The sequence below is a fragment of the Carex rostrata genome, chromosome 6 (genome assembly GCF_964058835.1).
Source record: "Carex rostrata chromosome 6, lpCarRost1.2, whole genome shotgun sequence".
NCBI lineage: Eukaryota > Viridiplantae > Streptophyta > Magnoliopsida > Poales > Cyperaceae > Carex > Carex rostrata.
The window spans coordinates 3,983,157-4,093,398 of NC_135923.1; the positions used below are offsets into that span (position 1 = coordinate 3,983,157).

General features: G+C 33.7%; 5 protein-coding genes, 2 long non-coding RNA genes and 6 pseudogenes across 10 annotated transcripts; 6 read left to right on the forward strand and 7 right to left on the reverse strand.

Moving 5' to 3' along the window:
* The first annotated feature begins 5,208 nt into the window (after nt 1–5,208).
* LOC144555719 (Dormancy/auxin associated family protein) lies at nt 5,209–6,830 on the forward strand. The gene is made up of 3 exons (XM_078304125.1): nt 5,209–5,433; nt 5,529–5,708; nt 6,241–6,830. The coding sequence occupies exons 1-3, from the start codon at nt 5,313–5,315 to the stop codon at nt 6,330–6,332; spliced, it is 393 nt and encodes a 130-aa protein (XP_078160251.1). The 5' UTR covers nt 5,209–5,312; the 3' UTR covers nt 6,333–6,830.
* Nucleotides 6,831–22,218: 15,388 nt separating this feature from the next.
* On the reverse strand, nt 22,219–23,628 carry LOC144555292 (putative xyloglucan galactosyltransferase GT17 pseudogene; annotated as a pseudogene).
* A 2,342-nt stretch (nt 23,629–25,970) lies between these two features.
* On the forward strand, nt 25,971–26,923 carry LOC144556104 (dirigent protein 21 pseudogene; annotated as a pseudogene). The gene has a single exon (XR_013512215.1). The product of XR_013512215.1 is annotated as a dirigent protein 21 pseudogene (transcript).
* Nucleotides 26,924–31,859: 4,936 nt separating this feature from the next.
* On the reverse strand, nt 31,860–32,912 carry LOC144555295 (putative xyloglucan galactosyltransferase GT17 pseudogene; annotated as a pseudogene).
* A 5,760-nt stretch (nt 32,913–38,672) lies between these two features.
* Nucleotides 38,673–40,076, reverse strand: LOC144555901 (putative xyloglucan galactosyltransferase GT17 pseudogene; annotated as a pseudogene). Its single transcript, XR_013512152.1, has one exon. The product of XR_013512152.1 is annotated as a putative xyloglucan galactosyltransferase GT17 pseudogene (transcript).
* A 5,137-nt stretch (nt 40,077–45,213) lies between these two features.
* On the reverse strand, nt 45,214–46,565 carry LOC144555927 (putative xyloglucan galactosyltransferase GT17 pseudogene; annotated as a pseudogene).
* Nucleotides 46,566–54,038: 7,473 nt separating this feature from the next.
* On the forward strand, nt 54,039–56,571 carry LOC144555296 (protein FAR1-RELATED SEQUENCE 5-like). Its single transcript, XM_078303584.1, has 4 exons — nt 54,039–54,056; nt 54,807–55,015; nt 55,289–55,316; nt 55,714–56,571. The coding sequence occupies exons 1-4, from the start codon at nt 54,039–54,041 to the stop codon at nt 56,569–56,571; spliced, it is 1,113 nt and encodes a 370-aa protein (XP_078159710.1).
* Nucleotides 56,572–56,587: 16 nt separating this feature from the next.
* On the forward strand, nt 56,588–58,940 carry LOC144556187 (protein FAR1-RELATED SEQUENCE 5-like). Its single transcript, XM_078304693.1, has 2 exons — nt 56,588–57,967; nt 58,807–58,940. The coding sequence occupies exon 1, from the start codon at nt 56,914–56,916 to the stop codon at nt 57,841–57,843; it is 930 nt and encodes a 309-aa protein (XP_078160819.1). The 5' UTR covers nt 56,588–56,913; the 3' UTR covers nt 57,844–57,967; nt 58,807–58,940.
* A 912-nt stretch (nt 58,941–59,852) lies between these two features.
* LOC144555799 (uncharacterized) lies at nt 59,853–61,479 on the forward strand. Its single transcript, XM_078304227.1, has 5 exons — nt 59,853–60,271; nt 60,353–60,526; nt 60,689–60,769; nt 60,858–61,053; nt 61,308–61,479. The coding sequence occupies exons 1-5, from the start codon at nt 59,906–59,908 to the stop codon at nt 61,469–61,471; spliced, it is 981 nt and encodes a 326-aa protein (XP_078160353.1). The 5' UTR covers nt 59,853–59,905; the 3' UTR covers nt 61,472–61,479.
* Nucleotides 60,775–63,144, reverse strand: LOC144555800 (uncharacterized). Its single transcript, XR_013512121.1, has 3 exons — nt 62,799–63,144; nt 61,466–62,285; nt 60,775–60,900 (listed from the first exon to the last, which is right to left on the reverse strand). It is a non-coding gene; the product is annotated as an uncharacterized LOC144555800 (long non-coding RNA).
* A 2,183-nt stretch (nt 63,145–65,327) lies between these two features.
* LOC144555858 (uncharacterized) lies at nt 65,328–69,661 on the reverse strand. 2 transcript variants are annotated; one of them, XR_013512143.1, is made up of 6 exons: nt 69,435–69,661; nt 68,140–68,245; nt 67,786–67,841; nt 67,318–67,388; nt 66,235–67,236; nt 65,328–65,830 (listed from the first exon to the last, which is right to left on the reverse strand). It is a non-coding gene; the product is annotated as an uncharacterized LOC144555858 (long non-coding RNA). The 2 variants fall into 2 exon arrangements; XR_013512142.1 differs by having other exon boundaries at nt 65,328–67,236.
* A 3,437-nt stretch (nt 69,662–73,098) lies between these two features.
* LOC144555905 (putative xyloglucan galactosyltransferase GT17 pseudogene) lies at nt 73,099–74,546 on the reverse strand (annotated as a pseudogene).
* A 15,141-nt stretch (nt 74,547–89,687) lies between these two features.
* LOC144555345 (scarecrow-like protein 6) lies at nt 89,688–92,241 on the forward strand. The gene has a single exon (XM_078303641.1). It carries the CDS (start codon nt 89,836–89,838, stop codon nt 91,885–91,887), a length of 2,052 nt encoding a protein of 683 aa, XP_078159767.1. The 5' UTR covers nt 89,688–89,835; the 3' UTR covers nt 91,888–92,241.
* The last annotated feature ends 18,001 nt before the right edge of the window (nt 92,242–110,242 follow it).

Sequence of the window (110,242 nt, forward strand, 5' to 3'; positions counted from 1 at the left end):
TAATTGGTTATGCGGATGCTGGATATTTGTCTGATCCACATAATGGATGATCTCAAACGGGTTATTTATTTACATGTGGTGGAACAGTTATATCATGGCGATATGTGAAACAAACTATAACAGCCACGTCTTCTAATCATGCATAAATTTTAGCAATACATGAAGCAAGCCGAGAATGTGTTTGGTTAAGATCTGTGATTCAGCACATTCATCAGACATGTGGCTTGTCTTCTGAAAAAATGATCCCGACGATCATATATGAAGATAATATTGCATGTATTGCTCAATTAAAGGAATGATACATTAAAAGTGATAAAACAAAACATATTTCACCAAAATTCTTTTTCACACATGATCTCCAAAAGGATAATATTATTAATGTTCAACAAATCCGTTCAAGTGAAAATCTAGCAGATTTATTCACTAAGGCACTCCCAACTACAATATTAAAAAAACTAGTTCATAATATTGGAGTTCGCCGACTTAAAGATCTTATCATGAGGGGGAGTTAATACGCATTAAAAGAATAATGTACTTTTTTTCCTTCACTAGGTTTTTATTCCATAGGGTTTTTCCTAGTAAGGTTTTAATGAGGCATATTCTTATGTAATGGACATCCAAGGAGGAGTGTTATGAATATAATGGATAGTCCATTCATTTGTAACTCCCAATATTAATCCCCACTACCCTACTACCCCACTACCATTGGAATTTATGTCCCACTACTATTTAGAATTCATTTTCATATTTATTATTGTAATGACTTTTCATTTACAATTGGTAGCCTATAAATAGAGGCATTGCAATCTTGTATTGTACACATGAGAAATATATGAATAAGAGATTGCCATTCTTTACATTCTCTCCAGCTTGTTTGTGTTTGTTTATCTTTGCTTCATAACACTTTTCTATTATTTTAATTTTAATATTTGAATTAATCATAATTATAACCTCAACAAAATTTGTAAAAAAAAAAAGTTTAATCCAAGTATATATTAAGTACAATAATTACCAGTGCTCTAAATAGCGCATTATAGCGTTTTTGGACCCTAAACGTAAGCTATGGCATAATAACGCGCTATTTGAGCTATGGACGCTATAGCAGTAATAGCGGTCCGCTATAGCGCATAGCGTGTAGCGCAAATAGCGCCCATGATGCAACATTTGCTTTTTTTTTTTTCAATTTATATGAGCTTTAAATAAAGGCTCAGATTGGATTTTAACCGTAATTTTTTTTTTTTGCAATTGAAGTACTAAGCTTCATATTAAACTATTAAATATTTAATGAGAGATATATCAAATGAAATCAAAATAAGGAAGCTACAACGCGCTATGCAACATGAGCTGTTTTTTTTTTCAATTTATATGGATTTTAAATAAAGGCTTAGATTAAATATATTAAGATATTTCTTGAAGTAACAAAATGATACTTACTATACAGTGGTTTGAATATTTTGAATATATTAAGATAGTTAATTATGCCATGATGTCTAGGTTATTTTGAAATTTAAATAGAAAAAAGATATATTATGTCATGATGCTGAATATATTTTGAATATAAAAAAGATTGATAGTTTATGATATTAATATTACTGTGGATATTTTGAGTCGCAATTTGGACTTTATATTGGTTCAATATTAATATTATAATTTTTTAATCAATTTGATATTATTTATTGTTCTATGAGACTTAAATAATGTCGATATTTAGTACAAATATATGATATAATTTTTATAAAAATAAATGCTATGTGGCATAGCTTTCGCTATAACGACGCTATTTGCTATAGTTTTTTTTGTAGACTTTCCGCTATGACGCGATAAACGCTATTTAGAACCTTGATAATTACTAACATATAACACAAAATTGTCTAGTGCAGTGATTGTTTCGGCTCTCAACTAAAATTGTCGAGGCGCTGGGATATAAGGGCCCAATCCAGAAGTGTAATTAACGTATTCTGCCGTATCCCCTCCGTATCCCATACAAGACAGCAGTATCGGAGATCGTATTTGGAGTCAACGGATGCGCCACATAAGCCGATACGCTAGCTGGCGTATCGGATATGTATAGGCACCGTATCGGGTGCTTATCGGTATCCGATACGTGTCCGATACGAGTACGAGACCTTATGTGAAGTATCCGGGTAAAATAGGATAAGACCAATTCAAGCGTTGGAGCCGAAAAAAGTGAACTTGCATCCTCTGAAATATTTCATATTTTGCGTGATTTTTTGGAAAAATCTCAACCGTTAAAATACGTTCAGCACGAATCTCAAAGCTCAAATAATACTACCCAGCGCCATCTCCGAATAGGCTTATTTTATATTAATTTTTATAAATAAATATTCTGAAATTTTCCATCATCAATTTGTCTTCGCATAACGGTCTTTATAAAGAGAAAAATATTTTCTCCTCTGTTCTTTATGATTGAAAATGCACCTCTAAAAGTCTCTAGGCTTTTTTTTTGTTAAGTGCCTACAAATTTAATATTACGGTCCAGTTATTTTTCAATTAGTTTTGGCATTTCTCTAATTTTTCAATTAGTACTTCTAAGATCACATTCCATGTAGAAAAAGGTTTCACTTTAAAATTATACATACTTTTTAGATTGCAAATTTTAATGCTAAAACTAAATTTTATTAGTGCAAAATTTGGTAAAACTAAATATTTGATCTACTTACCTTGCAATATCTTCGTTTGTTTTAAATTTCGACAACATAGGGCTATTTTTATGATTAAATAAAAGGGATTCATGTGAGGATTTTCTTACTTTTCTTTTATGCTCGTAATTTTTTTTAGTTTAATAAATTACTTACAGATTGATAAAAAAAAAAAAGCTAATCAAGTAGACTCTTAAAAAAGAATTATTTTTTTCGTACAACTCAATAAAAATAATTCTGCTATTTATCAAATTCATTTTGGTTGGCAACTTAATTGAATAATTCATTTATTTTTTAGCTCAATCTAATTTTAAAATTTTTACCTAGAAACTATATCGTATAGTGGACATCAAATCCGCATCGGACGAATGAGATTAGAGAGATAATTACCAGGGGTGACCCAAATTTTCGTCATAGGGACAAAAAAAATGTTGAATCAGGTTTAAATAACTTATCAGATTTAAACCCATTAACTAATTGGGTACTCGATAGAAAAACAATACTTTAACTCAAATTTTCCATACTCTAACTTATAATTTATGATGCTTTAACTTATAACTCTAATTACCAATTATAATTCAAAAAAATTATTTTGATTTAAACACTAAATTTAACCCGAATTACAAATCAAACATCGAAAGGAAGACAAATTTGTTGTTCTAGCAATAATATTTTTCGTTTATTTGACTAATTTGCAAAAACATACAATTATTGAATTTTACGATTTCTTCTATTTTTGAAAGATATGTAGGTTCAAGTCAAATGAAATTGCAATATGGAATACTTGGACTGAAGAAATCATGAAGACATTTATCAAGAATATAAATTGTAAAATCATAAACTTGGTAAAGTAAATTTGAGGATGTTTTAACAGGAGGGAACAAACGTTGGTAACGTTTGTAAAACGTTGTAACGTTTTCAGCCTGTCAGAAACGCTGAAATAACAACATTATCAAACTCATAAGCAACTTAAAACGTTGTAACGTTTTAGAAATGTCAGAACTGCTGAAGTAGAGCTGTATCAAATTCAAAATTAAATTACAAACGTTGTAATGTTTGTCAATCGTTACAACGATTCAATTAAATCAGCGTTGTAATGTTTTAATTAAATCTGAGCTTCAGAAATTCCTGTTTTTGATCAAGATTTTACAGTGCAAAACGTTACATAAATGTTATACAATTGTTGTAACGTTTTACTGAGCTGTTAGAAAATTGAAACCCTAAATCGCATTTTGAACTAAAACGTTGGTAATGTTTTAGGTCAAACAGCTCATTTTTGATCTGTCTCTATAAATAGGGCTTTGGGCTTTCTTCTCAAAGCATCTTAGCCGACCCTAAACTTCTAAAAAGTGATTTTATGAGAACTTAGCTTACTCTATTATTGTGAGAGTTTAAAACTTCAAAATCGCTCAAACAACCTCAAATCCACTTCATTAATCTTGAGTTAGATTAGGTTAGAGTGATCTTTTTAGTGTTTCTCTTGAGTAGCTTAAAACTTTAAGACCTTGTTCTCATCTCTAGTTGGTTGGTTGACTTCCCGCTTGGATTGTAAGGGCTCAACGGTTCACAAGTTGTAATCCTTTTGTATTAGGTAATAGAAAGACGCATCTAAAAGAGGTTGCGAATCTCCGGAGAAGTAAGCCTTTGTTTTGCCGAACTCCGTTAACATCCCACGTGTCAAATTTTTCTAAACTCATCTATTTTACTTTCAATTGCATTTATTTTCAGTTTTTGAACAATTTAGAGGTGCACTTAGTATAACAAAAAAAAATTCCAAAAAAAAGCAAAATCGATCGATACAGATAGATTACCACTAAAATTCGAAATCCAGGAGGCCCCCTGTTCTACTCGAATCCGTATCACCCCAGGAGGTGCAAGTTATAAATCTGAACCGCTCTTTTCATGTGGCACGAATCTCAAAACAAACACCCTACAGTCTTAACTGGTTTCGGATTGAGTCTGACCCAGCTGGAATTAATCTGAGCCGTCTATTTTTTTTTAATTGTACCTCAGGTACCGGGGGGGACACGTACTCGTTCTACTCTGGGTCCGGCTCTGATAATTACAAGAGGAATTGAAAGAAGAGATTTGGTCGGTAATTTCTTATTTACCTTCGGATCCTTTTGCCCATTTCAATTCAGTTGAGAGAACATCACGTGACTTTGTACTCACGCTGCCACGTGGAAGGAGCTCAAAGGCGACCCTTCTCCCAATCCACGTGCAACCTTGCGCTCTTATCCAGATCTGGTCTCCTCCTTACCTGCCACATCAGCCCACTAATCCATCATTTCTCTATTTTTGGTGTGTCCTATTATGTGTCAAAACAAATGCTTCCCTTGATATGGTGCAATATTTAACATTTTATGTTGATAAATAAAGTATTACACAATATATTTTCCAAAAATTTGACTATATGTTCTAATTTGTATAATATAAAAGGTTGCGCATTGTAATTAACCCCGACACACGAAGGGATACACGTCAAGTGCGACACAAAATCTGGCCTGACTTTCTCCACCTATAAATACCAACCATTTCCCTCTCAATTTCTTCTCTTCGCATCCAGATCTACTTGCCATCTCCACACTTCTGTGAGAAGATAAATTCAACTCGCTCAAATCCGTTATAGAAAAGAAGAAGAATAATAATATAATGGGTCTTCTAGATAAACTATGGGACGACACGGTGGCCGGTCCAAGGCCTGACACCGGTCTGAGCCGCCTACGCAAGTACTCATCCCTCAACACTCGACCCGGACCCCTTACAATCAAAGGTACGCAACGCCTCTTACTTTACGATTTTCTACTGGGACGGTCAAGATCGGATCTGATCGATCTGTTGTTAATATTCATGGTATGGTTGTTGCAGAGGATGTGATGGATAGTGGAATGGGGAAACCGGAGGGTGAGGAAGCACCGCGGGTAACCCGAAGCATCATGATCAAGAAACCCGCTGGATGCCCTTCTCCGGCCAACTCACCGAGAGGTAACGGGACGCCGCCTCAGTCACCGGCCGGCTCTACTCCTCCCTTGTCGCCTTTCTATGGCGGTAAGTCATGAACTGTTTGTTATATTTTTTATTTATTTTTGGTCTGATTTGTTGGAGCTGTTGCCTGTTTGGGTGGGCTTAAAATGACCACTTGCCAAATGGCCAGTCAATTCGAGACAAGATGCAAGTGGAATATTATTTGAGTCAAAAGTACCCAGGGGCACTGGATTGGGCAAGCTTTGATAACAGGGTTACAATGGTAAATTTACATGGGGGATTCTTTTCTGGTTACTTCCTCTATCTAAACATCTGGCTTGTAGTCTGGATTCTCTGATGTGGATTCCGTGTGGGCATCTGTGTATCCCTTTTCGATTAGTTCCATTTTAAGGTATATGTAGTTATGTACTACGTAACGGTTATACCTGATCTGTTATAGAAGATCCAGTCTCTTAACAAAGAGATGGTGATGTTTACCGATTGAATGCGTCGTCATAGTCTCGTAGACTCGTAGTTAGCAATTTTCACATATAAAACATATAATAAATATCTTAGATTTGAATTATTTTGACATTGTAATCCCTTGAATTATTAGGTAGCGGTCGATTTAGAAGAAAATCGCTGTCAGATGCATACGAGAGAGCTTCAACGAGTGTGCCCAAGCCAGATCCTCCTTTTGAAGTGTGATTTTGTGTATCCCTTTTTTTTTTTTTTTTTTTGGAGAGCTGAATCAGCGCATAAATCTGCCAAGAGAGGTTTGTTATATATAAGCAATGAATGAAGAGACTAGAGAAGAATACAACTATACAAGTCCATCGGATGCTTTTCCCCGCTCTTTGTACGTAGCTTATTAATTACGACATATATATCATGTAATATAGGCTTTAATTTCTTTGGGGTTATATTATATATGTTGTAATTAAGCTTCGTTTATGCTGGGTTTGTGCTTTGTGTTTTTGTGAGATAGGTTACTAGTGTTATGTAATGTATGGTTGGTTGAGCAATGCTCTGAATGTATAATACATGCATCAGAAGTAGCTAGCTATGGTTAATTAATTATCTGCTTGAGTGTGTTTTGAGTGTATTTTCTACCTTATTTGGAATAATAAGCATATTGGGTGTAAATTTATATCTGTATGTTCTATCTATTATTTTATGTACAATTAATCTGTTAATGTTTTCAAACTTTGATACAGCCTTGTGTTACTTTTATGCCAAGCAACAGCCAGATATATATATTTCTATTCGACCAAATTAGTTAACATGTTATGTTATATATGTTTTTTTTCTTTTTTTAGAGTTAACATATTAGTTAACATATACACAATTTAAAGGTCCTGAAATGTAAAACTAAATAATTGTAATGTTTATTTAGTGCTTGATACAGATAATTTTTAGCTATAATCCCTCGCATAATTCCCTATAATTTTTTTTTAAAATTATAGGGGTGGCTTAGCCACCTTTTGAATGACTTTAGATCCGCCCCTAATTTCATCTACACCCTCATCACATAGTAGTATAGTACACACTAGCTATCCACATTGCAACCTCGGATGAGCAGCACCTGCCTAGTCAGAAATTTGTTTTGTAGAAGTAGCCAGAGGAAGATTGTTAATTACCTTATATTATATATGTTAACGGCGCTTTTCTTATAGTAAAACTAAAATTAAGTCAAGTCCACAGAAATTATAATTATTAAAAAGCAGTGAAAATCACATGTATTTGTTTCAAATAGTAACTAATTGAAACAAATGACAAGTCAGGAAAAAATAATGGTCCGTACGTAGTGATATTCATTTTTCTGCCCGAAAATAAACCCCTGTTCGTATATAATTTTGTTTGAAAATCACTACAACAAAGTAGATACTTTTTGCGAGGAAAAAAATACTTTTACGACGGTCGTCCGTCGCAAAAAGTACCGTCGCAAAAAAAAAGCTGAATAATGAGAGTAATCCGTTGCAAAAAGTCATTTTTTTATCATCGCGAAAAGTGTCTCATTCTTGTTGTGAATGTGCAAAAATTGTAGTTAACTATATATATATCCTGTCAAAAAAGAGAGGAAAGACAGTTGTTTAGGGAATTTTGTGATATTCATGTTACACTGCATTAATTATCACTTAATATTGATTGTACTTGTATAATTTAATAACGGTTCTACGGTAAGATTTCACTAAACAAAATATTTTCATAGATAAATTTTGTAATTAAAAGGACGATTATATAATGTATTGCTCTCTTTTTTTCTTGAAAGAACATATTGACTATGGAAGCAAATCAGTTAGGGTATGTTTCGTTGCAATGAGAATATGCTATTTTTTTAGAAAAGTTGTTCAGTGTTTTGTTGGGTTAGAATAGCTAGAATAAGAAATCAAACTTGCAGGGTCGGTTCTGAACATTTTGGGGCCCGGGGTGAAAGAAAATTTTGAGATCTTAATATAAATAATTTTTTTATTAATATGTCAATAGATCATACAAAATAGGGGGACACAAAACCAATACCCCTCAAAATAAAACACATACAATGAGTCAATGATTAACATACCCACATCATGCTTCTTGCTCCTTGCTTCTTGATAAACTACTTCTAAAACCTTCCTTGTATTTTCCACCTGCACAAAAAACACGTATAAACCACATCTCATTTGAAATGACCCCTCCTTGCATTTTTAGAAGCAAAATCATCAATTATATGTTCAACATCAATAGTTTTGAACATATTCTTTTCAATACTTAATATTGTTAATCCAATCAACTTATTTTCCAAAGACTCATTATGTGGTTTAATTTTTTTTCCAAAGTTTTTGAATAGAATCTTTTTGGGATTTTATTTTTTCTTCTCTCTTTTTTTTTATGTTTCTTTTTTCGCTACCTGATGCATATTTTCTAAGAAGCATTATTTTAAATTAAAAAATAACACAAAGTAATAGAAAGATAGAATCTAGGTAATTAAGCAGAGGTAGTCCAATTTAGAGATCGCGGTCCGCAAAGCCCGGTCCAGTCGTTGCCGCACGGCCCCTGCCGTTTTAATTTCTTTTGAACTAGATTTTTAATTTTCTTTTTCTTCTACGGCAAAACTAGCTAGGTTTTCAAGAATTGATTTACAGATATTTTTCTTCTCACAGCGGAACTATATTTTCAATATTTTGCTGTCGGCTATTGCGTTGCTTTTGATTTGGTAAGTTATTCAAAACAATATTTGGGCGAAGATACGAAGAAATGAAAAAAAGAAGGAAATAACGAAATGATTGTAAAGCTTTCTTAATTTTGGGCGAGATTGAATAAATGACAAAAATATTTTGCACTGCCTTTATAAATTTTAACAATAATTTTGACATCCCGATCCCATAATTGCGCTGCCTATATTTGAAATGATTGTAAACCAAATACACAATATTTCCTTTTTACCTTCTACGTTTTTAACACATATATATAATTTTTTTTTCGGGGTCCTTTTGGAATTTGGGACTCAGGGCCAGGGCCACCACTGCAAACTTGTTTTTCTTATTATAACAAGTTATTCTTACAAAAAGTTAAAACATGCTATTCTAATAATACAAGCACCAATGTTGCTATTCTAGCTATTCTAATATTGTAACCCAACATACCCTTAAAGTAATAAGCAGGTTTGCGAGAGAAAATTTGTATCCTATATTTATATTTCACCGGTGCTTAAATGTACAGTAGAATGTATTTGTACATGCATCATGCATGTTCCATTGGTGGCATAAGGTTCTATTATCCTATCTTAATCATTGACGCCGAGCTGGTAAACAATTCGGATATATTTAAATTTACTGGACCACTATATAAAATTCAAGCAAATAACGAACAGTTTGAATCTATCTTGATTCTTGACTGTCCTAGATAACTGATCATAATTTCCTCTTTTGATGGGACATGGATGGGTAGCGTATGGGCTTGGTCTAATCCTGGGCCAGAGGAGGCATGGGTAGGAAACAGAATTCGGATCCTCTCCGGTAGGGCGAGCAGCTACTCCCATAGTGACAAATAAATTATTTGGGTTCGATTCGGCGAGGTCAAAAATTTGTGATTCGGGAATGATTCAGAATTATCCGGACTAGTGATCTTAGCCCTGCAAGAGAGCAAAAAAAAAAAAAAAAAACCAAAAAATATATATATTTTGGGAAAAATTTGCGAAATTCGGGAATTATTTGTAAAATTCGCGAATTATTCGGGTTTATTTTGGTCAAAGTTCGGTCAACTGAATAATTCGGTATTCGGTTCGGCATCACAAAAAAACGAATTATTCGGGTATAATATGCGAATCTTGTCACTATGGCTGCTCCCTCTTGGAATTTGAGTTTTAGTAGAGATTGGGACATTCCGATCGACTTTGCCTCCAACCCTCTTCACCCGAAAACTTTTTTGCTCCCCTCTGGATATTTGATTTGTAATTCGGATTAAAATTTAAATAAATTTCTTGAATTATGATTGGTAATTAGAATTATAGGTTAGAGAATCAGAAATTACAAGTTAAGAGTATGGAAAAGTATAAGTTAAAATATTGTTTTTTTCTTGAGTACCTAATTAGTTAATTGGTTTAAACCCGATTCGATATTTGAATTGAGTACCTAAATTACAAGTCAGAGTATTAAAAATTATAAGTTAAAGTATTATTTTTTTGCCTCCCTCTTCCTTAGACAAAAATCATGGGTCCGCCCCTAACTGGAAGTTAATTTGAACGATAAAGTTGTAGGTTCTACTGTCCAATATCTGAAAGGATACTTGTCATGAAAAAGGAGTGTTGAATAAGAAAGAGATTTATTCCTTTCATATCTCTCCTTCTTATTAAGGAGTTTAATGTCTAGATCCTGCAAAGTTCCCGATTTACTGGTTTTTTTTTTGGAATGATGCTCAGCCATTGAATTTTCAGATCGCACATAGATGAATTTTCCAAATTATGAGCTTCAACACTTAAGTATGCATTGGTCGCGTCGCATATGATCCCAGTGCCCGTAGACCGTGCGCCGCACCCGTGGACCGCGCCTCTGAACCACGCACGGCACCTACGGACCGAGCCTGTGCACCGTGCACCCTTTTTCTTTTTTTTCTGCTGAAGGCGAGATTCGAACCCAGTTGGGTTCTGCTGATGCCAAAATTCTTACCACTACAATAGAGTTACCATGTGTTATCTTGTAGATAAATATAGTATTTAACTATTTTTCTCTACAAATTTGATTTAAATTATCTCTCCTCCTTATTAAGGAGCTTAATGTTTTCTACTACATAATTTGCTCCCATTGTTGTGCACGGGCACGATTACTAGTAATTTTTTAGGAGCGATTCGATAAGAGAACAGAAAGAAATGAAAGAAAAATTGTTTTCTTAATTTTCTCTAATGGTGGTTAACATACATTGTGAATAATTAAAGACGATCTTAATCATATTTGATGGTGCAATATTAGGGGTGAATTTATAATAAAGTCAGGAGTGCAGAGTCATCTCTGTAATTTTATCTTTTTTAATTATAAATATTGAAATATTATTATTTTCTAAAAGTTTTTATATAATTTAGTATTTTCATAAAATACTAAATATGTGCTTGTAACTTAAAAACTAAAATTTCGTTTGGTAATTTGCAAGCCGATTTTTTTTTTTTTTAACATTAGTGACCTTTATCCTCACTCATAATTCATTAATGATAAAAAAATGTACAACATCTCTATTTACATTGACAAAGATATAAATTTATACATAAACAACTTAGTATACATTAGCGAAGACTTAGATTTATACATTAGCAATTACCTATTAAGATTTTGACAGTGTTCGGGCAGTTCGGCACACTTTTTTTAGAGCTCTTTAGAAGACGAAGAAGTTAAATTTATCAAATACTTATCTTTTGCATAACTTAAAATCACTTTCTTAAACATTCTTTTGTCCACTCTTTTAAACTTGCTCCGATTTTTAAGTTACTATTCAATGTAACTTAAGCAATTAAGTGATAGGCCTAAATTATATACATATTCGATCTGATTTTTATCACGAAATAACATCAAATATCTTGTATTTTGAATATAAAAAGAATAAAATACTCGTGGAATCAAGTTACTGTGTTTGCTTAGTTTTAATTTGCAGGAAATGAAGAAAAAAGAAGAAAACCGAAGAAAAATGTCTAGTGCGAATGCACGGTTTGTGATACAAACGCACTAAATACTTAGATGAATTTCTGAACGCGCGCCAACTTTAAAAAGGTATAATAAGATATGCATCAAAATCCGTGCAGACACACGGATCTCGATGCAGCCGCACTCTGGTCGTACAGAAAAAAGCACGAGCGCAGTTCAGACAACTGTAGCAGCCAGTGCGGGTGGCCTGGCCGCAATATAGCTGAACGCAGAACTGGAGCCTGAACTTAAAATAGCCGTAGATTTTGACTCGTAACTCTGTTTTGGGCATATGACCACTTTTAAGAAAGCTAGTGAGAAGATCTACAACTTGAGAAGCATAGTGTGAACGCACATTGGTCACAGACAGCCTAAAAATGCATTTTCGACGCATTTTTATATTTTCAGAACTGCTGGCCATATTTCAAAGGGCTAAAATTAGACATGCCAGTCTAGAAAACATGTAAAGATAGCACCTACTAACTCCACATTCTAGCCTCTAAATTGGGCATGGTATTCAGCTATAAAAGAGGGGGTTCATTCCCATTCAAGGCATCTCTTCGCAAAGATTAATCTTATCTCTCAAAATTTCTTCTCCACCAATACTTAGCGTAAAATTATGCAATCAAGGAAGCAATTCAATGAGGAAGAAGAAGATTTCAAGAAGAAAGCAATTATAAGGGTTCTTTATCTAGAGAAGGGTGTAATCTATTTCTCTATTTAATTTCTCTTTGTTTTATGCCAATCTTTGTAATGAATTCTTTGTTGAATACTTGCATCTCTATGAGAGGCTAGTTTTCTCTAGAAGGGCTTAGGTCATTACATGAACTTGTTTAATTTTATCTTATTCGGTTATTTGTTTTTATTATATGATTGTTTTATAGGATTTGATTGTTAATTTCTGTGATTTATCATTTGTGTTGATTACATAGTTTAGTACTTGCAATCGAAGTAGTCCCGCTTTGGAATTTATTTGTAATGCAAAGAATCCAAAGAAGTTAGGATGAGAGGAGAGTATCAAATTATGAACACAAATATCTTAGGATTTGGATTAGAAGCGACTGTACTTTGATATCCATATTCGGAACTATAGAAATTAAGGGTTAGGGTTTGGTGATGAACGAAAGTGAAGTCAAACCCCTACTTAGGACACCTAGATTGACTAAGTATTGATATGTATTTTGTGTGCAAAAGATTGTTAAATATCCCTTTAGGATGGTGACAGCACCTAAAATTCGAGGAACATTAACCGACCTCACCAAAATACTTGTATCAATAATTAGTTGAAATGGGCTAACAAGAGCTTAATGGGTCTAGATAGCTAGGGTGATGAACGACGGTGAAGTCTGAAACTATGTAGGCACGTTATTAATTCACGAAAGTGACCATTTTTAACACTTTAGGTTAGAAACCTCATCAAATCATACATGAATTCAAACAAAACCGAATAGATAGAATTAGCAAGGAATTGTAGACCGAATGCCCCTAGATCTTTTCAATTCTTGAAAGCAACCAAGATTCTATTTTACTTTATTTTGTTTATTAAACCTCCTCTTCTCGGGTATTGAACCCAAACTTTAGGAAGTTAGAACAAACAAATTCCCAATCAACCTTTACTTTATTGCACAAATCTGAAACAAATCAATAGAGTAAAAGATTAGTATTTCCCGATTTCCCTGTGGATCGATACCCAAAGTACTACAATGATAGGTTGTGTGCTTGCAACTAACCTTTCTTTGAGTATTTAGGTTTATAAATTTAAAAGTCTGAAGAGTGTAAAAACAAGCATAAAATCCTATATCCAAAATACTCATCATTAAGCCTTTTCAAAGTTGAAGAACAAAGTTCAAGAAAATATTTATCATTATTTCTGATAAGTATTTATCATTGCTTCTGAGTAGTATTTATCGTTGTCTTTGACATACATATATTTTATTGAAAATTACAATTTAAAGTTGATAAAAATTGATAACAACCAATTATTAAAAAAAATGTTATATGGTTTAAATTATTTATATGAAAAATATACAATAAACTTCTGTTGGACCGATTATTATATATGAATTCATATAAAATCATAGAAAATACTAACATATGAGTAGAACTAGGGTGCTCTTAAGCTCACCAAAGTGTTTGGTGAGCTTGACTCTAAAACCCATCAAATCGATTTCAAATGACGAATCCGAACCGTTGAAACCCGCCTACCTTACGTGTGATGCGTCTACATGTGAAATTTTTAAACATTTGAATTAGTTTAGTATAAAGTCAATCGGTCAAAATTAGAAGGTTAATAAATTAATTTTAGTGCATTCATTTTTTGAACGTTTTTTGACTGCTTGACTTTATACTAAATTAATTCGAATGTTTAAAAATTTCACATGTAGACGCATCACACGTAAGGTAGGCGGATTTCAACGGTTCGGATTCGTCATTTGAAATCGATTTGATGGGTTTTAGAGTCAAGCTCACCTAACACTTTGGTGAGCTTAAGAGCACCCTAGTTCTACTCCTAACATATTACAATTCGTGCAACATATATATATACATAGTCTTTTGTACATGCAATCTCATGTGATAAAACATAATATATACTCTCCAGGATCCAATACAATGTTTGTATAAAAGTTATATCCTTACCACTTAGTAACCATGTGATCAAGCTTTGGCACAAAATTCGCTTGGTTATGATCTAGTTTGGACTGAAATTTTATACATATTTAGTTATATTAGATCCAACATATCAAAAAAGGAGTGTGCACGTGATTCATGACATGATGCCTTTTGGTTAAAGGTTTCCAACAAAATTGCATCTCTAATGAAAAAAAATACAAGGATCAACTTATATGTGCATACATACATAATAGAGAATAAAAATTCTCAGTTAAAATTTTCGTCCAAAATTATAAGAAAATATTTATACATAAGAAAATTGCAATTATGTCTGAGAAATATTTATCCATGTAACATAAAATATTTATCATTATGTTTGAGAAGTATTTATCATTGATGTTTTACTGAAAGTTGCAATTATGTCTAAGAATTATTTATTATTGATATTTCACTGAAAGTTGCAATTATGTCTGAGAAGTATTTATCCATGTAACATAAAATATTTATCATTATGTCTGAGAAGTATTTATCATTTATGTTTTACTGAAAGTTACAATTATGCCTGAGAAGTATTTATCATTGATATTTTATTGAAAGTTGCAATTATGTCTGAGAAGTATTTATCCATGTAACATAAAATATATATCAATGTAACATAAAATATTAATCATTATGTCTGAGAAGTATTTATCATTGATGTTTTACTGAAAGTTGCAATTATGTCTGAAAAGTATTTATCATTGATGTTTTACTGAAAGTTGCAATTATGTCTGAGAAGTATTTATCCATGTAACATAAAATATTTATTATTATGTCTGAGAAGTATTTATCATTGATTGTTTATTTAATAGTCTCTAGTTGTGCGGGGACAATCCAGAAAAAAAATATTTTGTGCGGGGATAAATGACAAATATTTATAAGGGGATGATTTATTTAATGGTCCTCAGTTGTGTGAGGATGATTAAAAAAAAATTGTGCGGGAACAACTTATTGATTGATTTATTCTTTCATAAATAGAGATCACTGCAGAGGAATTAATATTTTTCAAATTCAAGATAAATATTTTGATGTTTCAAGTTAAATATTAACAATTTTCTAAACGCTTATTAATGATTGAGCGGTCCTCCCATAATTTTTTTGACAGTTTGTGCGGAATTTTTTGCTAGAATAAAGCTACGGAAATTGCTATCAAAATTCTAAATTTAAATGATTTTTCTGAATCTAAATATCTATATGAATTTTGATGTAGCTGAGACCAAAAGACAAAATCCACCCCTTCCGACATGTTCCAAATATATCATTAATTATTTTGTTTCCTTTAAGATATCGAAAATTGGATCGACAAATTAATGGCAGACATATGCATGAAATGAGCCTCTTTATCTGGACTCTGTGATGTCCAAATTTTTGTTGGCATCTACGTGTAATCGTTTTCCATGTAGGGCCCAAATGTCGGTAATAAATTTGCTGCATAGCGGGGTCAGATATGCACAATTATTGGAGATTCAAACTATTAAACTAAGATCACCCATTGGTGTGTTCGGTCAATTGAATTTGTCGTTGCAACTTCAAACTTTTTGGAATGTTACATGATAGGGCAATATATCGAAAGCCTTCAGGAACCATTCATAAGCTAGCTAAGAATAAATCGGGATTTGAACCCTTTTAAGGGTCAATACGAGATCAAGTAAAAATAGTTCATAGTTCGGTAACAACCAAGGCCGAACAGAGGCCTGCCCTACAAGACCCTCATCCGACTGAATCCATATCCTCTCAGGTATTGTAGAAGATCACTCTCACTTTACGGTTTGAGATTAAATCTCAATCAGTTTGAGATTCGGGTCACGATAGGGGTAGTATTTTTGAGCTTTGAAATTCGTGCCAAGTTAAAAAGAACGGTTCAAATTTAGTAATTGTAAAAGATTCCCTCATTAGATATTGGAGAGGACGTGAATTCCATAGGACTAAGGCTTCACCCTACAGGCCCTCACTTGATGGGGTCTTGTCCAACACGAGCCCAATTCAGACTCGGTTTACGGTCACCACCCTTATGGTCGTACACACTGGCGGATCCACATATAAATTGGAGTAGGCAAGTACCTACCTTTTAAAATTAGCATATTAGACTCAGTTTCGGATCCTCTCCAGTACTGGACAAAGAAATCTTTTAAAATTAGCAAATTATGACCGTTCCTTTTTATTATAGGAATCTTAAAAGGAACTTCTTACAGTCAAAGACGCACTAATTAAGTTAGACCTGACTAAATCCGTCAAGTTGTAGGTCCTACCTTCCAATATCTGAAATGATACTTGTCATTATAAAGGAGTCTGCATCGTTTGCATTAACTCAAAAGAGCATCTTTTGAGTTAATGCATCTCGGTCATTTGATTTTAAACGGAGCCAATTCAGTTATAACCTACAATTTAGGAGGCTTTTTAATATTAGTGTAGATCTAGTTCGCATTGATCTTAAAGCTAATCGAACAGTCCAGATGCATTAACTCAAAAGTTTCTTTTTGAGTTAATGCATAGGATACAAATTCATGAAAAAGGAGGGGTGAATGAGAGAGAGATTTCTTTATTTCATATAATTTTTTAAGAGCGATTCGATAAAAGAACAGAGAAACGAAAGAAAAATTGTTTTCTTAATTTTCTCTAATGGTGGTTAACATACATTGTGAATAATTAAAGACGATCTTGATCATATTTGATGGTGCAATATTAGGGGTGAATTTATAATCAGGTCAGTAGTGCAGAATCATCTATGTAATTTTATCTTTTTTTAATTATATATATTGAAATATTATTATTTCTAAAAGCTTTTATATAATTTAGCATTTTCGTAAAATGTTAAATATGTGCTTGTAACTTAAAAACTAACATTTCATTTGGTAATATGGAAGACGGTCTTTTTTATTTTTAACATTAGTGAGTTTTATCTTCACTCATAATTTCATTAATGATAAGAAAAATGTACAACATCTCTATTTACATTGACAAAGATATAAATTTAAACATAAACAACTTAGTATACATTAGCGAAGACTTAGATTTATACATTAGCAATTACACCGATTTTTTTATTTATATCCAAAAAATAAATTAAATTTTAAAAAATAACCGAACCGGTCATCAAATTTGAAATCTACCCAAACCGGTTAACCGTTAACCGTTAACCGTTAACCGGACCAAATTTCCGGTTAACGGTTAACCGGACCCTTTGAAATAGTCCGGTTAACCATTAACCGGAAATTTGGTTTGGGTCCGGTTAATGGTTAACCGGCTTTGTTGGTTCGGTTAACCGTGTACCGGAAAGTTTTTTTTTTTTTTTTTAATTAATAATATATGTATATGTATATATGTATATGGAGTACGGCTAACGCGCTTCCTCTAGCATATGGGCCGAAATGCTTCCGGTGGAAATTTGAAATTTCAAAATCCAAAAAGTCGATCTGAACCGTTCATCTTCTTCTCCATATTAATATCTGCTTGGAGACCAAATTTTACATTTTTCTGAAATTTTTTACTATTTATTAAGCCACTTTGAAAATCGCTGATCCAATGGTTTTACTGTTTTGTTAAGCCACCGTTGGATCAGCGATTTTCAAATTGGCTTAATAAATAGTAAAAAATTTCAGAAAAATGTAAAATTTGGTCTCCAAGCAGATATTAATATGGAGAAGAAGATGAACGGTTCAGATCGACTTTATGGATTTTGAAATTTCAAATTTCCACCGGAAGCATTTCGGCCCATATGCTAGAGGAAGCGCGTTAGCCGTACTCTATGTATATGTATATATATGTAGATGTATATATATGTATATATGTATATATGTATGTATATGTATATGTATATGTATATGTATATGTATATGTATGTATATGTATGTATATGTATGTATATGTATATATATGTATATGTATATATATGTAGAGATAGGCTACGGTGAGTTGCGAAGTAAAACGCGTTTCTACTTCACGCCGTATTTTTATTTTGAAAGCCCAAACGACCGATCCGAACCGTTAGATGTTTAATCCATATTGAAATGTGCTTGGAGACCAAATTTTACATTTTTTGGAATTTTTTTACTATTTATTAAGCATTTTTGAAAACTGCTGTTTTGCTGTGAACAGTAAAAAACAGTAAAATTTTGTGAACCCTCAGATCAGCGGCATTCAAAATTGCTTAATAAATAGTAAAAAAATTCCAAAAAATGTAAAATTTGGTCTCCAAGCACATTTCAATATGGAGAACAAGATGAACGGTTCGGATCTACGTTTTGAACTTTAAAATCACAAAATATGAGCGTGAAGTAAAATAGTCGCTTTACTTCGCAACTCACCGTAGCCCAGCTCTATATATGTATATATATGTATATGTATATATATGTATATGTATGTAGAGGAGGGTTCAAATGCCTCCATGTTTTTGTGCCTCTATCATGCCTCCATCTCTCTTCATCATTTTCAAAGTTCAAACAGTCGATCCGAACCGCTCAACCTAACCTCCATACTAAAATATGTTTGGAGACCAAATTTTATATTTTTAAGAATTTTTTTACTATTTTTTTTAGATAGGTACAAAAATACTGTTTTTAGATGGTTCATATTTACTGATTTTGTACCTATCTAAAAAAATAGTAAAAAAATTCCTAAAAATATAAAATTTGGTTTCCAAACATATTTTAGTATGGAGGTTAGGTTGAGCGGTTCATATCGACTGTTTGAAATTTGAAAATGATGGAGAGAGATGGAGGCATGATGGAGGCACAAAAACATGGAGGCATTTGAACCCTCCTCATATTACATATACATATACATATATTATAAAAAATAAAAAAATAAAAAAAAAAAACTTTCCGGTATACGGTTAACCGATCCAACAAAACCGGTTAACCATTAACCGGACCCAAACCAAATTTCCGGTTAATGGTTAACCGGACTATTTCAAAGGGTCCGGTTAACCGTTAACCGGAAATTTGGTCCGGTTAACGGTTAACCGGTTTGGATAGATTTCAAATTTGATGACTGGTTCGGTTATTTTTTAAAATTTAATTTATTTTTTGGATATAAATAAAAAAATCGGCAATTACATATTAAGCACTTTGGTAGTGTTCGGACAGTTCGGCACACTTTTTTTAGAGCTCTTTAGAAGACTAATGAGTTAAATTTATCAAATACTTATCTTTTGCATAGCTTAAAATCACTTTCTTAAAATCTACTCTTTTAAGCTTGCTCCGATTTTTAAGTTAATATTCCATGTAACTTAAGCAATTAAGCCTTTTAAAAAATGTTAAAAATTTACTTTTCAAATTTTATTTTTTCAAACAAAATTTACGCAGCAGCCTCTCGATTAAAGTTTCCTTTGTTTCGTTAATATACAGTACGCAAATATTTTGAATAGAAGTTTGATCCGAATGCCTTCCGACGAAATTGAGTTTTGTCCAAAGAACTTCGTACAAAGTCTTATTCAAAATCAAACTTAAACGTTCAATTTGTATTGAGATTCATATAAACATATTTATAAATTAATAAATTTAAATGACTCTTTGAATCTATATATCTATATTTATTTTGATGCAGCTGAAACAGCTTAGATTCGACTTTGGATAAACTTTATCCAAATATCCAAAACTTTATCCAAAAACCATTTGGACAAAACCTCCACCCCTTCCGACATGTTCCAAATATATCATTAATTATTTTGTTTCCTTTAAGACATCGAAAATTGGATCGACAAATCAATGGCAGACATATGCATGAAATGAGCCTCTTTCTCTGGACTCTGTGATGTGCACCTTTTTGTTGGCATCTACGTGTAATCGTTTTCCATGTAGGGCCCACATGTCGGTAATTAACTTGCTGCATAGGAGGGTCAGATATGCACAATTATTGGAGATTCAACCATTGGTGTGTTTGGTCAATTGAATTTGTCGTTGCAACTTGAAACTTTTTGAAATGTTATATGATAGAGCAATGTATCAAAGGTCTTCACGAATCATTCATGAGCTAAGAATAAATAAGGATTTGGACCTTCTTTAATTTAGAGCCAACCCGAGATCGAGTAAAAAGGGTTCATAGTTCGGTAACAACCAAGACCTCACAAGGCCCAACAGAGGCCTGCCCCGACAAGGCCCAACTCAACAGGCCCTCACCCGACGGGGCCTCGTCCAACACGAGTCCAATTCAGACTCGGTTTACGGTCCATGTCCTTGTGGTCGTACACAATGGGTGCGGTTTAGTGATCGTTATTTATGTGAGCGTCACCGCTTCTTTGCGAACTCTCTTAACCGCTCTGACAATGCATAATGACAGTTAAGGGACAACCTATTTAAGAGAAAAAGCCTCATTTAACAGGGATTGGACTTTTACTTGTAAGCGAGATATCATACAGAGTAGAGTCTGAATATCTCAATCCACAACCTCCTCCTCTGTCCGAGATAGGACGTATCATTATAAATTACAAATTATGATCTAATACAGTATTTTATTTATGTATAATTATATTGATAGTAAATTGGTAATAATAAAGAATTGCCAACCCATGCACAAAAATATTTGCGTGTTTAAAAACAATAAACATGAAGAGTTCTTATAAAAATAATTGTTCAGATAACACTCAGAAATTTCTAATATTATCATAATTTTTATTTAAGAATAATATATTTTCCATACAGATAACAAAGTTTTTTTTATCTTTCCCTTTCCTTTTTCAATCATTATATTAAATAAATTGCTTTATCATTTATCTTCTCTGAAAATCTAAAATGACCAATTATCCTTTGAACTACATCTAAGATGGAAAGAAAAGTTTGATTTATCCCAGAATTAGAATTCTTCAACTTAAAAAAAAAAAAAAAGTTGATCCTTCAAAATCTAACACGAATATGAATTTTGGAAATGTTCAAATTTCAAAATATTTATTTTGAAGACCAAATTGAGCAATATGCTAAGCTAATTCACACACTTATGCTAATCTCTATATAAATCTCTATTAACGAATTAATATGGGTAAATGGAATAAATGGCAAGTTGTTGTTTTTATTCCAATTCACTTTTTTGAATTAGAAATCTAGAATTCATATAGATTTTTAATTCAAATTTTTATAAGAACAAGTATCTAACTCTAGCCCAAGTATGTTAAACAGGCTTTATTAATCTGGGCCTTGTTCCAACCAATGAACAAACTCTCCAACTTTGTTCCAGTTTGAAAATATTAACATCCATATAATCAATCAAGTATCATATCAAATATTAATATCAGTATAATTATCATAATAAGAAAAACATAAATAGTAGTTATGGTTTTCCATAATAAAATGATTCTCATATTTTTGTGGGCTCAAATATGAATTCTTTTAAGAAAAATATTTGCTTTACCACAAAAAATATCATACATATGTAAATAATTTGAATAAAAATTGGACAACCTTATTGGACCAAATTCGGTTTGATAATTTGTCGGAGCCATTCGATCAGCATCAATATTCGTGCAAAAGCTTTAAGATCAGTTCAGATTAAGTATGCACACATCTTGATGCGGACTGAACCATTTGGACCGGACATCAGACCGCACTTTCGTCTATGGGTTTCAATCTAACAATTTACAAGGTTTCAAAAAGCTGGAGCGATAATTCTACGAAATATTCTGTTTAATTTCTTCATGGAAAAATAAAATGATTATATTATCAGGAACACGTCTCAGTTATTAAAGGACGTAATGACATTACAACCATCAAGCGAAACATAAATGAACAAATTTACGACAAAAAAAATGAAAACTTAAAACTATCTATTGCTATTATAGATAATCATTTTTACCATATTCTCTCCTATTACTAGTACTTTTAACAGAGAGAACACTACAGATTATTTTCCCGAGTGGTACCAGCACTACGCTTGAATTGTCGCACCCGTTTGGTTAGCTGTACCAGTGCAGTGTCTACTACATCTCGTGAACCGGTCTCTCCCCAGTTTGCATACGGGTGCATGTATGTAACTTGTGGTATCATCCTTATGACTGCCTCTGTCATTCGTTCGGCCTCTTTCTCTGGTATCTGTGACAGCACCTCCTCAATCCGATCGAGCTGATCTGGCCCGATTAAAACCGACCAATCCTCTCTCCTGTCAGGAATGTACCATGTATACTGTTCATAAGCCGTCAACTCTGAGAAAAAGACCGGCACACAACCAGCCAAAATCGAGTCAAAAATCGACCGGCGTGTCATTGTGTCGCCAGGCGGCTGGAGGCAAAAACGGGCCCGTTTCATAGCTCCAAGTATCTCATCTGCCACATCCCATGTAACAATCCAATATTTGCAGAAGAGAAGTATGCAGTTTTCAGTACTGTTGCACTGGTTAATAGCAGCTGATCGATACTTCGCGGACCCGTGTTCTTTTTGTCGGCCTCCACCAACAAAGGAGAAAAGGTGCGTTCTCTCTGATTGGCGCATCTCATCCTGCCATGACTTGATTTCATCTTTGGATTTGGGGTGAAAATAGGATGGATAAGGGATGCCGAATTGGTTCTTTCCATTATACGTGTTGCGTTCAATGATGAGTATGGAGATATTTGAAAGTTTTGGGAGGTTAAGAAAACTGTTCGAGCGAGATCCTTTACCGTCTTTTTGATCCGGGCCTCGTAAGAAGTCCCACGCCATAAGTCCGCTTGCTAGAAAATGATCATGGCCACCGTGCCGTTGGAAGGTTGATTTCCTCGATATATAATCAAGCAATTCGACCCCTAGTTCATCACGCCGAGTCAAGTTAGTCTCATAAGAAAACACATGTGTGTAGAGAGAAGCGTAGAACGGGATGTAGAACATGACTGCAGATGATGGGTTAAGTGTGCGGCACGGGTGGTTGACAGCACGAGCATAGAATAACATGTCGGCGGTGAATTGGTACGTGTTGTACCAGCCCGATTGGTTAAACGGCTGGCCCATGCCTTGGTTTCCAAAATAGTGGCACATGTTCTTATAGGGGTCCATGGTGCTGCAATATTTGAGTAGCCCTTCGTTGAACCGGATAGGTAGATTGTATACGTAAAAAGGTGCGATGTCCGGGTCGCATTGTTCGGATTGGATTAATGGAGATTCATTCTGTGTATCTGAGTCTGTGATAGCATCAAAATAGGGGAAGAACAAGTAGGATACAACAGAGAAGAAGGAGAGAAAGGCGAGAACTTTTACATTATTCATGTTTAAAACCTCAAATTTTGATGATGCAAGGAGCAAAACATGCATGGCGCTTGCTTATAAAGGAATTTATATATATACAATATTAATTTCATGCTTTATGGTAGACAGGACTGTGCACTGCACATGCTCCGTTTAAGATCCTGATAGCTCGGATCAGATCAGTACAACAAAATTCAATTTTCTATGATCAAGTCCCAAATTAAAAATAAAATGTAGAATTAACTGGATGCAAACACATTAAATAAGAAGGGCCAACGGCTAAGATTTTTTTTTGGATTTTAAAATTTAAAATACTCAAGTAAAAAAATTATTTTTCTTTAAAAAAGTTAAAAATATTTTCATTTTTCAATTTAAAAAAGAAATATTCTTTAAAGATGGTCGAATAATACTTTCAAAATCATTAAATAAAAAAGAGTTTGTAATTTAATACCAAGAAAAAAAAATGCATTTAGTGGTTATAATATGTCCAGAGAATTATTTAATTTAATTATCTTTCCAAACGAATATACATCCATTTTAATTAATGATGATAATATTTTCCTACCTGACAACCCCAGCTTGCTTCTTGAACCGACATTTTTATTTTTACTCATTTTTTAAAATATTTTATTAAAAATAACCAAGGTTCAGCCGGAATTCTAAAAATGCCCAACCCGTGAAAAAAATTCACGGTCCAGAATTTTAATTCGAAACCGTAGAAAAAATTCACGAGTCGGAACTTACCCGACAATGAATTTTGCGCTTGAAACTAAGCATTAATCGATCAACCTTTTATACAAATTCGCAAATAAGGGTTTCGCTTTCGTCATTTCAGTTCGCTTTCGATTCCTTCTTCTCATCTGTAGTGGGTTCAGTCCGAGTGGCTTGGGGGCTATATAAAGCTCAACTTTGCATCTTTGGTTAACATAACAAAATATCTTCAAAAATCATAAAAATTGACTGGTATGGAGTCTTAACATCTTAGAACACGACTGCAAAGTTTCATACAAAATCTCTAAACAAATCAAGAGATATCATGTATCAAAAATTGCCAGAATTACAAAAGGACTTAACATAGTAGCAACTTTGTACCTCTGGTTAACATAACAAAATATCTCCAAAAATCATGAAAATTGACTGACTACAGTGTTGACATCGTAGAACAAGACTGCAAAGTTTCATACAAAATGTCCAAACAGATCAAGAGATATCATGTCTCAAAAATTGTCAAACTGTTAAAGGAGTTAACATACTAGCAATTTTGCATCTCTTGTTAACATAGCAAAATATCTCCAAAAATTATGAAAATTGACTGACTGCACTGTTGACATCGTAGAACGCGACTGCAAAGTTTCGTACAAAATCTCCAAACAGATCAAGAGATATCAGGTCTCAAAAATTGTCCCATTCCTGCCAAAACAGGTTCTGTTCCTGGCAGAAACAGATTGTTCCTGGATAGTGCAGAAAATGGTATGCCACTGCTAGAGCCGAAACAGGGGCTGAAACCAATGTGCAGAAAAGCCTAACGCTCGGCCAGAGCCAAAACAGATGCCGAAACAGGGGCAAAAAGCATTTATTTTTGTTATTTTTGAACCATATTAATTGCAATGCATTTATTTTTGCTATTTTATTTATACATTCTCTCGCACAGCTTGCAGTTCTTATAAAATAATAATTAAAAATATTAATAACTCACTAGTTAATTAGTTTCGTCTATAAAAGAGGTAATTCATCTTGGATACATTTTAACATGACAGTTTTTAATTAATACAGAGAATAAACGATAGACTGAAAAATGTTTAATTGTGTATATCTTGTGCCATGTATCAATTAAAAACAGCTATGTCAAAATGTTTACCTCTTACATGCGTAATGGTTTAGTTTGCGTAATGGTTTCGCTTTAGGCCACCTAATTAAAGACAGACCAGACATGGACCAACAGCGTTCTTACATGCTGACCAGCTAATTCGTTTAATAACTGGGTAATAAAAAAGTCGAAACCTTTTTCTTTATCGAACAAATTTTATTTTTGTGTTACATAAAAATTGAATGGATGCAGATGCTTGGTTGATTCGGATCATCTGTGGTACAATCCCCGTATCATTTGTGTGGCGAGTTATGAAATATTGACCCCAGTGTCTTGTAGAACAAATATAGTGGAGTCCGGGCCCAAATTTCAGTAACCTGCTAGTCTCTGTATCTTGTTTCTGGGACCTCAAATAATTTAGATTTTTTTTGTTGAGAATTGGTGTAACATCGCTTTCAGTCCCCTACCATGTTATTCCTTTCTAACAAGAATCTCAATTCCAAATAGTAGGTGTGGGTGTGGGGTAGCCTCTAATCTATAAGAGAAAAATGTCCTCACATCGTTTACATTTTCACATGATTTGTTAAAAGATGTACCAACTAAAGCAAACAAATCCATTTGATTATCTTTTTAGGGTCCATTTTTCACCTACCAGCTTACAAGACACTCTTTAATCACCCATCACACAGTGCTCATCATGCAATTTAAATACCCAAAATAAGCATTTAGCTACAGCCTTGCACATTTTTTTAGATCTCCATGGCTTCCCCCTTTCTCCACCTCTTACTTCTTTCATTATCATCCATAAGCCTACTCAAAATCAGTGCTGATACTACCACTGATTCGTCATCTAACACGACACATCTGCATTTCTTCATCCACGACATGGTGAGTGGCTCGAACCCAACAGCAGTTCAAGTAACCACCGGCCCGACAAAATTGAAAGGCAGTACGGGTGTCGGTTTCGGGTCCATGTTTATGATAGATGATCTGATAACTGAAAGTTCAGATATCACTTCCAATACCATGGGTCGGGCACAAGGCTTCTATGCTTATGCTGGTCTATCGGGCACCGAATTGTTGTTGAGTGCCAATATTGTGTTGACAGGGGGTGATTATAATGGAAGTACAATTACAGTATTCGGAAGGGATAATTTTGTGGATTCAGTGAGAGAGTTGCCCGTGATCGGAGGTAGCGGGAAGTTTAGGATGGCGCGTGGGTACATGCTAATGAAGACTAATTCTGCTAATCTCACTGTAGGTGATGCGGTATTAGAAGTTGATCTTTATGTGTCCAATGGTGAAAATGGAGTTGTTGACGAAAGTGTTCCTCCGAGTGGTGTTTCAACTTCTACTGGTGGTGGGACCTCCAAGACTACTGGTGTTTCTCCTAATGGTAGCATTTTGTTGTGCCCAAATTATGTTGCTATTTTATTCATTTCATGTTTTCTGGCAAAGCATTTGGCTTTGGGCATTTGAATTGCTTGAATATTGTAAATCATGTGAGGGTCGCCCGGTTGCCTCATCAGCTTTATTGTTTTTTTTTTTTGGTTTCCTCTTTTTTCTTTTTAAATAAGTAAATATATCATCTCATTTAAAATAGTAAATTGGGACCTTCTATCCCTCTAATTTTGGAGTCTTTGATTTAAATTTTATATTTTGAAATAAAAGATGAACATATGGAACTTTTTGTAGTTGCAAAAGGAACAAATATACCAATAGCAGCGCCACCAAATTGTCAAAAAAAGAAAAAAAACATATAAGCTTACTTAATTTGTACTTGTTCATTTTGCTTTTGAAAAAGCAAAATCATGCCTTGACAGCCTTGACAACCACTGACCACTGTTAAGTTTTTAAAAAAGAAAAGAAAAAGCGTAATCATGCGGAAGCGTTTCTACAGGGTACTCCAATTGGAATTCGTATCCTCTGCATTATCTCAAAAGGGTATTTTTGAGTTAATGAATTTTGACCATCCGATCTATTTAAGATTCGTGCGAACTAGATTAACATTAATATTAAAGGACTTCCTATGTTATAGGCAAAAATCGAATTGATTCCGTTTAAAATCAGACGGTTGAGATTAATTAACTCAAAAGATTCATTTTGAGTTAATGCAGAGGATACACATTCCTCCAATTGAGGACAAAAGTGGCTTTTCTTTTCTCCATAATTCATTCAAAACTACAGGACGTAAATGTAAAATTAATCATGTTTTTGGTTTTTTTTTTTTTTTTGCTGTGGCTGAACACTAGACACATTCACCAGAAAAAAAAAAAAAGGAGAAGCAGACTGCTTACCGGCAATTAGTCCAAAAAGAAAAATGGAAAAGGAAAAGAGAAGAGAGAAAAGAGACGAGAGAGGAGAGAGGAGAAAGTGCCGACATTTTTATTTTTAATCATTGTTTAAAATATTTTATTAAAAATAATTAGGATTCAGTCGGAATTTTAAAAATGTCTAATCCGTGAAAAAAATTCACGGTCCGGAATTTTTATTCGGAACCGTAGATAAAATTCATGGCCCGAAATTTTTATTCGGAACCGTGGAAAAAATTCATGGTCTGGGGCTATATAAAGCCCACACCAGCACTTTCTCTCTCCTCGCAAATCATTTTCTCAAATTTTGATTCTCTCTCCTCCCATCCAAATTTTCTCCCAATTTTCTCCTTTCTTCTCCATATTTGCAAGTAAGTCTCTATACTTTTTTAAAATTTCGTTTGTAGTGTAAAAATAGTTGTAGATTAGTCCAATTAAGATATAATGTAGTTTTAATGTACCAAATTAGTATAATGTAGTTTTAATCATTATTAATTATATTTAGTTAGTGTTAATTATTGTTAATTAGTTATAATTATGGTTATTTAATTACGGTACCAATTTAGTGGTAATTAGTGTTAATGTAGGTACCAAAATTATTTGTAATTAGTGATAATTAGGATACCAAATTAGTTTTAATTTTATTTTGGATATTTTTGCTTGTTTTAGCATATTTTACCTAAATAACATATTTTATTTAGTTTAGCTATGTTTAAGTTTTAGTGTAGTTTAGTTTCGTTATGTTTTATTATGTTTTGGATTGATCTATTTATATATTTTTATCGTTTTATGGTACTATTTATACAACCAAAAAAACACTAAATTATACAACAACTAAAAATAACAACCAAAAATAATAAAAAATAACAAAAACAAAAAAAACACTTGTTAAGTTTGCATAGTTAAACAACAAAATAAAATTAAGAACAACAGTACGACATGCTTAAAAAATAACAAACATAAGAAAAATAAATAGAATATAAAAAATAAATGCATTGTAATTAATATGGTTCAAAAATAACAAAATAAATGCTTCATGCCCCTGTTTCGGCCTCTGTTTTGGCCAAGAACAGCCTGTTTTGGCTCTGGCCAAGCGTTAGACTTTTCTGCACATTGGTTTCGGCCCCTATTTCGGCTCTGGCAGAGGCATACCATTTTCTGCACTATCCAGGAACAATCTGTTTCTTCCAGGAACATAACCTGTTTTGGCAGGAACGGGGCAATTTTTGAGACTTGATATCTCTTGATCTGTTTGGAGTTTTTGTACGAAACTTTGCAGTCATGTTCTACGATGTCAAGAATGAATGTCAGTCAATTTTCATGATTTTTGGAGATGTTTTGCTATGTTAACCAGAGGTGAAAAATTGCTACTATGTTAACTCCTTTAGCAGTTCCGGCAATTTTTGATACCTGATATCTCTTGACCTGTTTGGAGATTTTGTACGAAATTTTGCATTCGTGTTCTACAATGTCAAGATTGCATGTCAGTCAATTTTCATAATTTTTGAAGATGTTTTGCTATGTTAATCATAGGTGCGAAGTTGGGCCTTATATTGTCTCGGACCGTGAATTTTTTTCATGGATTGAACATTTTTTAAATTCTGGCTAAATCCTGGTTATTTTTAATATATATTTTTTAAAATAGATAAAAATAAAAATGTCGGCTTCTTGAACAACGGTACAATTAATTGATTCTCTTGCAAAGTTAAAAAATTTCCTAGTCAACCATCCGGTCCCTTCATGCAATTAATTAATGAATAAACTACTATTTGTTTCGCATTGAGAAGGTACAAACATAGATCAAACCCTAGAAATCACAACCATTAATTATTAATTAATGACAAAATGTTTACTATGGGATCACCTGTCTCTCATGTGGCAGGTCTCTAAAATTAATAAAAATAAATAAAGTAATGAATTATATGATTTACCAGCCAATAAATCTTTCACTACTATTCTTATTGAATGAAAGTTCGAATTAGGGCATTAACAATCTTTATTATATATAATTTAAGTAAGAGGAGGGATCCACTTGCAACATTCGAAAGTTACAATTTTACAACAATTCGATTTTGTGATTTTCAAAATCCAAACAGTCGATCCAAACCGTTCAACATGATATATATATTAAAATGTGTTTGTAGATCAAATTGTACATTTTTAAAAAAAAATTTACTATTTATTAAGTATTTTACAAAACTGTTGTTATTCAGTGGTCTGAAATTGTCTAAAAACAACAGTTTTGTAAAATACATAATAAATAGTAAAAAAATTCAAAAAAAAAATGTAAAATTTGATCTTCAAGCACATTTTAATATAGAGATCATATTTAACGATTTGGATCGACTATTTGAATTTTGAAAATTGCAATACCAAATTGTTGTAAGATGTTGTAACTTTTAAATGTTATAAATGAATACCTCCTCTTTAAGTAAATCACAAAATATCTTCAATGTTAAGATTTTTCACATGCACAAAAATAAATTAATTTGCCTAGAAGGTAGGCACAATTAGCTCTCTTAATTTTTGTTTATTATTGGAGCTCAGTTCTTTATTAAAAGCAGAACATAGATGAGAGTTTCTTGAATTTTTATTGCGACTATGTGGCAACATCTAATTAATTGTACTCAGCCTAGCTAATCAATATAATATATCTACATCAATTCTCTCGTTAAATGAAAAATTGAGTCGACTAGGGATCCAATAAAATGTGCAAATTAAGATGCAAATGCATGTGGCCATGCATGTGATGTCGGCTCAGAATCTCAGATCGTCAACTATTTGACTTCATAACAAATTTGATCTGTTCAAAGTTAATTCACCGTTGGCTGGATCCTTAAAATTTGGGAATCTTGTTAATTATGGTATTACCATTGGAAATTAATATTCTCAATTATTAAAGTGTTTTTACTAAGTACAGTCATTAATATTTTTATGTCTAAAATCTTCAACACTGCAATATTGTTTTAATTCTTAATTTAAGTTTTTTATTTGTTCAAAACGAGAACATTATAGTAAAATTCTAAATTTACCCCTTCTTTTTTTGTTCAAAACGAGAACATTATAGTAACATTATGAAAATAGCTTATAGAAAAAATTGAACGGTTGGGATGTGAATAGCTTCATGTTATTCCTCTGAAATAACAGCAGATTGATGATCTATTTGAGATTCGTGCCAGATTAAAATAGATGGTCGGATGATTCGGATCCCATTCTGTATTTCTACTAAATCAGAAGCCAACTGGGCCCAGTAGTTCCAGAATTGGGGCTTTTGTAATCGCATCTCATCTCAGTTGTGGTTTATTTGAGCACGCAAGGCCGCAGGTGATCTTATCTGACTATTATAAACAGTCACTTCCCCAACTTACTGGTAAACATATTGACAGAGCTCATTTGACTGTATAATCAATAGAGTCAAAATGAAAAAGTATATGATTGATATGCTGCAGAAAGTCAATTCATCTCTGTCAATATCTTTACCCCAACTTTGTTCTCAAGTTATTTTTTTTATTTAAGAAAGAGGAGGGTTCAAATGCCTTGATTTTTAAAACGTTAATAACTTCAAATTTAAATCATAAACGTCAAAACAAAACCATTAGATGTGATGTATGTTATTTTCTTTATGTGCTCATAAAAAATTATCACATTTTGGTTTTGTTTATATATAAGTTGAAAAATCAACGTCTAGAAATTATCCACATTAGTACGTTTTTACAAGCTCTTGATGACAATCAAACAAAGTTGAATGTCATAATCTTTTACACGTGCATAGATAAAATGACGTAGAACAAATCCAACTGTATTATTTTGACTTTAAAATTTTAAATTTTGAGTTTTTAAAGTTTTTTTAAAAATAGAAGCATGATGGAGGGATTTGAACCCTCCTCTTTAAGAAATTATAATTTAAAATAAGATACACAGGCAAATGTATTGCATACTAACCAGAAGCTGGCAAATGTAATATCAGGGGCAATATATTTCTCTACAAAATCATTCCTTTCTTCCTTCTTTCCAAATACTTAATTTTTGGAAAAATTGAGCCTATGATAATACAATATAAGTTGAAAGTAAAATTTTAAATAATTTTTTCTTCTACAACAATTTTGAAGCAGTATCTAGGTTAATTCAACTAAGAGAAAAACTACATCTGAATCTTCTAAGAACCAACACCTTAATTCCTAGTTAATATGTCGCACGCGTCTGGTTAGCTCAACAAGTGCAGTGTCGACAACATCCCGGAACCCGATCTCTGCCTGACTTGCAGTAGGATACATGTACGTAACTCGTGGTATCATCCCTATGACCACCTCTCTCATTCGTTCGATCTCTTTTTCTGGTATCTGTGACAGAACCTCTTCAATCCGATCGAGCTGATCTGGCCTGATTAAAACCGACCAATCTTCTCTTCTCTCCGGAATATACCATGTATACTGTGAGTAAGCGGTCATGTCAGTGAAAAACACTGGCACACATCCAGCCAAAATAGAGTCAAAAACTGATCGACGTGTAGATGTGTCGCCAGGAGGCTGGAGACAGAAGCGGACCCGTTTCATCGTGCCAAGTATCTCGTCTACTGCATTCCACACAGATCCCCAATATTTGCACAATACAAGTAGGCAGCTTTCAGTCCTGTTGCACTGGCTAATGACAACCGGCCGATACTTGTCTGAAACATGTCCTTTGGGACGGGCCCCACCAACAAAGGCGAAAAGGTGTGTTCTCTCTGAGCGGCGTACCTCATCCTGCCATGCTGTAATTTCGACATGGGATTTCGGGTGGAAATAAGACGGGTAAGGAATGCCGATTTGGTTCTTGGCATTCGTATAAGTGTCACGTTCGATGATTAGTATCGAGACATTTGACAATTGCGGGAAGGTTAGAAAATCATTCAACCGAGAAATTTTCTTATCTTTCATGTCGGGGGCACGAATGAAGTCCCACACCATGATTCCGCTCACTAAAAAGTGATCGTGACCGCCGTGTTGTTGGAAGGTTGGAAGTCTCGAGATATAATCGAGGAAATCAACCCACAACGCCTCACGCTGAGTCAAGTAATTTTCACCACCAAACGAATGCACGAAAAGAGAAGTATCAAAAGGAATGTAGAACATAAGTGCAGACGACGAATCATAAGTGCGGCAAGGGTGATTCGCTGCCCGTGCATAGAATAACAAATCGGCATTAAGCTGGTACGTGTTGTACCAGCTCGACTTGTTAAACTGTTGCCCCATGCCGTGGTTTTCGTAATAGGGGCACAAGTTGAACCATTGGTTGAGGCTGGTACAATTGCTGGATAGAGACATATTGTACCGGTCAGGTAGATCATATATGTAGAAAGGAGCAATATCAGGGTCACATTTTTTGAATTGATTTGGAGATATATTGATTGTTTCTGAGTATGTGACAGTATCATGAATATACAATTTATAAAAGGGGAAGCAAAAAAAGGATACAACAGAGGAAAAGAAGAGAAAGTAGAGCACTTTTACATTCATTGCTAACACGTAAGATCTCAATTTTGGATGAAGCTTAATTACAGCAAAGATATGGAGATTGTATTTAAAATTATGCATTTTTTTTTATGTTTTAAATGTGACAAAAATAATATTAATTAAAATCAGGTCAACGTACACGGTACACTACACTATTACCGAGGTTAATTTCGAACCGTTGGATTGAGAGATGTACATTAAAAGAATTAGTACCAAATTGCAAACAACATTCTAATGCTCTATCCTTGCATAACGCTATCTCCAATTTATCATCTTTCCAAATAGAGGCAGTGTACAAGTTTTGTACCTAGTATTAGTATTACAAAAAGCTTAGAACACAATGCCATGATATTTTTTTAAAGAGAAGGGATGCACTTGCAATATTTGTAAGCTAAAACATCTTATAACAATTTTGATTTTGTAATTTTTAAAATTTAAATAGTTAATTCAACCCGTTCAACATGATATCTATATTAAAATGTGCTTGGATATCAAATTTTATATTTCTTTTGAATTTATTTACTATTTATTAAGTAGTTTACAAAACCGTTGTTTTTAGACAATTCTAAAACACTAAAAAATTTATTAAGTAGTTTACAAAACTGTTGTTTTTAGACAATTCTCATTTCTACTTCTCCATATCATCCACATAGCGCACATCATTATTATGGGACCTATCTTCTTCCATATAGTCGGTCTTCCTGCCAATGATAGACTCTGAAAATTATAAAACTGAATTATTGTAAAATGTTGTAACTTACAAATAATGTAAGTGGATCCCTCTTTTTTTATAAATTAAACCGTCCAGATTGCATTTTAATATATTTTAATACTTCGTTATGATTAATTCGATTTTGATCAAAATCATCGCATTTTTAAATTAAACAGTCTACTAATATATACTTTATAGTACTAATAAAACATACACAGGTGACCATATATCAACAATTGATCTAGTTCACTAAAAAACAATTTGTCGATCTAGTACCCAAAATCAAGATCAAGTTTGTTCTCTTCGGTACATGTTGGAAATTGCATGCTAATCAGGGCCAGTAATTAAGTAAATATATTATTAATTAGCGAGGTCAAGTTCTCAATTCCGATGAAATACGAAGGTGTCGAGATCCCCATCTAACGCGGAACAAGTGACCATATTGGCCGGACCGAAATTTTTATTAATACCGTTTAAAAAAAAAAAAAATCAAAACACCATTGAAGAATTCCTTCTATTTAATATGCAGTTTTATTTTTGAGAGACTGCAGATTGAATTGGAGGCCTCCCAAAAACTTAAATATCAATATATTACAGTGTATTTTTGAATTTTTGGAGTCTCCAATTCAATTTGCGACTCTCCACGAATGATGCCGTATATTAAATTGGCGGTCCTGATATTTTTAAAATTCCATATAAAATATAATTTTTGACTGGATTTGTTTCCACCATGCACTAAAAATGTCGGTTACATTGTGATGTGGAAATGATGATTTTAAATTTCTCTTATTTTTGCAAAATTTTATTAAGTTTAAATGAAAGATAAGGGACTGGAGTCTTATTATCCCTCAGATAAAAAAAAATAATTCAAGTGAATATCGCTTTTCGTAGTACATTTAATTAACAAATTTTAATAACAATATTTAATTTTTTTTTAAGGATGTTTCATATTATTTAAATATGACATGCATTAAGGGTTGGAGTCGGATTGAATTTTGTTTAATTTTAATCAGTAATTTAAAATCCTTAATGACATATGTTCCATAACACGATACGGGATGTTCTACATCCCGTATTTGTAAAAATATACTGATTTAAAGGAGAAGCAAGGATGGCACATAGCATGATGTTATTTCATATAGAGAGAGAGAGTTGGGTTACGGTGAGTTGCGAAGTAAAACGCGTTTCTACTTCACGCTGTATTTTTATTTTGAAAGTTCAAATGACCGATTCGAACAGTTAGATGTGATCTCCATATTAAAATGTGCTTGGAGACCAAATTTTACATTTTTTGGAATTTTTTTACTATTTATTAAGCAATTTTGAAAATTGCTGTTTTGCTGTAAACAGTAAAAATTTCTGGACCATCGGATCAGCGATTTTCAAAATTGCTTAATAAATAGTAAAAAAATTTCAAAAAATGTAAAATTTGGTCTCCAAGCACATTTCAATATGGAGATCATGTTGAGTGGTTCAGATCGATTGTTTGGATTTTCAAATCACAAAACATGAGTGTGAAGTAAATAGTCGCTTTACTTCGCAACTCACCGTAGCCCAACTCTATATATATATATAGAGAGAGAGATAGAGAGGGACTAATGTGCATTTGAATGTATATGGGCCGAAATACGTACGGTCCAAATTTGACTTTTCAAAATCCAAACGGTCAATCCGAACCATTCATTTTGTTCTCCATATTAATATGTGCTTAGAAACCTGATTTTACATTTTTCTGATTTTTTTTACTATTTATTAAAGTATTTTACAAAATTGTTGATCCAACGGTGGCTGCACAAAATAGTAAAATCAGCAGCCACCGTTGGATAAACAATTTTGTAAAATACTTGATAAATAGTAAAAAAAATTCAGAAAAATATAAAATTTGGTCTCCAAACACATATTAATATGGAGAACAAGATGAACGGTTCGGATCGACTGTTTGGATTTTGAAAAGTTAAATTTGAACCGTGTGTATTTCAGACCATATACATTCGAATGCACATTAGTCTCTATATATATATACTATCACATGTTATGTCATGCTAAGATGAATATTATTATAATATTGTTTAGCATGCGTCTTACCCTGTGATACGGACCAAGTCCCGGAGGACGAGACCGTAATGTCTCTGTGGCTCGACTCGTCCCAACCTCGGAGGTCTGGTTCGAGTCTCGCCGCCTTGATACGGACCAAGTCCCGGAGGACAAGACCGTAATGTCTCTGTGGCTCGACTCGTCCCAACCTCGGAGGTCTGGTTCGAGTCTCGCCGCCGTAACTTAAGGGAATTGTAAAGGTATTCTTACTCTAACCTGTTGGTACCTTTTTCTGTTAATAGTGTTCAGCCCCTAATTCCTCGGGATCTAGGACTTATATAGGTTATTCTTCTGACAATCATTCCGCGTTGTCAGGATTGTCAGAGTCCGCATATTGCCCTTCGTGGCGCTCCTGCGAACTCTCATAGGCTGGCCCAGCCGAGGAGGCCTTTCGACTGGGTCGGTTTTGGGCTCGTCTTGCTTCGTCCGAGATCGCCCTGGATAGGCCTCGGGCCTTGGTTATGCCGGGTTGGCTTGATTGGGGATGAGGGTCTTATTTTTAGTCCCGGCCTGGCCCATTTCGGGATTCGAGACCGGGTTATTCATGACCCAAATCCATTCTTCTAAGGCCTTGTTTACATGGGCCTATCACCCTGAAATGCGGAGCACCGTATTTTTTTTTTGTAAAAGAGGTATGATATGCCCATTTGCATTAGCAAAAGGAGAGTTTAATTGCACATCACCAGCATAAAAAAGATGAGACAAACTACCCCTTTGATCCAGGTGAAAGACCTCAGCATAGCAACGGTTCCGATTCATCATTTGAAACCGATTTGATGAGTTTTGGAGTTAAGCTCACCAAACACTTTGGTGAGCTTAAGAACACCCTAGTTCTACTTCTATTATTATAACATGACACTACGCTTAACAATACACATGCACTTTACATGTGTAAGTAACACATTTATTTAATAAAAAAAAATCGAGAATTAAACATTTTTCAAATACTAATAATATATTATTTGAAAGACATGAAACATTCCAACATAAAATCATTAAAGTTAGTATGTATAATAACTTAATTTAATATATGAACATGCTGTACTAATTGAAAAAAAATACATCAGTAAGTAAGAAAAATATATGATATATTAATAATACAGGAATTAATCAATTTATCCAAAATAAATAAGAAGAAAAAACATATATAAAAAAATTAGATGTATAGTCAAGCACAAATAAAACTGCAATACATGTTTATGAAACTTATTATCGCACAGTCACAAAGAAGAAAAAAAAAAGCAATGTAAAAATAAATAATCACTGTAATAAACAAAAATAAATGGGAATAAACGAAAATAAATGGACAATCAAACAATAATAAACATAATAATTGGAAATAATCGAGAATAATCAGTTGATTAATTGGAAAAATTCACTAATAAACCTCCGATAAGTGTATTCATAACGGTTTGACTGTCATTAACAATTAAACAAGCATATAATCGGTCGTTAAGACCTTTTTTACAATACTGATATATATAAAAAGTTCAAAATTTTCTTTTACCTCGGACCCCAAAATCTTCATAACTAACCCTGCTTATTTGACCTATATATTCAAGTTTCTGAATTTTTTTCCATCAAAGGGAAGCTTTAATCACTCGAGGACCTATATAATATTTATCCAGAACCAATTGTTTCCAAAGATTATTATAAGCATTGTCCTTGAGCTTCCACCACCATTTCAACAAGGGAGAGGTGTTCATAATCTCTATATCTAGAATCCCTAACCCACTATGTTGTTTAGGTAAACAAGCCCTAAACCAATTAACTAAGTGATAAGATTTCTTATAAGGATTAGCCTCATTCTACAAAAAGGATCTTCTAATTTTATCAATCTGTCTAAGCATCGTAGTAAGAACTCTATAAAGGGAAACTGCATATAAAGGAACTGCAGTTAAAACTGAATTAAATAGTGTGAGTCTACCCTTAGAGATAACACCTTTCCTTTCTAATTTTGTAATTTTTAGCAATTTATCTACTAAAAATCTCCAATCAGCAATTGTGAGTTTGAAATTTAGCAATGGAATCCTAAATACTTTAAAAGAGGGAATTTTCCTACAGTACATTGAAACAACCTAGCTAATTCAGGAGCAGTATCAATATTAATTGGAATGATTTCAATTTTAAAAAGATTAATTCTAATCCCAGAGATTGCTTCTAAGAATAGAATAGTATCGTCAAAGCAAGGTGGGCCCAAACCTTTAATCATTTGTGCCTTTCTAGCTTTATCAAATACGGAGCACCGTATTTGATACGTATCATACGGTGCTGTGCCGTGTCCCGTGTGCAAAGAACTTCAGCTAAAGTGCTGACACTCAATTAATTGTTGATATGCTTTATGATTCGTGCTAGATCATAGAAATTTAACGGATCCGTTGCGCTATTTTCCCTCGCCCTTTCGCTCTCCGGCCTCCTCTCTCCTCTCAATTGCCAATGCTTTATTTTTTTTCTTTTGTCTTTTTGAGGATGAAGCCCTTAGGCGAATATCATTAAAACAATTACAGGTTCATTACATCAAATATCTAAAAGAAAGTAAATTGTTCGTAAGAATAAGCTTTTTTTGTTCTCGTTAAGTAACAGTATAATATGTTAGTCAAAAAATCTCTAATAAAAAAAAAAAAAGGCCCAGCAACCATGCAATAAATCATGCTATTTTACAAGCACGCCCTAGATATATTCACTAATTTTTTTTATCTTTTCCTTGCATACCTAAGGTATAAAAACACTGCAGATTGTAATTTGTCAGAGGAGCACCACCGCGCCGGTGCTGTCCTTGATACGTCGCACCCGGTTTGTCAGCTCAACAAGCGCCGTGTCAACTACATCCCGGAACCCGATATCTGCCCGAGTTGCATTAGGATACGTGTATGTAACTCGCGGTATCATTCCTATGACCACCTCTCTCATTCGTTCGACCTCTTTCTCTGGTATCTGTGACAGCACCTCCTCAATCCGATCAAGCTGATCTGGCCCGATCAAAACCGACCAATCCTCTCTCCTCTCAGGAATGTACCATGTATACTGTTCATAAGCAGTCAAGTCTGAGAAAAAAACAGGCACACAACCAACCAAAATTGAGTCAAAAACCGACCGTCGTGTCATTGTGTCGCCAGGCGGTTGGAGGCAGAAACGGGCCCGCTTCAATGCTCCGAGTATCTCATCTGTGGCATCCCATGCAGATCCCCAATATTTGCACAAGACGAGAATGCAGCTTTCAGTCCTATTGCACTGGTTAATTGCGGCCGACCGATATTTCTCTGAATTATGTCCTTTATTACGGGCTCCACCGACAAAGGAGAACAGGTGTGTTCTCTCCGTTCGGCGCATCTCATCCTGCCACGAGGTGATTTCATCTTTGGACTTTGGGTGGAAATAAGAGGGGTAAGGAATACCGAATTGATTGTCGCCGTGGTATGTGTTGCGTTCATTAATTAGGATGGAGAGATTGGAAAGTTGTGGGAGGTTAAGAAGGTTGTTCGAGCGAGTGGCGTGCGGGTCTGAGTTAGGTCCCCGTAAAAAGTCCCAAGCCATAAGCCCGCTTACTAGAAAATGATCGTGACCGCCATGCCGTTGGAAGGTCGGTAACTTCAAGAGATAATCAAACAAGTTCACCGCCATGGCATCGCGTCGAGTCAGATTATACTCGTAAAAAACCGATTGTGCATATAGTGAAGAATAAAAGGGGATGTAGAACATGAGTGCAGAGGATATGTCATGTGTGCGGCACGGGTGGTTGATAGCTCGGGCATGAAATAACATGTCGGCGTTGAACTGGTACGTGTTGTACCAGCTAGACTTGTTAAACGGTTGCCCCATACCATGGTTGTCAATGTAAGTGCACATGTTCATCCATGGATCTAGGTTGCTGCAGTTACTGAGTAATGCCTTGTTGAACCAGTCGGGTAGGTCGTAGATATAAAATGGTGCAATGTCGGGGTCACATTGTTCCGATAATTGGGTCGCCGGTGATTTGTGGATTTCGAAGAACGCCAAAAAGTTAAGGTTGGAGGTGCAATAAGAGTAGATCAAGTAGGTTGCCCCGAAGAAGAAGAAGAAGAAATATGTGAGAGCTTTTACAATCATGGCTAAGGTTAATTTGGATGTGACATAAGAAGCAAGGTTATATGGCTCTTGCTTTTTAAAGGAAATGTATAAATATATTTCAAAATGGGGAGTCTCAAGACCAGTGTTGTAAAAAACGTCTATTTTGGTAAATTAATCGACTGATTAGTCCTTGACGGTGATTAAATTATCAAAAAAGTTTTTAATTAATTGATCAATTTTTTCTGATTATAATCGATTATTTCTAATTATTTGTCCATCCGACGAACGCATACATCTCAACAGCTAAGTGGTTACTTATGAAGAGAAACATCAAAATTCTCTCTCTTAAATAAGATTAAAAGCTAAGTGGTTACTTAACTGAAGAGAAACATCAAAATTCTCTCTTAAATAAGATTTAAAAAAAGGGGGCTAATTAAAGATGTGGCAGACAGGCACATGATGCTTACATGACGAATGTTGTCTGAGTGCGTTTGATTATTTAGTCTTGAGTGCATTCGTTTGATTATTTAGTCGTGCATGGTAGCCATCATTATTTGCTAGAAACTACTTCATCTTAAAAATGAAAAAAATAAAAAAAGCTCTATTACAGTATACCACCGACAAGTGTCAAAAATTTTTGAAAAATGGTGAGTCTCAAAAGCTAAACAAATTGGAGAAAAAAGAAACAATTTCACTCTTCATGTTTTGTTTATTTATCTTTACTTGCCTAATAAGAAAACACCAAAATTATTTCTCTCAAATAAGGAAAAAAGAAATAAAAATATGATGGCAGACAATCATGCTTACATGAGGAGTCCGCATCGTCTGCATTAACTCAAAAAGACATCTTTTGAGTTAATTAACGCATCTCAGTTGTCTGACTTTAAATAGAGCTAATCCGATCATAATCTATAATTCAGGGAGTTCGCATTGTATGCATTAACTCAAAAGAGCATCTTTTAAGTTAACGTATCTCGATCATCTGATTTTAAACGGAACCAATCCAGACACATCTTATAATTCAAAGGCCCCTTTAATATTAGTGTAAATCTAGTTGCACATATCTTAAAGTGGATCGGACAGTCCAGATGCATTAACTCAAAATTTTCTTTTTTGAGTTAATGCAGAGAATACGAATTATAATTCATAGGCTTTTAATATTAATATAAATCTAGTCCGTACAGATTTTAAAGCGAATCGGACGGTCCAGATGTATTAACTCAAAAAAATATTTTTTTAGGGAATGCAGAGGATACGAATTCGTGGTCAGGGGGTAGACCGTGGAGAGACCAATGCTTAGCTATTATAAAATTCTGAAATTTGGAGATGATACCAATGAATTGAAGTATTGAACAGCTCAAATCTGTTTAGAGGATTTAATACTCGTTGGGAATCTAAAGATGCAGCCTCGTGCTGAGCAGTCCATTTTTTTTTTTCTGTACTATTCTCTGAAAAAATGCATGACTTGGGATATTTTTGTTAGAGAGAGAAGCGCAACCTCACTTCTTCAGTATGTGTTTCTCTCAGTGTAAAATGTAACTACCAAGTTGTTTTTCTTTGCCTAGCAATTTTTTTTTTTTAATTACTGGTATTATTCGGTAAGGTTTCTTAAGTTTCTTTAAGATTAAAGGAATCTTATTTAATTTGTTTAGCCGCTTAATTTTATGAAATACTGGATCCTTTAGTCTCATTTTATCTGAATCTTAATCCTTTGGTCGGGTCTTCAGACACATTTACCCATTTCTTTAGCTTTCTTAGTTATAATCCACAGATTAAGACAACTGAACATCGGTTTCTTATGTTTTATTAAAACTTAATGCTACTGCGGATTAAGAGGTATTGCTGAACAACTCCTAGTAAACATCACAATTGAAATAGAGATATAAAGAAATTATTTTTTTTAAATTGCATAATATTTTTTTTAAATTGCATAATATTTTTTTAGAGAATAAGTTGCATAATAATTTGGTTACTATTAATTTATTTTAATCAACATAAATTAATTTCCAGGGAAAAAAATTCAACAAAAATTGCAAATGAAATTCTGAACTTTTTTGAGTGAAAACTCTGACTTATTATTATAACCTCATTTCGGAAAGCTTGTACAGAAATTCACATGAGTTACACAACTGTCCGTAACGGTTATTTTCAGACAAAAAATCGTACGAATTTTGAAAATTGAATTCAAGTTTCTAATTTTTAGCAGTAATATATATTTCTTTTAATCGAAATAACTAATTTCTACACATCCTGGCTAATACGTAACTATTTTACATTAAAAAAAAAAGTATTTAAAATAAGTGAGGCAAAAGAAATGTAATGTATGCTTGTGTTTGTGTTGTTTTTTTATTTTTTATTTTTCAATTCCATGTTATAAATTCATTATTTATAAAAATAAAAATAAAAAACAATTGGGGCAGGGCAGCTGCCAGCTAGCAACGCTAAAAGAAGAAGCGTCACGTAGAAGCAAACACCAATAAAATACAGCGTGACATGCTTTGAATGATTTGATTCGGATTGGGGAATTAATTAATCATTATAATTAATACAACTTAACAGCTAGATTTAACATGACCAGATCGATCTGGAAGTCGTAAGTTTAATTTGTTCAATTGGATTTTTGTTGTTGTATCTTAATTATGCTTAGAAAATAGACATCGTATTGTCTTCATGAAAATTATCTCATATAATTAGAATTTTATGTTATGCTTAGAAAATAGACATTGTATTGCCAAAAATTTTATTTATATCATATTCAAAACAAAACAACTCAAATTATGGAGATTTTTAAAAATATCAGGGTTTCCAAGATAATTCGCAGCCCTATTTTTTGGAGAGAGTCCTCAAAAACCTAAATATATTTAATATTACAGTGTATTTTACAATTTTTGGAGGCTGCCAAGTTAATCTGCGGCCCTCCAAAAATAAAGTCGCAGATTAACTTGACTGCTTACATCTCTCTTCGTCTCTCAGTTCTTTTTCTCTCTTAAAAAGAAGGGTGTTCATTTTCTTTGAGAAAAGGAGAGGATGTGAATCCTCTGAGAGGATACTCACTTGTATGATCGTTGGTTCTATCATCACAACTTCGAATAAGCATGTTTTTCGTATGGATAGGGTTTGTCCAAAATGTAGATAAAATCGGATCCAAACCGTCCGATTGGTGCCAAATTTCATACAAACAGTTTATATATATGGGACTGTTTAAATTTTACCAAGTTGTAAATTATTTATATGATGCATATCAAATGATTAGAGTATAAAATTAATAGTGTATTTTAACTCTACTCACAAATTATTGGTTTTGTGCTCTACAGTCTTATTTTTACTTTCAAAGTCTGAACAGTCAATCTGAACTGCTTAACATGATCTTCATATTAAAATGTGATTGGAGACCAAATTTTATATTAATTGGAATTTTTTTACTATTTGTTTTAAATAGGTACAAATTTACCAATTCCAGATTATTTTGGACTACCCAAAATAACGATTTTTTACCAATAAAAATAGTAAAAAAAAAATTTAAAAATATAAAATTTGATCTCTATGTACATTTTAATATGGAGATCATGATAAACAGTTCGAATTGACTGTTCGTACTTTAAAACCAATGATAAAGATATGCATCAATTAGAGCACAAAATCAATGTTAAAATTTTAATCTTACTCTTGGACAAAACCCAACTCATTTTCTCATTTTGGGCCTCCAAACAAATTTGAAGTCTAATTAAAAGCTCCGAATCAATTCTTGCGAAATTTTTATCCCTTACAATACTAAATTACCAGTATAGTACTGCACAGGTAAACCACCAACATAAAATTTTCCTCTTTTTTTTTTTTTAAATAGTAGGCAATCACCTAATAATATCATTGACTAAAGTAAAGTACATAAGATTTAAAAAAGTTAAAGTTGGAAAAAAAAAAAAAACTCAAAAGGTGAAAGGGTGTATTGTTATGTAAATTGCATGTTCTATAGAAATGTGACATCCCTTTTGCCAACAGACAAAATTATTCTGGTACAGGTGTTCACTATGCATCCAAAACCTACATCCCTGTTCTAGTCTATTGAAGAACTGTGATCCATTGCCGTATTTGGATCGCAGCTATATTTATAAGAACTGTCACAATTTCAATCTCACAAGAGAAAATTCTCTTGTTTCTTTCACGCTACAAGGTCCATGTTCCAGCCATCCAAATCATCTCTTGTAATCGCCTCCCCCCGTCCCCGTTCATGAAATTACAGTTGTTATGAAAGATGTTTAGTTTCTCTAACTTAGGATTTATTTCCGTTAGACGTCATGAGCGCCGTTGATATGTGCGAATCTTACAGCATGTCAGAGGGACATGATAGTAATGTACAGATTGCTCTGTGCAATGCATTGCATACAAGCCTTCCTCTATATAGTGGAGCTGGGGTACTTGTGTTCAGGGGCCAAGTCAGAATTATGTAATATTATTTTATGAGAAACTAGAGACTAGTAGTACAATTTATTTAAAAACAAAACTGAAGAAAGTGATATTTCTTTTTTATAAAAATTCTCTGTTGTATGAGATTTAGATATCTTGATTGGTTTGTAATGTGGCAGTTTATGTATGTGGAATTTTTTTATTATCAAAAGTCTTTGTAAAAATTGACATTTTTAGTAATGAAAACACTTTTATTACAAATTGAAACACTTTTATTACAAATATTATTTCAACATTTACAAGCGAAAAAAAATTCACAATAAAGGAAATAAAGTAATATTATATTGTAGGTAACTTAATATTTATGTTTAGATCTGGACCGTCTGATCAGAATCTGCACGAATATTAAAGGGATCACGTGCATTCCACCTCAGAGGATATGGACCCCTGTCACCTGGCGGCAGGCATGCATGGACTAGATTGAAGCTGGAATACTGAAGAGAATACTGATACTTACCATTAGAGAATGATCTCATATTATTATTATTCCCGGAAAAAAAAAAATCATGGTCATACCATTTTGTCTATATGCTCACGATTTAGTAGTTGATTTTAAATTTATCCTTAAGCAAACTAATAACCAAGTAACTAACACAAACCCAACATGCAGCAAGAACATTTTCATTTTTTAATTCATCAATAATCAAACAAGCCAACTAATACAAGCCCTATATCAGGCCTAATTTCGGAAATCATCTCTAATTACATTACAAGTACAGAATTACAGATTAGCCCTACACTTAATGCCAATAATGATTCAACACCTTTTTCATAAACAAACTTCAAATCAGCTGAATATGAATGTTCTGATTTTTCTGGTATGGCGCAAACTTATTGGAGTGCTTACTGATTCTGATCTCCTTGACTCCTTGTTGCTACTGCATCCATGTTAGTTTTAGCAGTTTATGGTTTCAAAAAATTTGCAAAATTAAGCTACCTATATATAGCAAGTAAAACTTGTGCATCGATCATGCATGCATGTTTATAGAGATATTAAATTTCTTTTTCCCTTTCCTATCACTTCTGACAAACAGCGCTACAGAAAAGTTGCCAAACTGCTACCAGCATCGGTACCATGTTTGATATGTCGTACCCGTTTGGTTAGCTCAACAAGTGCTGTGTCAACTGCATCACGGAAACCGATCTCAGCCCGATTTGCACCAGGGTACACATATGTTACTTGTGGTATCATCCCTATCACCACCTCTCTCATTCTTTGGACCTCTTCCTCTGGTATCTGCGACAACACGTCTTCGATCCGATAGAGATGCTCCGGCCTGATAAAAACCGACCAATCCTCTCTATTCTCAGGGATATACCATTCATACTGTGAGTAAGCCATTAAATCTGTGAAAAATACCGGTATACATCCAGCCAAAATGGAGTCAAAAACTGATCGGCGTGTTGCGGTGTCACCTGGTGGCTGGAGGCAAAAGCGGGCCCGTTTCATTGCGCCGAGTATCTCATCAGCCGCATCCCATGCCGATACCCAATATTTGCAGAAGACAAGCAGGCATTTTTTACTCCGTTTGCACTGGCTAATAACAGTAGACCGGTACATCTCGGCTTTATGTCCCTTTTGGCGGGTCCCACCAACAAAGGAGAAAAGATGAGGTCTCTTTGAGCGACGCACCCCATTTTGCCATGAGATCATCTCTGCTTTGGAGCGCGGGTGAAAATAGGAAGGGTAAGGAATACCGAAATGGTTCTTGTATTTACGGAGTTGTTTGCGCTCGATGATTAGTATTGAGACATTTGAAAGTTTTGGGAGGTTAAGAAGATTATTCGAGCGAAATGCCTTGCCGTCTATTCTATCCGAAGTCCGTACCAAATCTTGCACCATAATTCCGCTCACTAGAAAATGATCATAGCCGCCATGCCGTTGGAAGTTCGGAAAGCTCGAGATATAGTCAACCAAGTCGACCGCCATTGCATCGCGCCGAGTGAAGTTAGTCTCAAGAAAAAACGAAGGTGCGTAGATAGAAGGATAGAATGGGATGTAGAACATAAGTGCAGACGATAGATTATACGTGCGGCACGGGTGATTAACAGCCCGTGCATGGAATATCATGTCAGTGGAGAACTGGTACGTATTGTACCAGCTGGAACACGTGTTGTACCAGCTTGACTTCTTGTAAAGGGGCTGGCCAAGACCTTGTTTTCAATGTAGGGGCACTTGTTCAACCACGGGTCGAGTTTGGTGCAATTGCTAAGCAGTGCCTTGTTGAACCGATCAGGTAGTTCGTATATATAAAACGGCGCAATATCGGGATCGCATCGTGGCGAGCTGATTGGAGGTGGTTTCTGTGTTTCAAATTTGTTGAGAACATCAAGGTTTGAGGGGAAATAAGAGTAGATCAAATAGGTTGCTCCCAAGAAGAAGAAGAAGAAGAAGAAAAATGTGAGAGCTTTTACAATCATGGCTCCGGTTAATTTGGATGTGACATAAGAAGCAAGGATATATGGCCCTTGCTTCTAACCTAAAAAGAAAAGTGGTGAGTCTCAAAGGCTAAACAAATTGGAGAAAATAGAAACAATTTCACTCTTCATTTTTTTGTTTTATTTAATTTGACTAACCTAATAAAAAAAACACCAAAATTATCTCTCAAATAAGAAAAACAAAATCTAAAAATATGATGGCAGCTGACACATCATGCTCACATGACGAACATGTCTGAATTCATTTGATTAGTTGAATTCGTATACTCTGCATTAACTCAAAAAATAATCTTTTGATCAGTTAATGTATCTAGACCATCCGATTTGCTTTAAGATCCGTACGGACTTAATTCACATTAATATTAAATATTCCCTGAATTATAGACTATGATCGGAATGACTCTGTTTCATATCAGACGATCGAGATGCGTTTGAATTCATGTAGACGATGCGGACTCTGATTAGTTAGTCTAATCCTGGTAATTAATTAGGAGAGTTCGGGTCCTCTGCATTACCTCATCATTTGAGTTTGAATCGGAACCGTTCGATCAGGATTCCTACTAATCCGAATCCCTTTAAAATTTATGTCAATATATATGACGAACGGACCAGATTCAAACTTACCATTCAAGGTACCTTAGGTATGAATTCGTAGTCAGGGGCAGAACGTGGAGAGACCAATGCTTAGCTATTATACAATTCTGAAATTTGGTGATGATACCAATGTATTGAACAGCTCAAATCTATTAATTAATTAGAAGATTTAATACTCGTTGTTAATCTAAAGATGCAGCCTCGTGCTGAGGTATCCACATCTGCTGCTTTTCTAAGGGAAAAGCAGGATCCTGCTTGCATACATCTGAACCATTCAAATTTTATCAACGGCTTATATGAATTCTTGTACTATAATAATATTTTTTGAGTGATGCTGTCATGGATCGGAAATTTTTTTAAGATTTTTGTCCGAATTAATCACAGCCGTTAATTTCAAAAGGGTAAAATTGGAATAACATCATATAATAATATATTTCCGTTAATCTTTCTGTTAGATCTCCGTCTCTTCGCTCCCGTCTCTTCCTCACGCAGATCACCCCTCTTTGGCGAATTCGCATGGATTCGCATCTCTGAGATACCTCCCTCCCGTCGTCTCTTCCTCTCGTGGATCGCCCCCTCCCTTGACGAATTCGCATCCTCTGAGATCTTTCCCTCCCTCCCGTAGGTCGGCCCCTTCTTTGCTCTGTATCTGTCCCTCCCGTCGGTCTGAGATATCTCTCCAGTCGCTTTGTAAGTTATCCTCCCTAATTATATTTCTTATTTATTGATTTGTCAGTATAAATTACTTATTTAATTCCATATTGTTGCTTCTTTTAATTTCTGTCTTGTCAAGAAATTGGTATAACAATAATAGTATCTGGTAAGTTGTTAAAAACAATATATTCTGATGCACTCAAGGTGCTCGAAGAAATGACGAATTTATAATCTAATGTGAAACAAAATTCTGATTGCCATCAAGTCGTGTCAGGTTCAACTAGTTCATATCAAATAATTTGCAATAAAAATGTGTTATGGTCACAACATCATGCTGATGCGCTTTAGAAATCATGTCATGTAGAAAATCCATTGCCTTCGCTATTTCAAAAATCTGTTGCCTTCTCAATTTCACCTTTCTTGCACAGCCCATATATAAGTTCCAATCATGTAGAAAATTTCACAATTTCATCATTCTTGCATAATCAGAGTGTTATAAGTCATGTAGAAAATATGTTACCTTCTCAATTTCACCTTTTTCTACACAATTTTTCTATATGGCAATGCATACATTTCTTTTTGTATATCTTTTTTGTTTTCTAATAAATTTGCATTTTTTATAGTTAATCTGCATTTCTTTTTGTATATCTGTTGCCTCCGTCTCTTCCTCAAGTATTTCTTTGAATCACTATCAAGTTTTAAAAAAAAAAAGTATTTATTTGAACTATGCATTTCATTTGTTTGCCATTAATAGATCGTTCTTTGCTTTGATTCTTTATTTACTTTAATTCTTACTTTAGAGAAAATGTGAAAACCGTGATGCATTTCTAACTTTGATTTATAAAAGGCAAAAGAGAACAATCAAAAGACAAGTTCTTTGATGGCCCTTCTAAAAACTAAACTACATGGCCAATTCTTTGATGGCCCTTCTAAATTTTCAATGGAAGGCTGCATATGTCATCTTTCTGGGAGGACACGTAGAGGTAACTTTGAATGAGGAGGGGCATTTTGGGTATTTTTGATAAATTGCAAATGAAGATGAGGGCTGTATTTTGCATTTTGCATGGCTAAACCATTCAGGTTTCATTTAGAAGTTCTGCAAGAACACATGGGAATGCCCCCAACCTTCTGTTATTTATCAATATAGACAACTTTAAGGAATTTAATAAAGTAGTTCCTCTGAACAATTATTATCTGTATGCATGTCAAATTGTAGCATCTTCAGATACAGAGGGTACTGTGAGTCTGAGCATTACTGAAAATCAGTCTTCAGAAAGGCGGGGCAAAAGGAAAAGGGAAAGGAAAATTCATTTTGATGTAAGTGGATGTCTGCTTGTGGCTTTTGTTACTTGGTCTCATTTATCATCCATTTTTCACTAAAAGTGAAAATAGAAGTGAAAATAGAGAAAATTATTGAAAAAATGTTAAACCTCTTTCACTCTTAGTTAGCTGCTTCAGACAATATATACTGTACTTTGTTCTTTCACACTATGTTTGGATGGAGAGTAGAGGATGGGAGGGGAGGTGAAGAATGGAATGGAATGGAATGGAATAGAAAGGAAGATTAACATGTTTAACTTCTTCGTGTTTGGATGATTAATGAGGGAAAATGAATTTAACTTTCATTTCCGTCTTATTTCTTGTTTGGTTAATTAAAATTATAGAAGGTTAATCAAATGATTTAAGTGTATTTGACTATTATACCCTTAAGACTTCTCCACTTATGACTACATCTCTGACCCTCATATTTCTCCTTTCTAATAATGTCTGATTGTATCGGTACCGAACGACGACTCTCTCTAAAAACAAATATATCGGCACCAGCACCTGATGATCATTCCTATAAATCAATAGTCAAGAAAAAATGAAAACAATTATTACCTTGAAGAAAACCATGCGACCAATTCTAAATATATCGTTTAATTTAGATAAGTTGGAAGTCCAGTACCGGTACCAAATTGACAAAAAGAAAAAATACTGACAACATTTAGATGGTGAATGTGTTCAATTGCACCCTTAAATGTGTGTGTATTAAAATTGGCATCATAGTAAAAACTTTAGAAACTGAAACGCACAAACCTGCTTTAATATTCATATCAAAAGGGATTGGCATCTACAAATTTGTTTTTTTTTTTTAAAGAAAGTAACTTATCCTGGTAAAAACTGAAACACACACTCAACACATTTGAGTAGAATAAAATAAAACAGTAAAGAAATTAGTAAATAGAAAACAAAGTAAATAATGTAGAAATAAACAACTAAACTCATTTAAATAAAATTGCTATTATCCCAACATTCCAAGAACCAACATTAAAGCATCATTTTACTAAAAAAACAGATAACAAAATTGATGATCAACTACATCTTACTTAATATTTTACCACTAGTAATATAGTAATCCAATACCCAATGACACATTATAATAGATAACTAACTAGATATCATACTCATGAGTAGTTCCTTGCATTCTTCCAAAGGACAACCAAGTAAAGCTCCAAGCATATCAGGATTTTTAACCAAGAAGAGATATGCTGGTATTTTCTTGTTTGAATCAAGACTTATCTCAACAACATGATTCCATATTTCCTTTTCAGAAATAGGAAGACGCTGGTTAGATTTCACTAGCTCTTCTGTAGATTTCATGATCGCATTAGCAACATTTTCAATTCCTTTTATTATCTCAGTTTGAACCTCTTCTCTTGAAGCTTTGCCCTTCTGCCTCCTCCTTGCTTCAGGAGAATTTATATTTTCCTCACCAACTCCTTCTAGTGTTGCCTCGTTCTGTGCCACCAAGCGATCAATCTCTGATATATTTCCACCCTCGATCTCTTCAGTTTGTGATGCCATTCGCCGCCTCATTTCTGATGGAGTCTCAGCATTATCCCCTGTGGCTCGATCATGTCCATAAAGCTTCACTAACTTGTCGTAATGAAGAATTGGTTTGTTCATCCAATTAGCTGCTTCTGGGTGTGACTGAAGAATAATATGCAGGTTAATATATTAATTGGGTCAAATAATGATTGAGCTGTACCAGTATAAATTCTACTAATTTTAAATGTACCTCAATTAATTTAGTCCAAACTTCCGGCTCTGCACTCCACATATTGGTGAAAGGGCTCCATTGGAATCCACTTGAACCATTTCTAAAAATATCATAGCAAGTTCCAAAACCTCTCTTAATATACTTCATGCGATTTTTTATCCTTTCTTTATCAATAGATTTGTCAGTAAAAATTTCCTTAAGCTCTTTGAGTATGTTGTCATATGCTTGTGTTGTGAATGTACCCCCAACTCGATTTCCAAGTTCATGCTGTTGTAAAAACGCATCAATTAAAGCTTCATCCATTGCATGAGACCAAGAAAGCATCTCCGCTCTACCTCCATTAGCTCCATTATTTTCGGTGTTGCTTGTTGCATTCTTTCTTTTCCCCATAACTGAAGAGCTATAGTAAAATTGTATTTGCATTATTATGATTTCAAAATAAATTAAAGCTACATACTTCATCACATATATGACACACTAGATATAACACACTAGATGGATATGGTCAATAATATTCAGGTACCGTATTGTACCAGTACAATGGCAGACTACCTTATCAAATTATTGATTACTAGATACGGTGATTTTAATCTAATCAAATTATTTCACCACAAATATTTTTCTTGTAACTTTACTCTCTTATCAACATCTTTTAATATTTATATCCCAGTCAAACCAGATACATTATATGTTTTCCCCATTTACAAGGGCATACTTGTCATTTTTTTAATTTTGATGCATGTATATCTTTTTTAATACGGGCTGGCCTATTGCAAGAACATCCCAAATTAAAAATCCCAGTTACCTTACTCCCTGAATGAATGCATCATTAATTTGATTATACTTAGTTATGACCAATACTTACTGTACTGGCTGACAAACACTCAACACTTACTGTATTGGCTGACAAACACCCAATAAGAAATCAATTTCAATTTAAGATGTAAATAAACACATTGCTCATTGCTCATAAGCTTTAATAAATATTAAATTTTCAAAGTATCTAAACAAATTCATTTCTTAGGTATGAAATGATAACTACTATCCTCACAGGGACATTAATAAAAATCTGACAGAAATCTAACACAAACTTGTTATTATATAGTTATAACTATTAGCATCAAAATGGAAATTGAATCATGTATTATAATCCCTCCACATTGCTGTAGCTATTGTATCTCTAATTTGCTCTCCTCTAGTCATCTCTTGAGGGTCTTCTCCTTCAACAACATCTACTGATTCATTTGCTCTATTTGCAAGTTCTGCATCAACTTGAGCAATAATTCGCCTATCAGGATCCTTATCTATTAAAAAGTTGTGTAGGATGCAACAAGCCACAATTATCTTTTTTTTGTGCCTCCACACTGTAAGTTGGTATAGTGGAGCTTGCTATTATCGGAAATCGCTTTTTAAGAACACCAAATGCTCTCTCAATTGCGTTGCGTAAAGATGCATGGCGGAGATTAAACAACTCACGGGGATTTCGAGGTGGATTCCTCGAGTACTCCTTCAAATGGTAGCGTGTTCCTCTATATGGTGTAATCAAGGAACTCCTTGTCATAAATCCCGCATCAACAAGATAGTATTTTCCTATATTGAGAATTAAAGTATTGAATTATTTCTTAGAAACAATTCCTAATGAGTTCACTGGTTTGAGATAATAAATTTAATTACCTTCTGGAATTTTGAGAGGATAAGACCGATTTAATGCATTTTTCATAATTTTTGAGTCAGATGCTGTTCCTTCCCAACCAGGTAAAATATATATAAATTTTAGATCAAATGAACAAGCTGCTAGTATATTTTGTGTTGGATATTCTTTCCTTCCACGATATCTTGGTGCATCTTTAGAAGAAACTCTCGCTCGCACGTGTGTTCCATCAATAGCCCCAATACAATCCTGTTATCTTAAAATAAATTTAGATAATGTGGTTATTTATTTTACTTAAATTGAATCAATAATTAATTATTTTTACCTTGAAGTATGGATTGTATTTGTTGTTCGATGTTATTTCAACTGGAACTTCTGATCCATCTGATTGTTGGAAATAAATCTCCTCCAGCATAATTATTGATTTTAGAACATTATGAAAATGTCGACAGTTCGACTCTCCAGACCGACGAAAGAAGAAGCAAATTGAACGGTTCCTAACGTTATGACCCAATATGTAAAGGAACTTAGCAACTTGTTCTTCAACACATGCGTGAAGACTTGGTTTAAGGCCACCGTACATCACTAGCCTTTTGCATAAATCAACAAAAGCTTGAGGGCTCATTCTAATGATATCACGAGTTCTATCACTAACTAAGATTTCATTTAATAATTCTTGCCTCACTTCATCTCTTTTGTCTCGAACTTCTTGAGAAATTCGATTGTCTGCCCGTTGTTCTAGTATTACCCAATAAACTAGTAAGCAAAATAGTTGCACTAATTGCATCACATGTTGACGATGGATGATGACACATAAATTTCTAGAAGCATCCATTTTACAAATCTATAAAAAAAAGGACATAATAATTTGTATATAAATGAACGACTGATATAAACAAAATAAATAAACGACCACAATAACTTAATACAGTAAACGAAAAACCATAACCATTGCATAACAATTTAAACATCACTGGGAATGTAAACAAAAAACAATAACCATAACACATGCTTCAAATTGCAAAAGAAAAAGAAAAACGTAACTTCACAAGAATGTATAAACGGCTATGGAAAAACGATTCTGACTCCAAACTTGATGTATAAAAAATAAAGAAGTTTGATATATATAAAAAAAAAAACCTAACCTGTTCAATCAACTACACGGTGATGGCTGCTAGGTTTGAGGTAAAAAAAGTTGAATGATAATTATATAGAAATAAGATATATAGGATAGGGTATTTGTGTCATTTTTTCTGAAAATATTTGCAACACAATTTCTTTCCATCCGTTACACCCCAAATTGGGAGGGAAATCAATTCTATTAATTATAGTTATACAAGGTTAATCATTTCCCCTCCTGTACCCCTCACCTCCACTTCAATTTTGTCAACCAAACATGATTGGAGGGAATTTTTTCTATCTATTCCATTCCCTCCCCTCCTCTACTCTCCATCCAAACAAGGTGTCACCCATAACCTAGGAAATCTCTTTTTTTTGCATATATGCCCTCCAATTTGTAGCAACTATACTAATTTCTGCCGGTATTTGTATATACCATTTCTTCTGTGTTAGAATTTGCAGGATTTTCTTCTGTACCATGCAAAAGTTGGAACCAAGGTTTAACATAGTCTTTATCAGTCCTTCCCAGTACATGACCTGATTTGAGCATGATAAGTAGAGCCTGTATAGTATCAATGGTGCTCAACAATATATCAATTCAATCAGCTCAATTGATAATTTATAATTATTAATCAATTCTGCAAATATTTAATATTTTAAAGGTAAGAGAGGGGAAAAGGAATAATATATCTTCATTGTACCACTGGAGGTTAACTATGGACCCTGTGGGTAACTTTGGGTAAGGAGTGCAATCTTTTGTACTACATTTATCAATATAATTAAATAATGTTCTTTTCTTTTACTTATTTGGTTCAGGAATTTATACTTGGTGATAAGCCAGTGAAAAGAGCCAGGAGAACAAGTGATAAATTAACTTTTGCAGGGGCATTGAGGAGGAAGAGATTTGAAGGAGAGGCCAAAGGAGGTCCTGCTCGGGATCGATGTTTGTGCTTCTTTCACTTCTTGGGTCTCGGAAACGAAATTACATTGGTAGCTAGCACCGAGTCGTCGACGCAAAAGACATGGTAAGTTATAGAATTTTTTGTAGATTGAAACTTTGTCAAATACCTAGACGAGTTCTAAGGATATTGCAACCAATTGAGCTGTATTTACAAGCTGCTGCTGTGGAATGTTGCAATGAACTAGGTCTGATAAGAATTGAGAACACTGAAAGCAAGTCACATGTACTTTCATATTATATCTATTAAAATACATGTATACCGATTTACTCTATTAATGAGTTCAAAATTCAGAAGTTGTGCCTACATATTTTCATGTCCCTTTTACTACCAAATCAGCACTGAAGTTTGTAGAATGAATGCAAAGGTAAATTAAGCCATTTCAGCCATATTTGTTGCAGAACCCAAATAATCATACTTGGTATTTATCTATTTTGGTATATGTTGCCGGTTATAAAAGTATATAATGAGCATATTGTAGGCATAAGATTTAATTTGGGGACTTAAAAATATAAAAAACCACTATTGCTTCTACTTGACCCAAATACAGCCAGGCATGATGACACCAAAAGAATAAGACAAAAAAAATGTGCTGGCAACTGTTGTACCAGTACATTTATTTACACAATAGTTTATAGAAGTCTGTTTATACCCTAGCTTATTTATGGAGGAATTGACATTTAGTAATGACCATACATCCATGGATCCACGAGGTATAGACAAATACTCTTTCTAATGATGGTTTCATTTCACAAATTTTGTAGGCTAACAAAGTTGACGTGGAATCATTGATTGAGTATGAAAAAATTGTAAGTATGACTTTCTCAAGCCAAGAAGAAGCTTACGATTTTTACAATGATTACGCAAAAAAAAGAGGGTTCAGCATAAGGAAGAGCATAATTAGAAAAGATCCAACGAATGACACCATTATATTCCGTCGGTTTTACTGCAGCAGATCTGGTTTTCGAGAGAGTAAGTATTTGGATAAGCCGGACCGGAAAAGACCTGCCTCGGCGCTCTCTCGCTGTGGCTGCCCCGTCGAGCTATGCATCAAACTTGATCCGAAAACCGGTAGGTGGTGGGTTAAAAATTACATAGATGTTCACAACCACAATCTAGCAGCTAGCGATACTGCTCCTTTCCTGCGATCCCATTGTTCTATTAATGAAGCTCAGAAGTTTGAAATAGGCGCTTTTGAAGACTCGGGTATTCGGAACTGCCAAATATTAGATTACACAGAACGAAGAAGTGGTGGTTATGAACATCGTGGTTATCAGATGAAGAATTTGTATAACTTTATCTCTGAGCGAGAGCGGTCTGAGATGCTTGCAAATGATGCAGAGTCAGCAATAAAGTACTTCGAGGAGAGGAAGAAAGCAGATCCAGATTTTTTTTTCAAATATGATGCAAAAGACGGTCATTTAACAAGTCTCTTTTGGGCCGATGCTCAGTCAGTCCTCGATTATGCTAGCTTCGGAGATGTAGTTGTTTTCGACAGCACATACAAGCTGAACCGATATAACATGATAGTCGTTCCTTTTCTAGGCATCAATCATCATCGAAGCACAATTATGTTTCCATGCGGCATTGTTTCTTGTGAGAATAAGAACTCATACGAATGACTCCTTGAAGCATTAATGGAGGCCATGTACCAGGTACGACCCGAATCTGTAATTACAGATGGTGACCTTGCGATGCGCGAGGCCATAAAGTCCGTATTACCGGGCACAACACACCGGATGTGCACATGGCATATGGCGGGAAATGCAAAAAAGTATATTCGTGATTCAAGAGTCATGCGAATGTTCTACAAGTTGATGATGAAGGCATACATGCCTGAAGAATTTGAGAACAAGTGGCAGGAGTTTGAGGATAAAGTTAGTAAAAGGCCACGTAGTAGGCATTGGTTGCAGACAATTTATGCGTCAAAACAATTATAGGCTGGGGCTTTTGTACAGAATAAGATGTTCTTAGGGATGTCAACTAACCAGAGAAGCGAGAGTCTCAATTCCAAGATTCACAGGTACATGAATAGTAAGATGTCTTTGTGTAAGGCTGTACAGCAGCTTGAGCGTTGTCTTACGAGAATGCGCACAAAGGAGGCCGAGTTAGATTGCAAAGCATGTCAAACAGAACCAGTTTTAACAACCGCTTTCTACAATCTCGAGAAATCTGCAGCAAGCAACTTCACACCTGAAGTGTTTGCTATGGTTCGTGAGGAAATTGAGAAATCAAACGAATTTGTGGTGATTCAAAACTCTGGGAGTATCAATTCCTCAAAGTACATTGTAGTTTCAAAAGGAAAATCCGAGACTTTAGTAGCTGTGGACTTCTTTATTTCTGAGGGAAATATCAGAATACTTACATGTACCTGTTATAAATATGAATGTGAGAAAATACCATGCAGTCACATGTTTTCTGTATTGATACACTTGGACATCACATTCATTCCTCCGTATTGCATCAATGATAGGTACACCAAAACTGCTAAGTCTTTGTTTACTTCGGATAGGAAGGGTGGGGATTTTAAGGTTTCTGAGTCGGAAAAAATGTACAATGAGATGATAGAACTATGCATCCAAGTATGCTACCAATCATCTAAGTCGAGTGAAGAATGTGTGAAAACAACAGATTTCTTGCGGTGGTGGCTTAAGGATATTGGGAAAAGAATTGAGAAGTCCAAAGCTGAAAAGAATGTTGTGTCAAGTGATAGGGAATCACCCCAGAAAGCCGGGAACCCAAAATTTGTTGTGACGAAGGGCGCACCAAAGAAGAAGAAGTACGAGAGGATGAAGTCTTCAATTGAAGGAAGGAGGAGGAAGAACAAATGTGGACATTGCGGTATGCTAGGCCATAATCGACAAACATGTCAGCTTCTTTGCTCGGTACGTTAAGAGTGATTATGTAATGTTACATTAAATTTTATCACCCCACCAAATTTGTATTAATTAATCCTCTCTTTTTTTACAGGAAATTGATGGCTCCCAGTAGCTATTTCGAATAACTCAGCGAAATTGGGTATGTCATATTCTTTTTTGATGTGGTGTTGAATGGATGAAACTCTACAACAATTATTTTTTGCTCCTGATTAAGATTTCTATTTTCTAGCTTTTCATGAATTGTTTCCTTTATTTTCTTTATTTCCACCAATGAGTATTTTCCTTTAAACACAATTTTTCAGCCTTAATAGTTCCTTTCCGGAGAGAGGATAGTATGGTCCATAAAAAGAATTTGAGTGGTCCAGATCATTGGATTGGGGTTGGGGCTTAAAAGGAAGCCACTGTCACTGCATAGCACAGTGACAGTGTGTTACAAGTCATTTTAGGTTCTTCACCTATGAAGTTTTGAGTTCTATCCTTGCATATATGTCTGATATGCACACACAATCTTGCCATTATATCAACTTCATTTCTGATTTATTTTATTGGTTTATCATGTGACAAGGGCATTTTAGGAAAAAATTTAGTCTGATTTCTGACAGGAGGTCTTTTGGAGTTTTAGTACTAGTAACACATGCATATTAGCAATGTTTAACAATGTTTCCTGGCATCTGAATTTATTTACCTAATTATCCAAAAATTCACAATCAGATGAGTCACTAGGTCACTAGGAGTGGATAGCATCTGAAACATTTACAAGTTAGAAGTTACTACAAATCCGAGTAAAGGAAAAATTCATAGTATCATATAGTCTGATTAAAGGAAAAAATCAATGGAAAATTCATAGTATCTATTAAACGGGCAAAGCAAAATATTTTGTCTCATATCTTATCTTTTTACTTTCCTTCTAGGATGCATAACTTTAACTTTTTTCTGATATTTTTTTCTTTTTTCTTATCCTATTTTTTTTCTATGAAGGTGGAGAGTTGCAGGATCTTGTCAAATTATTGCATACACTGAACAAAGGAGTATTGCATTATGATATTGTTGTAGTTTCTCTTTGAGGCTTATATTATGAAATTTGAGTTTATTAGACTTTTTACTGCTAGTTATTAGACTATGAATGTTGGATATTATTGTATTGATAGTTTTTTAGTGTTTTTTTGCAACCATTAAATTGCGTTCCATTCAAAGAAAACCAAGAAAATGAAAACAATGGATAAATTAATTATTAAAAAAAATTGAAGAAATTAATCTATATCGAAATTGTAAGAGTTTGCATGATATGATAAAAGGAAAGTGCGCACCATTGCTGGTAAAATAAAATTAAAACTTTTTTTTGAGAGAGAAAAGCTTAGCAGTGGTTGCAAATTAAGTTACAACAAAAAAAAATTCTAACAATTATCTAACCATAAATAGAAGTGCATAAACACGACACAATTTAGGATGTATGTTTGTTCATTTAACCCTGACATGACACGATTAATTATTAAACTGTTTTTATAGCGGTTAAATTTTGCATGCTATGCATGATAATGTCAAACCGTCGCCTAGATTAAATTGTATATATAGATATGCAGAATAAAAGTTTGCACAATATATTATTACTTCCGCAAGGGGTTGATTGGTCTTCTAGAGTTGAGGTATTTTATATTTTATTTTTATTTATGCTTTTTTTTTACAGTATTCAAATTTATATTCAAATAGAGGTTATATGAGGAATTGTTTATTCTTTATGACATCAAAAAATACGAATTAGAAATTGAATTTCTTTGTCTCATGTATTTTTGATGTAATTTATTTTTGTAGCAAAGCGTTGCTGCACGGCTTAATCATGGCATTGCGTAACATGATTGTTCAACGAACTGCTCAATTTGTTCTTATGCTAGATGGTTTAAAATTTGAGCAGAAGCAAAAAATTTCAGAGTTAGGCTTTGGTTGTCTTTTTAAATTGCAACCCATACTTGTCAATCGTTCGCTAATTGAAACACTAAGCAGAGCATACCAACCCGATAGTAAAACATTTAAAATTGGTGAAAAGAGTGTATCACTCACCAATTGGGATGCATATTGTATAATGGGTTTGCGAGATGAAGGAACTCATATTGATTTTGAGAGGAAAAATATTAATGAGGCTCTTCTCGAGATATTTGAAAATCCCACTCACCAACATATATCTTTTCTTGATCTTAATTCTCGTATTTCAACTTTTGATGCAAATGATGAGAATTTTGTTAGAGTATTCGTGTTATTAATGGTTGCTGGAGTTCTAGCTCAACCAACAGATGATCGAATACCTTGGGAGTATCTAAATATTGTGGAGGATGTGGATCAAGTGTCCAACTTTAATTGGGCGGAGTTCACAGTATCGTTCTTGCACCGTAGTCTCATGCGGAACAAATATACAAAGATGCGCCTAGAAGGCAACCTCATACTACTACAGGTAATTTTATAACTCAAAAAAATTATTTTTAATTTTTATTTTTACGCTAACATTTGTGTTTTACTTTGTGGTTCAATATAGTTGTGGTACTATGAGCATGTACAAGAAATCACGTTTCATAAGAATTTGGACCACCATCATCCCTTAATGTCTAAATGGACCCGTGAATTGATGGATAAGAGGGACGAATACGAGCGTAAACATGGACGATTTCATGGAAATATAATTCAGCGTCTTAATCTTTCAGAGATTCAGGTTACTGATATTCATTAATTTAGTTATAAGTCTTCTTCACTTGTTTTTTACATATTAGATTGGACCTATCTGGATATTAATTCAATATGATTCATTACTGTTTTTTTTTTTCAACCAAAAACTTGTACTAATGGATATTTACATGCTAATTCAATTTCCTAGTTGGATCGTGATGATGTTGGTGAAACCTTTGAATTGAAGATAATTAGTAAAGAACAGTGGATATCAACCCATTCCAAAACAGTAAGTATGAAGAACATATGTTGCAATTTATAATGATAATCAATTATAACTATTACATGTACTAAGAACATACATGTTTTTTATGCAGATAATAAAGAATGAATCACTACAACAGCTACCGACCAAAACTCCTGAGAAAATGATAGAGAAAAAAAACACGCGAGTCAATATCATATCTGACCATAGTGATGATGAAAGTAAACAACATAAATCAAAAAGGATGAAACAAAGCCGGCTGAAAGAACAAGAGAGAGATCCATATGGATCTATTCAAGTAAATAAAGGTATGACTATGCTTGTTGTCTTGAACTCATATTTTTTTTTTAAAAAAAAAGTCTAAAAAGATTTCAAAAAAGGTGTACATGTTAAATCATTAATGAATTGAGACAAATATGAGCTTTGTAATTATTTGTTCAGCAAACATATAGGCTAGATAATTTTATTTGGCTGTCAAACCACTAACCCTCTCATATATTTACTATATTAGTTTCATATTAATTCATGATATTTTTATAATTTTTCTAATAAGTTTATTCAGATATATCAAGAGTTGGGCTATCTAAGAATGAGATGGCAGCAGTAGAGTATGTTAGAAATATAGAATCTAGTACCGAAGTTGTGAAAATGAACGGTGGGTTTGGATACGAGGTTAGAGTGTACCAGTTGAATACAGTGCTCGGTGGAATGTGTACTAACCTCTAAGAGCAGTATCAATTACTTTAATTGCAATTGTCATGGGAGGCCAACAATCTGAGCATATGTCAGCTCCAGAGCAACAAATTTGGTGGGTGTACCTAAATCTCATGGAATGCCTTGTCAATTTTCCTTCAGTTAAAAAAAAGCAATTGGTAATAATAGTCAAAAAGCATTTTTTTTCAGATGTTATAGAGAAGTGTCACGAGGCTTGCAGCCATGTTTTCAGGTTTAAACCATTGACCTTCAGAGAGTATCCTAATACCTCAACACTTAAGATGGCAAGTGAACTTAGCCAGAAGGTTGCATAGTAGGTCTAGGAAAGGAAAATTACTTTAATTTAGTTAGAAATATTATGAGGTCTGAGAACTACTTAATTGAAATAAATATAGGTACCTAACCTTGGATGTGAAAAATATCCTACTGGAGAGCATCTCACACCACATCTAGTAACTAATAATTATGTATAGCAAGATTTAATTTTAAAATTACTTAAACCGACCATAAATGTTTTAGCACCAGCAGCTTGATATGCACAATTACTCAATAAATTAGCTTATCCTTGGTAGGAACAGTGAATATCTACATAGTTCTCACAAACATTTTTGTATTCCTAGCTCAATAATACTTGAAACTTACATACCTGGATCCACGGTCAAATGTAAATTGCTAATATCTTCTCTGGACAGGAGGAACAAAGGGGACTAAGCTCAGATCTTCTCTGGGCTCTGCAAGTTGATCTTGAAGAAGCGCATGAAAGGTGGTGGGGCGCGCTTCAAAGATAGGTGCCAATCCCACCACCTAGTATAATCCCCGGTATGCCCTGTTATGAATCAACAATGAGATATCAGCAACCCAATAGTAATTCTTAGTAATTAACATGCTATAATAATAGAACCCATGTTTTGTATATGAATCGAATCAAAAGTTCTACATAGATGCTAAGTAAATAACCCAATTATAAATTAGCAGCACTATGTCTATTTTCTATATACCATACTGCTAAGTAAGATCGCATAGTCATTTAATATAAGATCGCACGATAATTAACAAGGGGTCAAGCAGTTCAATCATTTGAGAAGGACTCAGCTTTTGGAAACATAGAATAGCATGTAATTAATTTGTGCATCCATACCTCAGAAATTGTTTCTTTAATTACTGGAATTGGTACAACCACTTTTTGAATTATAAACCTTGAGGAGACTCAATTACAACCAATTTAACTTCAATTAATCCAATGTACCCCCATTACCTTACTGAATTAATTACTAACTGAAATTATGGGAGCAACTTTGCTAATTTTAAAGATAGTTACATATTAAAGTTAATTCATTACCTTCCCAAGCCACCGGCCGCATTCTTGAAGTCGAGCGCTACAAGTGGAAGAGTAGTGGGCAACGGAGACGACAACGCCAACAGAACCTACGAAGGAGTATGAACTCAGAAGCAGTGGCGTCGGAGATCAGGAAAAGAAAAGAGACCTAGCGGAGGAATGGAAATGGGAAGGGGGGAGAGGAAGAACAGGAACGGGAAGAGGCTTCGCGGGAGAGAACGGGAAAGGCAATTTCAGCTTGATCGATCCAGACGGCGGAGAAGATTCGATCATGAATCTGCCATTCTGCCTTGGTGTTTCCGACGATCGGGTTTATTCTCTCCCTTTAAGAGTATTTGAGAGGAGGAGAGGGTTTGGTGTTTGGCTTTCGTTAAAAATAAATTGAAGCAGACAACACACAGAATAGGTAGAGAAAAAGAGAACGGAGCTTTTGAGTCCAATAAGATTTATCACCGTCCGATCTGTATTAATATACGTGCGCACGAAAATTGAGCATTCACGCACGGATATTGAAGTATAACGCACGCATCTTAATTTGGATCGAATGGTCAGTGAGTCATCGAACCAAAGGACCATCCGGACCTCTCTGAGTTCAGAGAAGAAGAAAAAGGAGGAGACGGTTTTAACATAGGAATTCGTTTCCTCTGAGATATCTCATATTTTGTGTGACTTTTTGGAGAATCTCAACCATTCAAATACATTCTGCACGAATCTCAAAGCTCAAATAATACTGACCCCCCGTGCTACCCCGAATAGGCACCAGACACGTCGGTCAGGCAAAATATGAGATATCTCAGAGGATACGCACTCTTTAACATAGAGGGCTGAGAATTGGAGGTGTCCATTAGTAATTAGAACAACACATCATCTATCAAACGGTTCAGATTTGAAGTGTGTATAGCCCTTCAATGTTTTGATATTCCGTCGGCTTGATGAATGGGTAAATAAAAATAAAATTTCATCAAACTTCGCTGCAGGAAAATAAATCAAGTGCTCTTTAATTTCAACGGTTTCGATCAACCAACAGACGACGTGTTTACGTGCGCCTTCATTAACTCAGAAAGTAAGAGTTTGTGTTCTATGTAACACAAACTCTTAGTTTGGGAGTTAATGAAGTTGCACGTAAATACGTCGTCTGTTGGTCGATCGAAACCGTTGAAATTAAAGAGCACTTGATTTATTTTCTTGCAGCGAAGTTTGATGAAATTTTATTTTTATTTACCCATTCATCAAGCCGACGGAATATCGAAACATCGAAGGGCCATGCACACTTCACATTGGATCGAAACTCAGACACAATCAAACTTCATAATTTTTATGTTGGTAATGTTCAATGTTTTCCCTTGATCATTTCAAAACAAATTTGGAATCATTTCATTGTAGATCGACCATCGATTGTTCACGTGAAAATGAACGGTCTGCAAATATTTGTTAAATTTGAAGAGGCAAATAATCACGAAAGTTTATAAAATTGATAATTACAAGCATGATTCGGTCATAGAAGATGTAAACAATTTTAAAAGATTTTTCTGAATATTTTTCATATCATTTTGTGTACATACATTAGATAAATGCTAAATATCAAGCTCCAATCCGTCCGATAAGCATTGAATGGTCTTGATGTGTTTATTTAAAGTGTCTTTATTAGCATAGCTGTTTTTATTTGATGCAGTGCACAACCTATCTAATTTAAATGACGTCCAATATATTTAACACTGCTTGAAGCTAAAAATGCTCTGTTAAAATTTGTACTTGTCAAATTATTTGTTCTCCCATTGCATCCAGAGAAGATGACGCATACTCATCTAGAGAGAATTTTTTCATAACCGCCGAATTTTTCGTATCCACTAAGTTAACTCAAATTTTTAGTTTCATAACCGCCTCGTATCCGCTGAGTTAACTCAAATTTTGAGTTGAGATCTAGACCTTCTGATTTAAATCCGTATCCTAGCGTTATAGGTGTATACCATATTGGTTCAAATTCTGATCACACAGCCGAAAAGATCAACTCAAACAGTGCATTTTTTTTGCCAAAATGGCCAATTTATCTTTGACTTTTTATAAAAAAAAGTGACTACAAAGTTACATAATATTATCGTAAAAATCTAGATCATTATAAAATAAAAAGGAACTCATATCAAAATAAGATGATTCAAACATTATAACTAGAATCAAAATTAAAGTGCAGGTGAAATTTATTGGGTCGCAGCAAAGTTTGATGATTTATGGATCTATCCACTTGCCAGAATATTGAAACATTGAAGAACTATAAACAATTCACGCGATCGAAGCTCAAATATAAACAAAATTCAGAACTTTTATATTGGTTATGTTCAATATTTTTCTTGAACATTTCAAAACAAATTTAGAATCATTTCACTCACATCAACCGTATATCGCTCATGTGAAAATGACATCCAATAGATGATGGGCTACCCTAATTATCAACGGACATCTCAATTTAATGGTCATCTATCTTATACAATATTTTAAATAGCGTGCTATAGTATTTTTTTTAATATTTCTGCGATGACACAATAATCACTATTTATTCCCTTAATCTTATATATGAATTTTAAAACCTTTACACTAAGTGTTTGCTACTTTGCCTCCGAGAAGAAAAACAACTAATTTTTCATCCGAAGTATCACACTTCACACAGCTGTTTCATATCATCAATTTTAGAAAATGATATGCCACTTCATCATAACAATTTGAAAATTTACAAATTTGAATAACTGGCCTACCATGCAAAAATTTCAGCCAAAGATCCACCATGCTAATGCAAGTACCCGTACACCAAGATCTTTTTTTTTTTTTTTACTCATAATAAAACCTTCTAGAGCTACTAGATTTTGATGCCTAATATGAAGTAAAATCCTCACCTAAAATCATAAGCAAGGAAAAGTATGGACTATCCATTAGACCATGAGCACAATGGCCTAATAAAAATGCAGCCAAATCTAGGCAGAATTGCTAATAAAAATGCAGCCAAATCTGCCCCATAAATAACCGTGGTCAGCTGTCACATTCACCTGCAATTTTTCATGCACATTTTTGTAATGAAGTTTTAATTCCAAATAAATTATGGTAAAGTACAAACTAGACGAAGCTAAACCAGGTGAAAACCAAACTTTTGTTTAGACAAAGCTAAACCAATTAAAAAAACAAATTTTCGTTTTATTTGTACAAAGTTGATATCCATACTAACAGGCAAAGTCTTTATTTAAACAGACAATTTCATATATACCAAACTTTTTTTTTGTTCTCGTAAGTGATTTCCGAATGCATTTTTAGAAAAAGCCAGGAATATCTTTTGGTTTATGTACTTCATCTACTAGTCTAGTACAGAAAAAGAAGCTTGAAATACCAGTGTTAGGTAGTACATGTATGATGCCGATAAAGACCTAAATTGTGACATAGAATGAGTACGACATACCTGCATCTAATTCTTTATACCTAACCGACTGTCCTTTGTACTGGCAATAGTTGGTCGACATGAGGCTCCCATAGTCATGATAAACAATAGGTATACAAAACAAAGAATCTCTATTACCATAAAAGTTATTTGAATTAGCTACAATCATAGAAATATGACGTGACAAGTGATTTGAACTTGTATAAGTAGTCTAAAAATTCTAATTTTCAAATTGAAATAAAAAGTACGCCTAGCAATTGTTCATATTTGCACAAACTCCTATAACTTTTGCTATTTACAAGCACACACTTACGTTATTATATATCTCTAGAGTACGTATAACCAATTAGATTAATATAAGTAAGGTTAGAAGGGTAGTCTGGCATAAATGATACTGAACTTGACATGTACAGTTGAATAGTGGTTTCAACCGAATGGTCCCCAAACCAAGCAGAATTAGACCTTAATTAACCCTCAGTAATACAATTATGCTTCCATTCAGCACAATTCCTAAACAAACCCTAAATGAAATTTTTTCTCTCAATCATGCTTCAAATTTAACCCAATTTACTGCCAATTTACCCTGTAATGTGCAACTAAGCACCAAAGAAGACAAGGAAAAAGACAAAAAAAGAAAAAGAAAAAGAAAAGATAAATAAGAGTTAAATCGACCTGTACCATCGAGATCTCAATTTAATAATCAAGCCAAAAGAACAAAAGAAACAAGCAGAACTACTACTCAATTTGTATACAGCTAGATGGACCAAAATTTTGGTGGTGCGCCCATAGTGACAGGATCAAAATTCTAGATTAAAAAAGACCATGTTCCTAATTTCATCAAACTTTCAAGCAAAAATAAGGAACCAACTGATAGAATTACTAGGAAATCTAGGGACAATTTATGACACTAACCAACATGAGTTCAGGTTGAGACTTGGTGCAGGCTGTAAAGTCAATCTGAGGATTTCATGGTGGCTCTTTCATATCCGACTTTGTAGCTCTAAAGAGGGTTGACCTTCCTTTCTGCTTTACATTATGAAAACCCATTTGTAAAGAGTAAAGGACTATGTTGCAAATCTCGAAATCAAAGAGTAAAGGACTAACCTGTCCCAAGAACAGGATCAAGCAGCAGAACACGCCTCTCAGAATCATAGTGTCATTTGTAAAGGTTGTTACTAAAAAAGAAAGTAATAAGATCAGTTTCTCGATTTCACCCAAACTGTTTTTCTATTTCATTCCTTCTTTTTCTCCTTTTTAAAGCTTGTTTCCCTCTATGTTGATCAAATGGATGTACTCAAAGTGTTATATCTTATGTAATGAAATTTCTACGCGAGAGTACCGTTCAAAAAGTAATTCCCTGATCCATAATTGCAATTATTGATTCCTAATGTCACCCTTTTTGCAAATTGTGAAAATGGAGGTGCTCTTCTGCCCATTTACTCATTATTGCTGGTCATAAGAAGAATATTTAATGGAAAAATTTATATAATATTCCATATAACAAGAGCTATAAATCAATGAACCAACTGTAACATTTACAAGCAAAAGTCATCACTATACAATTCAAAGTACCTGCATGGCTTCTTCTTTCCTTTCAGCATCTCCTCTTACACAATAAGCCGCCCCCACTGTTTCAAGAAAAAAAAAAAACTTAATTGAACATTACTCAGGGCATAATTGAATTTTTTTAAGGATTCTTCAAGGTTTAAGTCTTATTGAACGAATTATATCTTAGTCAGGGCTTAATTGAACATTACTGCATATTAAATAAAAATATATGTATGTAACTATAAAAAAAGATTACACAAAGTACTCCTTCTGTGACCTCTAATGTGCAGGTTCGAGCTGGTTTGTTGACTGTGTCTCTATGATCAAAGCAAGCTACAAAAATATATAGAAAAAATATTAAAAAAGTTATGCTAATACCTTAAAATGCCTGAGGTGGTGTTTGAAGTCTGCTTGATATCTCTATGTATGCAAGTTTTTTGAAGGTAATTTGAAGTGACCTCTGGTTGAGGAGCATGACTATTTGCTGAAACAAAATAATTATAAAAAAAATTAAGATGGCACAGATGGAAACAAATGAAACATGATAGTGGTATGAACTAGCCAATTTCATTACCAAAAAAAAAAAGGAGTAAATGCAAATGCCAAGAAGAAGTATCTAGAAACTAATGAATTGTCTTCTTAAGCAGATGGTATCTGGCAAATCTACAACACCTCTGAAAGGCCAAATTGGTTGAGTTTGCTAACCAGCACCAATTCAATCCCTTAAGGAATTTCACATACCTAGTAATGATAGGGAACTGAAAAGGATTTGCACATTACACAAATAAGTGTATAAGATTTGCAAATTACTTTTTCATAATTTCACTAACAATGAACAAACTTGTGTACAGTAACACTGTCAATTTTTAAATTATTCTGGTGAAAATTGTATAGTCCAAAGTTGACAATTTTGCCCCTCGCCTTAAAGTCCTCATTTTATCTTTCGCCGAATTAAATCATCAATAATTTAATTGGATAATTTATCACTATTTTGGATGTACTGCATAACCATTTTGTCTCTTTTGATGTAACATTTTCGATTTCAATGAGCATAGTCAAATTGTAGTATCATAAGGTCTGTGTTGGTTAAACTTCTGTTGGGATTAACCCTCAGTTAAACAGCTGATGCTTCTTTTCAAATGATGCCAAATAGTTGTCTACAAGCAGCTCACATTTTTCACATTTGATCAAGGATTTTGATATACTGGTACCAAAACAGTGACTTACTGCAACAATGCCAGAATTTAAACTGATGTGGATTTCATCTCAGGGAACAAAGTAAGGGCCCCAAAAGGGAAATCTGAAGTGCCAAGTTACTGACCCAAACTCCATTGCAATCCTAAGAACACTGCTAGTATCATTCTCGGTATAATACTTAGTTGCACGTTGAATTTCAACTATATATCAATTTGATATTATCCCAAATCTGACCAACAACGGAAAAAAAAAATCCAATTCTGATGGTTACCAGTACTAAGAAAAATAACCAATTTTCATAAAATTAGTATGTACCAAACTGATTGTATGAGAACAAAGAGAGCTACTTTGCTAACTTGCTTCATCAATTAGACGTAACAATAGTCAATCGTGTCAAATATGTGGTGCGCAACACATCTCTATTTACACCGTATACTAAAATCAGATGACGATAATAGGGAATAAGAAGAGAGTACCTGGTTCCTTGCGTGAACAACCGCACCGGCTGGATTTGAAGCTCGGCGGAACATAGAAAAGGAGGATGAAGGGTTGTCGCTGGACATAAATTGGCCCAGCCTTTACCAAATAAACTCCTGCTGAATCTCACCGATTTCACGATGCTGGAGGCAACGAGCAATCGCTAGCGTCGCACGGTGGGGAGGCGAGAGCAACGAGAGGCGGAGTGGTAACTTCACTGACTGGTTGCGTCTCACAGGGGATGGTTGGAAGAAAGGGTTAACGGAGAACATCTAAATACCTATTTTACCCTTCCGAAAAAAATTTCCGTTAAATTTTAACGAAGAGTTTTGGTCCTTATAAAATATCTGAACCGTTCAATCATGACTAGATGGACGGTCCAAAATTTTTTTGGTCCATTCCAGAATTTGCCATATTTTTTTGGTCTGCCCGTCTCTCCACCTCTCCAATTTTTTTTTTCACGCGCTAAAAGGAGAGAAACGAAGAAACGCACGGTGGGAATAAATCAAAAAGGGCTACCCGTAGTCCCGTACTGCTCTTGGAAAAACTTACCTTTCTAATTGGGTGTAAATCTTAAGTAGTTTTATATAGAGGTGCTACTTTTACCCGATTATCCGGATCCGATCCGGAACCGAACCGGATCCGACCCGGATCCGATTAATTTGGATAGGGTATGGTTTAAAAAATATAACCGATTAAATTATGAATATGGGTACAAAATTAATAATTTAATATCCGACCCGGATCCGAACCGGAACCGATACTGTAATGGGTAGGATATGGGTATCATTTAATTATCCGACCCATAACCGGACCCGACCCGATACCCGTATAAATACCCGATAAAATATATATTAATAACTCTGCATCAAGTTTTTGTGTTAGATAATATATTTCAGCTGAGCTATAATTTGATAAAACTTAACCAAATTTATACTACTGTTTTACACTACCCTTTAATTACATCCTTAACTAGCCCTTTAATTACGCCCTTTAATTTTTGTTGTATATTATACACATGTGACACATGACACGTGATTGTCAAATTTATTCTTCCATAACCAGCTTATTTTATACCTTTTTTCTTCTATTACATTCAATTCATAGATTTTTTTTTTAATTATAGAAAAGGAAATCATCATCTCTAATATTTTACTTTCTAAAAATTATATCTCCTCCATCCTCCTGAATTCAAAAGCTATTAACAAAAAACTGAATTCAATATTTTTTGTTACACCATGAGTACTCCAAACAACCAACAACCAACTAATAATTTAGAATTTTTATTTTTATTTTGCTATGTAGCATGATATATTTTATTATTTATAAACATGATTAATAGTATAATTTTTATTTTGCAGTAGTTTTTAATTTATATTGTAATGATTTATTATATGAGATGTTTAAGAAATTATAATTATATTTCAATGTAAATAATTTCTCGAATACTTTGGAGTTGTGACCTATACCCGCTCTGGATCCGGAACCGCCCCGTATCCGAACCGGACCCGATAATCCACAAACAAGTTACGGGTATCTATCTACCCGGAACCGAAAGATTGGACCCGAAATATCTACGGGTAGATAGGTATCCGGATCCGAACCCGACCCGATTTGAAACAAATAAGTATATGGATCGAAATTTGGACTCAAACACTTTTATGGTCCGGGTCCAAATATAATAGTACCCGGACCCGACCCGACCCGATAGCACCTCTAGTTTTATAGATGACCTAGTGCCTTGTAATACATTTATAGCATCTAGAGTTGGATCTGTTATGGAACAGCACGGCAATTGTGTCAGTTACGTGTCGTACTTTGCATAATCTATGTCATAATCATCTTTTGAAAATTTGACATGGTACAGTACGTGGTTATATGAGTCACATGTAATTAATTAAGACCGTTAGATCTTGATCAAATGGTGAATCTTGAATAAACTAACTTATATTATGAAAAAATAATAGTCAAATGTGACACAGCACGTTTGGACACGAAATGACTCACATGGCATAACCATTTGCGTATTGTAACCACCCTTTGACATTTTAATCACAGCACAACACTAAAGTCACAACGTGTTAATCACAGCACGACTCGACATATTTCTCCAACTCTAATAGCACATGTTGCCATGATACTTGCAATTAATATGTACTGGTTAATTAGGCCTTAGTTATAATGATCCACGTTTAAATTTTAATTTGAAAAGTCTAAAATTTTCATTTTTATATGTTTAGTACTTCCATTGACAATGATTCATTATATTATTATATAATGTCTTTTATTTTCATTTATAAATTAAATTTATTTATTAAATTATATGAAGAAATTGAATGGAGAGCAGGATAAGGCCATTTTGTACAACCCATTATCTTCCCTATCGATGAACAAATTATTATATGGATTTAATTTATTTTTCCTGTATGAATTAATTTCCTTCAGAGTGTTGGGTTTAGATCATATAACTTGGATGATTCTTCTATCCGGATGGTACTGCACAGGTAAACCACCAACAGACAATTTTCCATTTTTTTTTTGTTTTTTGAAATAGTAGGCAATCACCTAATAATATCATTGAGTAAAGTAAAGTACATAAGATTTAAAAAGTTATAAGTTGGAAAAAAAAAAAAAACTCAAAAGGTGAAAGCGTGTATTGTTATGTAAATTGCATGTTCTATAGAAATGTGACAACCCTTTGGCCAACAGAATAAATTGTTCTGGTAGAGGCGTTCACTATGCATCCAAAATTGATAAAAACACAAATGAAATAATATTTTTCCTGATTGTGAGTCAATGTTGAAGGGAGGGTCATGATATCTATCTACATCCATGTTCTAGTCTATTGAAGAACTGTGATCCATTGCCGTATTTTCAACATTTACAATCGACAAAAAAATTCACAATAAAGGAAATAAAGTAATATATTGTAGGTAACTTAATATTTATGTTTAGATCCGAACCGTCTCATCAGAATCTGCACGAATATTAAAGGGATCCTGTGCATTCCACCTAAGAGGATATGGACTCCTGTCACCTGGTGGCTGGCATGCATGGAATAGATTGAAGCTGGAACACTGGTACTTACCAGTAGAGAATGATCTCATATCATTATTATTCCAGGAAAAAAAAAAAAAAATCGCGGTCATACAATTTTGTCTATATGCTCATGATTTAGTAGTTGATTTTAAATTCATCCTTAAGCAAACTACTAACCAATTAAGTAACCAACACAAACCCCGCATGCAGCAAGAACTTTTTCATTTTTTAATTCATCAATAATCAAAGACAACTGACACAAGCCCTATATCAGGCCTAATTTCACAAATGACTGATCTATTTAGACTAATTTCGAAAATCATCTCTAATTACATTACAAATACAACTACAGCTCTTCCCTAATTAGAATTATAAATTAGCCCTAGACTTCATGCCAATAATGATTCAACACCTTTTTCATAAACAAACTTCAAATCAGCTGAATATGAATGTTCTGATTTTTCTGGTATGGCGCGAACATATTGGAGTGCTTGCTGATTCTGATCTCCTTGTTGCTACTGCACCCATGTTAGTTTTAGCAGATTATGGTTTCAAAAAATTTGCAAAATTAAGTTACCTATAGCAAGTAAAACTTGTGCATCGATCATACATGCATGCTTTATAGAGATATTAAATTTCTTTCTCCCTTTCCTGCCTTCTTCTGAGAAACAGCGCTATAGAAAAGTCGCCAAACTGCTACCAGCATCGGTACCATGTTTGATATGTCGTACCCGTTTGGTTAGCTCAACAAGTGCTGTGTCAACTGCATCACGGAAACCGATCTCAGCCCGATTTGCACCAGGGTACACATATGTTACTTGCGGTATCATCCCTATCACCACCTCTCTCATTCTTTGGACCTCTTCGTCTGGTATCCGCGACAACACCTCTTCGATCCGATAGAGATGCTCCGGCCTGATAAAAACTGACCAATCCTCTCTATTCTCAGGGATATACCATTCATACTGTGAGTAAGCCATTAAATCTGTGAAAAATACCGGTATACATCCTGCCAAAATCGAGTCAAAAACTGATCGGCGTGTTGCGGTGTCACCTGGTGGCTGGAGGCAAAAGCGGGCCCGTTTCATTGCGCCGAGTATCTCATCAGCCGCATCCCATGCCGATACCCAATATTTGCAGAAGACAAGCAGGCATTTTTTACTCCGTTTGCACTGGTTAATAACAGTAGACCGGTACATCTCGGCTTTATGTCCCTTTTGGCGGGTCCCACCAACAAAGGAGAAAAGATGAGGTCGCTTTGAGCGCCGCACCCCATTTTGCCATGAGATCATCTCCGCTTTGGAGCGCGGGTGAAAATAGGAAGGGTAAGGAATACCAAAATGGTTCTTGTATTTACGGAGTTGTTTGCGCTCGATGATTAGTATTGAGACATTTGAAAGTTTTGGGAGGTTAAGAAGATTATTCGAGCGAAATGCCTTGCCGTCTATTCTATCCGAAGTCCGTACCAAATCTTGCACCATAATTCCGCTCACTAGAAAATGATCATAGCCGCCATGCCGTTGGAAGTTCGGAAAGCTCGAGATATAGTCGACCAAGTCGACCGCCATTGCATCACGCCGAGTGAAGTTATACTCAAGAAAAAACGACGGTGCGTAGAGAGAAGGATAGAATGGGATGTAGAACATAAGTGCAGACGATATATTATATGTGCGGCACGGGTGATTGACAGCCCGTGCATGGAATATCATGTCAGCGGAGAACTGGTACGTATTGTACCAGCTGGAACGCGTGTTGTACCAGCTTGGCTTCTTGTAAAGGAGCTGGCCAAGACCTTGGTTTTCAATGTAGGGGCACTTGTTCAACCACGGGTCAAGTTTGGTGCAATTGCTGAGCAGTGCCTTGTTGAACCGATCGGGTAGTTCGTATATGTAAAACGGCGCAATATCGGGATCGCATCGTTGCGCGCTGATTGGAGGTGCTTTCTGTGTTTCAAATTTGATGAGAACATCAAGGTTTGAGGTGAAATGGGATAGAGAAGTGTAGGATACAACAAGGGAGAAGAAGAGAAAGGAGTAAAGTTTTAGTTTCATGGCTAACACCTTAAATTCAGATGTGATGTCAGGAGCTTATAACTAGATGTAGCTAGCCCTTGATTTCAAAGCAAATTATGCTATAATTTGTGGTGGCTTTATATTAAAACAAAAAGTACACAGGACACACTTCTTTTCATGTTAGATTTTAACCGTCAGATCTTAAGACCGGAAGTTATGAGTGGATCAGATTGCTTTGTTAATTAATTATAAATGCCACGGAATTTAATCAGGTCAAATCAGGATATTTGACTGAAATCAAGTCAAACTTCTTTGATATGAATCGGACGGCTCAGATTTAGTAATCTGGAGCACTCTCAAAAATCTAACTTATTCTATTAGTCAAGCCTTAAAATCTACGCTAACCTGGAATGTACCAAGAATTTGAACAATCAATATGAGAAAATTGGTTTTTAAATAAGATAATAATAAATTGGAAAAATGAACATGCAACAGAGCAAGAATTTTAGCACTCCATATGAGTAGTCACTATATATATATAGTATTAATTATTATCCGAGTGAGTTTATGTTACTATGTATATCATGGGTTGGTTCATAATACATATTAATATTTTTGTTCTCAAAATCTTAATGGTCGATTTGAACGATTCAACATAATCTCTATGTGAATATGTATTTGCAGACTGAATTTTATATTTTTTAGAATTTTTTTACTATTTTTTAAGATAGATAAAAAATCACTCGATCTGAAAATTCTGGACCATCCAAAAACAATGATTTTCTACCTATCTTAAAAAATAGTAAAAATATTCTAAAAAAATATAAAATTCGGTATGTAAGTACATAATCATATAAAAATCATGTTGAACGGTTCGGATCGACCGATAGAATTTTGAAAATATAAATATTAATTTCTATTATGGATCAAATCGTAATATACATAGTACCATGCATATACTCACTCTTATTATCATATATCCTATCTAATCAACATATATAGGCGTTAATTACTTCCACGTAAAAAAATAAACATGCAATTTTGTCGCGGAAATTCATCAATTATAATTTGACTTTATAATACTTTATATTAATAATTTCAACAATCTTTAGAAATAAAGTTAAAAAATTGTAGCCGTAATATATATTATTCAAATAGTGGAGGGCAACATTTGTAAGTTATAATTAACATCTTATAACAATTTAGTTTTGTGATTTTCAAAGTCTAAACAATTGATTCAAACTATTCAACATGATATTTATATTAAAATGTACAATAAAGATCAAATTTTATAATTTTTTTTACTATTTATTAAGTATTTTACAAAACCGTTATTTTCTAGTTGTCCAAAATTGTCTAAAAACATTGATTTTGTAAAATACTTAATAAATAATAAAAGAAATTAAAAAAATGAAAAATTTGATATCCAAACATATTTTAATATAGAGATCATGTTGAACGGTTTAGATTAACTATTTGGACTTTAAAAATTACAAAACCAAAATATTGTATGATGTTGTAACTTACAAATATTAAATGTTGTAATTAAATCCCTCCTCATACAAATATCATGTCTATAACATATGATAAATTTAGTGTGAGTTCCACCGTAAATTAAATCAAATGATTGAAATTTCAACGGTTCGACAATAACAATTATTGATGAAATATCAAATAATACTAAAATAACAATCAGATGGACTCCACATGGCAATTTTACAGTTCATTCTTTTTATAGTTGGCTCGATTATGGTGGGGTTCCTAATCTGGAATTTCATAGTATATGGGGTGCTACCATCCCCCTCAAAATTAAAATTTTTTTATGGTTAGTTAAGCAAAATAGGGTTTTAACAAGGGATAACCTTAGTCGTAGGGGGTGGACTGGTAATATGCAATGTGTATATTGTTCTGAGATAGAGTCAGTTGATCATTTATTTGTCAATTGTCATTATGCTAGATCTATATGGACTTGGATTGCAACGTATAATAGGTTTGTTTTTGTATGTAATTCTATTGTTGATTTATGGGAGTTGGACTATTGCATCCCTCTCAAAGATGCTAATTTAGTTGAGATTATTCGGGGAGCCATCTTATGGATCATATGGCTTGACTGAAACAGAATTTTATTTAACGCGGGTCATATTTACACTGTACAGGTTTTAGGAGCCAAGATTATAGCTGTAGCTAATTTTTGGACTAGGAATCAAAAATCTAATCTTACATCTCAACTTAATCTAATCTTACCTTCTGATTTGAAGGACCTGATAGGTTCCACTATGGTTCCCATGGAGGTTATCCAGGATTCAACCCATATGCATGGACCAGGGACAGCTTTAGTAGCTGATGCGACCAACTTCAATTTATAGGCGTACAGGGTCTTTTGTGACTATTGGCGTGTTCATGGTTTTTTTGGTGTTATAATCTGTTCTGTTTTCTTGTTGACTACTTGTTTTGGTTATGCTATGTTGTAATAGGTTTCTATATATTGTCTTGCTTTGTTGGTATATTGTCCCAAGCCGATTGATACTAGTTGGATATTGTATGATTTTCGATTATATGAAAATTGGTGGCTAAGCCACTTCTTTCAAAAAAAAAAAAAATCTTTCTTTAAAAATAATTCTAATTTTTTTTAATTTTTAATTTTTTTTTGTCAAAATAACCATTATCAGATTATTACTATTTCTCAGTTTGGGATTAGTGCAGGTTGAGATGCTGCATATGCCCCCACATGCATTAGAAAACTAAATATGATCTGTATAGACATTAATTACATCCCACCGAGTGAATAAATTAGCTTAGGTCAATTTCTCGAGTTCAGTGAAAAATGAAGATATCAAGATCCAATCTAGCGTGCAAAGGCATGCAGATGTTACCATGTTGGCCGCTGATTAATTTACTAGAAATTCCAGTTTTCCAAAAGTTTTTACCTATCTAATTCAATATCAATGAGGCTACGGTACTAATGTATACCATATATCCAACGAGTTGGCTATCACGATCCACCTTGCTGACTCATCCAAGTCACGAATAAGCTGATTTTAAGAGTCCGAGTTGAAATCTCAGTTTGAAATCATCATAAGCTGGACCGAATTAACTCACAAGTTGATAAACTAGTTTGCTGGGTTTCACTGGATCTTGTTTTAAGAAGAAAATAAATTCTACAAAAATTTTGGACCGAGCTGAACCAAGTTGTACAGTATAAAATGCACACAAACTCATCCAAATTCACAAATTGATGCCTAGCCGAACTAGCGAGCAAGCTAGACCCCAGCTTGAACGAGCGAGATGTTAACGAACGAGTGAGGTGTGAATCACAATAGAACCACGAGCTATGAGCTTTTTTGCCGCTCCTACACATTGATCTGTAATATATATGGTTCAATATTTTCAGTTTTAATGTTCAGATTATCAAATCTGAATCGTTAAATAAAATCTTCATATGAAAATATATTTATAGATCAAAATTTACATTTTTTAGAATTATTTTATTATCTTTTTAAATATGTAAAAACTAAAAACTAAAAAAAATCAATTTATCTAAAGTTTTTAGTCCATTAAAAAGTAGTGATTCTCTATTTACCTAAAAAAAATAGTAAAAAAAAATCCTATAAAGTACGACAGTCATGTAAGTACATTTTATATAAAAATTACGCTTAAATTAATATTAATTGACGGTTCCATTGTCAATTACGTTGTTAAACCTAATTATTTTTAAGCTTTGATTAGGCAGAAACATAAAAAACAAATTGAGACGTATATCACGCATCAACAATATTTTCTTCATAAAAAGAAGACGAAAACAAGACAGTTGCATAGGAATATAGGATGCTTATGCATTACGGCTATGCAATGTGTTGGGCCGTGTAAAACTCTAAAAGGTTTCACAATTCTCAACACAAATTTATATCCAGAATTTATTTTATGGCAATCTCAATACAAAGAGAGGCATCTTGAGATGCATTGATGGGATACAGAATTATTTTGGGATGTGGATTCAGGAAATCAGGGCAGTCTGATGGGTATCAAATTAAATTCGATTCGATGTTAGATTAGGATTTTTCAGTTCGTATCAAGATTGGCATGAACAATTTAAAGTTCGTAAGGATCAAGTATGCACAAATTTTGATGCAAATCGGATGACTCTGATCAATATTTTTACAATAAGGTTTAAGACAACATTTAATCTACCAGGTCTTGGGCCTTTATTACCCCAATGGAACCCAAATTATGGAAGTTGCAGAAATCAGATTTTGAACAAACCCAATTTCTGTAATAAACATATAAGGCCCAGTTTAGCCCGTTAGGCAGAGGGAGGGTCTCAACTCGAAGTAAACCCGTTTATCTATTTTGTTGTTGTTTCATATATGTGATCTCGGCCCACTTTGTTAATTATAGGTTTAAAAGGCCCATTAATTGCCTTTAAGGTGTTCCCAAGTTCACCAAGTTTTTTTTGTGAACTCAACTCTAAAATCTATCGGTTTAGCTTTAAATGATAAATTCAAATCATTGAAATCTTTCTACCTTACGAATGATGTGTCTACCTACAAAAAAATTTAAATTTCAAATTAATTTTGTATAGAGTCAAGTGGTCAAAATTAGAAAGTTTATAAATTAATTTTAATGCATTCATTTTTTGAACGCTTTTTGACTACTTGACTCTACACAAAATTAATTTTAAATTTTTTGTATGTAGACGCATCACTCGTAAGGTAGAATAATTTCAACGATTTAAATTTGTCATTTAAAGTTAATCCAATAGATTTTAGAATTGAGTTCACAAAGAAATTTGATGAACTTAGAAACACCCTAGTTCTACTCTATTTATTATATATTTTCTTCCATACCGTTTGTGCAACCACAGGTACCCATTATACACCAAATATACACTCTAAGGAGTATAGATATAAGATACTAGTTTCAAAAAATTGTCAATGATGCCCCAGAGTAAATCCCATTATATACACCGATAACACAATTCTGACAATATGTTTTTTACCAAATTTATAAATATTAATTCCAATAGCGTATATACATTATGATAATGATTTATGATCACACAGGTCTAGGGCTGGCAAAAAAAATCGTTGTTCGTGATTCGATTCGAGTTTGATTCGAGTTAATTTGATTCGAAATAAGTTCGAATTGAAACAAACTAAATCAGGTGGTTCAAAATTAATTCAGACCAAATTCAAACTAGATCTGATTCGATCGAAATAGATTCGCGAACTTTTATGGTTCGAATCTCATAATAACATCGGCCGTTCATTTACCTGATGAAATTAGAATCCAAGATATAGAGTCATAATTTAACCTAGTCGACGCTCCCTGGCTCTCAAAACACCCAGTTCTTATACGATTACTTATTTTACTACATATTTCAATTCTTATATTTAATCCTCTTTTTACGATTATTTATTGTGATGTATTTTTTTATGAATAATTTTCAACTTAAAAACACTCATTTCATAGTTTGATGTCATACTGAAGCTTTTTTTTTAGTACCATAGTGGCAATTGTGAGAGTTAATGTAGTAGCTATCAGTCTTGCACTTATCTATGCTCAGTTGGCAGGATTATAGCAACTAACAACTAATAAACTAGCCCATAATTCATTAGTGTGAATTCTTGAAAGGTAAAAGAAAGCTGTGTGAATTGTCCCGTGAGAAGAAAATTAATGTATAAACTACCAGTATAACTAGGGTAGCTAAAAAAAATATTAGTTCGTAATTCGATTTGACTTCAATTCAAAAAATATGTAGTTCACAATTAATTCGATTCGAAACAAATCAAACCCAATTCGGTTCGAATCTTATTCAAATCAAACTCAAACTAGAGTAGGTTCGAATCAGTTTGATTCGTTGCCACCCCTACACAGGTCTGACCTGGTGGCACATATTGGCAACTACATTTCTCTCTAGCAATTAACTCATTCTTGTCCACTTCATCTGATACATACTGGTACCAATTTTGACTGGCATAATATAAAGTACTGTTATCAGTATCCTTTTAGTTCCCAAAAAGTACTTTTATTTCCAGAAATATTTAATGCAATATAAAGAGTATGTTAATTGTGAATTTTTAATGCTTAGAAAAATGAAATTCAAATAGAAAAAGATGAAGATGCTCATATAAAAAAAAAAAAGACAAGCAGCATACCCATTTTTAATTATAAATTTTGAAGTGATCTGTGAAAAGAGGAACAATGTCATTTTATTTTTCTTACTGATAGTGCTTAGTGCTGGTCCAGATTATCAGTAACTTCTAACTTGGGATAGAGAAAACCAAACCTTCTTTGATTAATGTGCACCTAAAAGGGAGTCCGACTAGTATAACACCGGTGTCATGTGACACTAACTTCAAAATTAATTAAATAGACTTGAAACGACTAATCTAAACCATTCAAACCAATTTACTTTTTGAGTGATGCGTTTACCCGCAATTTTTTTATATTTTCGAGTTATTTTAGCATCAAATCAAGCGGTAAAAATTTTAAAAATGAATGTATTAAAATTAACTTTAAAACTCACATATTTGGCCGCTTGACTTGATACTAAATAAGTTCGAAAAGTTATAAATTTTGCATGTAAACGCACAACTAATGAAGTAAATCAGTTTGAACGGTTCGGATACATCGTTTGAAGTCGATTCGATAGGTTTTGAAATTAGTGTTATATAAGCTAAAATAACACTGATGTTATACTAGCCAAACTCCGGAAGGTAATAGATATGTCGCTGGCGCTGGATTTGCAGTCTCTTTAATGAATTATTGGTTGGATGAGCTTAATGAGAAATGCAAATATGTGATTTCAGAGGTTGTGCCAGTATATCAGTGGAGCTTCACAATTGGGGTACAACTTGGGGAGGAAAGGTTTTCACTACATGCAATAACTAGTTTAATTTTTTGCTTGGTGCTTTTCCAATTTTTTTGTTATTTTGTAGGCGTTTGATAATAATGTATGTTTGCATTTTAGGAAGAAAAGCGATCCAAAATGCAGACAGTCTTATTGTGTTGCTGAATGTTATTACAAAAATAATATATGATAGTCAAAACATGTATATTTTACCAATTGCCAAACTGAATCTCACCTGAACTGTCATGGTACTTCACATTTCTATAAAATTGAAACCAGTATGGATTCATTTTTTTTTTATTATTAAAGTGGAATACACCACCGATTTTATTAAACTAACGAAATCACACATCAGTCATCAAGTACTGGTACCAAACGACTGGTGTCAGATACTTACCCAGTTCATAGAAAATCACAGATTACACCGGTATGGATTCATAAAAAGACTAAAACATTTCTTTAGCTATTAAAATCACTGGTTTAAAAATTAAAACAAGGAAAATGAAATGTAGAAAACTGGCAAAGTTTGCACTGAGGTGACAAATCTGGCTTTAAAAATTTAACAAAACCCTTGTAACATCTTATTATCAATGAAATGAGAGCATGACTCTTATTTTTCCTCAAAAAAAAAAAAAATTAACAAAAAATATTAGAGGCATAACATCAGAATTTTTTGAAAGAAACAAAAAAAGAAAGACTTCAGAATTGCATCACTATTCACTAGTTCACCAAAAATATTACAAGAAGCATGGAACTATAGCCAAATGCAGCCACATGGACCGCATATGCTTATGCAGTGGTCTTCCGCATACAAAATCTCATACAATCAAGTTCATGCGGTTTTGAATATACAGACACATATATGGTCTATGCAGACTTGAAAAAAACCTAAAAATTATTTTGTGATGGTGAAAATTAAAATCTATAACTTTTATAATATGGGAAAGAGCACAAATCACTAGACTAAATAAGTCTTTAGATATAAATTAGTTTTATGTTATCTATATTTATTTAACAAAGCATAGTAAAATTGCATATGCGGCCACATGCTACATATGCAGTATGCAATTGTCTTCCGCATACATGAATAAAACCGCATTTTACAACACTGACCAAATGTATACTACAGCTGATTGGCGAATAAAGCCATAGATAAAAGAAATGTGTTTCTTCTAGAAGAATTGGCAAAGCTGATCTGGCTGCTAAATATTATTACGTTTTAGGGGAAGCATTCCCTGGCAGCAAAGAAAAGTATAATGTTAGAAAGAACAGAATAAAAATTTGTGACCACAATTCATCGTGCCTCATAAATATACTTTTGGTTTAGATCTGATATACTAGACTCCGAAATCGAGTATGTATAAATTGTCGTTGCCGGGTCAAATTGGGCTAAGCAGAAATGAACCATGCCATATATTTAGGCCCAATGAAAGTTCCTGATTGGGCTGATACATCATTTCGGCTCAATTTATTTTATGAGAGGAGGAAGGAAGCGCATCTGGTTTTGTTCATGATATGTTTTTATCTAACTTTTATCGTATTTGATAAAACAGATATAAATAAAAACAAATTCGTTAGCTTATTTGTATGGATACGGATAGTCTTTTTATCGTTAGTTTAACAACAAAGGGTATGTGTAAAGACTATCTCATATACCTTATCCTATGTGATATGAAAAAACAAAACTATATACAGATATATGTTTATCAAAATTTTAAATAGCAATTATCGGGTTATTGCGGAGAGATTAAAGAAAAACTATCACGAATAGCATAGTTATAGTAGAAGCTATTGTACTTGTACATAACGTTTTTTTTTAAAAAAAAAAGATATATTCTATAAATCTACTAATTATTAACATTATCAATATTGAAGAGTTGAAGTAACAATCAAATGACAACTAATCTAAGTTTATATTTTTTTCAATTATGCAAATAAGAAAAAAAATCTACAAGCAACATTCTTTAATAGTTCATACCTCGTATTACAGATTACAATAGACGAAAAGAAATTAATTTTAAAAGTGAAATGAAGTAAGTACATATTTGATTATTTTACATATTACAATAATCAAAATCAACTTTCAATTGAAACGAAGGGCAATAATTTTACAAGTTAATAATAGACAAAAAGCAAGCAAAAGGAAGAATTAATATTTAAATATATTCTTATATAAAAGGCGAGACTAAATCACAAATAGGAACAAAAACACAGTTTGATTTAGCGTACCTAGTATAACGGACCATGTAGAATCACAAATAGGAACAGAAGCACATAAGGCTATGGAAATTGCCAAAAATAAATAAATAAAAAGTTCATGAAGCATAGTGGTCAGCAATAGTGCATAGCACGTAGCAATAATAGCAGTAAGCTATTACAGCTATAACGACCGTAGCAAAAATAGCGAACTTTTATCTCATAGCATAGAACTATAGCTATCTATTTATCTATTTAGAACACTAATTTTTTTTATAAGATGATATAGTATAATTCATTGTACATACAAATATGAATGATATAATTACATATTTATTTATTTATTTATTTTATCCAATTTTCAACCACCGATTTAAAATTTCACGAGATAAGTTAAAACTTTTTTTATTTTATATTTTTTTCAAAATTTCATAAGACATGAGTTGTATTAATTAATTAATTGCTTTAGAGCTAAACAAACATTAATACTCTATGAGTTCATGTTATTAATTATTTATTTTTGTTAGTTTGAAAAATATTTTATTAAAAGCACAAATAGGAGAGGTTACTAACACTTTTAAATCTATTTATTCAACTAATATTTTTTTAATAAGACAGATATAGATAAATTTTCTTTTCTTTAACTTATTGAACATGGATATGAATAAAAAAGTTTTATTAACTCAACGAATACAAATATGAAAATGCTTTTACTCGATCTGTATCGTACCAATTCATACTCCTCGGTCTACATGTAAGGGAGGCGGCACGAGGCGTGAGCAGGAAGTGAGACGGAGGAAGGGTGATCGTCAAGCGAGACGTCATGCGTCGGCACTGGAATTAAGGGTAGTCGAATGGCTAGCTTCTCCTTTCGGTTCCTTTCTTAGATGTTTGCAAAGAAATTAAAGTAGCAAAGAGGGAATAAGAGAGAAAGAGACGGGAGAGAAATCTGGTCCGTTGATAAACTATGTCATAAGCGCATCTCCACCTTTCCTTCATGTTCTACAACGGAGTTTGATAAAATGTATACAATTAAGTCGCGAGTACAAATATAATGAGTCAAAACAACCCTTTTTTGTCTTTAGACAGAATCAGCGCCGCAGAAAATCCTGAAAAGTTGCCATTCCACATGGTGGTGCACGAGTGCGTATCCTCTGAGATATCTCAATTTTAGCGTGACCGACGTGTCCGGTGCCTATTCGGGGGTGATGTAGGGGGTCAGTATTATTTGTGCTTTGCGATTCGTGCAGAACGCATTTAAACAGATGGGATTTTCCATAAAGTCACGCAAAGTTTGAGATATCTCAGAGGATACGAATTCGTGGGTGCACCATGAAACATCAGCCAAAAAAGCAGCGGTGTTGCCGTGTTGAGGCAGAATTCGTATCTTCTGAGATATCTCAAACTTTGCGTGACTTTATGGAAAATCCCAACGGTTTAAATACGTTCTACACGAATCTCAAAGTACACATAAAAGGCATCCCACATCATCCCCGAATAGGCACCGGACACGTCGGTCACACAAAAGTTGAGACATCTCAGAGGATACGCGCTCATTCATTGGGCCATCCCTTCTTTTCCCAGGCTAGGTTATTAACTATGTGGCATATTATGCTGCGGGTTGTAAAGATAGTGGGAAAATGGTTTGCATTTTGAACCATTGGTCCATTGGCCACACAATATTTTTCACCCGAGACTATGCCTCAACGAATTCGCATCCTCTGACATATCTCATATTTTGCGTGACTTTTTGAAAAATCTCAACCGTTGCAATATGTTCAACGCGCATCTGCATAAATAATACTGGCCCCCTACGTCACCCCCGAATAGGCACCGGACACGTCGGTCACGCAAAAGTTGAGATATCTCTAAAGATACGCACTCTGACTCAATCGAGTGCGTATCCTCTGAGATATCTCAACTTTTGTGTGACCGACGTGTCCAGTGCCTATTCGGGGTGATGTAGGGGGTCAGTATTATGTGTGCTTTGAGATTTGTGCATAACGTATTTAAACGATTGAGATTTTCCATAAAGTCACGCAAAGTTTGAGATATCTCAGAGGATACGAATTCCTCTATATCGCTCTAAAAATATGCACATTATTCTCCGTGATTAAATATTTGTAATTTGTTTTGTTACGGGTCGTACATTTTTTTTTTTGCAATTATTAATTCCTGGTAGTGCCATAGAGATGCATATTATCATTTTAAATATGTTTTTTATTAATGAAATTGTTTGTAGGCATTAAAGCCACTAACTTTAAAAAAAATTCATATTATGCAATATTTATTTTTGTTTTGTTTTGTTAAATGAGTGCAAAAGAGATTTCAGCGAATAATAATTACAAATTTTGTTTCACTGACAGTTAAAAATTAATTTCTTAATATAAAATCTTCCTAATCTAAGAAACTCTGCATATTTGTGAATTAAATTAAATTAGAAATTGCTACATCACATCAGAGATGGAAATGCTGTAAAAAAATTGCAATTTTTTTTTTTTAATAGTTGTGGGGTATCTGATTACAAAGGGACTGGACACGAGTTTTGGCCTATTCATGTTTAATTAGTTGGAGATTGGTATTTTTTTTCCATTAAAAATGGTGTTAATTTAGTTTACAGCAATTGAGTGGCATGTTTTTATTTTTATTTTTAAAACATCTATATTTTGGGATCCAAAGGAGATGTGTTCAGGATGCTTCTACTAAAAAAAACACACAAATACCAAAAAAAAAGTGTGGAGAGTTATAGATTTAAAAAAAAAAACTAATGTGAATATTAAATAGTTGAGCAGTTTAATCTTTAATCTTTACTAAGAAAAAGGAAAAATGATGAGGTGAATTTCATATCAATTAAATCCGATGCTAATTTTTATTATACGGAGAAAATACTACGTGCAAATTATTTCCAATTAAGAGATGTAAATTTGTGCTATGTCGTGTTGTGATTCAGATCACGTGTAGAGTCACGTTGTGATCAACTCATATTTTTACATGTTCGTGTCGTGACCAAAATTACATAAAGGTCACGACATGTAAATAGCAATGACGCCTTAATTATGCCATGATAAAATATGACGTAATTAGTATGTCAATATGTTAGACACGTTCAGTTACATTTAACTATTTTTTTTTTATTTTAAAATTGTTTGAGAAGAAAATAATCATTGAAAGTGTGTAAAATAAATAATTAGTAAGAAACAAACAAACAACGTTTTAAGAAAAGTTTGTGTACGATAATAGATTATTATTGAAAATTTTATTATTATTTGATTTTTTTTATAAAAGGCATTTTAATATATTGAAATTCTAAGAGTTTGTTAGCTAACATTGTAAGATATAGAAGGTCCTAAAACACTAAAAACACAAACACACGACTCTTAACAGTCCACCAAAAAATTGTGATAGTAAAGTCATTATCTAACACTAAGCCTCTCAAGCAGGGGCTATGGAAACTAATAGATCCACCCAATGGATCATTACAAAATTGATGGTTGAGCTTCATTTCTTCAAGGGGCTGGAGGTCTAGCTACACTTCCTACATCGGGAGGTTCTTCAAGAGCACTTAAGAGTATCAGTGGGGCTGTCTCATCGATATCATTGTCAGAATACGACACAACTTGGTTGCCAGCAGGGTCCCACATCTAAAGCGGAATTGTGTTGATGTCGTTCGGGAGCCCAAACAATAGCAACTTCTTTAATCTTCTTATCCATGCGCCATGCCCAATATTCAAAAACTGAAATAATCAATAGAATGATAGATCTAACCGTTTTAGGAGAACCAGATTGAAAGCATATCTCATTTCGATACTTTCATAATGTCCAACTTACTGTACTCAGAATAACTAAAAATCATTTTTGTTCTACAACACTAAAATTATAATAAAAGTGAAAAATATCAACAAGGTTGTCTATGTATTATTATTTGAAATAAATAATATTATAAATTTATATTGTTATAATTAGGTAACGTATTATGACTGAACCAATTTGGCGTGATGTATCGAGCCATCTCAATTCTTTTTTGTTATGACAAATAATTACAATACATAACACACGAATTACGTCACGTGATCAACGTTGGTAGCGTTTGGACTTAACATTTGTATTTGCGGTGAACTAGTTTTTTATCCCTAACATTTTTCATTATTAACTCTAACAATTATCATTGTTTTGTTGTGACATGTTAAAAATTATTCTAATTTATTTTTAGTTGTCGGTGGCGGTGTAATAAGCAGAAAATTTATTTATGCGAGATTTTTTTCGAACCCTACAACATCTTGTCAAAACAGCTGGTACAATAACTTGATATGAAATCTAGCATGAAATAGACCTGTTAATAAATAAGCCCCTATTTTTTCAAAACCACAGTTCTGAGTTCTGACATAAATCAGGACTTGACATGTTAAATTTAGACCATATGTGAAATCTTTATAAAATAAAATAAAATACAAACACTTTAAACCCAAAAATAGTGGCAAAATAATTTTCAGGGGCAATTATGTATATCCTTCGAAAAATATAAAATTACGTATAAATCCCTTTAAACTTCATAATATCATAATTACTCTTCTAAATTAAAAAAAATTTATCCAATTTATTACCTTTTCAATCAAAAAGTCATTTTAAGTTTATAAAATTTCTATTTTACCTTTTATTAAAAAAAATAAAAATATATACTTATGTAAGGAAAATTGTCAACAGAAATATGTACTCATAAATCTCATTTTATCCTTCTAATTTGTCAAGTCTGTGAGGACTAATAGTTTATTTTTCTTCTTGCGACAACACACAATTGCATGTGTTTATACAAGACAATTATACAAATAAATTATTTGTCCATACAAATAAGCCAATTAGAAGATTGAACAATTCTCTTAGACATGCTTAGTGGTTTGCTAAACTCCTAACGGGTTCAACCCGTTTTGCCCGGTCCGTACCCGTTACCCGAACTACCCGTATCCGTTGCCCGGGTACAAACGGGTAGATGGGTACGGGTAATAAACGGACCGGACAACCTAATTTGAAAAAAAAAACCGTTGTACCCGTCTATCCGCATACCCGTACCCGTTACCTGTACCTGACCCGTTTCACTTCAAAAAATTTTGAATTTTAAAAAAAAAAAAAGAAAAAAAAAACCGGGCGGACCGGACCCGTACCCGAATACCCGCAACGGGTACGGGTAATAAACGGACCGGATAGAGGTTTTGAGAAAATTAGCCGTCTACCCGTCACGGGTTTTACCCGTACCCGGCCTACCCCTTTACCCGTCCTACCCGTTACCCCTAACGGGTAACCCGGAACGGGTCACGGGTAACCCGTTAGCAAACCACTAGACATGCTACACATTTATTTTTATTTAAAATAAACTAAAAATTTTAAAATTTATAATTAGAGTTCTAATAGAAAAAAATAAATTGAATAAGTTTCTGAAATTTTAAATTTTAGACAGGTACATATAATATTATGAATTAAAAAAAAATACATAATTATTATTTTTTTAAAGATATAGACAGTATATACATAAAAAATTCTTCCCAATTTTGTATAGCCTCTACAGACTACAGAGCCGGTTCAACGCGCGGTCCCGATCTCACAGATATCTGAACCTGATTGTTATTGGTCCGAACCGCAGCCTTGCATAGTGGGAATAGATAAAGAGATTTTCTGTGGCCACTCGGCAATAGAATGTTGTTGATTTACTGTTCAACAAAAGTAAATTCGGCAATTAAATCAATTTAGCTGGTCATATAATCAGAGACACCACACGACACGAACATGAGAAATTTTTACTGGCCACACGGATTCAAGCAAAATGAGAGAGAGAGAGAGAAGTTTAGAAGCGGGAATGGCCGCTTTATTGCCTTTTTTTATGTTGCACGCATCATACAGGCGAGAGAGAGAGGAGAATTTATTTTATTTTTGAGAAACGGTGAAAGAGAAATTGCAGAAAGAAACGAAGTGAACAGTTATATTCCAATACCTCTAAAGTAACTCAAATTTTGAATTTCCATATTGACCGTCCAATTACAATCCGGTCCGATGTGGAACGACAAAAAAACATCTGACAGTCCGAATATAAACCCAAATTTTAAGGTACCTTAGGTGACTTGTATTCAAATAGTCCTAAGTACTACTAAGCTTCCCCATCCCATCTGCCCCCACCTTTCTTCTCTCCCACCGCAACCCCACGCCACACAAGAGAGAAAAACAAAGAACAACAAAATACCAAGCAAACAGCTCCCTCACAAGAGAAGAGATTGGAAAGGCAAATTCCCTTGCATGAGGAGGTAATTAGGGAAATAGATGAGAGGGATGCCCTTCGCTGCACAGCCGCACAGAGGGGGGCTACAGCTACAAGCAGCAGCTGCGGCAATTTTACCAGTGGTGGAAGAAGAACCCGCTGCCTTCGCCAAGCGCCAGAAATTCAGGTGTGTTGGAGAAGGGATCGAACCCAGGTCGGTACTGGATCACCATACGAGCAGTCCTAGCCCACCTACCTCTTCGTCTTCCCTCGGGTGCGGTGGTGTGGCGACTGTCTCTGACCACACCCACGAATGGCCCGACTCGGCCCAGCCTGGCAACACCACTCGAGGGAAGGACGAGTGGACTCTCTCTGACCTTCACCCACTCCCTCCAGGCACTGCTGAGATGGGTCCCGAATGGGAGACCATGCTCTCTGACGCAGCGGCCCCTACGGCTTCCTCTGGACCCCAGGAACAAAGCTTCTTACGCTGGATCATGGGTGAAGCGGAGGACCCGACTGGAAAACCTCTGCAGCTTGGGTTTGATGGGAACAGCAATACCACCAGCAACAGCAGTGGCAATGCGGGAATGGTGTTCGGGTTGGTGGATACACCTGAACTAGTTGGTGACCCGATGCAACTACCCCCTCCACTTGTTCGTCTGCCGGGTTTGTTCTTGCCGGAAGCGCCAGAGGAAGAGAAGCCTGTTCTCTTGATGCCTTTACCAAGCCTGTTCATGAACCAGCAGCAACAGCAAGTTGGAGAGAATCCGTCGTTCTTCCTTCCCATGCAAGCAGATCTCCAGCCCTCGATGGCAAACCAGTCATTCTTCATGCCCCCGCAAGCAAAGAGGCCCCATCCCATGGCTGGCCCGGGCCCGGAGCTCTTTTTAAGGGGGAATCAAATGTTGCCTTCTCAGCATGCCCAAATCTTTGCACCTTCCCTGCAAATCCCTCAGCCGAGAACGATGCTAATGAAACCAAAAGCCGAGACAGAGAACCAGGTGCCACCGCCTCTAGTGGAACAGCTACTAGAGGTGGCAAAAATGGTAGAGACCGGTAATGCCTCCGGCGCGCGCGGGATATTGGCGCGGCTCAATCACCAGCTTCCGGTTCCTGCCGGGAAGCCCCTCCTCCGTGCCTCCTTCTACTTCAAGGAGGCACTCAACCAGATCCTTTCTGGTTCGGCCTCGGCCCCCTCCACTCCAGTGAAATCCCCATATGATGTCGCAGTGAAGCTTGGGGCCCACAAGGCATTCAACGAGCTTTCTCCAGTTCTTCACTTCATCAATTTCACCTCGGTGCAAGCATTGTTGGACGAGCTGGGTGCTGCCGACCGAATCCACATCATTGATTTCGACATTGGAATTGGAGGCCAGTGGTCGTCATTCATGCAAGAAATTGCTCAGAGAAGATGCTCACCAACCGGTACCGGTAACATCATGGTGCTTAAAGTGACCGCCTTTGTGGCTTCTTCGTCTCACCATTTGCTCGAGCTACACTTAATTCGAGATAACCTCTGTCAGTTTGCGAATGATGTCAACATACCGTTCGAATTTAATATCTTAAGCATTGAGTCGTTTGACCCATCAGAGCTCCTTGCCATGGGAGGCAACAGCGAGGCCATTGCCGTGAACCTCCCAGTGAGCTCTGTCTATGGACCTTCCTTCCCAACTCTTCTTCAGCTTGTTAAACAATTACGCCCCCGTATTTTGATCTCGATCGTCCATGGTTGTGACCGAGGAGACCTCCCCTTCTCACCCTACTTCTATCATGCCTTTCAATCATATGTTTCCCTTCTCGACTCACTAGACTCGGTGGGACCCAACATGGAAACAGCGAACAAGATTGAGCGGTTTGTGCTCCTTCCAAGGATTGAGGGATCCGTGGTTGGGCGGCACCGCATGGGGCTCAAGATGATGCCTTGGAGAACATTGTTTGCTTCAGTTGGGTATACTCCGGTGCCGTTTAGCAATATGGCCGAGGCTCAAGCTGAGTGTCTTGCCAAGAGGGTGCAAGTGAAGGGATTTCATGTGGAGAAGAGACAGGGTTCTCTCATGTTGTCTTGGAATCACAGCGAACTCGTCTCGATTACGGCATGGAAGGGTTGTTGATTGCCATTTATTTGCAACTCGAAGCCACGTAAGTTTATTAATTGTTGGGTTTTGGGGATAAATGGAAAATATTTCAAGTAATTTGTTGTGAACTAGATGTTGTTTTATCTTTTCTTGGGGATCCTAATTGGTTGTGTTGTATAATTCAGAGTTCTACTCAAAAGCTGTTTGTTTTAGCAGTGAAACAAGTCTGTTAATTTTGAGTAGAGGTGAACTTGATAGTGTAGAATGTCTGAGAAGAGCTGTGTAGTAGCTTCTCTGTTTCTCTGTTTCTAATTTATCAGAGAAACAATGGTAATGTTCTTTTTAATTCCTGTTATATAATTCTCCCATTTCTGTTGTTTTCTCTGAAAATCTGCATTGCATCCTTTCTTGAATTCATCTGGATTCATCATTTATTGCTTGTAATGAGAACCTTTTCAATTGTTTGTTAATAATTCTTTGAAATTTTACTTGAAATTTCATACAAACTGAAATGTCCATTATCATAACTTAATTCAATGGAACAGGATTCAGTTTAATGTTCAATTGTTTCATGCACCTCTTTCAAAAGAAGCTACTTTTGGAGGGCTCTACAGAAATTAGAGCTACATGATAAGGTACTCATTTTATATTATAAATATAATACTAAGATGCAAGATTTATATACGGTTGATCTGTACTGTTTTTATATCTCCTGACAACTGTTTGTTTTAAAAACTTTAACAACAGTTTTTTTAGATCATGCCAAAAATAAATTAAAAAGTAGAAAATTTTTTTTTGCATGTCACTTTCCTTGGAAATCGGTTGTTATCTATTTGTATGTAATTGAATCAAATGCCAATAAAAATGGGTCAATTGTAAATTTCTATGTCATTTCATAAACGTTGAAACTTGTATGAAGTTCTGTTATTTTTCATGTATATGATTGGTTAAAAAGTATGGATTAAATTTTATTTATCAGATTTTAAAATTTTAAATTATTTTATGGTAGTTAAGGTTGTAAATTTTTAAATTTGTGTGCAAATTTAGACTTAATAATGCATTTAGCAAGTGAAATTTGTTGGTATTATTTTGGTGATATAAAAATGAGGTATAGTGATTATATGGATTAATGTTAATTAAGAAAAAGATTAGTAGGTACTCTTGTATTATTATGGTAGTTGGTGAAGTAATAGGGGTTGAAAGGTGATCACAAATTATTATGGTAGTTGGTAAAGTAGCTAGTAATTCAAAGTATAATAAAATAAGTTATTTGGGGTGCTTTGATTATATCTTGAAAGCATTTTTACACTCTTGTTTGACACATGAAATCATCCTAGATAACACCATCGTCAGTGCTGGATTATTTGTTTAGATGGGTAGAAAATCACTATTTTGATATGTTGTAAATATTTAAGATCACGTGATATTCTACTGATTTTTTTTTTTAAATAGAGTTGTTTTTAAAAAAATTAATGAAACAAGTACTATACGTGGAGAAGTTATAAAAAAAAAAACCACTTATTCTAGAAATCGTTTGAGGCAAAAAATCATTTTCTTTACTGATTTTTAGGATCGGTGGAGCAAAAAAATTCAAATTTATCTAAAATTAACGCTATCGGTAGTTAAAAAATAGATCGGAGAAAATAGTTTTTTTTTTTTTGTCTAGGATTGGTGGAGGGAATCTTTTTTTATAAATTTACTTTAAACAGTGCTTGTTATGTTAAAAAGATTAAAAATATTTCTATTTAAAAAAAATCCTATTCTACCTAGCAAAAAAATTCTAAAATATGATTTATGAGTACATTTTTATTTGAACAAAATATCGTATTGTCAATGAAGATAGTTTATTTATACTACAGACCAATATATGCTATGTATAGTACTGTAGCGTTACTCAAATAATATTTAATATATGCTATGTATAATACTGTAGCGTTACTCAAATAATATTTTCTGTGTGAAAGATCTCAGATTTAAAATTCAACTGAAAATCTATAAAAAAATAGTAGGTGATTTCAGATTTAAAAGGTATTATGTGTTTTACCCAAATCATTAATTCCAAAAATCTCCGTCAGTGCTGAAACAATCGCCAGTCTTAATTTGGAGTACAACTAGGGTGTTTTTTTAGTTCACTAAGTTTAATCGTGAACTTACTTTAAAATCTATTGGATTGATTTGGAATGACGAATTTGAAAATCTGTCTATCTTGTAAGTGATGTATTTATATGTAAAAATTTTAAACTTTCGAATTAATTTTGAAAAGAGTCAAGCGGTCAAACAATGTTCAAAAAATAAATGTATTAAAATTAATTTATGAACCTTCTAATTTTGATATTTTCTACTAAATTAATTCGAAAGTTTAATTTGTTTGCATGTGAACACATTACTTGAGGTAGATGGATTTTAACAGTTGGAATTCATAATTTAAATTTAATCTGATAAATTTTAGATTTTAGAATTGAGTTCACAATTCTACTTAATTTGTATCAAACTTGCCAAGTCTAACAAAGACAACATAAACAATGAGAAGCTCAGTCAAGCAACTGGTCAAGAAGGTAAACGCCTAGCTAGTAGATACCAGTACAGAATCGTCGTCTTTTTTTTTTTCAAGGTTTTCACGGCTCATATGCTGAAGTAAAATCGAGTAAACGACGCCCAAATTGAGTTCCTATCCGATATTATTTGAGAAGGTAGGATAGTCATGCATGGCTCAATAAAAGTTTGATTAGGTGTCTATTTAAAAAAGTAGGGGTTAATTGACCCATGGCCCCATTTCTTGAAGGTAGTTTCGTCTCTCGAGCTACCATTATGTTTTGATAGTACGTTGGATGACACGGAAATAGCTCTAATTTAGGAATAGCAGTTATTTCTTGTGATCTATTCTTTGTTTTTCACGTTTGGATGAAAAAAAAATTATTCTCAACACAAGGAATAGCTCGGATTAGCTGCTATTCCGCTATTCCTTAGAAATGTTGGGTTAGTAGCTATTTCGAAATGTCGGGTTAGCAGCTATTCCGAAATGTCAGGTTAGCAGTTATTCCGAGCTATTCTTTATTTCATCCAAAAGCACCAGAGAATGGCATGGAATTAATCATATCCTTAAGTTTTGTTTCACTACCATTAATATAACTCTACAAGTCGTGCCCTTAGATGAAACAAAAAAGATTAAATTCTCACAAAGACTAACTTTTATCATTCAAACACACATGTATTATAGCACTCTTAGATAGGAAAAGTTCATTAATAAAGAGAAAAGAACTCACAGGCATGATGAAATCACAAAACAGATGTAATTGAGGCAAAACACGAACCACTATCCGTGTGGAAAAGCAAAACTGAGTCCCTTCTTTGAGTAAAGGTTGGACTGTAGGGGTACAAACAGATCAGATAGTGGTAAAATTATATTTGTATCTTTTTTTATTTTTTGGATACAAATAAGAATCGGATATTAAATGGACACATACACATACAGATCGGATATCGGATATCTGTTGATATATACATAAATATTTTTATAATATATATTAAACTATATAGTATATATCAACTATTCGAATACGGATAATTTAAATTTTAAGCCATATCTGTATTCGTATCCGAATGGATATTAGGATATCGGATATCTAGATACGGTCGGATCTTATCCGATCTCTTTGCACTTCTAGGTTGGAGGTCAAGCCAACAATTTATGTAATATTCATAAAAAATTTATCCATCTGAATTTTGAACATGCGATTTTTTAAACAGAGAGCATTGTATTGTCACTAGACCAAAAGCTGATTGTAAAACTGAATCCCTCGAAAACTATATTTGAGTATTTTTTTTTTTTAGACGTTATGTGCATTTAATACATCGCATGGTGAAGTATTTTTGTTTTTTTTGGAAGAATTATAGCCTAACTAGCTAATTAAGTTTTCAAATGATCACACTTAATTTCATGTTAACTGAATTATATTTGCTAAGAGAAAATAATTGTTCTTGGTGATTAACTGATTTCTTTATCTGAAAGTCAACTTTTGACATACCCAAAAATATATATAGGAAAACGACATATTTTGTTGGTTCCATCTGTTAGTGTTGTGATAAAGATATTTTTTTTGTGGTTGATATTCAACCTTTATTGATTTTTTTTTTTTGCTAGTGAAATAATTTTAAATTTGATGAAAAAACTTGTCCTTGGGAAAAAAAGTCGTCTCAGTCGGCACACCCTCCTTAGAGTTTCTTAAAGCTCCTTAAAAGACTAAAGAGTTTTAAACTTGTTAACCACTTATTTATTTGTAAAGCTTAAAATTATTTTCTGAAGACTTATTTTGTTCACATTTTTAAGGAGTCATTCTACATAGCTTTAGGACCTGAGGTCTCCTTAAAAGAGCTAAGCATGTACTTTCTTAACGTTTTGTTGTGGAACACCTCTTCCTTAGCGAAGCTTAAAATTTAATTCTACCACTTTGCCGAACACTACCTTGATAATAAAGATTTGTCTCAAGCGATTGTCAGGTATTAAAATCGATAAGCACACATTTTAAAGATAAAATAAATTTGAATTAAGGTATGGTTTATTTTTTTTCTTTAGTAATTTAAAATAAATTAGAAATTTTAAGGTATGGTTTTTTTTTTCTTTAGTAATTTAAAGGACTACTCAGTGTAAGGTTGTACAAAGGAATCCTAGGGAAGTTTCTAAACTATATATTATTGTCATGTGCCTGTTTGCTGTAAAATAGGTTTATTCTATTTTAGTTATTGGGTCTCCCTAAATGCACTAGGGGCTAATCTAATTGCTAGCAAGGATCTATTAATATTTTATTTATGTTTTATTTTGCCATTTATTCTTTTTTTTTCTTCACACATTTTATTTTGAAAATTATTAATTGTGCGTTGCAAAGTCAAAATAGCTTTGTTAATATCTTTAACCCTTAATATGAACTTTAACATTAAATTTTTTAGTCTCTTTCTTAAGCTATATAATAATTGTAATTACCATATTTTGCAGTTGAAGACTTTTAAATTAATATGGGTAGATATATATAGTACTAAGAAGAGAACTATAGGCGACATGCACTAATATATGTTTTTAAGTTCAGGAGAAGGGCCTTAATCTACACATGATGATCATGGCCATGCATGTTCTCATTGTACTTTATGGCATTTATTTTTATGTGTAATAGTTTTATCACACCAACTTTGGTCTCCAACTCTCCATATAGGTTCCAAATCAATGCATATTATAAGAGTGATTTGAAACTTTAGTTTCCATCTGAGTAGGAGTTCTAATCTACAAGTTTTTATATTACAAAATGAAAAAAAAAGGTGGATTTGGCACTCATGAATGCCTAATTGCCTATTCTTATTTGTAGTTTTTAGTTGACAAAATAAATGGTAGTCAAAGTTGCCAATTTAAGATGTGAATTTACATTATTGGTTTTATATAGAATAATTTATTGTTAAAAATAGTTTTTATTGACATCAAATGGTATATAAGGAGGGATCCATTTACAACAATTTGGTTCTGCGATTTTCAAAGTTCAAATAGTCGATCCAAACCGTTAAATATGATCTCTATATTAAAATGTTCTTTAAGATCAAATTTTACATCATTTTGAATTTTTTTACTATTTATTAAATATTTTACAAAACTGTTGTTTTTAAACAATCATGGACCACTGAAAAATAACATTTTTGTAAAATACTTAATAAATAGTAAAAAAATAAAAAAAATGTAAAATTTGATCTCCAAGCACATTTTAATATAGATATGATGTTGAGCGGTTTGGATCGAACTGTTTAAACTTTGAAAATTACAAAATTGAATTGTTGCAAGATGTTATAACTTTCAAATAATGTAAATGGATCAGGTATATATATTATATACTGACGATGAGAGTAAGAAGCGGCTATCTTAAAAACAAAAATAAAAAATCTCTCCATCATGTCTTGTTTAATATAACAGAAAGTATTAATTGTTTAATTTTGATATAGTGACATAACTAGTCTCTACAGTACACACAAGTTGGGCTGACATAACATAACCTAATTAGTTCATTAATATTAGCATTAAATTTAATACAAACAAGGAAGGGATAAAGAAACATCTATCCGACCTGCAACATGGAGCTTTGAATTTTGTAATCCATCAATGGCTTAATTATAAGCTATATTTTAAAAATACTTATCTTACAAGCTAAGGATAAATACAACTAATGGATTGTGTGGAAATAAAAAGACAGCAGATCATGAAAGCAAGAATGGAGCAACAAAACCCTAGTAACATGCACAAAGAGACATGTACCATGTGAGGATCAATGCCAAAAAAGCCTCCAAAATAGACCTTTATATATTTTATTAAACAATTGACACTGTCTGGTGTCATGAGTTCTTCCTGGCAACTGGTAAATTACTAATCAAGAGGATTAGCTAAGTCACATCAATTGCAACCTAGGTCTTATAATATATAGGAAAAGTTTACACTTCTAACCCTGCACAGCTCAGAAATTTTATATCATACAAAATTATTGCTTTTAGGCAGTGTTATAAAAAACGTCCGTTTAGGCCGATTAGTCATTAGCAGTAATTAAACTGTCACGAATTTTTCTGATTAATCAACCTATTATTTCCAATTATAACCGATTATTTCTGATTAATCATTTGACGATACTCTGACTGTCCGATAACCACGTACCATTATTTACAACACTGATTTTTAGATTTAGATATGACATCTAGAAGTATGGGCAGAGCCAACTTGCCCTCCCTAATTATTTTTTCTTTCTTTAAATTATGCTTCTATTTTTATGTGTTTTTCGAATAAAATTATAAAAAGAGGAGGGTTCAAATACTTCAATTTTTTGTGCCTCCATTATGCCTCTATTTTTAAAAACTTTAATAACTCAAAATTTAATACTTAGAAGTTAAAATAAAACCGTTGGATATGATCTACATCAATTTATCTATGCACATTTAAAAAATTATGACATTTTAATTTTATTTTGGTTGTTATCAAGAGCTTGTAAAAAACGTGCTAATGTGGATAATTTATAGACGTTGATTTTTCAACTTATTGATTCACATAAAAATAAAATTGAAATGTGATAAATTTTTATGAGCACATAGAGAAAATAATACAGATCAAATCTAACGGTTTTATTTTGACTTTTAAGTTTTAAATTTTGAGTTATTAACGTTTTTAAAAATGAAAGCACATTGGAGGCACAAAAAATGGAGGCATTTGAACCCTTCTCTTATAAAAATAATATGAAGCTTTATAAATTATAAAATTATGCTTAGTTCTAATTTTTTATTCTCAAAATATGCTTCTATTTTTATACTTTAGTACCACCCTACTATTTTTTTTTTTTAGTAAAAATTGTAGGTGAAACCACCCAACTATTTAATATCTACAAAAGATTTTCTCATTCAGATTTCAAACCGCGACCTCTCACACAGAGGACATTACCTTTACTACTAGACCAAATGTTAATTCTCAAGTCCTACTCTACTAATTATTCTGGTTCAGCCCCTAACTAGATGAGCAAGAGTCGGATTTTAGTAAGTCTTTTGAGTTAAAGGTCATCGTTCACATCCAATTATTTGGGTTTGATTTTAGATTATTCGGGTTCGTATTATATTAGGTAAAAGTGTTTGAAGTTTAGAGGGCATTCCATTTTTAGTCGATGGTTAATTGTGTTGGTCCCAAAGGCATCTAGAGGGGGGAGGGGGGTGAATAGGTCTTTTTAGATTTTTATCTAATTAATAAGATTATAGCGTGTCTATAAGTTATTCTTGGCGAAATTATAATAAATTTGTCCTAAACTAAAAGTAAAGTAAATAGTAGAGTTTAGAGACACTTGACACGAGAGTTGTTTACGGAGTTCGGCACTAATGCCTACGTCTCCGGGGCCCGCGACCTTCTAGATGGCGCGCCTTTCTTTACCCAATGAGAAATGATTACAAGATGGAACCGGTGAACCCTTACAAACTTATGAGAAGTCACACGGCCCTAACAGGAGCATTAAAGACTCAAAGGAAACAATCCGATTCGCGAAGACTCAAGGATTGCAAGGTGAGCGCGAGGCTCAAGATAACAAGGGTTACAAGGTGTTTGTAGTAAATAAAGATATCTCACAAATCACTCGGGTTGTTGAAGTTGATTGAGTATGGTGGAGGAGATCTTCGGTTGTTGAATGAGTATTGAAGTTTAAGGTCTAGCAACCATGGTAGATCTCTTGTGAATAGATGAGATGAAGTTTGGCGGCTGGAGCACACATTAGAAACCTAGCTTTGGCTTCTATATAAAGGGAGAGAACAAAATCTAGGTTTATTCTTGTTTTCATATCTGACGTCTCTCTTCCAAGGCCTATACCGATCCATCCGTTTATATTATGAACAAGGTTAATGCATAGAATTTGTAGATATTGGTCTCCTGAGAATTTCAAGCTTTGACTCACTCAAATCAGAGTTCGTATGACCAAACGGTGACCAAAATACAAAATGTGCGCAGGCTGACGGACCATAACGGTCCATGACCGTTGTAATGGTCCGTCTCTGACTTGCTTAGCGTTCGGTGACGCTAAAAGGTATTTTATGCGTCACAGACTATCCTGATTTTTACCGTTATAACTGTTCCTGGACCGTTATAACGGTTCTCAACTATTCTGGAACTTCAGCACTCTTCAAACAGGCGTATCTTAATGCTCGAGTGTCTGATTTCAGCATATGGTCACTTTTCGGAAAGCTTGTGAATAGTAGATGTTGATTCTGAAGTCTTGGTTTTCATTGGAATATTTTTACATCTTATGAAACTGCACACATCTCAACTTAAGGAAACTGTTAAATGTAATTTATGCATGTTTTGTAAATCTAGTCAAACAGATAAGTCGAGAGCTTTCAAAGCCAACAAATTGGTCTGTCTCAAATTGTTTTCCGATTACACCGTGTTTAGATAAAAATTGACTTTGAAACACTCATAATTTTTTTTGTTCAAATTGAAATACTTTTTGTGTGAAAGATCGCATGTACAAAATTCAGATAAGAGAATTTAGACCTTCAATATTTAGTTATTTACTCAACTTTTTTATTTTTTTTCAAATTTCTATCTAAATAAAAATTGATCCTGGAGTACTGTCAGTAAAGTATCTGAATCAATTTGAATCTGGAACTAGTCTATTTAGACGTCAGCTCATCAAGTTATTAGGTTAAGTATCCAAATCAGGTCGATCTACTTTCGATTCTGAATCATTGACTTTACAACACAAATCGGATATTCAAATCCGAATCAAATGGGTCCCCCCCCCCCCCCCCCCCCCCCCCCCCCTAATCCTATGAATTAATTAGGAACTTTTTGAAAACCTTATAATTTCCAATTAGTACAAATATTACTTGACTACCTAGTAAATTTAAAATTGTACTATAGAATAATAATTCAACCATTTCTCCAATTTTTATTTATAATCCGTTTTGGACACTAAATTTTCAAGTTCAACCAAGCATTCTAACTTTCAAAGCTAGTATGCATGTAAAATAAAAGATGGCAAAAAATGATCTAAAAGTAAAAGAAAATTGCCAATATTTTAGACCATTTTTTGCCATCTTTTATAAATCATAAAAATAGTAAAAATTGGTATTCTACAAGTTCAATATATAACCAATTTACTGAGCTACTTAGTTCGAAGTTTCGAATTTCAATTTTTAAAATTTAGATCGAAGTGCTACCGAAAACATATTAGTCAATCTCTCTTTCTATATATTTCATATCATGTCCCGCACAACAGTTGAGACAAATAAAAATAAAATATATATCACTAATGTGTTGTATGAAGTCAAATTAACATTGTCAATATCTCTACTAGTGTACATTTGTTCGTTATTGTGCATAGGGAGGTAATAGTATTTTTCTTCTTCTGTGACAGATTTAGGATTTTAGTTGTTTAAAGAAGAAAAATGTAATAATTGAAGCCACAAATAGACCTGAGAAAGGTATTAATTGGGAGCCCACAAGCAGTAGTAGGTGGCTTGTTGTTATTTGACGGTGGCCACTTGATTGCCTAATCAAGTAGTTTACAAGTCTGTTCTTAGAAAGGATTTAATAATTAATACAGGTTTATATACTGTACATCCACCATTAAAGAGAGAAAGGCTAAATATATAAAAAAAAGAGGAATTCAATTACATTATTTTATGGTGGACACATATTGACACTAAATGTTTTTAAGTCATTTATTTATAATTTTTTAGAATTGTTGTTTTTCAATGGTCCAAGATTGTCTAAAAATAGCAATTTTGTATACATCTTAATAAATACTAAAAAAATATCAAAAAAATATAAAAGTTGGTCTCCAAACACATTTTAATATGGAAATCATGTTAAATGGTTCGGATCAACTGTTTGAATTTTAAAATCGCAAAAATAACTTATAAACATTAATGTCAAAATGTGTCATTATAAAATGGTATAATTGGATCCCTCATCTGTTAAAAAATAAATACAATACACATATAATACAAAAATGTAAGGATCTACTTTACTTTCATCACACTTCAATTAAAACATATCAAAGTAGCAAAAAAAAAAAAAAGATGAACTCTTCTCATTTCTTTTATTCACCTTCTGAAATTTTATCTTTTAACTTGAAAAAAAAAATCAACTGACCCTTAGAGATATCATAACATGGTGTTTCTTTTTATGTGTTGGCCTCTAATATAAAATTGACATAGACAAATAGCTAGCTCAGAAAACTGATGTGAAAGCAAATAAGTAAATATTAAAAAAAAAAAGGCAGAGAAGATAAAATGTGATAGAGCCATTTCTAGTGCATTCTAACCTCACCACAACCAAAGGAAAGCTAATTAGCAAGATATATATCACAATGTGGTATGAATAAATCAAGGTGGTCAAATTAGAAGTCTTACACTAAAGCACAACAACCTAAACCAGACAATTTACTGGCAATACAACAAAGATAGCAATAGACATAGACAACCATGCTAAAGCAAGCCTAGTATGGATGCCAAAAGCAGTGGTAAATAAAACCTTTCAATTTCAAGGACCACCAAACCAACTTATCAGGAGATTCAATATCAAATGCCATTTTACATCTCTTTCCAAGACCCCAAAGCAGAAAATTTAATGGAAATATATATACTTTTTATTTGTATTGTGGATTGATATCTTTATTTTCAAAGCTTAAACAATCGATCTGAACTATTTAACACGATCTCCATAAAATATGTACGTGAAGATCAAATTTTGTATATTTTATAATTTTTTAACTATTTTTTATAGGTGATTCTGACCATTCAAAAACTGTGATTTTTTAGCTATCTAAATAGTTAGTAAAACTATTATGAAAAATGTAAAATTTAGTCTGCAAGTATATTTTCATATGAAATCATATTGAATGTTCATATAAATTATTTGAACTATGATATGAAAATATTTATCTGTAATACATACTAACCAGTGTTATGCATGGTACCTTAGCCTTATATATATATTTTGAGTAAAGTTATGAGATCAAATCATACAACCATTTAATAATGTTCACAAAAAATTTCTTATTGAATTTCAAATCTGCAACATCCGATAAGAATATCAATTTAGTAAAAATATTTGGTCTATACTCTGTAGCAAGATGGATACCGCCTATATAAAAACATGATTGTTACCATCTCAAGTAAATTTTGATTGATTTTGCATGGAACTTTAGTGCTGATTATTTGTCACAAACACAAGTTTACAGACTTGCCATGTGAGATGACAGGCACTGATTGAACAAAACCAACTAGTTTATCCATTGACATACTCCAAACTATTGTTAAAAGAAAGCCAACCAATTTCATACAATCTCTATGCTGTTTTCTGTCCTACTATAGACACCAACTATTTGGTCATTTGAAATTTACCCATAAAACATCTAACTGATGTGACCTAACTATCCCTTGAATTTCATATACTTGATGGTATTTATTTCAACTTTAATAATTATTTATGAGTTAGGCTGGGGTGCTATGGATAGCATAGTGGCCTCTATGCTACGGCTCAATATTTGAGTTTTCAAAATCCAAACGGTCAATCCGAACCGTTCATCTTATTCTCCATATTAATATCTGCTCGGAGACCAAATTTTATAATTTTCTGAATTTTTTTACTATTTATTAAGTATTTTACAAAATTGTTGATCCAACGGTGGCTGCACAAAACAGTAAAACCGTTGGATTAGCGATTTTCAAAGTGGCTTAATAAATAGTAAAAAAATTCAGAAAATTATAAAATTTGGTCTCCAAGCAGATATTAATATGGAGAATAAGATGAACGGTTCGGATCGACCGTTTGGATTTTGAAAACTCAAATATTGAGCCGTAGCATAGAGGCCACTATGCTATCCATAGCACTCGAGCCTAACTCATTATTTATTGTCAAAGATATATTTTTATTAGTAAATATCCATCAAATGTAGGATATATGCTTAATTAAATGTACAAAACTAATTATTTTATTATGTGATCATCTATAAAAGTTTCTACATATATTTTTTATATATCTTGCAGACATGTTGTACTGACAGATTAAACTTTTAAGGAGTCTAAAGAAAGTACAGAGAGTTCTAAATAGGAGTTGCCGAACGGATCAGGTCTAAATATTTATGTTTTTCTTAAAAAAACCTATCTAAATTTCCAAAACCTGTAGTAAATTATTCGTAACTTGTGACTCGCTCATAACTCGCTCACTAAAAGTTTATTAACAACTCGCTTAAACTCATTTATTATCAACTCGCTTGTTGACTTAATGAGCATACCCTAAATCGCTCCTTAAGAACTGAGTTACATAAATCCTGCCACATCCAATCCCAAACTGTATAAAATCCAAATAAATTAGATTTATGTCACATCCAATCTCAAAGGTGAGCAGTTGTTTGAGCCAGCTTTCAGCCGGCTATGATAATTGGTTTTGTGGTGCCAATGTTAAAGCTCAATGTGATGTTTGGCCAAGAATTGAAGTTGAAGTGTTTGCATTTTGGCTTTGTGGTGCCATCATCAAATCTCAAGTGTTGTTTATATAGAATTGGAATTAAAGTGTTTGCAATAATTCGTAGGGCCTACTCTCACTGTTATTCGGGTCATCATTTACTGGTATTCTGTTGTAGAATGTTTTATGTTGATTGCAACCTTGTAACAAAACTAAACTCATGTACTTTCTTGTTATATTAATGATAACCTATGGATTTTTACTGTAAAAAAAAAGAATAAATGAATTATGACAATTTGTTAAATTCTATAACTCATAACTCGCTCACTAAAAGTTTATTAACAACTCGCTTAAACTCGCTCATTAACTTAATGAGCAGAACATGAGCTCTCCCTAACTCGCTTATTAATTACACCTAGGAACAAACCCCTTATTTCTTCACTTATGATATGTTTGGCAAGACCTTTGCCCATAGAATTTCTTGATAAAAATGACTTTATGTATATTTTTTCTCATGAACCTTTCGGCACTTGGTTATATATCCATTTTCAAAATCCGTTGGAAACTTTTCCTATCTTTTTCTTGTTACTTTGTAGGAAAAAGAATAATTAACTCCAATCTCCGTTTTATTTCCCAAAAGCTGGAGCTCACTGCTCACAACTTTTCCTTTTTTTTTTTTTCTCCTCTCAATTTCGTTAAATATTTACATATTTATGAGACATTAATTGTTGCATGTTTAAAAGAGAAGACATTAATTACAGCAACTTACCATGCATTAAAAATAATTCTAAAGGCATTAATATTTTAGCTATATAATTAACTGTATAGGACAAGACTCACAAGAGTACTTGAAAACAAACAATACTCATATTTTGTAAGTACTTAACTGTATAAGCATTAATTTCACAATTAGAACAAACAGTACTTAAAAATTAACTGTATAATGCTCCAATTATTTATTATAATGGTTGAAATCATATTTAATCGTAAATTAAATTTATTCATTTATGTTCATTTATAATGTTATATTGATCATAATTAGTAATTAGTATTAATATACTAAATAATTTGAGTATTACATTTCCTATAGAAAGAAAAGGAAAACGAACATTCTAACAAATTTTTTTATGCATTTGCCAAAAACCTATATTCTAAAACTTTCTATAGGTTAAATGACTTTGCTTTCGACAACTTAAAATTTTCATTACCATATTAAAAATTCTCATAACCACAAAATTTCCTTATTACCGAATATGCCCTAAGTTGCAACTACACATCGGCATAGAGAGTCTGTGTCCTTGATCACTTGACTTTGCATATAAAGGGCCGAAGCGAGACTTTCAAGTTATGGGTGAAGCATGAATGGAAGTCAGCCATATAAAATTTTCATACTGCAAATCGGGGTCAATATTAACAAATCTATAACATTTTACTCTATACTATATAAAAAAATGTGTTCAATTACAAAAAATTACAAATAAATGGGAGTCAATTAATCTCATTTCTTGAATCTATCTCCATCCATGTGCATATAATCCAAAAAAATATTGTATTGTTTAAAGACATCAATTTTAAACTTATCTTATCTGAAGATGTGAGAGAATATATTTTGGTGTCTTCATTAGTATTGAACTCAACTTAAATTTATTAATTTTGTGGGGTAACTAATAGAATGCTTTTGTGTGGAGAAGTAAACTTGTTCCTTGCGCACAAAAAAACATGCTAACAAGAGAAAAGTTGTTTGGTCCTTCGTAAAAACAATATGAGAAGCCGGCCTCATCTCAGAATCGAAAATTGTCGAAAATGACCCTACTAGTACTACCTGATCTGTTTGTTCATCACGTGATCCACAGGGAAGCTCCATCTCGGTGTGGACCCCACTTTTAATTCCTCGTTGGATGATCATCATTTTGTAAATAATCAATTAGCCAATTTTTAAATAAACTATTTTTTGAAAATAATTTGTTTTCTCCGATAATCAAATTAAAACAATCCATCTAGTTTCTGATAATTTTTTATAATTTCTAAAAATATTTTTCTCTGACAATCCATCATTTTGTACGAATTCTGATAAAACAGTTTGTATCTAAACAGAAACATTATGTTACCCCGAATTCCAAAAAACACCAGATGCAGACAGAGTAGATAAAGTTGCAACTATAATAATGACATATAAGTGCTAATAAATGCTATATTGTTGATAGAAAAATGATAAAGAAAAATGTTTCTTCAGAAAACTTGTACGGCTGGAAACGCTGTGAAACTGCAACAGCTGAATGACCGTTCACTGGTGGGCCCTGGTTAAGTCAGGTAGATTGTACGGACAGGGGTAATTCGGTCATTTTTAAGAGATGGGCCGAAGCTGCAGTGCTGTACTGCTTTGGCATTGAATGGATTGACTGTGCTTTTTACTGTTTTTCATTCGTACATTGGTAAGCGTTAATCAGCTGTCCTATCTCAGACAGCGGACAGGACTTGTAAGATACGTGGTTATTTCTGATTGGTCGTCGCAGTTATGTGTGATTTAGGATGTCTAGTCCTTTTCTGGTGGAGATTATCTGTGGCAGATGGTTGTAATGAGATCCATGTGTGTTGCTGATGCCAAAGAATTCTACATTTATTTCTTTCGGATATAAAGAAATATATCTTCAGATTCACATTAATATCCTATTGAACATTCTTTCTTTTACAAATTGATCAACAAACATAATATATTCACAGTTTTATTCACATCCAATCCGGGGGAGCCAGTCAAGCGGGTCCGGTGAGAGAAAGACAGGTCATTGACATTGTTTTTTTTTCTACTTTTAACAATGTCATAAAAAGCCCAGATTTAAAACTAAAAGCCCACATTTCATAATCAAGCCCACCTTCTTATTTGTCTCTTCTTCTCTACAGCTTTCAACTAACGATGTGCAGCGATAGCAGAGGTTGCAGTATGAGAGCTGTCAGATGAGAATTGAATGGTTCAAATTGGTTCAAACAAGTGCTTGCTTCTGATCGAAATTGAATCTATCCATTTCTATGTTCTTCTTCTCCCTTCTTCTATCTCCATTCATTTTACCAAATTACCCAAAATTTAGCAGAAATTATGAAACATAACGAAGGATTCAACCTATAATAGTTAAGGGTTCAATCTATTACAAACTGTCGCCACACTTAGGGCATGTTTGGCTGCCAGACAAGAACGGGAATGAGCTTGGGCTTGAATTCGGGCTCAATTTGAATGGCCGAAACACTGTGCGTGTGGGGAAAAAAAAATTCACTTTGTATTAATTTTTTTTCCCACGCACACGGTGGTAGCCGAACATGCCCTTATTGTGTTAGCGATGTAAAAAAGCTACGATGTGACCGAATACATTACATCAGCGTACAACAACAACAACAACAACAAACGTGTTGGTCATATGACGTAATTCGCATGTTGCATGCTGTGAACACTCGTAAAAACAAAATTTACAGCATGCAAACTGGCATGATCATATCACAACACAAATTTACATTCCTAAATTTGTATTATGTCGACTAACAACTTCTAATAGAAGCTATCACCGAAATACAATAATAACAAAAATGTTGTACAAACACCAAAAATATCAGACAAGTTTTTTCTTAGGTAAAGCAGTTTGTTAAACCCAGACAACTACCAAACTGGTAACCCAAATAGCAAGCCAAACAAAAACAAAACAACATAGCTAGTTTATTTATTTTTTCTTTCAAGGAATGCGAAAATTGCCAAGCTGCTCTGTTATGTCCCTGGCCCATGCATAGCCAGTACACAATTGGGAACAATCAGACAAAGCTCAAGCGAACTAATAAAGAATGCATGGTGTTGTGGTGCCAAAAATTTGGTTTTAGGAAGGCAGCTTTTGGATCTATTGGCCACATGCCAAATAGTTTAGGCTTCAACCCATGTGATGGATGGGAGAAGAAAAATAAGCATAATCTAATCCCTTTATTATTCTTTCTTAGGAGAAAAAAAATGGATGAATGGTTGTACTATTATGTGATCATGATTATACCTAATCTACAAATGAACGTGTCAAAACGTTGATCTGAATTGAGAATCAGTCTATGATTTAGTAGAAAGAGAACACTTTTTGTACCAAAAGAATCCCGGTTGAATAGTTTGAAGGACTAACATCCTACATAATTTTTTTTTCATTGCTTATTTCAATCTAAATTATTTTTGTTTTCTTGCAAATAATATTAAATCACCTCTATGATTTTCAAATTTTAGTTATGTATATTGAAATTTTATTTTATTTTATTTTTTCAAAACTTTATATATAGTCCAGTTCTCCTCAATAATAATCAATTATTTAATTATAATATAGTGGTTAGAGCTCTATTTTGTAGTTGAGAGATCTGAGTTCAATTTTCACTCACCACATTATGTATTTTAATTTTCAGCCCTTTTATGAAAAATGTCTAGTTCCACCCCTAAACATAACTCACAAATATAATAAATTGTAATTTAATTTAGACTAACAACTTTCTAATGTAATTCAGTCAATTGAATACACAGGTCGCTGCACTGTTGATGCTGTAAGAAAATATGATTAAAATTTCATTACTTTTTGCATTGCACTGTTCAAGAACTGTATCCTCCAGGACTTGTCTGAGCAATGTTTTAAAATTGATTAGGAATGGTAGTACAGTAAAAGTAATTCTGATTTTCACAGATTTCTATGGTTAATTTTCTCGGAAAGCGGGTCTGTTGTCAGACACCACAATTGTTTAGTTTAGTGTTAATCTCGAAATTAATAATATGTCGCTCATTAAAATATTGTTTGTAGCTTATCGAGGTGTATTTTTTGCTGACTCCTAAAAGGCCGTTGTCTCGTAAATAAATAATATATTTCATCCACCAACTGGGCCGGATAAGGAAGCTAGGTTTAAAAGGAAGGCCCAGATATCCTAAAAAAAGAAGAAGGCCCAGTTAAATTCCCTCGGGTCCAATAGACGCAACAAGTTTGCTAACATGGGCTGCAGTGTTACAAGTACTTTATACTGTGTTCGGAGCAGAGCATAAGGAAAAGGAACGTTGAACCTAAATTCGCTGTGATACTACTCGAACATAAAGTCTCTGGATAATTGAAAGAGAGATGTTTTATTGTGTTTGAAGATCAGAAAATGGGCTGGATAAAATAGTGAAGTCACGGGCTTCATTTCATGGGCTGCAAAGGAATAGAATCGTAGAATGTATCAAACCCAAACTTTAAAATTGATAAGAACCATCAAATAATCCAATTAATAAAATACAAGAAAAAATTGATAAGAACCATCAAACAATCCTTACTAGCAAATAGCAATGCACCTACGAAAAAAAAAAAAAAAAAAGTGAAGGTCATGAAGGCCGAGTTTTTTTTTTTGTTTGTTTTTTGTTTTCTTTTCTTTGCCAAGCTAGTGTAAACCAGTATAGGTCAGTAT

Coding starts and splice junctions, on each gene's coding strand:
- LOC144555719 (XM_078304125.1), top strand. CDS start 5,313: ATGGGTCTTCTAGATAAACTATGGGACGACACGGTGGCCGGTCCAAGG. Junction 5,434..5,528: donor CGGACCCCTTACAATCAAAG/GTACGCAACGCC, acceptor TGGTTGTTGCAG/AGGATGTGATGGATAGTGGA. Junction 5,709..6,240: donor CTTGTCGCCTTTCTATGGCG/GTAAGTCATGAA, acceptor TTGAATTATTAG/GTAGCGGTCGATTTAGAAGA.
- LOC144555296 (XM_078303584.1), top strand. Junction 55,016..55,288: donor TCGTCGACGCAAAAGACATG/GTAAGTTATAGA, acceptor CTACCAAATCAG/CACTGAAGTTTGTAGAATGA. Junction 55,317..55,713: donor TTTGTAGAATGAATGCAAAG/GTAAATTAAGCC, acceptor CAAATTTTGTAG/GCTAACAAAGTTGACGTGGA.
- LOC144556187 (XM_078304693.1), top strand. CDS start 56,914: ATGTTCTTAGGGATGTCAACTAACCAGAGAAGCGAGAGTCTCAATTCC.
- LOC144555799 (XM_078304227.1), top strand. CDS start 59,906: ATGGGTTTGCGAGATGAAGGAACTCATATTGATTTTGAGAGGAAAAAT. Junction 60,272..60,352: donor GCAACCTCATACTACTACAG/GTAATTTTATAA, acceptor GGTTCAATATAG/TTGTGGTACTATGAGCATGT. Junction 60,770..60,857: donor TATCAACCCATTCCAAAACA/GTAAGTATGAAG, acceptor TTTTTTATGCAG/ATAATAAAGAATGAATCACT.
- LOC144555345 (XM_078303641.1), top strand. CDS start 89,836: ATGAGAGGGATGCCCTTCGCTGCACAGCCGCACAGAGGGGGGCTACAG.